The 121896-nt window shown below is 37.0% G+C and overlaps 1 protein-coding gene across 3 annotated transcripts; it reads left to right on the top strand.

The window, feature by feature from the left end:
• The first annotated feature begins 657 nt into the window (after positions 1 to 657).
• MYOM2 (myomesin 2) lies at positions 658 to 79253 on the top strand. 3 transcript variants are annotated; one of them, XM_066179811.1, is made up of 39 exons: positions 658 to 742; positions 5787 to 5866; positions 7792 to 7924; positions 8940 to 9059; positions 10686 to 10824; positions 11001 to 11158; positions 11988 to 12080; positions 21274 to 21362; positions 21443 to 21493; positions 21771 to 21935; positions 26303 to 26464; positions 28371 to 28512; positions 30121 to 30320; positions 31026 to 31079; positions 33688 to 33815; positions 37253 to 37436; positions 40644 to 40818; positions 42172 to 42293; positions 43054 to 43074; positions 44452 to 44639; positions 47083 to 47209; positions 51345 to 51523; positions 51680 to 51794; positions 52361 to 52517; positions 52609 to 52715; positions 54321 to 54365; positions 54773 to 54909; positions 59691 to 59835; positions 59956 to 60015; positions 61432 to 61499; positions 65241 to 65354; positions 66706 to 66793; positions 69863 to 69901; positions 70582 to 70687; positions 74714 to 74877; positions 75185 to 75221; positions 75344 to 75366; positions 76199 to 76254; positions 78169 to 79253. In XM_066179811.1, the coding sequence occupies exons 3-39, from the start codon at positions 7818 to 7820 to the stop codon at positions 78493 to 78495; spliced, it is 4392 nt and encodes a 1463-aa protein (XP_066035908.1). In that variant the 5' UTR covers positions 658 to 742; positions 5787 to 5866; positions 7792 to 7817; the 3' UTR covers positions 78496 to 79253. The 3 variants fall into 3 exon arrangements, with proteins under 3 accessions (XP_066035908.1, XP_066035910.1, XP_066035909.1); XM_066179812.1 differs by lacking the exon at positions 658 to 742 and adding an exon at positions 4953 to 5080; XM_066179813.1 differs by lacking the exon at positions 43054 to 43074.
• The last annotated feature ends 42643 nt before the right edge of the window (positions 79254 to 121896 follow it).

Genomic DNA, 121896 nt, shown 5'->3' with positions numbered 1-121896 from the left:
GTGAACCACCAAGGTCTCAGAGTTGATTGCTTTGGCTGTATTTTTTCCTCTGAAAGTTTATGTCTCTTTGCATATTAATTTTTTTTCCTACTTTACCTATAAGACATACAAAAATCTCTCTTAGATTGACTGGTGATGGAACAGAGATGGAAATAATAGGGGATTTATACAACTAGTATGCCTTCATATGTTGCAGACATTCTCACATCCAGAGAGCTCTTAAGGAAGCAATAGGGAGGCTCATTTTACAGCCCAGCGCACCAAGGGGATCTCATGTCTCTACTAATAATATTCTGGAGTTTGCCTCTCCTCACTGGTCTTCTAAGTTGCTGATCATTTTAAAACTTCAAACTTTTCTAAATAAAAAAATTAAACTGTTTTCTGAAATTTAATTGCTTCCCCTAGGCTTGGTGTTGCTGGGAAAAGAAACCCCACTTTTAACATGAACAACTGCTTTTTAATGGAATGAGGTTTGTCTTTTATTAAAATACAGTAATAAACTGCATATAGGCTAATGCTTTTCTTTTGCCTTCATATCGCTGCCTTATTGTGTATTAGGCTGACCCCAGTTTTGGGCGAATCACTTGGTTAGTTCTAAATATAGCACTGCATCTGCCCTTAAATAGGAGTGAAGGGGCAGTAGCCTTTGGAGAGGGGAATTACTTGTTTTCCTTGGGCAGGGCTTGCTAAGCTGGGAAAGGCTGGTCTTCCTCTCTGCTTTACAGTTTTTCTATATTCCTTGGTAAGTTCATTTTCTATTCATGTTTTTCTTGTACAGAACAAATAAGAGTGCTTTTAGGAGGGGTTGAGTGCTTTCCTGTAAAAACAAAATTACCTTCCTCAGGGAGAGCAAGCAATAAGTAGGACACAAATTGATTAATGAAAAGGAAAACAAAGCAAAAAAATAAAGTAAGATTGTTTTGTCCAGTGTATAGTCACCTTGATTTGATTGTGTATTACATCCCCTCTGTTTCTTTCTGCATATAAAGAACTACATTACAGAACTCCATAGCTCTATTCATATATATCCTTTTCCAATTGCACAAATATTGGCAATGCCACTTTCTTGTGTGCTTATACCGTACGATTTTTCTGAAGTCTGTGTGTAAATAACTAAGCATAAAATCCTATAGTAGCTGGCAAAACTATTTGGCCTGCTGAAGAATGGGACGTTGTCAGGCCAAAAAAAAAAAAAAAAAAAAAAAAAAAAAAAAAATATATATATATATATATATATATATATATATATATATATATATAAAATTACTTTTATTTTGTGCCTGCTATGCTCTCAAGTACATGTTTCCAGAAGAGGTGTTCCTGGTGTCTGTGTTGCTCTAAGCTAAGTGATATGTTCTGTGCCACATGAAAATTCCAGCTACATACCACTGATAGTCTTGGGAAATCAAGTTCATGCTCTTGAAATTATGCCTGTGTGTTCATAATGCCTATGAGCCAATAAAAGTACTATAATGAAGGATAATGAATCTTGGGATGATGGGAAATTATTTTTATAATCTCACTCTCCCATGTTCTTAGCTGACAGTTGAAGGGATATAATACACTTATCAAGTGGAGGGAAGCCTTCGAACTTTATCAGAACATGATTGAACTCTGTGCATTTGGAATGTTAGGGTTGCAAGGATTCAAATCAACGTGGACAAATTTAGCCTCATTTAATTCCCAGTCTTGTATGATCATGAATTCATGAGGTAACATCCACATTAGTATCCTATCTGGGATATATACTGTTCAGTTTCTATTAGAGATATGGAAAGAAAGTCAGTTTGGAAGTTTCCACTCCTTTCTTTCATGAGAGCCACAGAAAATGCAAAATTATGTTCTTTTATAGACTCACTAAAATACAGGATCTGGTGCTTCCCCCCACAACAATTGTCTTGCTGGAGGGAAGGGTACCCATGACTCTGCCTGCTGTTCACCCCCACAGAGCACAGGTCCTTATCAAGAGTTGTGGACATGACTGTGACCACCCATTGTATATTTCAAATTACCTCCACACTAACTGTTCTAACTAGAGCGTGAAACAAGCCATTCAGGGACTATTACAAAGTCAAGGTGTTCATTCTAACTAATCATAGATGTGCTGTAGCCAAATTTTTGCATTAAATTGCTGAATCTCTCTGTATGTCATTGAAAACTGTATAATTTGATGTTGGGAAATGTTGACGGTCTACTCATTCAAAATGTATGAAATTAGTAAAAATGATAGACAGATCTGATATGGCCAGTACTGTCAGCTGCTTGAAAATGTTGCTTTGCTGGGTATTCAGATAAGTAGAAATAGAGGAGAGAACTATTCTTTTTAATTTTTTAAAATTATGTTTAAAAACAAAAGTAATTTGTGCATTTCGGGGATTATTTTAATCTGTTTAAAACCAATTGGTGAAATGAGGAAAATACTATTTCCATTAAAAGGAGGTGTGATTGAGACCATTATGATGCAGCTAAATAAATCAAAAAGAAGAACACAAAAAGCATTCAACCTTGCTGAATGATGTCTGGCATTCAGCAGAGTAAGCAAGTGAGAATTCCATATGATTTTTTTTTAATGATGAACATTTGTTTTTTACTGTAAAAAAAGCTAAAACTGAATTCTTATGTGGACTGAACAAGATCTTCAATGGAAGGACTTAAACCTCTTAAAATAACAGTATATTTGAGTAGGTTTTTAAATTCACAAATCATAATTTTCTCTGAAAGACTTAAATATGCACATGTGTACAGAGAAAAAACGATTGGAAAGACATATTAGAAATTTTGCCAATCAGTTTTTCATCAAATTAGTTTCTTATAAAAATGGAAGAGAATTAACCAGATCCTCTACATCCCATTGTGTTTAGACTGCAGTGTCTAGAGCTGCATAAAGACTCATGATGGTTTTACAAGATTTCCACCAAAGTCAGTTTATGGGAGAAAATTATAATATGTTATTAAGTATACAATCTCTACAGCATAGATATGACCATCTAGAAAGGATCATATATTTTTTGAGGCAACATGGTAATTTTTTATACTGGCCATTATGAGCAGCCAATTAATAGAAGATTTTTTTTCCCTATATTTCTTTGTGGTATGTAGGGGATATGGATTTAAATATATTTTATCAGTTAAATATCAGGGACTTTTAAGCACCATGAAAGTATAAGTTGGCATCTTCTTGAAAACACTTAACTTGGAGCAATGCAGAGAATAGCTAGCAGAACAAGAGAGAGGTAGAGAAAAAATTGTCTAAGTCATGGAAAAAATGGGACAAGCCCTCAAATCAGTGCAAATGGTCAAATAAATTTCTGGCTATATGAGGACAGGCAAGAACTTGTGAATAATTTTTGGCACTCCTGCAGATGGCCAGGAACAGAGATGAGCACAGAAGTGCATGTTGCATGGTATAGCACTGGCAGGTCAGGCTGAGAAAATACATGCTGTACAGTGCATTGCTCATGACACGAGTCTTCTGAATCTGGGAATGCAAGTTGTCTATCTATGGTGAGTGCAGCCATGTTCTTCTTACCATGGCATTTGTCAAGCCATCCATCAATTTAGTTGGTTGTGTGCCTGCTCTCTGAGGCAATGTAAATGATCGTGCTAGAATTTACTGCTTGTCCTTTAAATCTTAAATTAACTCACTTATCAGACGAACAATGTTTGTATCAGACCCTTGGCTTCTCCACTCAAGAATGTGACCCCCTGTCACATGGTCCTAGATTATGGCTTTCTATTCTGATCAGTATTACTGTGTCAAAAAACTATGCATATCCTGACTTGGGAGCTCGGCCTTTTACTCATGGTCAAGTAAAAATTTTTATACACATGCTACAAAGCATGAAGAAATGTATGTTTATGTAAACTGACTTGAACAGTCTAATTCATCTGTGATTTATATCATTAATCCTTAAGGATATTTTGGCTGAGGTAGTATTTCTCTTCGTGTTTAATAGTCTTCTGAGTGGTTTCTACAGCACATGGATTAGTGTGCTTTTGGTCCTTTTGATGTCCCCAGCATTTACAGTCATAGAAACAAATAATAATAATAATAATAATAAAAAGAAAGGAGTACAATGGTGCTGCATTGCACTAACAATGTTAAGGCCAGATGGGACACCAAACGTTTTAGGCTCATCTTTTTCCTGTAATTCTATGTCTTTTTCTTGAAACCCAGGTTTGTTAACAGGATGCATATGGTTGTAGCTTAAGGATCGTTTATGACACACAGGCCATGCATTTCAGCAAGGCCTCCAAAATTCTTGCAGTAGGACTTGGTAAAACTTGAGATTTGCTTTTTAATTTGTTATAATCATTCAGATAATTAATTTGTCTTTCTCTGGACTTACTCTTTTTTTTGTTGCTGTTGTCATTGGACTCTCAGTTTTCCACTGGGATTTTTTCCCCCAATTTCTCTGCCAGACCAATTCCTTCATCTCACTTTTGAGTCAGTTCTACCAATTCACTTGCCAGTATAGGCAAGTCTAGGTCTCTAGACACTGTCACTAATAAAATTTTGATTCACTTAAATCAATAAATTCACTAGGGTTAAGCTGTCATCAGCATATCATGTTCTCTAACTGACTTAGTGGTATATTGTCTAAATATTAGAATATATTTCAAACTTCTGATAAAAATGTGTATCAGTGGAAAACTGGTAAAATGGTCAACATATTGTTCTTAGGAATACAGAATAAACTTTTTTTATCAGGAGCTCAATAACCTAAATGCTGCTTTTACAGTGGGACTTTGATTTTTCTCTTCCGATACTTGTCTTTGCAGCACTATTAAGTATTAAACACATACTCTGCAAACGTTTTTGTAATTAACTGATGATTATTATTACATTTCGAATTGTTGCCAGGCAGCTCCCCTCTGTGTTAGCAGAAGGCAAAGTGAGTCTGGCTGCTAACAAGCTCAGTCAATTGCTTGTATGAAGGCTGTGAGTAGATAGCTACCCTTGTTTTATACTAAAGGTGTTTGGGTAAATGAAAAATACATTCACCCAAATTTGAGGAGTCCTGGGTGCTGACATTTAAGAAATATAGAAGAAAATAGAAGAAGATACACTAATTAAAATGTAAGTTTTACATTTAGTGAAAAAGGCTGTACTGTAAATGACAATGGTATTTTCTCCTCTCTCAGAAAGGAAAATAACTTAGACTGATCTGTCCAGATAAATGGGCATTTCTCTACAATCCTTATAAAGTGGATGTCAGTGTGAATTATATACATAGCAACATTTAAATTGCATGTTGATAAATTCACAGAATTATTTAACTTGGCCACGTGTAAACATGAGTAGTACTTAACAGTGGAGTAAGCTTAATCTGTGTTTGTCTTTTGCACCTTCATTTAGTCAAAAAGGCTAATTAAAAATAGAATATGAACTAATGTGGAAATCCAGAGTCATGTACCCAATTAGTCATGTACCCTCCTGTCTAACCCACAGTTAGACAGGAGGAAGAAAACCAGTGTTCAGTGTCTGGAGATGTAGCATCACATGATGTACAGATATCAAAACTAGGAGAAGCCAAGGCTGCTCATGGGTCTGTGCAGCTCTGCTCATGTAGCCAAGACATTGTGTCATATGATGAGTTAATAGGTCCGTGAGGGATCCATGTCAGCTCAGCATTGCATGAGGGCATCTTACTAAGCCAGCATCTCTGTGAGGTGCTGAATAAACTTGGGTCATGCTAATTTTCTTATTTCTCTATAAACATAGAAATATATTTCTTTAATGCCCCATAGTAATGTTGTAAATCTGTTTAAATTTTGTTTTGCAGTGTCTTGTGCTTTGCCTAAAGCTCCTGTTACTGAACCTGTGACTTGTCATTCTAATATCTCTTGGAAAAGAGCTGAAAAGGTAACTCTAAGTTATGCAGAAGATGCTGTTAGGAAGTGATAAATTGTAAAATTCTCTTTAGATCTCTGAATATTTTAAAATAAGATGGGACTTCTATTAAATATATCTACTGTTTGCTCCTTACTTTTTCTTGGAAAAGTAAAAGTAGCTGATATGAGAACATCATAATTTGGGAGCAGCTGACTGCCCTTGAGTATGTGCAAGGAGCAATCAGACATAGTTACAGTTTTTTACTCTACTTCACCAATGATTAGCACTTCCCTTTTTTGATTAATGCTATATGCTGGAAATATGGCATATACTGTCATTTTAATTTGTTAAATGTTTTATCTAAATGAGCTTATAAGATTTCTATTCAAATCCCTTTGAGCTTTCATTTGATATCCATCATGAAGCTGCTTATTTATATGACACTTTGTTACAAATTTGGACTTCTGGTGTGGGTCTGAGGCAGGTTCTTCTTGGCATGGTCCACATTCAGGCAGGCCCAGGCTGTGGGGAGCTGGAGACTGGTTCTCCTGTGTCATTTCTGGGGCAGAAACTGATGACCCTGGGGACTGACATAGGGTCATGGGCTTTGGGCAGGGTAGGAGGAGCTCTGGAGGAGGCTGGGCTGGGACAGTCAGGTCCATTGCTGTCCCCAGGACCCTGACACACTCTTAACATGTTCCTAGGTGAGCTGGTGTTGCTTCACTTGCCATGGGTGCCCTGAGGTGGATCCCAGGTTGTGCCTCAGCCTGTGCCCTGGGTGCTGGCATGGAGCTGGCAGCCTGCACCCTACAGGGAGCGTTAACAACAGGGATGCTCCCCTCAGCTTTTAGTAGGGTAGTGGAGGTTACTGCAGTAATTTCCTGAACTAAATCTTCATCTGCTTTATAGGCTTATACTGGGGGCTTGCTTCTGTTGTCACCAAAGTGTAGGTGCCTTGTGGGGAAGGTTTTGGCTATTCAACTGGGATCCCTCACCACTGTTTGGGTCACATGGCCCAGGAGCAGAGAACCCCATACCCTACCAAGACAGCAGTTACACAAGCTGGCACCTACTCACAAATTGGCTCATGATATTCCCCACTTTCACAAGAAGCTGTCATCGTATTTCTAATGAGAACAAAGGGATGTGGGCACCCCTGTGTTCTTTTAATGATGTGGTTGTTAATCTGCTTAACTCTACATTCAGTGGGAAATGTGCTCTTGTCCCCCACTCTGCTTCTAGGGGCATCCTGAATATTTCTTAGAACCTTCTATCCAAATATTGATCAAAAACTATGCCATATTTGGAGAAAGTCCACAAGAAGGAAACCAGAATGATTGATAGTCCAGAAAAAAAACAAAAACAAAAACAAAAACAAAAACAAAACAAAAAAAAAAAAAAAGAAAAAAGAAAAAAAAAGGAAAAGATTGCATGAGCCAGCTTTGTTGAGTTTAAATAAGGGAGCAGGAAAGAAAAGTAAAGAAAATCTTCAATAGTCTGCTACAAAAGTGAGTGAATACTGTCTATTTGTTGTCATGGTGAATTGGACAAAACAGAGTGAGCCTAAATTGCCAAAATGGAAAAAGTTTAAGTTTTGAAGAGCAGAGAGCTGAAATGTCTAACAATGGCCAAAAACCTGTCAAATTTCCATCCCTGGAAATTTCTCTGGAGGCGTTAAATGACATTTGTAAAGAAGGGGAAAAATGATCGAGTGAAATATCCTTTACGCTATCATCTATAATTCCATAGCTCTCACTGTTCCACTGATAAGATGCAGTCTGAGGAACCCATATGTGTGACTGATGGCTGTGTTTGTCACAAATTGGTGCAATTTTTATACATTTGGACATGTTCACACACATGTCTACATATCAAAAAATATCAAACCAAAGCGTCTGAAATATATGGCTGAATGTGTGCACGGCTAAATGTATGGCTAACTCCACTCTCTGCAGGAATTACTGCTTGTCACAGAGGAAATATGTCTTCAGTAGCAGTGCCATTTTACCAGAGGAGGCACAAGCACTTTGATCAGTCCTATCGCAACATTCAGACAAGATATGTGCTTGAGGAATATGCAGCAAGAAAGTAAGTGCCATGTATTTGAGCACAGACAGGTCTCTGTTTTGGGTAGTCAGTCCTTAGAATCAAGATACTTACCTTTCCCCTCCACTCAAAAAAAAAATTGTGATCTATATAGAATGACAGTTTTCCACTTCCTTCCATTGGCATGCTCCTTGCCTATAATCTCCCGCCAGCATAGCTAAACTTCCTAGCAACATTGCAAGATACTACACAGACATTTTAGCTTAGGATCTGTCCTGTCCTCTAAATGGAAAATTCTTCCTTGTAGGCTAAAATTGAAACTCTGACTTAAGAAAAATTGCAGTGAAATTTATTGTAAATCATAGAAATAAGCTTTTTTACCCATTCTTCCATATAACATGATGATATCCCTTCTCCTGAAGTTGGCTATAACTAATTATAGTTTTTGTGATTCAATTTCCTTTTTAAAACTTAAATGAAGGCTTAATGCTTCTTGCTTGAAATCTCAGAGTTTTAAAGAGAAAATACACATTCTTTTTATCTCAAAGCCTGAAACTTTGTATTGTGGTTGCTTCAGAATCATCGTTCTCCCTACTTAGTAATTAACATGCCTACCTAGTTGTCTAGCTGGTCCAGATTCCTTTACGAAGGAGAACAGTTGCAGAAAGTTCTGTGACATATAGAAAAGCAGGGCTGCTTAGAAACAGACAATGCTACGGGGAATCTTTATGATTTGTGTATTAGACTGGCTGGTTCCCTTGGGGTTCACTGAAATGCTATCATCACACCTGAATGATTGAAGACTGAAATAAATATAAATTCAGTAGAATGAAATAAAATGTCTAATGATCCCCAGTGAGAGATAATGGGTATTAAGCCCTTGAAGGAGAAGTGACAATCAGCACCTAGTGCAGTTAGTGAAGATGCAAAGGTTTCTCACTGAGCAGTGCTCAGTCGTGGTGTTCAGCTCATTCAGCTCAAAGTAATTTCTTTGACATTTGTGAGTTCATGTTTTACCTGAATTTCTGGGTTAAAACAATGTCTTTTAAATTTGAAGGGCTGCTTCCAGGCAGGCTGCTTATTATGAGTCATCTGGCTTGGGCAAAACAACATGTAGACTCTGTGCCAGGAGGGCACGGACCTTGGCGCACGAAGCAATGCAGGAATCCAGGAAAAGGTAAAGCTCTGTTGGTCTGGTCTGACCTGTGTAGTGGCTCTGGTCCCAACTCTTTTGCCAGGGCTCTTTTCAGAGTTGACAGGATTGGAGGCTTCTCTGTCACTGTTCTTCACTAATCTGTTTTGGCTGAAACACTAAATGACTGAGTGTCACTTTCAGTCTCATATTTCAACCCCGAGTTGTTCCCCTAATCCCCACTCTGACCCTTGAAAATAGCTTTAAAACAAACAAACAAAAAAATTGGAATCCTCCTGGTGCCCAGAACTCATTTTGAACAGAGCTACTCCACTATTCCTAAGTTTCTAATTTGTATCAATTTAAACATTTTAAATTCTTTCCTGAATATCAAAAGGGTTTACTGTCATGTCTCAGTTACCACCCTGATAAGAAGTCCCAGAGTAACTGTGCTTATGACATTATTCCCCTTAGTGAATTTACTGTTTCTGCTCTGCTTTGCTCTACAGTTACTGCACTAAAGACATGGAGGATTTATATTACAAGAAGGAATTCTGCCTTGTTCATAGAAAATATGTTGTGTAAATCATATACATCTATATGGTTCTGGTACTTGGATTGGTTTGAAATATATAACCTCAGAATAGAAAGCTCTAGGAAAATCAAACGATTTTGTATACTTTTATTAAAGTTTTAAAAAACCTTTTAATTTCAGCAATATAAAAACATGGCAAGACACGGCTGGTATTTAAAATACATTGAAATGGTACAAAGAAATTTTTTTAAAGTATCAGACAAATAATATCTTGATTCACTGAATTTCATGGAAGTTTTCATATTTGGGTTATGTTTTCAGAGTCTTGCCGTTTGTTGATTATATTGACAGACATGTTAGAAATACCTTATATTCAGTACCTTCTTTTGTCCTGGGAAGGAAAAGAGTAGCGTAGGCTGTTTACTAAATCTGCATGAATGAAGGAGCTAGCTCCTCCTAAGAATATTTATGAGTTGAAATATTTTTAGGAATTCCGAAAAATCTGTGGAGTTAGGTTTCCAGGGAACAACTCACGATTTTTTCAAAACTTTATATGTTCCTGGTAGTTTCTATAATACTTCCTGCTCATCCCTGTCAAGGGACAGCTTTTTTTTGCATGCAACCATTCATCAAATCCTTGTGAACTCCTTGGTCTGTATCTTTCAGATGAGGTTGGGTGATACAGCCCATGGAGCTACAAGAGCTCCAAGGTTCTAAAGCTTCTAAAGGTAAGGGTACTATGTAAGCAAGGCACAACTTCTAATAGGTTGTGAACAGGCACAGAACTTGCCTTCACTCCTCTGCCTTCTTTCGCCCATGGGAAGGAAAATCAGGGGTCAGAAGGAGGCCAGGCAGGTTTTTGGTCTTGATTACCAGAGGAGTGTGGGGAACCATATCAATGAGAGCACAGCAAAATTCAAGACTTAGAGCTATGGCCCCACAATTACAGGTGGAAAGAATTTTGAAGAAAATTCACATGATTTCATATATCCATTATTAGGATACACAGACTGATGCTAAGAAAGATTCCTAACCTAAGCTTTACATCCTACTGATATGGTTTCAGAGCCCTTGGTTGCCTGATGTGTATGAGTGACAAACTTAAAGCTTCACAACATTTTTTTCTTGTCCCACAGGAGTCATGAACAAAAGTCTCATGTAAGTGATGAGAAAAGAATTCGTTTTGCCAGTGAGTTGTCTGCTTTGGAAAAAGAGATTCACACAGCCAGGCACCGTGCTCGAGAGCATCTGGATAGACTTGCCGTGCAAAGAATGGTACCTGCTGAATCTTTTTGCTCCTATGCAAAAAAAATTACAAGATATACCAAAATTTAGGCCTGTGCTTCAAATATGAGTAGTGATGAAGCATCTTTTTGTGAACTTAAAGTTAGATCTCCTAGCCTATTTGAGTCTGGTCCCTGATGCTTCTGTTCTTTTCCCACGTTTAATAGGTAGAAGAAAATATGGCTCTAGAAAGACATGTCATTGAAGAAAGAATAAGTCGAGCCCCTGAAATTCTAGTGCGCCTGAGGTCTCACACTGTCTGGGAAAAGATGTCTGTGAGCCTTTGCTTTACTGTGCAAGGATTTCCAACCCCTGTTGTACAATGGTAAGAGACTGGCCTTTCCTAGGCCTCTAAAAATGTTGTTAAGCTTATTTCATTTGAAAGTTATGCTGTAGCTGATAAGTGTCATGCATATAATGGCTTTGTTAAATCCCCTTTATAATCCTCCTAGATGTGCTGGATTGTAGCAGTTGATACTGCAGTGGAAGGAGTGGGAGGAAAACTTGCTGAGTGGCCCCGTGCAATGTGAGAAGCAAACTCAAGCATTTCTGGAGGCAGACAGTGAAAGGCCTTCCAGTTTTTCTGGCCATTGAGCTTCCTGAACACAAGCGGGAAAATATACATAACTCACAGACTACTTTCTAAGCCTGGATAAATGTGCACAGCAGCACTGTTGTCATGGGCTGTACCAGTGATCATTGAGGAGGACATGACTGCCCTCCTCTCTCTCAATAGCTGCTGTCCTGTATATATGAAAGCCTCAGGCTGGACTGTAAAGACCTAACATGAAGCATAATTCTGTTGCTGCTCCCCCTTTTTGTGCTGAAGCATTTTACTGTGGTGCAAGATAAAGTTTGCTTCCCATCTTGTATCATGGCTAGTGGACTTGAAAGTTGAAGCCCCATGCCATCTTCTCTTTTCCTGCTCTTCTAGGTTGAGTGCACATCTTCTCTTTCCACCTTCTTACTGCTATGATGGTCCTGCTTTGCCTTCATGGTCCAATATGTATCTGTCTATCCATACATACTGGAAAATACTCTGTGCAAGTAGGGAGAGTTCAGATGATAGTAAATGATATCTTGATCCAAAGATCTACCAAATGGATGAATAGCTGCTGATATTTATGAGTTTTATTTTTTTTCTTGATTGTCAGGTACAAAAATGAAGAATTGATTTCTCCTGCAAGTGATCCAACGAAGTACAGAATTGAAAACAAATATGGAGTGCACGTGTTACATATAAACAGGTAAATCTTTCTGGGGAATACAACATATTTTTTTATACTCTATACAAAGTATTTTATGTCAAATACAATTAAAAATTCACACAAAGGCTGAAAGAGAATTCCTAAGTTCAGCACACTTTTCTGTTGGTACTCAATTTTAGGCTGGAGAGGGTTCACTGAGTACCTGAATATTAGATTATTAAAATGAAATGATAAATTAGAAATTAGATATTAACTTCAACAATCTACAAGATATAAAAAGAAAAGTCAAGTAGCTGAAAAAATGGTAGCTCCTTTTTTATTCTAGCTATATCTTCTCAGCATTTGAAGTGGAAAATTATATGCTCTTGTCATGATGAAGCTCTTTTAGGTAAACAAAATTATAGCTGGGCAGGGCAGGGATACACAGCTGTATTTGTTTTACTATATGCTAGGTTCTGCTTACTTTTTCATCTCCCTTTTTTTTCTTCCAAAAAGTAAGGAAGTGTAAATTACTTTTTTGAAGGTTCTAATTTAATTAATTTTATTTTTTCAAAATGTTAGCTTTGTGATATAAAACATGCTTGGGTATAACAGCTTCCCACAAATTAATCCCATGCTTTCCGAAACAACTGAAATGTTACATGTGACTTAGTGTAACCTTTTTAAAAATATAAAAACCCAAATAAAAATGTAGACATGACTGCAATATTTAAAAAGAAAATGAATATCTAGAGACACAAAGTCCTTCTCCTAATTTCTCTAGAACATGACCATCAGCTGTGCTGAAACAGCTGGAATATTTGTGGCTAACACTTGGCTGACCAAACATTTAATCTTCTACCCTGTCTCCATCTGTCAGCAGTGGAAGCAGCCCTGAGCACAGCCTTGTGGCATTAGTACAGAAAACAAATGCATCATTCCTTCTGCTTTTGGGAAAGACTGCTCGCCTTTGCCATTCTGCAGCCAAGTACAGCAGTGGGAGAAACATATCCCTGTACAGAACCTGGCAGTAAGAATCACCAGGTTGTTGCTTCTTAAGATGCTTCAAAGGCACTCAGTCTTCTACCCCCAGGCCATGGAAAACTTGCTAACTGCTCTCTGTACCCATGAAATCTGTCCATATCACTGTTTCTTCCCACAAACATTACTTTTGAAGATAATAACAGGAGGTTAAAATATAAAAAAAGCTTGTCTTTTTGCACTCCTCTCACTTTAAGCAAGGAAATGGAAAACTCTCTCCTTTGTCTGGATATGTGTGAGTACCAGTCAGGAGATGAAACTTTGGTCACTTCCTGATGGTGAGTGACTGTGACTGTTTATTTCCCTTGGTTAGCACTCCTGAGGAACTGCTTGGTGAGTCCAGATGCCAGTTATGCAGTATGTAGGCTCTCTTGTGGCATTTTAGAAGTAAATAACTTTTAGAAGAAATGAGAATCAGTGCTGATGCTGCTTTCTGAGCACCTGTAACCATCAGGCTGAAGGGTAATAATGGTTTCCATCCCCTTGGTGCTTTTTATATCTTTCCTCTGCTGGTTATCAGTCATGAAGGCACAACCAGCTTTGGGAGTGCTCAGACCCAGCCATATTTCAGGCAAGTTCAGACATACCACAGATTCATTTATTGGCATCTACTCGGGTTTCCCCACCCCCTGTATACTCGTCCCAGGCCTGCATGTACTCATGCAGACTCCCTCGCATTCAGCCAAGCTGCCATCTTCAGAGACTCTTGCTCCATTTCTCTTTCATTCTGTCTGGCAGTGTCGTCTTTTTGCCACCTAAAGATTCCTGGCTGCTCTTCCACAGATTTCTCTTCTATACTTAAAATAATACTGGGGGATGGTTACGATTTATACAGTTTTTTAAATTAAAATTTCTAATGTAATTATTTTTTTCTTTATTACTAATCCATTTTATTTCAAAATTTCATCATCAGCTGTATTTTCTGTCTTAAGCATACAGCAAATGGACATGCAGGAAATGGAAGAACATTTTGTTAGTGTATAATTAACATTAAGTGTATCTTGTATTGAAAGAAATAGATGTATAGATAATGGTTAAATTATTAATGTTTTATACAAATATATCAATTAATTCTGTATCTTCCATTAATATCTTTGTGCACTTAGTTATATTTTGTATTTTATGAATAATTTTTTTTTTCTGGGAGGTGGAGCCATTGGGAGTTTCGTCCTATCCACTTCTGTGCTCTTCTCAGCTGTTCATACTAAAGTGCTGAGCTGAATGTAATCTTATCCACAGCCGCTCAGAACAGCCTTGGAATTTCTTGGCCACTTTTCTAGCACTTCAGTGAAGCCCAGGGAGTAAACTTTTTCCTTCTGATGCAAGTGTGATATTTATTCCTGTGAGTATTCCCTGATCCCAGTGGAAACATTCCTGAGGCACCGAAACCTTACCGTCACCTTGTTGTCTTAAAGTAGTAGCTGGACACAATTTCATCCCTCACTGTTTGCTGTTCTCCAGAACCCATAAGCCTATACAAAAAGGAGATAATTTTAATTTCTCTGTCTCATATTTTTATGATGCAACGTTCTCAATTACAACATTTTCCGTGTACATTCAGTGCTATCATGATTATACAGTGTCTCTTCCTTGGTCCTTTTAAGCTTCTTCAAATGGGAGTCTGAGCTCAAGATCTCCCTTGAGCAGTAAAAAAAGGAGTTTGGAGTTCAAGTCTATTTTTTGCACATCTCATAATTATAGCAGAAGTGGTATGCACTGGGGTAGTGGTTCATCTCATCTTTCAACTCTCATCTGATAGGTTATTAGTAGGAGACTGTGAGGAATCCTTGGAGAAAAAGCTCCTGGTAGTTGAAATGAATCATACATGTCTGAGAATGTGCGGGTTTGTTTAAAATGATTTTTTTTTATCCCACATAATTTAACAATGGATACGCACATAGTACAAGAAAAGATTTCTGTATCAGTGGTAGTCAAGATGAGGGTGACCATTGCTTTATGGCATAGCTGAAAAATATTTTCTATCTTAGTGAGTATCTTAGTAATTAACAGTTGTAACATTTTTAACTTATTAGTTGCTAATACTTGTTTAGCAACAGAGTTAGGCTTTTTTGTTTCTTTACTGTGATGACTTCTTAAATGGACCACTTGGTTTTATTCAGCTGTGATTGACTATGCTGTATTCCCAGCTACATCGGCTGGTTGGCTGGTGTGAGAGAGACAGCAGGATACTCCTCCCGGGGGATATTCCTGACTCCCACCCCTCAGTGAGCAGGAGGGTGAGCTGAGGGTAGTAGGAGCAGGGAAGGACATTTGATTTTCCAGAGCATTGTCAGTGTGGTGTGGCCACAGAGATTCAGATATATAGGGCTCAAGTTTTGGCAGTATTTTGTCTTTTATTAGGGCTCTCTCTTTCCTGTTTAATAAAAATCACAGCCTAAGCAGTGAATATCCTCGCATAGGAAAAGGTTTGCAGCTGCATCAGCAGAGCTGTGTGGCAGAGCCAGCAGAGTGCAGTGTAACACCTGCTGGCAGCAGGCACAGCCAGCCTCTGATCTGGCGCTCCAGTCCTAGGCACCACCTGCACTGCTTCAAAAAGGAAAGCTTAAAAATGGAATGAACCGTCTCTTCTAGCTTTCTCATTTAACAAATGACCCTGTGCAGTCAGTAGAGAGCTATTTTAGGTTGATTAGGCACAAAAGGCTTGAGATGATTTAATCTGGAGAGAGAGAGAGCAAGGCGTGCCCTTTCTCTACTGAGAGTGGAAGCAGAGCAGAGCAGAGGTGTTGCGACAAAGGCGATCCTCTGGCATAGCCCACAGAGCCTTTGAGCTGTGCAGGGTGGGTGGGTGAGAGACTGCAGCTTCCCTGGGTTTTGCAGGTATGCAGTATCAGTGGCTGTATAGACAGCAAAACGCTGTGCTGCTCTTCTTTCCTTGCTGAAATGCAAACAGCTGCCAAATATGTGATCTCCTGACTTGCCAGTCACTGTCCCGTATAAGCTGCAGTAGTTGGGGGCTTGAGAAAGTGGCCACCTCATAACAGACATCCGTCTTCCCTAAACATGGAATCCAACCAAACAGAAAGAATCAGTCAGATTCATTCTGACTGGAGAATCAGGACATATTTTGTATTTACATATTTTGATGTCATGCAGCCATAGCACCGAAAATTTTGTCATTTGGATTCAAAGGAGTAATTTTTAACTCTGTAATTCACTATGCTCTGCCTTGTGTTCTTTACATGCACATTAGAACAACTGTGTTCTAATTCAGGCAAAAAAGCTATTTCACTTTTAACTCCTGTGTTTAAATCTACACTAGGCAGTTGGATGAATATATGCATTTTAAATAGATGTAGCTGCCTGGGGAATATTCCCCATACAAGTATTAGCACTTCAGAACCTCATGTGGATTCAGAGCAATTTAATTTTCACAAAAAAGTATTAGTACCTTGGGACAGATACAGTTTTGCACTCACATTTTATGCTATCTAAATGTACTCTATGCATATTTTATCTGACCTTTGTAAAGGCTGAAAAACACATTCTCCACCATAAAAGAAGAATAATTGTTAGACCACACCTCGCCTCCTGGGTACTTTAAATGTAGTTTCTAACTGGTCATGACTCAGTGCACTTTACAGTGCAATTTAGGAAATCTAAGATTTTTTTAGCATAAAAGAAAATAGATAATCCTCCATCTGAGCATTATCTCACACAAAAGGAAAGTCAGAACCTTATGCAACTTGTCATCTTGTCCAACTTTCTTCATAATAGATTTGCAACAAAACTGCTGTCTAGCTCCTAGCCACTAAACCCCTACATTTCCAATATAAGATTTAAAGGGGTTTCAGTGAGTACTAGGCTGTCTAAGATGGTTTATTTATCTTCTGGAGAGTCAGATGAGTGATCATAGCAAAGACATATAAATTGCTTTCAACACAGTAAGCTATAGAAAATGGGTAGAGTTGTAATGACCTCTTAAATAGCAAGAAGTGCCTAGCCTGTGGAATTGTGTGTTCACAATAACTGTAAGAACCTAATTTCTCTTAATAAAAAACAAAGGATGCTGTAAAAATGTGGTCAGCTATTTGTTCAGTTACTTCTTTCTTATGTTCTCCCTAAGAAGATTAATTATAACTCTAACTTTTGTCAAATATTTGCTCTCAGATTTTGAGCTTCTTTTGGCTAAAGGTGTGACCCTTTTGTGAATCTCTTCTTCTAGAGACATTTAAGATCATATTCTGTTTTCTCTACCTTGGACATCATCACAAACAGAAAGAGCTCATCAAAAGATGTATTTTGCTGTTTCTTAGGAATGCAAAACTATGGGGAGGGGATTGAGATAAGCACAGATATATATCCATTTGAAAAATTAATCAGGTATCTGCCATTCTGCTTCTTCATTTTTGGGAGGCAACATTGCAGTTCTTACACCTTTAAATTTCTGACACTTTGAGTGGTTTAGCACAGTTTGGGACCCCAAGTTAGTCCACAATACATGCTTCTCTATTTTCTGGATCATTTCTAGGCCACCTGTTGTTTAACACTAACTCTCTCTTTAGATCCTAAATCCTGTGTAATTCTTGCAGATATTGCTTCCTATTTAACTATTTTATCTGCTGTTCTGCTGAAAAATGAAGCCAATACACAGACGAGATGATGACTGGTTTAAAGTGAGATTTAATCAGAGTTAACCTCAGTCAAGCAATGCTGATTTTTTAATCTTTGTTATTAATGCTCTACAGAAACAACAATATGTTAGAGAGCAGTTAAGTTGCATTTGAGAGAAGCAAAGCAGCCTGAAGTAATACTTTGTTTATGTGAGGAAATGGCCTAGTGCAACAGTGCTGGGCTAATGTTCATCACTCATTTATGAGCTGGGTGCTGTGTGCTGTCTAAATCACATCCAGGGCAGGGAGGGATCAGGCCTGATCAGCACACACAGGACGGCTCTCCCAGCAATTCCCTGCCGGGTGTAAGTGTGCACCATCCTTTGGGAGGGTCTAGCTCATCCAGGAGAAATGCAGGTGGTAGGAAGACACTGTGCACCTCTGTAGATCTTTGGCAGGATGTGGGTTGTGGCTTGAAGGGCAGGAAGCCCTTATAGGGCAGGTATCTGTGGACAAGGACTGCAGGGCAAGCTGTAGCATAAACCTGCTGCCAGTGCCTAGGAAATGCACTCCTGGGCTCTGCCTGGCACTGCAAATTAAAGAAATGCTCTACCACAGTGACCTCCTGGCATGAGATGGACTAATTTTCTCACCCTTCAGGACAGGGTTGCCAGACATCCAGACTGCTTTCTGGAAAGAGTCCCTTACTATCTCCTTAGCTGTGTGTGGGAATCCTTTTGGTGAGCTGGAGCACACCAAAGCGTGGCAAGTGCTGTTTTAAAATATTGACATTAGGGCATTAGATTCTTAAATTAGGGATATAGCAGAGTGACAAAAATGCCTTGCAGCTCCAGAACAGTTAATTCTGCAATGCTCCTTTTAGGAAATTTTTGAGTTTCTTCATTTGTTGTTAACTTCCTATATTATAGTAAGACACTGTACCAGACTGTGATAAATGCATTAACTATGTACATTTCAGTATAGAGGCATAACATGCCTTAGGAAATTGTCCTGTACTGCAGTTTTATATTGCTTTTTGGCATTTTATTACACAAGTGTTAAATAGTGTGAAACTGGGATAGTAAAAAAAATGTTCTGCTTTTAAAAATTCATTGCAAAGAAGTGTTGTCAAGTCTGACATCTCTCAAACAAGTCCAGAATCAGTTAAGCTTTATATAGCTCTGGGAACAGGTATTGCAATTTCTTTAAAATCCTTCATGAAAACAAGCTGCTAAATAACATCCAGCCCAGAGAACGGTGATGAATGAGATTATATCCAACTAGTGGCCAGTCACAAGTGGTGATCCTCAGTGCTCAGTGCTGGAGCAAGAACTGTTTGATATTGTTGTCAGTGATGTGGATGAGGGGAATGTGTGCAGCCTCAGACAGTCTGCAGATGACACCAAACTGGGCATGAGTGCTTATCTGCTAGAGGGTAGGAAGGGGCTGTAGAGGGATCTGGACAGGTTGGATCAATGGGCTGAGGCCAACTGTGTGAGGTTCAAGAAGGCAAAGTGATGAATCCTGCCCTTGGATCAAAACAACCCCAGGCAGGGCTACAAGCTGGGCCAGAGTGTTTGGAAAGCTGCCCTGTGGAAATGGACCTGGGGGTGCTGGTGACAGCAGCTGAACATGAGCCAGTGCGTGCCCAGGTGGCCAACAAGGCCAATGGCACATGTCCTGTATCAGCAACAGTGTGGCCAGCAGGACCAGGACAGTGATTGTCCCCCTGTAGTTGTCACTGCTGAGGCCACACCTCAAGTCCTGTGTCCAGTTCTGGGCCCCTCACTACAAGAAAGATATTGAGGGGCTGCAGAATGTCCAGAGAAGGGCAATGGAGCTGGTGAAGTGTATGGAGAACAAGTCTGATGAGGAGAAGCTGGGGGAAGTGAGGGTGTTTAGCCTGCAGAAAAAGAGACTCAGGGGGGGGATCTTATTGCTCCTACAACTGCCTCAGAGGAGGTTGTAGCCAGGTGGGGCCAGGCCCTTCTCCCATGTAACAAGTGACAGGACAAGAGGAAATAACCTAAACTGCACCAGGGAAAGCTTAGTTTAGATATTAGGGAAAATTTCTTCACTGAAAGGATTGTCAGGCATTGGACCAGGCTGCCCAGGGAAGTGGTTGAGTCACCATTCTTGGAAGTTTTCAAAAATCATGAAGCTCTGGCCCACGGAGTCACGGTTTAATGATTTAATATGATGGTAGTGCTGGGGTTGATGGTTGGACTTGATGACCTTAGGAGTTCTTTTCTAACTAATGATTTCAATTCTTTTAAATTGTTTTTCAGTCTCACTGTGCCTGTCCAGATTGTACTAGGGTTTCCTACCCATCTGCAGGCTTTTTGGTTATGTAGTCTAGTCTTAGGACTTACCCTTATGTCTTTGATAATTAATGGTATGATAAACTTTTAAACTGATATTTTTGTTTTGTGAAATATGTGGCTGAAAGTTTGCCTCCAGGAGGAGCTGTTACACCTGTAAATCTAGGGAGATAAATTGCAATTTAATGGAACTTTCATCAAGTTGTGCTTTAGCCATCATAGCACAGATAGTATAATTTTTATGATATGACACTGTCCAGAACATATGCAAGAAGTGAAAATTAGGTGTCTCATGTGTCTGTGACAGCTGCTACATGCTCCAAATTTGGCATCCTGTTATGAAATTTCCATAAAACATCCTTACATATTCCTTCTCCCACATCTGGGATATATGACCTCTTAACAGGACAAGTGCAATCAGAATTTCATCACTTGGCAAATGCCAAGAAGACACAAATTTGTTCTTCTGAGAGGAAACAAAATGGGTGCATTCACAATATCATATCTCATAACTGAAAATTTTTGAGTGGCCTCCATTAAATTTAATACTAAATAAATTATTCCTGATGGACTCCATTTTAAATAAGAAAATAACTGGGGCATCAAGCTTTGTACCTATATCTTAACAGCTGGTTATATATGTGCTCATGGAACTTCAAGGAAGGATGTATTAAGTGGGACAACTAATCAGTGTTTTGCACCAAGTAACTATTTTTTGCTTTATATTTGTTTATACTGTCCCTGCATAACAAAATTTTTTCTCACTAAAAAATATAACAAACCAAACCATGTATGCACATAAACAATTTTGATCAGTATTCCTCATTTTTTATCATTTTCCTGGATTGAGATATGAGAGAGGCAAAAAATACCAGTTTCTGCCAGCTAGGAATAGCGATAGAAGGCAGAATTTTAGCAAGAATCATATGTACTTTTATTCTGTGTCTCTTTCCTAAAATATGGCAGAAGGGCAAGATGGGTTAAGGAAGGTTACATCCAGGAAGGGAATAGCCAGGCTGGCATTGTCCGGCTATCTTCTTTTGATCATTCTCTAAAGGCCCTTTCCAGTTTGCTCAAGTTACTGCAGCCTGCACACTAAGCTGTGATAAAACTGCAGTGATCAACAGTAGCAGCATTCTGATTGTCTTTCATCAATGTCTTGCACTGTGTAGAAAGAAAAGAGCTTTCTACACTTTCCCTACCAGTAAAGAACTTTATACACCTTCATTATGGGTGACATAGTTTGGCTTGTAATATCAATCATTAAGAGAATTTTTATTTGCATAAAGAGACGTCTGTTTTTCTCCTTCCCCTTTTCAGAGCTGACTTTGATGATTCTGCAACCTATTCAGCAGTTGCAACAAATGTCCACGGTCAGGCATCAACTAATTGTGCTGTAGTTGTGCGAAGTAAGTCCTATTTTATATTTAAAACAATAAATAAATATAATGCTCATGTCATTGAAAGTTTCTTGTGTGTTTATTCATAGGGTTCAGAGAGGATGAAGAGCCTCACCCAGCTGCAATAATGCCCTTCCACTGTAAGCCTTTTTTTCTATTTGCTTAGATAATTTATATCCGCTTGTCAGAGTAATGTTTAACAGATGAGTATACTGGGTACAACTTGCTTCTTCGGACTTTGCTGTCCAAGCATTGAGTTACAGTTGGAGCTGTCCACAAGCTTTTGCTTTCCCAGTTGAATTTCTAGATCAGCATACAGTACAACAGAAAACCCCATCTCCTGCTCAGATCAGACATTAACCTGTGCCAAGTACAATTTACTTGCACTCAAGAATGCTTTCATTTTCTCATGCATAGTGCCCCTGTCATATGACGTTTGCTTCACCCACATTGATGTCCAGTTTCTGGAGAAGTTCGGAGTCACTTTTGCAACTGAAGGTGAAACACTGACCTTGAAGTGTTCTGTGTTGATCACTCCAGAGTTGAAAAGACTACGACCTCGTGCTGAGTGGTATAGAGATGGTAAGTTATTACACTGAATAGAAGCTACCTGGAAAATGCTGGAGAAGACATTGAGGATTCAGGTCAGGTTTAGAGCATCGTATTCTCAGAATTAAATCTGGAATTGAGAAAAAAAATTCTCTAGTTAAATTTTATAGTCCTGCACTCTCAATTAAGTGACTTGGTCAACATTTTCTTGAGCACACATTAATAGCAGCAGGAGGTAGCCTCATATTGTGATAACACAATAGTTAGAACATTTACTTGGAAGAGACTCAAAGGCAGTTCTTAGATTTCACAATGACTCGGAGCTGCATACTGTGACCACTGAGCTGAAGGGTACTCACACGACAGTAATTAAAGTTTGAAGTACTGAGGTATGGGTGTGGGTCTCCACTTTAATCTTGCTCCAACATTTGTTGTGAATTTCATATTAAAATCACATGAATGTATAGTTAGGCAATACTTATAGAAGCCAGGCCTGATATACATGTTTGCTCTGCTGTTTATGTGCCATGTTAGTAGGTTTCTTACCTTGCCTCTTCTGTCTGTGAAAACCTGTGTTGTGCCAGGTGAAGCAGTCTTACTTTGAAGTACTCAAAATAACATCACTGAACTTATCACATACTGGGATGGATGGTACACAAACCTTGGATGAGAAGTGTTTGTTCACTGCAGCAAAAAAGGGTTTTGGAACATAAAACTAGCTACTTAGAGCTTAATGGATAGCCTGTTGTAGATTTATCCCACCACTTCTCACTAACCACAATCTGTGTAAGATTCTAAAGTAATTATTTTACCTAAGGATTTAGGGAAAATCTTGGTTATTTTTGAATGGTTACACCTTCGGCCAAAGGGACCACATTTGAGAATGGTGGACTTCCAAGACTGATGGGGACTGGTCCCAAAAAAGTAGGCAGAAATTTCCATACTGGACAAAATGTGATGAATAAACTAAGAAATGACAGTAAGATTAATAAATCAATAAAATCCAAGATTATAAAAATCAGAAAGAGAATGATTTTGTTACTTGTACTGTTACTTGTTTTGTTATGCCTTTTGTTTCATGTACATCATAGTTTTAGATACATTCACATCTGATCATCCAGGGAACAAACTACTACTTAATCTTTCATTCCTATTTTTCTATCATTGTGGATAGCTCCTCGTGATGACCTATTAGATGTCACTAAAAAAATATAAGAGAATAAAAATGGCTTTTTCTGTTTGGTGAATAACCTAAAATCTAAGGCTGGTCCTTGAATTCAGATTCTGTTCCCACTGACGCACACAGGAATTGCTATGGACTTCAGGATATTTCATAACTAAAAATAATTGCTCACTTCACTCTCATGAACAATCACTTTCAAGGGTACCTTTTCTTTGTGTCCTACTGGGCACAGTTTCTCAAGGTGCCAAATTTCTCAAATTCTAAGTTTGAAACTGCAGCTAACAAGAACTTCTAATTTTCAAGGAAATGCACAATATTGTTGCAATTTTCACTGAACATGAATTTTTCTTGCATAATGAACAAAAGCTCATGACCTTTGCCTTTTGTGCCTTCATAAAGACAAGATAATTCCTTCTTGATATGTAACAATACTATGCTCTTTGTTTTCCTCCTTATTTAACTTAGTAAGTTCTTACTTGTGAAAACCTGAGATGGAAACTTGGTCTGTTTTAAGTCAATAAGTTTTTGCTAGGGAGTCAGATAGGTGTTCATCTCATTATCCTAGTTATGTTATGTGAAATGGGATGCCACGAACAAGCTTATATTTGTCCTTCATTACAAGTATGTGGATCACATTATTTCCAAGAGTTGTACAGGTGCATTAGCTGGTAGAGCTTGTTCCCAAAAGCAGCAGGAATTTGTGCACCATGAACTTTTGGTACATGCTACAGTTCCCTGTGTTGAGCTCCTTAAGAGCTGGAGGCAATGCATAAATACAAGCAATGAGAAGTTAATAATTTGTCCAACATCATGTGCTTTAGACATTCTGGTTCTTCAGAGAGGTAATATTTAATTCTACTCTTGCATTAAGACTGTACTATTTCTAAAATTTTTCAGTTTGTGTTAATCAAATAATAGCAACTAAAGCCCTGAGATGGATATGTATTATTTACTTCGAATAAGAATACACAGGAAAAGTATGCTTCATACTAATGAGCCTTATTGAAGGTATCTAGTGGACTCCTAGGGGCATATAAGTCAGCTCAGTCAAATCCTCTGAATTGATTTGGGATTTCACAAACATGAATATGACGTCTATTATTCATGGCCCACTTAGAACAATTCAGGATACTGAAAGAATCATTCAAGATACTGAAAGATCAAAATCAAAATAATACTTCAGGAATGTATATCTAATCTGGACATGACTTCATTTGATAGCAGGAACTTTCCGTTAGTGATCTCTATGTAATATAAACACTATTATGCTATATGTACTAGTATTCTGCAGCCATTTATACTGTAATCTATAATAAATAATTGACTTCAGAAGGAAAAAATCACGAAGTGAAGAAACTAACTACAATTTAAGCAGGACAAAAAACACACAAAGAAAACAAGTTTCAGTATATAGTAGTTCGCCATGCTTTGTATGAATTTCAATCAGAGTAATGTTTAGGAAAATTATCTTACATATTAAAAAGAGCTTGTGAGGCTTGAGACACAATGTCTTTGAGGGTTAGTTGTCTGCAAGTAAATTCTGGGAGAAATAACAGAGCACAACACATGAATGGACTGTGAATAATGAGAAATTGAAATTTTAATATTATTGTGGTGGCAGGTTTATGAATACTTGTTCTATTAGAACTTTTAAATATGTTTAGGCCTCCAAACTTTATTCTAATTGTCTTGCCTACAAAGTCATTCATCCAGACTGCATCAAAAAAAAATGCAAGCTTCTCTTGATTTCTGGTGGATCTTTGGCCTTGTGTGGGGGTGGGAAGCTGTTCTGCTCTTACCAAACACAACTACTCCCTCAATTCCTGCTGTCAGGTACACTTATAGAATGGAAATGGGTGATTCTGGCCTTAGTAGCAATACAGGCTTGCCTACAATTTCTATGTATTCAAACTATGGTGGCTACCAATCCACTGAAGCTTGGAATCTAAATTAGTGACCAGCTTTTCAGAGATGCTGGTTAATCAACTTTTTTTTTTTTTTTTTTTTTTTTTTTTTTTTTTTTTTTTGCTTAGGAGTTTCCACAGGGCTCATGCATTGGTTAAGGCTTCTTTCTAGGTGAAGATATTTTCTGATTTAATTTAAAATATGTTTTGTCTCTCTCCGCAAAGTCTGAGTACCATTCTGACAGGCATGACAGAAAGGGGACACTCAGGTTTTCTAGGTAAGGATCTCATGACTAAGGATCTCATGGGAAGGAACGTGATTAAATTTAGTTTGTGTGCTTCTCATAAAACTACTACATGCTTTAGCTGATTATGGAATTTGCTGCTGTAAGATTTAGTAGCGTGTGTCTTCCACATGCTTTGTTATCTGAATGTGTGTCATGTTTTAAACCTTCTTATGCAACTCAGCTGGTATGAGAGAGCACTTGTTCCTTTGCAAATGTTTGAGTGCTGGCTCCAAAATATATTTAAGCAATAGAATAATAAACATTCATAGATATTCAGACCTTTTAAATACAGTTCTGCTGCATTGATTACAATAAATTTGTATGTGATTAGTCTTATGGAGTTAAAAATCAAAAATAATACAATCAGCTATTTAAAAGGACGATATAAGAAAGTCCCTTGCCTACCATAAAATATCCTATTCATTCTTTTGCTCTGGTTTCACTAGGCAATCAGATTAATGTGCATTAATCATGGGTCACAACCTCTCACCTTGGAGAGGTTTAAATTTAATTTAATTCAATTCTCAACAGGCATGCCTTGAAGATTTAAGTTTGGTGTATATTTATAGCATTTTTCAGATTAAACTGAAATCTATTCTTTTTTAAATTTGGAAGAAAAAATTGAACAAACTGACATTTAACCTGAACAGGAAGCAAAACTTATTAAAAATGAAACAAGGTTCCACCCTGCATTCATTGTAGGGTATGGCAGATTTTCATGTCCATATTTCTAAATGTATATAACAAGTTTTGTCTCTCAGGGTATTAAAAATTATAGTGACAGGAATTTTGTTGTTGGCACTGCATGGGGTAGCACTAGACCTCATATTCTCTAAAATTCACTGATCAAATAAATTTAGAGAGATGCAACTTACTCTCTGTAGAGTTTTCATAGCATCAAAGCACTATCATTCTGAATACAACAGGCATAAATGTTGGCTTGTGTCCCTGGTTAGCAGAGAACTGCACTAGGATGCGGGTTGTTCTAACAGCACAGTAACGTGTCTGATGGGTCTTCTCTTCCAGATGTGCTGATAAAGGACTCCAAGTGGACAAAGCTGTATTTTGGAGAAGGCCAGGCAGCTCTTTCCTTTACTCATCTGAACAAAGATGATGAAGGTTTATACACCCTGCGCATGGTTTCAGGAGGTGGAATCAGTGAATGCAGTGCATACCTGTTTGTAAGAGGTAAACCTTTAATCTGGTTCTTGAGGAAAAATTTAAAAGCATTATAAAGTTTAGTTTTGTGAAAAAACCCTATGTCATAACTGAAGTAAGAAAGAAATTTAGCCCTGTGGAATTTCATAGTCATTTGATTTGTACATACTAGTCTGTAGTATAAAACAGTCATCTTACATGAATAGGGAGCTTAAAGAGGAGCATATTCCTGAGGACAATTTTTTTTCCTGAAGAAGCAGAGAAACCGTACTTGTGAAGAAACAACTTGTTTCTTCCTTTTCATCTCCTTTCCTGCTAGGAAATAAACATCATTGTTTACAATCAGTTCCCATGGCGATGGTTTTGGCTTTAGAGTTTGGAAACTGGGAATGAGCCTTGTTGGGCATTCTTGTATCTTGTGCTTGGTCTTAGGGATGCATGCAGGAGAAAGCAAAAGAAATATTCCCACCACTATGTCAGTCATAGTCATGTCATTAACCAGATAGAAGAAGCAAAGTAAGAAACTAGCGGACTGAAGAAATACAGTTTTCACAAGAGACATAGATAAAAGGAGGTAAATGTACTAAAATAGAATAAAGGTCAGAACTTTTCATCACATTTCCATGCACAGCTCTCAGTGAAGTAAAAATGAGCTTCCGCATTTACCTGTGAGCAGAACTTAGTATTCAGTTTTATATTTTTTTCGTTGAAAGATAAAAATATTTCTGGTTGAGCAGTTCTCTCACTCTCTTAAATACATTGGACAACATCCTTGACGTGGGAAAACTGGAACAGCCCCACTGAGACCACTGTAGCTGTATTAATTTTAAACCTTATTCTTCTTGGAAACGTGTTGGAACACATGTGCCTTGTGGGAGTGTCATCCAGACAGTTTGTGTGGGGTAGAGGGAGTGAATGTCTTTTTCGGGGGTTTGAAATCCAGCTTCCTCACAGGACTAGTGCAAGGGCTTCATCAGCTTTTATGTCTTGAACAAGCCACTCTGGCACCCTAGTCTCAACAGAAAGAATTTGCTAAAGCTATTCATGTCCAGGTTGCATTCCAAGAAAGATGTTATTCAGGAGAAAAAACCCCACTTATATATAAAAACTTTCTTAGAAGTTTTTGTAGTAGTGGTGGGTAAATTTTAGGTGTCTCTCTTGTCCATTCTATCTGTCTATCTTGTCCACTTTATCTGTCCCTTTGCATACCCAGGACCCTGGCATTGTGCTATGTCCTCTGGAGTCTCTATTGTTGTCTGTTGGCCATTCTCTTGCCTTTTATCATGTAGGCCATGATCTGATATGGAGCACAAACTACTTCACAACTGACTGGGATTAGGCTCTATAAATTTAGACTCTATACAGGGTGATTTTTTGTTAGAGAAATCTTCATTTGAAGGGAGAGAACTTATGCTGTTACGAGATTTCATTAGGAGTTGTGGGTCCAGATTAGTCAATATCTCTCAAAATGAAGCCACAAAAGGGCATCTTCAAGGTGGTATTTAAGACTATAAATAAAACACAGCATTATAAATATTCCAGGAGTTTGCAAATTTTTATTATTTAAGAGATTTGTTTTCCTGATCTACATGTTTTTTACTGAGTACCTTGGTCAACACACTGAGTCACAGCTTTCAGTGTGACAGAGCATCAAAAACACATGGGTGGGTTAGGCTTTTAATTCTCACAGAAAATAATAAGTCTTTTCTTCCTAAAAAGCTTTTCTGTTCTCAAAAATATCCTTGAATATTTTGTCTGTATAAAAATATAGACATTGTGTTCCTGAATCATTATTGCAATGAATTAGTATGTCATTAAATGTTTGGGCTTCCATTCATATAAAAAAGTAGCACAATGAACTGGAACCCTTTCATTTGATGATTTGTATGTCAAAGGAGTTGGGGTCAAAACCAATTTATTTTTATTTATGGTCCAGATGCCGATGCATTGATCGCAGGAGCACCAGGGGCACCGATGGATGTGAAATGCCATGATGCTAACAGAGATTATGTCATTGTTACCTGGAAACCACCGAACACAACCAGTGAGAGCCCTGTTATTGGATATTTTGTTGACAAGTATGTAAACATTAGCATTTATTTCATTTCATTAATTGCCACAAATATGTATGTACTGAAGAGAAAAAATACCATTATGTCCTTTCAATGTGTGTTCTTTGGAAAAATTTTTACAGACACTTGGCACTGGAACTCAGTTACACACTGTGTTAAATTACTAGATTGTTCCCTGGCAAAGTTTTGGTCCAGATGATTTAGTACTTTCACAGGCAATTCTGGGCACAGTCTGGGAATTAGCAGGGGCTGGAGGCCATTCCAAGTAATATTTGCAGGCAGACACATTTTATCATACACTTAAACTGTTCAATAGTATGGATGTGGGCACATCAGAGAATGAGCCCTGACAGTATTTAATTTATAAAAGCTAGAATCTATGGGCATCTCAAATGAGATTTAGTCTCTTTAATCTCTATACTGCAAAAGCTGAAACCTAGGAGTTATTGCATTATCTTTTTATTTCTTTCTTAAATGTAGTACATCAGGAGCTCAAGGCCTGGACTCCTGGGAGCTGGCAGTTTAAATCAGACTGGCAAGCCTCTGTCCTTCAGTGAGCTTTGCACTCTGTTGGGGTTTCAGCTCAGTGCAGGCAGCTGACAAGCAGGGGATCCAAGCTTTGTTTTGCATGTCTCTTCCACTGAAGAGAATGCTTGCTTCTTGTAGCCAGAGCAGAACATCTGATCCTTAGTGTCTGAAACTGTCAGTCAGCAAAGCCTTACTGAAATGATTTCATAATCTCTACTGGTCTGCACTTAAAAGCAACATTTGCAGCTCATTGCTATTTGCTACCCTGTCATTTGGTCTAATTAGATGATAACTGTCTGGGAATAACTGGAAAAATAGTGGTTTATGAATGGCAGTCAGTATGAGGAAATTAACTTGAGACCTGGGGACTCTACCATCTATATCTAATTTATGCAGTACATAGATCATAGGAGTATTTCACCTAGATTGTGTATAATCTAGTCAGATGTGCCATTTGACATGTTGCTTGCATCACTGCAATGCCAAGGAGCCCTTGATCATGACATGACTTTTTTTCTGGTACAGTCAGGGCAAAAGAGAGTCTTCTACACAAGAGTTTATAGCAGTAGGATACAAACTATATATATACACACAAAGCAGTCTGTATGAGGACATCACTCTGCTTCTTGATGATTCTTATACTCTGTGGCCCAGCCATTTTGGGAAGGAAAGGCACAAAGAAATTTACTTGAAAATATGACAAGGAAGAAATGAAAATGATTAGGTGAATCTTGCAAATTCATCATGTTCTGTGGAGATGAATATTAAAAATGAAAGTGAATAATTTATTCTTTACATGGCAAGGAAGAGAACCAAACAGAAAAAAAGCAGAGAGATTTGAAAAGGTGGAAAAACCATGGAAGAAGAAAAATTACCTCTGCATTTTGAAAAAAATATGAAAAGAGTGGGAATTGGATCTCTGATCAGAGAAGAGAGCATAAAGTGTGTGACTTCCATTAATGAGATGTATGGTTTAGCTCCTCAGCCTAGCAAAGGTGACTTCTGTGGTTCTGACCTAGTGTGGGTAGCATGGGGCATATTTATTGTGAGATGAGACTGACAAACGCTGTCTTCTGCTATTCCAAGATGTGAAGTAGGTTTGGAAAACTGGGTTCAGTGCAATGATGCTCCCATAAAAGTCTGCAAGTATCCTGTGACTGGTCTTCAAGAGGGACGGTCTTATGTCTTCCGTGTGAGAGCAGTGAACAGTGCTGGCATTAGCCGACCTTCTCGAGCCTCAGAACCTGTTGCAGCGCTTGACCCTGTTGACCTGGAGAGAACACAAAGTAGGTTATTCAAGGCTTCTTAAAAAAAAAAAAAAAAAAAAAAAAAAGATTCTGTTTGCCCAGTTAACCTAAGGAGCAGAGTTTATTTCTTCCTTTGATTGAATATATCACTACAGACTGCAAAGTAGCATTATGAGAGCTTCTCCATGATCAGAGTAAGCCAGCTTGCTCTGGGGAGTAGTTTTATTGCTTTAGCCTTGTCCTAAACCCCTGTGCAGATTCTGTATATAATGTACATGCACACCTTCTGTTTCGTGTCCTCCTTCTAGTCAGAGGGGAATTAAAGTAATTATGAATACCTTAAAGCTCTGCCCCAGTGTTGCCTGTGAAATCTGAGCCAAATATGCAATTTCCTTCACACGTGTTTTATGTATGTGTGTATACTTTATGATTAATTCCTATAACAAAAGTACAGTTCATGATACAGTTGATGACTAATCTGCCTCAAAATCAAATCCATCTACTGTGACTATGACTCTTGCTCTTTAGCACATCTTTGAATAGTAATCTTATCATGTCCTGTTTTCCTATGAAAGTGAATAAACCAATATATGATCTCAAGTTGACTCTATCTGGGGAAAGATTTAATAACAACATTATAGAAACAGAGGTATACAGGCTTTTGAACAGGTGAAAAAATAATTTGCAACATTTGTAAATACATTGAACTAGTTTGAGAAGCTAATTGAATATTTTGATTAACAGCTGTTCATGTGGATGAAGGGCGAAAGATCGTGATCAGTAAGGATGACCTTGAAGGTATGTACCATTTATACAATTTCAGTCCATCTGCTTATACTCCAGGAATTTTGTATCATAATTAGAAACATATCTTGAAAAGGAATCCATCTAGTGATAAAGTCTCTATATTTAAAGAAATAAAGACACATTATAACTTACAAGGTTGAGAGAACACAAGTGAACAAGGTCTAAAAGGATGGAGAACATCACACTCTCAACAGCAGAACTTTTATGATATGTTGACAGCATTTTCTCACCTTTTTGCTTTTACTAGTGCTAAGCTGAGTTAAATGGCTGAACATTTCATTGCCCATTTGGGGATTTTATCCCTCTTTTTCCAGCTTTCTGGGAGTTAAGTATAGTTTTCTTAGATTGATTTTGACTATATGAGCAAATTATTGCCATTCTCATGAAAACTTACGCAATCCATATTAATTTTTAAATTAATTTATCTACCTGAATATGGAGGTTATTCTTAAGGTTAGGGTTATAGACTATGTAATGTTTTTCCTCAGGAGAACTGGAGAGATCCCAGACAACTTTTGAGAGAAAAGTTTGAATTTTTTCTGGTTTCGGTTGTTTCCCTATGGAATGATTTGGTTTTTGGACTTGAATAATGACCTTCTTTACACTTAAACTGTTAAAAGTATTAACTATAATGGCTCAAAATGAAAAAAAAAAGTGTCTGTCTGCTGTCTTCCACAAAGGTTATAAAGTTACAACTCCAAAAAATAACAGAGTAAAAGAGAAATCACCTGAGAACAGATGTAGTTTGAAGGAGAATCAGACATTAAATGGCTTTCCCAGTACATGGACAGGACAGATGAAGTTTCTCTATTTTTGCAATAGTGTGCTAAATGAATTGATATGGGTATTATAGGATCAGAAGCACATTACAATATCAGATTGTAATTATCTTGTTTGGCTTCACAGATCATTCTTCTGCTTTCAGGATTGCCTTAGAATGATGAGTAAATGGCAACGCTGGAATAGTCATAAATAATGATATTTGTATTTCTGTCTATTGAATGTGCATCTTTAACAGAGTGTGAATATTCAAATATCACTCTTTATGTAGATCACTACTTTCATCTGCAAGATTGGAGACTATTTCTGAAAGAGCAAAAACCACGAATGGTTTTCCTTTCTAGTGCAGACTGATGTCCCATTTTGGCAACCATTCTGTACCACCATGTTATATTATTAAAAAGTATGGGAGCTTTTTTTTTTTATTTCAAGAATGAAAGAACACATATTGAGATTTTGTTACCTGAAATCAGTTGGAAGTATTTTGTCTTAATGCTATGAAGGATTATTGTAATTTTCTCGACTGTATGTCATCAATTTCATCTTAAACTCAGCTGATTCATGTGCCTTTCTGAAAGAAAAAATACAGTTGTAGGAGATAAAATATAGAAAGCATTGTGAGAAATAAATTTTCATTGGATATATCAGTTTTAAAGGTTTAAAAAGTTTTAAAAAAGGTTTGGTTTTGATTTGGTAAATATATATGGTGAAATAATATCAGTGTACATTTTGAGCCTGGCTCATTCTACAGATATGTATAATTGTTTAAAATACCACTGCCATGATTTAGAGATTATTACTGAAATATTTTTTCTCTTGTTTAAAGACAAATCTTAAACATTTAGAGGACATATGCTTTTTTCTTAGCCTGAGAAGTAGAAAAAATTACCTTCAAAGAACAAAGCTTTTTTTTCCCTATCACAAGCCATAAAGATAACAATTTTAGGTGTCTGCTGACTTCCTATTTCCGACTTACTACCAAGTCGAAGCTTCTTCAGGGCTGTGTAGCTGTTGTTGCATAGGGGTCCATCATGGGTCCATCACAGGTCCCTTTCCCATCTCGTGCTGTTTTATCCCATTGTAGTTCCTTGGACAGCAGAACCAGCTTTTTCTCATGTTGAGGTCAGTGAGCAGGACCACGAAAGACAGAGCTGAATTCTTCCAGCCTGGCCCAGGGTAGGCAGGTTGTCTCTAACACTGCTGGAAACTCTGCAGAGTGAGTGGGTTTGATCAGACCACACTACATGATGGAGCCATCAGAGGGCTAGTGACATATTTTTATGTCTCTGATTCACAGATTTTAGAAGTGTTTTAGACTATACAGCTGATCATACCATCATGTTATAGGATATATTGCTAATAGGTTCTACTCCTTTTCCTGCTTTTTTCTTTGTTTTTAAAGGTGCTTTTCTGATTGTACTTCCGTTCCAGCTATTTTTTAAATTCTAATTTCTCATAATAAATCTTTAGACTTCTGTCTTCAATCAAAAATGTTTGCATATAGTAAGTAGGCTTTTTACTAGCAGATTGAAGTAATTCAAATGTGATCAATGAAAAGTGTGACAAATGTGTGGAGTTTCTGGGAGCACATTTAACCTTTACTGAAAGAGTAAGTAACTAGCTATTAATACTGAAGTTTTATTTATCAAAATTTAATTGAAGTGATCAGGTGAACTGCACAGATGATATCACAGCCCCTAATAGCTGAGCATTGTAGTGCAGGGTGGGAAAGTTGAATCAGAAAGATGAGCTGCAGCATGAATGCTGATGCAGGAGTTAATCTGCTGTTTAACACTTGCTGCATTTATTAATCTTACAGGGGATGTTCAGATTCCAGGTCCTCCCACCAATGTACATGCTTCAGAAATCAGCAAAACATATGTTGTACTCAGCTGGGATCCACCTGTTCCCCGTGGCAGGGAGCCACTGACGTATTTCATTGAGAAGGTACTGCACTGTGTGGTGGTGCTCTGTTGAAAGGTGCTTCATTGCTGTGAGAAATTACATTCAACCCATTTTCAGAACAGCAGAGTGAGCAATAAAACTGACACTTTCTGTGGTCTTGCAGGATTTGGAAGTGGGATGTTAGAGAAGCATGGATAATCAAATGTCTCACTGCAAGTTTTATTGAGCATTGAAATTCAAGGTCCAAAGAAAAGGATTCCCCTATGCTATTTGCTTACTGCTCTCTAAATGGGAACAAATTATTATGTAAATTAGCAGTTAGAAAAAGAAAAGAAGCATCTATAGTTTTCACAGTCCTACAGGCATGATTTCAGTCCCTTTGTAAGAAAGGGAAGTTTCTGTTTATTCTGAGGTAGAGCAAGGAATAAATCCTAACTCATATTTTGACCCTCACTTTTTGCAGGCTTATGGCAGCCTCCACTATACACTGACATTTCCAATTTATCCCCTTAGGTCAGCATAAGGTCAGCAAAGAGGCAGATGCCTATCTCAGGTTCACTGGTCCCTGGTACTCTTCATGGCTGCCTTCCTCTTCTCTTTGAATTGAAAGGGGACTTCAGTGTTCACAGTAGGAGAGGTTTGCTCTTCATCTACCTAAGTGAATAAAAATTAGATAACTCTGTCCCTGAGCCATGTTTCTAAAATATATTGGATTATAACAACTTATCACAAAGTTTTCCTGGTAGGTAAAATGGGCCTCATACCTGACCTCTAGAACACTTACAAGTCAAGCTATACTTAGTTTTTATGAATTATGCCTCTAGCATATGCGCCCTCTTAACAATCCACAAACACTAAACCTCTTCATAAAACTGCCACACGTTCAATTTGCACCATGAATATTGTAACAGCCTTTTCTCAGGCTCTTACTATTCAAGTTTTTTATTCTCACATCTAAAATTCTGCTCATTTCTCCACAGTTCACTTCCCAGCTGTCCTGTTCATGTCCCTCCTATTTTTGCAGCCCCCCAGCTTGTCTTTTCCCTCTCAGACACGCCCCCCACACACACTTCAAAAGAACTCCATAGGCAATTTCTACATTCACACAGAATCACAGAATCACTAGCCTTCAAGATCATCAAGTCCAAACCACGCCCTAACACCTCAACAAGACCATGGCACCAAGTGCCACATCCAGTCTTTTTTAAACACATTCAGGGATGGTGACTCCACTACCTCCCCAGGCGGATCATTCCAGTACTTTATCACCCTTTCTGTAAAAAAAATATTTTCTACTATCCAACCTATATTTCCCTTGGCACAGCTTCAGACTGTGTTCTCTCGTTTTGTCAGTTGCTGCCTGGAGAAAGTGAGCGACCCCCACCTGACTACAGCTACCTTTCAGGATGCTGTGGAGAGTGATAAGGTCACCTCTGAGTCTCCTTTTCTCCAGGTTAAACACCCTCAGCTCCCTCAGATGTTCCTCACAGGGTTTGTGTTCCAAGAGTCTCAATGTCCTTCCTAAACTGAGGGGCCAGAACTGGACACAGCACTCAAGGTGTGGCCTCACCAGTACTGAGTACACGGGAAGAATGACCTTCATCCATTACTTGCTGGATGCTGAACAAATCGATGTAAAGTGAACACCACTCACTGGTTAAATTTTCCAGGAAGCATGACCATTTCTCCCACTCTTCTTTATACATTCAAAAGAAGTAATGAAAATTTTCATAGAAATAAGTTTCCAGTTTTTCTTTCATGCAATAAAATACAATGCCTTTCTTCCATTTGTTCCCACTCATATATGACTTCTCTTATCTGTAAATTTCAAGAATATTGACGTAAGTATTTTGAACCATCTCTTGTCATGGAAATACCTTATTAGATACAGAATATGCAGAAATAGCTCAGATAAAAAGCTCAGAGGTAAATTTCCATTGAGTGGACACCTACATTTGGTTAGCTGAATTTCATTTTAAGAATGAATTGTAACATATACATCATCTGCTTGTTTTATACAAATAAATTTCTACAGCTCCAAAAACAGTACAGAGCAGTGACAATTATGAAAAAAAGTCTCAATTAAACACCACACTTACTGAAGGAAAGTGAGAATGAGGACTGAAAGGACTTTTTTTAGAAAAAAGAGGTTAGTTGTACTAATTAATACCTGAATCTAAATCTTTTTTGCATAAATAACTAATATATATTAACAGCTTAGTTCATAGGTAGGCATTTATTTTTTGCTTTCCCCTTTCATCTGTTAATTTAGAACAGTTTCTAATTATATTATTTCAAATAAAGAAGATTCAATCCTGAAGAATAAAAATGTATTTGTAAACCCTTCAAGAGACACAAAATGGAAATGAGTTTCTATGTTCCCTTGAAATATCTTTTTAACAGATAAATCAAACTGCAGAACAAAATGTGATGCTGACTCTTTGCAAAAAGAAGAAATTAATGTTTTAATGGAAGGAAGCAAAATATATGGCAAAATTATATTTATTTCATATTTTGCAGCTTTTTATTATGAAGAAAATTGATGTTGTATTTCTTTTTTCTGTTGAGAATACGAGGTGGGTTCAGTACCTATGAGAAAGATTTTGATGTATGGACTCCAGCTGTTTACATTATTATTATTATTTTTCTATTGTAGGTGTTATTATACACAGGGTAGTGTCCAAGCACCCATGAAACACTGTTCCACCTCTGAGAAATTCACAGTCTATCAGATTTTGTTCCCAGACTTTCTGTTCCAAAATTTTGTAAACATATAATTTGTATGCACCTATGTATGTGACAAGGAAATTTTCTTCAATCTGTTTATTAGGCACTTGGGTTTTACTAAAATGTCTGACAGATTCCATGACTAATTTTTGGTTAAACAGTTTATGTGGGAAATCTAATGGACAGCAGACTTCTCTTGAAGTACTGATTTGCTGGCTCTCCTCCATGTGCAGTTGTGGAGATGATAAGCTGAGCTGCTGCACTGAGAATACTCAAAAGTAATTACTTTATTTGATGAATGCTTTTAGGGGACATGACCTTATTCAACAGAATAAATAAAGTTGTGAGTAAAGTAACATTTCCCTCCCTACCTTTCTGCAGAATTTGGATTAAGGCTTGTTCGCTTGACTCCAAACCTTTGGATGTTCACACAGGTTTTGCAAGACATGAAAGTAATTCTTTTGGGACCAATCACAGTTGACAGTCACAGCCCTAAAAGAAGGCTGGCTGTATGTACAAGTGTGCATGTATTGAAGTGGAGACAGGCAAGGAGACAGTGAGCTATTCAGACCTTTTTGTAGAGTAATGGAATGCACAAGCTATGAGAATTTGCATATGTTTGTCAGGTATTTGAGAGTGATCTTTCTCTCATAGCTCTTAAATAAATTCATGACAGGATGCAATACAGCAACATGTTCATTTTTTGACAGTTCACAGAAATGATTCATGGCTTTTTTATTGTTTTTTTGCAGTCCATGGTTGGCAGTGGAAGTTGGCAAAGAGTCAATGCACAGGTTGCAGTAAAATCTCCTCGCTATGCAGTGTTTGACCTTGCAGAAGGAAAACCATATGTTTTCCGAGTGTTGTCAGCAAACAAAAATGGCATCAGTGATCCATCTGAAATCACAGAACCTATTCAACCACAAGATATTATTGGTAAGGTATTAATTGTAAGACATTAATATTAAAAGCAATAGATTTTTTAAAAACTGGAAATAGACAACTCTCATTAGATTAGTACAAGTACAATAACTGTAGTTGAGTTTGTGTTCAGCTCTGTGAAGGATTTAAAAAAGACCATGATGCTAAATTTTAGAGACTCTCCTGAATTTTCCTAGTGATCACAAGCCTCGATACTGAAAACAATAATCAGTATAAAGTTAAATTATTTTTAGTTATTCACTCTTCAGTATAATATTAATGTGACATCAAAAAATAGGTTAATTGCCAACTTTGATAATTATATTTTCTGGCTCAGGTAATTATATACTACATTATTCCTTACAGTTTCAGCTAGATAAGGTAGCCTTTCATTTCTTTCTTAGTATTCTGAATTGCAAATTACTGCTGGTGCACTATTCCTGTGTCATACAGATGAGTAGACTTCAGGGAAAGGGGAAGATACAACTACATATTCAGTGGTGATTTTCCAAATGAAAATGAAGTGTTTATCTTGAGGTCACATTCAAAAACACTAATGAAAATTTAGGGAGTGATTTTTCATCTTGCTTTTTGAAATATTTGTTTTGTTTTTGCAGTTTTGTGGTAGCCACACATAACAGCTTGATGTATTGATAACTGTCACCTTAAGTGCACATATGTTACCCGTACACTTTCTAGTAATATATAAAATATTTGCAGTATCTGATATACCATAGTTAAGAAAATATAATCCATACTTTCAGCTTGATCTGCAACTACATGATAAAGAAAAGCATCTTTTGCTTTAATACATTATTGATTTGATGTCTCATTAATGCACATAAATTATTGAAACCATTCAACATTCCCCAAGGTAGGGAAGAAAAACACTGTATTTATTGTACTTAATACAGAAAATAAGTTATCCCTTAGGGGTTAACACAACACCTCCTGCATAACTCACAGCTTTAAATAGAGCACAAAGCAGAAGAATCTATTTTAAAGAGAAACTTCAGAGTATTTTCAGAGACAGAGTTTGCCACCTGAGCTAAAATATATCAGAAACACGTCTCCTTTTAGCTGCCTGCACTTAGTGTCATTTGATATTCTTAAGGGTGACTGAGACACCTTCATGGGGACAGCAATCCTTACAACAAGGATTATGGGTACCTTATGAGCAGAAACTAAAGAATGGTTGGGGTATCCTAGGCCATCCTAAATGACACTTAAAATGATGCAATTTAACTGAGTGGTAAAAGAGTATTCAATTTGAGACTAAAATCTAAATTTAGGTGTTTCCATGTAGGCATCTCCAGGTGCAGTAGATGCCTCTGCTCTGACTGTGGCAATTGGAGCCTGGAAGATAAGTTGCCTGATGTCATAAGTCGCCCCATGTCACCCAGCTGTAGAGTGTCTGTTTTGGGGTGAGAGGAATAATTTTCAGGACCCTACTGAGCACTGATGGAAGGCTCAGTTTAACTGGCCAAAGAGACACCCTTTTAAAATGCTTTCAGTATGCCATTTCAGAGGACTGTAGGTATCATCTCCCGAGTCATGTGTGAGAACGCCATGAAGAAGTGACAGGTGGTCCAAAATGGCCCTAAATTACTTTATTTGTGTAACTGAGTCAAGCCCTAGCTCATTGACTATAGTGGCAGCACGAGAATATGTGCTTGTAGACACACAAAAAAGCCTAAATGAAGGTACATTTATCAGACTGAATCCATTTGATCTTACTTTATTGCATAAAATACAGTAGCGTGTAAGTATTCGTTTATATTTTAATATTGAAAGACCAAGTGGAAAATATGCTGCCTTTCTTTTGTTTATGCTGCTTGCAGTTCTTTTCAATATCAATCCAAGGAAACTAAAACACCTTCAAAAGGTGAGTACTGGGTGCCTCTCTTAACCTGTCAAGTTAGGCTGAGACATTGCTGTAGTTTCTTACATTATGAAAGATCAGATAGATATTTTACAATGTACAAACTGCGTGCTGGTTCTTAATAAGATTTTTTTCTCATTTGGATCTCAATATTTCTGGTTCTATTTATGCACATTCATCTGTTTAGATCGGTGTAAACCAACAACAAACTTTGTTTGCATGTAAAGGAAACAGAATACTACAGTACATTGGGAAAACTGTAGTCAACAGATTGAAGAAAGCTTCATCCTCTTTTTCTTGGTGGTGTTGAGGTTGGTCCTGAGTATTGTTTCCCAGTTCTGGCTTCCTTAATCAAGAGGGATTGTTGTAAAGTGGAGAGGTCCTCTTTATGGCAACCAAGATGACCAGGGGATTAGAGACTGTGACCTATGAATAGAAGTGTTTATTTAGTTTGAAGACTTACAAAGATGACGGTGTCAAACTTCTCAGCATTGTCAAATGACAAATAGAGGCAAGACCCAAAAATAGTATCTTAGTAAGTTCATTCTGGACATGCTCTTGTAATGAGAAAGGTGCAAGGTGCAAGAGTGCAGTGCTGGAATAGGTTGTGCAGGTAAGCTGTGAAATCTCCATTGTCAGAAGGTTTCAAGACTCATACAAATCTGTGACTGGCACATCAGTTTAGTGTTGGTGATGATCCCAGCCTCAGTGAGAGGGTAGATGGATTAGATGATCCCCAGAGATCTTTTCCAACCAGTGTTCCTATACTTCTATGACATTCATCTGCTACTTTTAGATAAACTTTTGGCATTCAAATATATGCTTAAACTTGTCCTGAAAAGGTCATAATTTTGGAATTGGGGCTGTCATTAGTAAGACAGTATTTCTTGATCATTATGATATCATATCTCTGTGTGCATTTCTTACTGATACAGTAATGTTACAGGAACATAAGCTATACATCAACCTCTTATTTGACAGAGAAATTTGAGAGTGAACGTTTTCATATCTGTATGCTTTTATCATATTTGAAAATACATACTCCTATAATTGACCATCATAAAACCTATATAAAATCATTTAGGTAAGGAGCCTCACATCTTAGAGCATCCTAAGAAAAAAAATAGAAAAAAAATTGTATACACACATATAAATAGGCATCCAGATTTAAAGTGAAAGAAGTATATTAAAATACATATCATATAACAATATTTGCATGGTAGGAAGAGTAACAGCTGTAATGATTAAATATGCTCAAATTATACAGTGTTTCATCTAGTTCAAATTACTTTTATTCTTATGTATTTTCTAATATTATATGTTTTATCTCTTTTTTTTAGTTTTGCCATCTGCACCTGGTCAGGTGGTGGCCACAAGGAATACAAAAACATCAGTTGTAGTTCAATGGGATAAACCAAAACATGAAGAGGATTTATATGGCTACTACATTGACTATTCTGTGGTGGGATCAAATCGCTGGGAACCCAGTAACCATAAGCCTATTAAATATAACAGGTATTGATAATATTTCTGTATTTTTGGGAAGTTTGAAAACTGTAGGATATTTTCAAGACATTTTATGTGCTACACCATAGGCTTATAATTGAAGAAATATGTTGAATGCATGTGAAGAAAAATGGTCTGCAGACTCTCAGAGCCAAGATTTTCAAATTGCAGGACAATTCTCCTCACCTTTTTTTTTTTTTCTTTCTCCAAGAAGCAGCATTTTTTTTTTCTATTCCTTGACTTTGAGTTTTAAAAGCAGATTCTAGAGACAAGATTCAGAGTGTCTTGGACATGAGTAAGTGCAAAATATGCCCCTTTAAAGTATGAATTTAGTTGTGGGGTAAACAGACCTGATGAGGAAGAGTACGAGAAAAGAGGGGGAATTCTAAAGCTTCATCATAGTCCACGAATAACAGAGCAAAAGGTCAGGCCATTTCTGCTATAAATATGGTGTCTAAAGTGCTTTGGCAGCTGACACTATTGTGCAGGAAAGCCAAGTGTCCTATTCCAGAAACATCAGACCTCCCTCATCTGTTACATCTCTGGATAAAGGACAGTAGACCCTGTTTCTAATTCCCTTGTCATGATTCTAACACTGTTTGAATTTCTGACAATTTCTTACTCCTCCCTGAAGATATCAAACTTCATTATGGGATTCTTCAAGAAATTTCCTCTGTGAAAAATCATATGTATTTTTATTGGAATCAATCAATAAATGCAAATCAGTTTAGATTTGTAGTTTGTATTTTCTATAACAAGCTCGTCATTTTGTTCAGTGTATTAGGTCAGACATTGAGTGACTTTGTATTCTGATGACTCCTTTTATCAAGTAGTCAAGAAATTTGATTAAAGAAAAAGTAGATACTAATTCTTGCTCAAAGTGGGTTGGGAAAACACAAAAATAAGAAAAATATTTAATTTCTTCATACGTGAACATATCTTACAATAGGGTAGCTCTGAATATTTTAGTTAGTGCAGTAATTACCTAGAGCCCCAGATCAAAACTGAAAACTATTTTTGACAATGTCTATAAAACTACAGTGAAAAACACGGTTCTTTCCCAGAATATATTAGAATTTAGCAAGCCAAAGCTCAGAGGGAATATATTATATTTTATCTGACTTCACCTGCTAGATCAGTACTGACAATCTACTGAGTACTGTGATTTTTGCTACAGCGTCCCATCCAGTTATATTGTACTACATCATGTCATTGTATTGTAGTTTCCCACTTGGAAATATTTTCCTTTGTGAAGCACTCATGAAGTTGAGCTTTTTAATTGATACAACAATTTCATGTTACAGCATGGAATGATTCCTGTAAAATATATACTAATATGTGATGCTGTCTTTTTTAACCCAGGTTTGTTGTTCATGGTTTGGAAACTGGAGAGCAATATGTTTTCCGTGTGAAAGCTGCGAATGCTGTAGGATTGAGTGAAAACTCACAGGAGTCAGAGGCTGTAACAGTTCAGGCAGCCCTCAGTAAGTGTGATTCTGTGCAAATCAGCTTCTTGTTTCCCAAATGAGTGACATGTTTTCAGAAATCATCTCCTTTGGTCTGATTTACTACAACAGTATACCTTGAAATTGTCATGCACATCTATTTAATGATGTCTATTTTCTATTCAGAGAATAGACATTCTTTTATAAAAACATTATTTATAATGACTGTTAGAAATATTGGGTAAGATGCACTTTAATGACCAGGTTGCCTTTTGCTCCTAGGCTGTATCAAAGAAATTTAAATACTGATTAGGTTAGACAATTCGTTTTTGAGTGACTTGGAGTGGTGCAAAACATTTTAGCATTGAATCTTCTCCATTTAGAAGAGTTTCAGTAAGCTCTATTACTGTGTAGCTGAATCAAACAGAAAATGCCCTTTATTTGCTTCAGGTTGAAGCACAATCTACCTCCTCTGGTGTCCTACAAACAAAATTTCTGTGTAAGATCAGTTGTGCAACCTTCAGTGGGAATGGTACATGTTGATTGAAAGGTTGAATAAGTATTTACAACAAAGAGTACAGAGATCATGATTCAGTTTGAATTAAAGGACAGTGTCAGCTCCATACTGAAAAATTTTAAATAGGACACATTTTCCCTAGCAGACTGCCCCCTATCTCTGGGAGAAGACCAGTAGACATACTTGTGAGAAATAATCCTCTAGAAGATTTATAATTCAAGGCAATCAATAAAAAGTAAATTTGTATGTTACTGACAAAGTTACTCTATTTGACTTTTTTAGGAGGAAGTGTGTCTCATATGGGTAGGTGGTGCATGGACACTTGCACATCTATCACCACAATGTTGTAAATGCACTTGCACCTATTTGTCACTGTGTGCTTTGGAGATGAGGGTTGCATGGGGTATATCATCAAACACGGAGCACATGGAGCTTACACTCACTTACGGGACGCGGGTGGCTTTTATCCATTTTTGTAGCCTTTACAGGAAGTTAGCAGGACTATTTATACATGACTTAACATTAGCATGGTCAGAATCTTTCTGCAGTATTATTTTAACACTATTTACAGGAGTTTGCTATGTTCATTCTTATTTACCAAAAAGTGTCAGTTAATACAAAGGTCCCATTTTGTAACCGCGGAGTATGGCACCATATCTGGGGGGGGGGAAAAAAAAAAAAAAAAAAGGCAGTTCTGCTGATTACTATCTGTTTTCATGGTATTCACTAGTACAGCTACAAAATCAGGGGCTGTACTAAGGCCTTTGCTAATGTATTCTCTTCTGAATGAGGTAAGTTACATTCTCTCAAGTTATACTGGTAATTCAACTGAAAGTACCAGATCAGTTTTAGGGCCAGGTGCTCAGCTGTACTGATTGAAGCACCCCAGAGCCAGGAAGGGGGTATCTTTGGGCAGACTTTCAAGTATGGATGACAAATGCAAAGCTGCTCACTACAAGGGGTGCTTGCCAGTAGGAGGGGATTAAAAAGATCAGAAAAAGGGTTTTCTTCATCCCTAGGAATATGCCGTGGTGACATTTGTGCTTTTGCTACAGAAGGGAGTAAAACCACACAAGTAACTTCATGAAGGACGTAACTTTTCTGCCTCAATATAGGTTAAGTTACTGAAAATCTAAATATCTTCTGTTCTTTGTAGGGCAAAGAGCAGTCACAATCTGAATAAAGCATATAATATTAGGATAATACAGGAAAACTGTGGTGGCCATAGATCAGTCAGTCATATGAATTAATTTCATTCAAGTTTATAATCTTTTTTCTTTTTAAATTGGATGATTTTTACCATATTCCAGAAGTATTTGAGCAGCTTATTTTTTTTTTTTTTTTACTACGAAGAGATCTTCTGACCCATTTAAATCTTTTAGCATAATTTTTTGGTCTGGAGACACTTGCAGGCATTACTATTTTCCTACAAAGATCATCTATTCTTCCTTGCTACCTTCTGTGAGGACAAAACATTAGGCAGATATTTTAAAACCTTCCATGTTATGTCTGGTGATAAAACGAATATTGGTTAGCAACTTTACAACTACTCTGCTATCATTGTGCAGCTGAGAGCGATATGCTGCAGAAAACAGAAACAATATCAAAAATGCTAAGCAACTTCTACACTGGAGTGTTTTAGACTCTGTTCTAACTCTCAGGTTGCTTATCTCCTTGTAGCTTGTCCTTCATATCCTCATGGTATCACTCTATTGAACTGTGATGGGCATTCAATGACCCTTGGCTGGAAAGCACCCACATACAGTGGAGGTTCACCAATCCTTGGTTACTATATGGATAAACGGGAAGCTAACCATCAAAACTGGCATGAAGTCAATTCTTCCCTTATTACCCGGACGATTTATACGGTTAGTATTTTTTGATCATTATATTTTTGGAGCTGATTTGAATTTTTTCTTTGGTTCTTTTTTAACAGAAATTCTTTAAATACTAGCTTCAACAAAACTAGGCACTTCCATTTGGAGTGCAACAAGGTTAAACCTGGGCTAAAGAATCAGTGCCATCCCCTACTATGAAATTCTAATACGAATAAGGATATTGAGATAAGAAATTTTTTGAGGGAAAAGTGTGAAGCACATTTTTCAGAAGGAACAAGCTGAGCAATAAATGTTCCACAAGCTATTTTCATTAATGATCACTGTATGCGTCACCACTATAACAACATACATATAAAAGATGGGAGCATTTAGCAGGACAGATAACTGTTCTCTGTAGATCTGAGGATTTGTAAATAAAATGGGGACAGGTTGAGAAAAAATATAACTGCCCCTGTTTTTACTCTCAAAATCTGCCTTCAGCTGAAAAAGAATGTATATTAATGAACCAGCCTTATGTCTTGTCACCTCCTTTACAAAGTACCAGTTTTGAAATAAATTACTTCTGGTTGCACTTGCAATATATTAAATGTTTCTTAAAATAGGAAAATTTGGATGAGAACTTCCAGGAAGAAAAGTTAGGGAGACAGGCTAGGGCAAGGAAGCAATCAATGTGCTGCTTTTAAAATTAAGTTAAACAATCAGATTTTATTCACTAATACTTAAAATATTATTTCTGCAAATTCCCTGTAAGATTCAGGACAGAAGTAAGCCTTGCAGGTATTTGACACTGAAGTAGATGATGCAGATGAGCTGAGGAAGAATGTTTCATGCATAGAAGGCAGGCAGCAATACTCAGGTGCATGTGTACTTGTGACTGATTCTATGACTGGCATCTCTGATGTAGCAGCTGGAGCATGGAGGGTGAGAAATAAAGAGCAGGTAGGATAGGCATGAAATGGCAATGCTAAGCAATGCTTTCTACATATTTTTATTTTAATGCATTTGTAAACAAATGAGTAATGTAAATTAGGGGCCACCATTGAGAATTTAACTAGATATTTAAGCATCAGTCCTGCCAGTAACTGTATTTATGCCTAAAGGTGCATCTTTGTACATTAGTTTGAATGACTAGAATCTGAAATACTGATGGGAAATAAAACCAAGACAGCTTTTAGTAGCACAGAATATTTTATGACATACTGAAAACAGAGAATGCCTGAGATACTCAGTGCAGCACTGGGAAATCACTAAAGGTTTAACCTTCTCTGATTAAATAATTCTATGGGAACCCCACAAATATTCTTTCCCTTAATAACCTGGGATTTCAAAGTCATTTTTACAGGCTGATCTGTTATTCTGTCTTCTGGGTCACACTATATAGGTCCTTGTCTTCAGGAAATTATTTTAGTGCCTGAGTTTTCTGTGTTACCTTGTTTGCTTTGGTCTTTTATTTGATGCTACCCCATGTGTTCATTACCATAATGTTTTTAATCATTAAAAAAATCACACCAAAATCCTTTTTTATCTCACATTCTCAAAGAGAACTATTTATTCATGAAAACCTAAAACTATTTTATATCTCCACTAGGAGTACTACTCTCAGCTGTCTCTCTTGAGACATGTGATTGAATATAATTGTGGGAATATTATTCAGAGAAATCAGATGTCAAATACTTGGGTTTTTGTATTTAGGTATTTTGGAAGCAGAATGATGGGAGAGGGTTGCTGCCAGGAGGTGTTCCGGCTCTCAAGACATTCGTGCCTTTTAGTCTTCTACTTTGATCTCAAAATCTGAGATGCTGGTGTGGGGATGGGCTCATTAGATAAATCAGAGCTCATTTACCAGGGATGTTTGCAGAGGAATATTATGATTCTTCTCACCCATTACCAGTGCTTACTTTTTCACTTTATAATTGTAGGCAACATTAAGAGAAAGATTCATACAGGCCACAAAATACTACTGAGAAGCTCTTTCCTGGAGTTATTTTAGCACATTGTGGAACTAATTGGATTGCTTTTTTTTTTTTTTTTTTTAGTTTCCTATAATTTCCTTTTCTTCTAGGTGAGTCCATTGTGACCATTTAAACCAATACACCATTTGAACTCTTTCTTAAGTAAATGGCTTTTGAACAGCTGTTCACAAACAATGCAAGAAGGTATTTCACTTTAGAACACTCACCCATAAGTATCTGCTAGTGGTCATTCATTGACTGGGCTCCTTGAACCTTTGCTCTAAACTTTTAAAACTTTTCATGCCAACATATGAGGGCTGTTATTCCTAGGGTGATGTGACTGAAATGTGGACATATAATATCAACTCTGCAGCGAGTTTGGTTTAATAGCAAAATCCTCAAATTAGATCCTCCAGCATGGCAGTAAGGCCTGCTAATTAACTACTGTTTATATTCAAGTATTTATTAAATGAATATGAATCATGGCTTCTGATATATTGAATTTTCTCAAATGAAAAAAGGTAGAGGATTTGACTGAAGATGCCTTCTATGAATTCAAAGTTGCTGCTGCAAATCTGGTTGGAATAGGTCAACCTTCAGATCCCAGTGAGCATTTTAAGTGTAAAGCCTGGACTATGCCAGAACCTGGTAAGTCTATTAGTTTTTCATGAATCTCAATTCAATATAAAGTCCTTAAAACACAGCCACAGAGTTCCAGCCAAATTCTGCAAGATGTTTTTTGTTTAATTTCTTCCATACTACCTGTTGAGATTGCCCTTGCTTCTGAGACCTGTTAAAAGTTACCTCCACACCTCCAGTGATGACCTTTCATTAGCTTGTTGAGTGTCCCTTTCTTTCACTGCTCTCACCAGCTCAGGAGAATGTTGAGCCTTTGGTCTATGTTTGTGTTCAAGCCCTACATGCTCCACCTCACACTCACCACCTGTACAATATCTCTGCAACATAAATGCAGTCTATTAAGAATATTCCTGGAGTTTCAGACTCTAAAACTACCCTAGCTTTTGGTCATAAATAACACATAAGAGGGGCCTCTTTCTTGGCATAGAGACAAGTAGCACAGCTATTCTGTTATTCTCAAATAGTGTGCCCATGTACATGTGTTTCCCCTAGATTGTACCTAGGTGTTACCTGAGAGATTATTATTAGCCAGGTGTTAGAAAAAATGTACTAAGAAATACACAGTAGAAATGGCTGTGTGCCAGTACTCAAACCCTGTGTTTAGATTGTCTATTGTTTGGCAGTGTAGATGAAGCTGAAGACTATTAATTCCAATTGTAAGTACTGTAAGACCCTCACCAAAAGGAAGTTTAACTGTAATCTACCTCATGTGAGCATATAAATTTGTTATATAATACATAATATAATAGATAGGCTATGTGTACATGTTACAGTTTTATATAATATATTTTATATTATATTTTTAATATAAAAATGGTATACATCTGAAGGATTAGTCCCAGGCAGCAATGCTTAAGGCCTGTAAATAAGCTCTAAAAGGGTTTCTGGAGGTCCATTCTTCTTATTTTCTAATACTGTAACACCATTACTCATACTGAGCAACACATTTGCTGAAGCTATTTCTGATGTCTGGACTGATTTACTTAAACAAAGTGTGCCACAGGTACAGCCCATACTGAAAACAGAGGGGCCTACTACTTTAAAATATTTCTACCTTACTTTCCTGCAAACGCTGTAAAATACTGCTTTGTTTTTATATTGAATTCTGTTCTGTACCTAAAAGTCCCTTCTAATACTTGTTTATGCCATCAGGAGCTGTCTGACACCTAAAGCATGTGTTTTGAGCCTAAATATTCACACAGTTATTTTCTCAGTAAAGAAAAAAATCCACAAAACTCCTAAATTTGGATTTGTAAAACTACCAAAATTACTAGTGAGGTGGCATAACATGGCAGGGAAATTTCAGTTTTCTTTTCTATGCAATAAATAAAAGGTAGTTCTTACCTGGAACAAGAAAAAAATTCAGTAAGATCATGGAATTGTTTGTGAGGACAGACTTTCAAATCCAGCTGCTCTGTAACTTGCAGGTTACCTATACCCACCTCCTTGACAGAGGCTTGTCTAATCTATCTTTAAAGTCTTCTCCTCATTAAATTTCCAGGTTCTTTGGACAAGATCCATTCCTAATCTTGCTATGCTTGCAGTTTAAAAGTTTCTCTTATATTCCTGAATCTTTCCTCCTGCAACCTTCCCTATAGATCATGCATTCCCTATTAATAAAAAAAGTTTTTCCCCTTCTTCTAACTTTTTCTTGTTCATTCACTTTCTTGGATGGGAGTGTACAAATTGGAGGCATTACTCCAAATAAATATAAAGTTACTGTAACTCCAGCTCCTGCAAGTCATTTGCCTGCTTACAAATCCCCCTCTATTTGACCTCTAAAACAAAAATTACCCTGTTAAATTCCAAGTTTAGTTCTTTTAAATGCCCATATTCTTTGCTGAAAAGATGTTTCTCTTTATGTTTTCTAGCTAAATTCTTCAGAGTTCATAAATCTTATCATATGAATTTAATGACATGACAAAGCTGTCAATAACAAAATGGTTAATCTCCTGACCTTTACTCACTTCACTTTAATTACATTTTCTTATAATCTTGTAATATTTAGTATAAATGCATCATCATTTGAACAATTATTTTTCTTAAAGAAATTATCTATGATTTATGCTCTCTACATTGTTTTCAAAACATCATTGAAATTACATAGTGTGTAAAGAAGTGATGTTATCCTTCTTTTTAAATGACAGATAAAGAAATAGAATAAAAGGTGTTTTCTGGAAATCAAGAGAGTGAAATTTCCATAATGAACAATCTGACCTTTTTAGTGTTTGGCTGATAAAATTGTTCTCATTATGATATGAGTTGAATAGACAGTATTGCTTTCCTCCTGCTTAAAAAAACCCCACTACATGCAGAGATCATTATCCACTCTGCAAAAAACCCCAAATCTCCAAACCTGTTAAATATTTCACAAGCCTTTTAAAAAATACATTTTTAAACAATAGCTTAACAATAATGAAAAGAAATAACTGAGATTTAAGACTGGGAGAAAGAGCTGACCCTCTTCCCTGACTTACTAAAGATACTGAGGACTAATGCAATGTGACTGCAATATCCTCTCAGTGTCAACAAAATATTCTTCCACCTTTTGATATAGAAGGAATGTTTCCTTAGAAAGGCCATAACCTTTTGTAGGATTTTCAGCATAAGTGATGGATTCTTAGTTCAGAGTCCATAATTATTTCATCCTTCCACAGAACTTTAGTCTTAGGTGTCCCTGTGAGTTTCTGTGATCTAGCAATGATAGTTAATGGATTATCTTACATTGCTTTAAATAAAAAGAAATGTCTGGGGTCTCAGACTCCTCAGAATAGAACATGCTTCATTACACTTTTCCTTCTACTGTCTAGATTTCTATCGGGCCCATTTGAAAGTGGAATTTCACTTATCTGTGGGTATATGGACATTCAGATTGGAATTTTTAAGGAGCCCTGAGAGAAAGCTTTAGGTTCCTTGAAAATGGCAGTCTTTCCATAAGAAATTTAATATTTATCCTTATAAGGTCTGCAACAGATATTTAATATGTTTCTTTTCTGAAATGTGTTTATCTACTTTGGAGAAAAACTTTTCTAATTTTTTTTCTCTCCCCCAGTATATTTGCTCAATGTCATCCTTTACAAATTTTATGTTCATTCATGATTGGTTAACATCATGTAGGCCGGAATAGCAATCAGATTTATTTGTAAGGCTTTCCACTCCTTTTTTATTATTATTTTAAATGGTAAGATGTGTTATAGGGAAAATTAATATCTTGAAACTGAGGAAGTCCTTAAGTCTCAAGTTAATCCTTAAATCTTCAGCTTTCCTTGCTCTACATCTAAAGCACAAGAAGCAAGCAACATAATTTGACTGAAGATGAGTATCCTGCCATGGATGTTTGACTATGATAGGAAACTTACATGATTATGCCTTTACATTGATATTTATTTACTAGTGTAAATAAATATCAAGATTATAGTAAAAAAAAAATTGCAATAAGTTAGACTGAAAGGCACTTCAAGAGTTAGGTGAAGGAGAGTATAGTAGGAAGAACATAACCTGGTAGTTGCAAACATAAACCCTCACTTATTTGTAGAGTATCAGGATATTTTTGGTTTAATTTTTTTCTCCTAACAGCCATCATTCATCCTGATAAGTTCCTCTTGGCTGCAGCTATCCAGTTCACAATAAAAATTCTTCTGCCAGGGAAAAAGAAGCCTGGTCCAAAGTCCCTCGGTGCCACTGGATTTTGGATTACTTTGAAAGATCATGACTCATGTATACTAATGAAAAGATAAAAATTCTGATGTTAAATTATAAACCTGAATCAGTCACAGTGAAACAACTTTGATGTGAGGCTGGTGAGTTAAAAAATAGACAAGAAGCTTCTCTTGCTTGTTGGAAAATCTTAAACTGCATGGATTTTCCACATGATTAACTTAACCTTAAAATAGAGTTACTGAGATCTAGCTAAGCAAGTATGCTCCAGAATACTAATGTCACTCACTGGATAAGGCAGGTATTGCTGTATACAGCCATGAGGTGAAAATTACTAAATACCACATGTACCAGGTGTATTATAAATGATTGAGATTTTTGAAAGCAAATACAGTAAAAATTATGGCAATACATTTTGGCCTCTACATGGACAGCTTGCAAAACTTCATTATATGGAAGTGAATTTCCAATATTTGGAATATTTTAGGTCCTGCCTATGATCTCATGATATGTGAAGTTAGAAATACATCACTAGTTCTTCTGTGGAAAGCTCCTGTGTATGAAGGCAAAAGCCCTATTACTGGCTATTTAGTGGACTATAAAGAAGTAGATACGGAAGACTGGATCACTGCTAATGAAAAACCTACTCCAAAGCGCTATTTTAAGGTAACATTTTTATTAATTAATATGAAACCGAGCACTAGAAGTTCTGACTGAGTATAAAAAGATACGTCTTTGAACTTCAGCTTCTGCTAATATCTTCATATGAGTCAACAAAATAGTTAAATTTTTAAATTGGCTTTGCCCTTTATCCTTTTTAAGGTCACTGATTTACATGAGGGTCATACCTATGTTTTCAAAGTTCGAGCAGTGAATGATGCTGGCATAGGCAAGTCATCTGAGATATCTGAACCAGTGCTTGTTCAGGAAAGGCCAGGTAAAATGAACTGTTTAATCTCCTCTGTTTCTAAAGTACTAAAATACTTGGAATTGAGTTTAATCAACCTAATTTGATATTATATCACATATAAGTACTTAAAGAATTAGGATGCTCTTAGCCTTAAAACTTAAAGAAAATATCATGTGGATACAGAGACAGTGATTAGAATTTTTTCCTTTACTTACTGCAGCAGTTATTTGATAATCAGTTATTCTGGGTTTTATTCTAACAAAGGGGCTACTTGTTGTGACAACAGATTTATTAAAGCTTCAGGAATGATAATAAAATTGTTTTATTTAAACTTTTATGTCATCTCATATTCAGTTATATCTTATTCATTTGTTTCTCAATAAGCATTTATTAGTATTATTACTCCCTGCATGTAGAGTAAGAAACTTACTAGCATGTGATGCTGAGTCAGTGTATGACATAAACCTGTTTTAAGACCTGGTAATAAAATCAGCATCTTTTAAGACAAAATAGATGTGGGTTTTAGTAATTTATGAATTGCACCTTGAAAGAAAACTGCAGTTTTGACATTTGAGTTGATTCCTATTTTGCAGGAACGAAAGAAATCTATTCAGGTGTGGATGATGAGGGTAATATTTACCTGGCTTTTGACTGCAAAGAAGCAACTGATGCATCTCATTTTTCATGGGGTAAATCTTATGAGGAGATTGATGATTCTCATAAGTTTAAGATTGAAACAGAAGGAAATCAGTAAGTCATGCCAATCTAGCAAAGGAAATCTGTAAGTCATATTAAAATGTGATACCCAGCTAATTATATTCTTCTTCATTGGTGATTTTAGTTCCAAGCTGTACTTCAAAAATCCTGATAAATCAGACTTGGGAACTTACTCTATCTCAGTTAGTGACACAGATGGGGTTTCCTCCAGCTTTGTTATGGATGATGAAGGTAAGGTCCTTATAATTTCAAATCTTTCGTTTCTGTATCACCTAAAGTGCACTAAAAATTGCCCAAGGAAAATAAGAATCTGATAACTTGAGGCAACATTTTATAGACTGAGATGAAAAATACGGCAAATTAGAATTGTTTTCTTTATGCTGGGGTTATGATGATTGTAAATATCCCTTACACTTTCAGTTCTTGAGGCTCTAGATGCAGTTTCACGTAAGCGAGATACAGGAAATTAGTGAGAAAAACGATGATGCTTTAACAAGGTCTAAATACATTGGGTCGAATTATTATTTGGCTTACATATATTAGTTTTGCTTTACTTCATTGTAGCTATTTTGTTTCATTGGATTCACAATTAATTTAGTTCAGTCTCACTTTGTTTTATCATTGAGAAATGCTGACATAAAAAGCTAAGAGGAAAGTTTGCTATTTAATGTAAAATAAAAATTACTTTGCTGCTTTCCCAGTCCTCAGCTGCAATTGCTCTGCCCAGTTCCTTGAGTATTAAAATCCCTCTGCCTCTCAACCTACTAAGCCATTTAAGGAATCACAGTCAGAAACATGTCAAACCACCCTTTCCAAGCAGGTGTTGAGAAGAAATCCATGTTCAGGGGAAAAAAAAAAAAAAAAAAAAGAAAGAAAAAAGAAAAAGCGTTCTCCAGGACATGGAAGATTTATGAGGCATTATTATAAGAACTGCCCTTTGGCTAAGTTTTGAAGCATCACTCTGAAATCTTTCTGTAGGTCTTGTCACCATCTGCTCTACCTTGGAAATTATTTTTTTTACATAAAGCACTGAAGATGTATCCCATACTTCCCCTACATCTTTCCTGATCATATGTCACTGAAAATTACAGTTTTATTTGTACTGGATCCCTGCACAAGTATCAGATTTTGCATCCTAACACTGAAAACCATAATTTCACTGCCCATTTACTCTCTCAAAACCTATAAATTCTCCTGTAATTTTGCTAAATCCTCTATCATATCATAAATCCATGCTAATTTTCTCTGGTCTTTACATTATCTGTAAATTTGGAATTGGCAGTAATGCTCATTTTTCAAATCTATATTAGCAATGACTATGATAAAGAAGATTAGTATGAAAATCTAAAAAATGGAATTCTAGACTCTCACACAGCCTTCATGAGGATCCATTAACTAGAACTTTCTGTACTCTCTTCAGACTAACATGCATTCCATCTTCTTTCCCACCACAGTAAAACAAAATTTTCAGGAACAGTCTGAAAAAGGAAGTCAGGAGATAAAGAAACCTTATACGCTGCTTAGAAGCTATTGTTTCCCATCTTTTTTTTTTTTATATTGCTATTTCTAAAGTTTAAAACAGTTTTTGACCTTTGTTTAGATTCCCTTGCATGAAAGAGTGTCCATTAAAATGCATGCAAATAGGAATATTTGGTAAATCCATGTATCAGAATTTAAGTTTCCTAAATCTTATTTTTCAGTCATTTTCTGAAAATCTGCATATACAAGCTTTAAAGAGATAACTTTGCTGATGCTGATATTTACTTTCATTGGCACTCCTTTGCTGTCTGTATTTTTCAGAATAAATTAAAACATCAACATTTTTCTTATTTTCAGAATTTGAACGTTTGATGGCATTAAGCTATGAAATAAAGAATCCAAGTAAGTTGAATATCTGAATCTATTAGATACTTCTAGAAGGAATATAATTACATGCTAATGACTGGAGTTCCAAAAGATTCTTCCTGAGACAATGGCAACTTCATTTTTTATGGCAGCTTCATATCATTCCAAAGTGTCTCTGAAGTTTAACTTTAACAATATATTATAGATTGTTACTAGCCAAATGCTTATCCAATATACAAACAGTAAGCTGCAAATTCTCTTCTCCCTTTGAGAAATTAATTTAAAAATCAGCCAAAGGCTGCATTAGAGGACTTTTCCCTGTATAAAATTTATTTGATATCCAGAAATCCATAAATAATAGGGAATTGCTAGTATTTATAATGATATTTCTATTTCTCGCAAGGTTTCATGAACTATTGATTTTTCATTCTTTCTCTTTGTAGCAATACCACTGAAATCAGAATTAGCTTATGAGGTTCTTGATAAAGGAGAAGTTCGTTTCTGGATTCAGGCTGAAAGCTTATCTCCAGATTCTACTTTCAGATTTGTTATTAATGATAGAGAAGTCGAAAACAGTGATGTAAGTACATAATGAGTACTATACGTAAGTGATTTTGTTTAAGAAATCTGCAAGTTTCTATTGTTATCATGGAATCATAGAGTGATTTAAGTTGGAAAAGACCTTTAAGATCATGGATTCCAACAAGACACTGCTGTGTTGGAACACACCAACTCCACCACTGAACCATGTCCCTAAGTACCACCTCTTCTTGTCTTTTAAACACCACCAGTGATGGTGACTCAAGAACTTCCCTGAGCAGCCTGGTCTAATTCTTGACAGCCCTTTCAGTGAACAATTTTTCCTAATATCCAATCTAAACTCTGTTGGTGCTACTTGAAGCCAATTTCTTCTTGTCCTATGGCTTGTTAATTGGGAGAAGAGACTGACCCCCACCTGGCTACAACCTCCTTCAGGCAGTTGTGGAGAGTACTACGGTCTCCCCTGAGCCTCTGATCTCCAGGCTGAACAACCCCACTGCCCCCAGCTGCTACTCATCAGACTTGTGCTCTATACCCTTCACCAGCTCTGTTGCCCTTCTCTGGACACACTCCAGTACCTCAATCTCTGTCTTGCAGTGATGAGACCAGAACTGAACACAGGACTTGAGATGTGGCCTCACCAGTGCTGAGTACAATCACTGCCCTGGTCCTGCTGGCCACAGTGTTGCTGATACAGGCCAGGATGCCATTGGCCTTCTTGACCTCCTGGGCACATGCTGATGGCTCCTGCTCAATCAGCTGTTGACCAGCACCCCCAGATCCTTTACCACTGGATCACTTCCCACTTTCCTCTCCAAGCCTTGTTTTGACCCAAGGGAAGGACCCAGGATTGGCCTTCTTCAACCCCATGCAATTGGTCTCAAGACACCTATTCAAATTGTTGAGGTATCTCTGCAGAGTCTTCCTACCCTACAGCAGATCAACACTCCCACCCAACTTGAGCCTTTCTTCTAGATCACTGATAAATATATTAAACAGGACTGGCCCCACTGCTGAACCCTGAAGAACATCATTTGTGATATCCACCTACTGGATTTAACTCCATTCACCACCAGTTTTCCCCTGGCCGTCCAGCCAGCAGCTAGTGCATGCATCCAAGCTATGAATAACCAGTTTCTCCAGGAGAATGATGTAGGAAACAGTGTCAAAGGTTTGACTTAATTCCAGGTAGACAACATCCGCAACCCTTCCTTCATCCACTAAGTGGGTCACCTTGTCACTGAAAGTTATCAGGTCAGTAAAGCAGAACTTGTCTTTCATAGGCCTGGGCTGGGCTGTGCATGTTGCTTAGTATCTCTGAAGATGTATCTGCTTCTTAATACTCCCTGGCACTGAGGTCAGCCTGACAGGCCTATAGTTCCCTGGATCCTATAGTTTCTTAATATCATGTTATTAAGTTGTGAAAATACCTGAAAAGAAGGCCAACCTATAACTCAAGTATTTTTTCCAGTATAGAATTCCTGTTGCTGAGTGAGCCTATTCAGACTGGAAAAAGAGTTGGACTCTCTCTATTCATTTTCGGTATCTAGATGATCAACAGCCAAACAGAAGGAGAATTTATACCAGTGTTAAGCAGTGTTAAGAATATAAACCAGTGTTAAGCACAAATATTTTAGAAATATAGCTCAAGAAAATGTCTGCTTCAAGTACAGTTTTGGATTCCAAACCAACAAGACATGCTGTTCCCAAAGACTCTCTGAGGCTGATATTACTAGTTTTATATATAATGTGGGAGGCATTTTACAATGAAGCAGTGTTCATAGACTTAAAATTTTTATATGGTATCACTTCCTATTTCTTTTTTTAAATTTTGGATTAGAAACTGGGCATTGAACAGCTACACAGAGATGAAAGGGTAGGCCACCAGCTTCCTGCATTTTTATAGCTCTAGGAAGACCTCTCATAAAAGGGGGCATAAAAAAGCTCTCAGATTGGCCTGAGAAGAAAGCAAGTTCATGCCTTTGCAGGGCAAGAGTATGGCTCATCTACAGGCCATAAGCACAGCACTGGAAATATATTCCTGTGAAGAATTCATCTCCACTTCAGTTATTTGAAAGATTCATCTTATTCCTGAGAATGCAAATTCTGTGTTGGGTCAAAGAAGCTTTATCAGCATTTTTATACCATTGGAAGGCAAAGAGCATTTACTTTAATTACATATTGACAAGTGGAATAAGAAGTATTTCAGAGTAAAATAATTCTGTTTTTCTTGCCTTAAAAAGTAATAAACCATAGCACTGAAAACCTGAATATTCATGCCTAGGATGTATTGAAATGACAATAATTTCTTTTGGCAATTTTCATGGAACAGAACGAGCTATTTTTAGTTCGCATATGTTTTGGAAGTGTTGACATCAGAAAGAGTCTTGAAATGAAGCTGCATTATTTCACCTCTTTAATTAGTAACCTACAGGTGACATTTATGTTTGGAGACAGATGATATTTTTGTGGAAAGTCACATAAAAGCCTAATATTTATGATGCCCATAAAACCATTGAACTTCATCTTGCTGCATAATGGCAATAGTTAGAAGGCTAATTGCACTCTAAAACCTGTCTGGAGACTGGGCTACAGTCACTGAACATGTTCAATAGACCATTATGCTGGTGAATTGTTGCCTGATTCTTGACATTGGCTGAAGTGATAAATTTTTCCTGCTAAGTCCTAACAGGGAGTGTTTTTGGTAAGATTTCAAAATAAGCTTAAAATGGAATAAACTGAGACTCATTTACTAAGAATCAGATTAAAACATACATCTTGCCTTTTTTTTTTTTTTTTAAATGTTTCTGCTTCTGGCAAAATTTAATTTAATATTCTTCCTGGGAACTCATTACATAAATGCCAGTGTAGTCCTTGACCTCTGAGGGGAAGAGGCTGTAAGCAAGGATTTGATTTTTGCACATTGAAATTTGCAATGATGATCTGAATTTTTTGATAGTTTAGGTAAGTTTATTAATGCTATTTTTAACCTTTCTCACCTATCACCTTACAGATGAATTCTTACACAAGTAGATTTTCTTGTGTAAGAATTAGTTTCCCAATTAATTTAATCTTGTCTTATTCTTTGACGTATCTTTCCTTGCACTATGCATAGGAAATCGTGTATCCAAATTAACATGCATATCCCTTAAAAATTATTACCCTGATCAATCTGTTAGCTGACTGCTTTGTTAATTCCACATCTTTTCTTTTCCTTCATTCTTCCAATACCCTATTAAGATTTTAAAATTTATGTATTTGAAAATACCAGTACTTGACTGTGTTACACTGTTCTCCCAGAATTGTTAAGCATTCAGCAATGAGTCTGTTCTTGAAGCTGGCCAAGACGCATTCCTTAAAGCTAAAGTAGATATATCTGTGGGGTCTTTCCTACTACTTTTGGATCTTAGGGGACTTAGAGGTTCTTCCATTTCAATAAGACTCTAGAGCAATTAATAAGTGACATTTTTACTAGCTTTTTTATGTTTCTTCTTTCTTCTCCTTGAACTTTGTCTATCTGTTACTTTAATACCATTTTGTACTTTCAGATACCAATAAACAGTTTATCAAAACATTTTATTTATAAGACATCATGTCTCCTTTTAACAGTATTAATAATAAATTTAAAAGTAACAGGGTCTATAGTAATTCACTTCATGCAGCTCTTTCTAGATGGTGACATTTACTGTTCTGTGCAACTGTGACTGGAAGTTAGTGTGTAATATCCTTGGCCACATTGTTTACCTAAAAGTATTCACCAAGAAACTTCTATGGGTTATTTTTACTTAGTTTTAGGAATTTGTTAGTTGAGAGTCAAAAAAATAACTATTAGTGGGGAACATTGTCCTCACAGTTGTAACTCACTGAATAAAAGAGAGTATTAGTAAAACTAATTTTTTTTTTGCATCTAAAATAGCACCTGAAAATTCAATACACATGTTTTGCAAAGATTGTCCAGTATTAAAGCTTGTAATTTTCTGTTTCCATGATGATGCTTGCCAATAATTTATCTTTCTAGAACATTTAATAAAAGGCAAACACATAAAGGACACAAACAGTAAAAAGCATATTTAACTTTGAATTCAAGTCAATATTTGATGGTTTGTGTATTCTGTAAGCACTTAAGTGGGTAACTATATTTCCTGACAGAATTATACCTCTCTTTTGCTGGACTTGGTCAATCCCTTTTGGTTCCCAGAAACTTTGTGGGGTTAGCACAAGTTACTTTTCTCATGGTCATTTGCTTTAAGTGTTCTTTAAAAATTACACCTAGCATTAAATGAGAAAATCATTGTACTCTTCCTAGTTAAACTATTTTTTATGAGAAAATAAGATCCACTATTGGCTACTATATATGTCTCAGATGTTAAGCAGGGGTGACTTTTTGGATTTGGTGTGATGGATTTATTTGAAAATCCACATTTGTCCCTAGAAACATAGTATTTCCAGTTGTTTCTGGACTCTGTTAGGAATAGTGCTTCTGCCTAGCAAACCCCCTTGCTGAACTGGAAGCTATAATGCAGCTAAAGGCTGGCTGTTAGCTCTTCAAATATGCACAGTGCCATGAAAAATTGTTTTCAAATGCAAACCAGCTAAATTATGATGACCTGAGAATTCCAAATGCAGCTGCACACAGAGGTTTCTGTAACCACTGGGATCTTATTGTACAACAGTAAATAAAAGCAGAGTTCTCTTCCCTTTTTTTTACAATTAAAAGGACATGAAAAAAGATTGACTGTGGGGGAAGGAATATAAATCATAATTTATTCAATAGGAATAATAAGTAATTTCCACTATAAAGTACTTATTTGTTTATTTCAGAGGCATAAAATAAATTGCGACCGTTCAAATGGCATTATAGAAATGGTGATGGAAAAATTTACAATTGACAATGAAGGTACCTACACAGTACAGATTCAGGATGGAAAGGCCAAAAACCAGTCCTCATTAGTTCTCATTGGAGATGGTATGTTCACTGAAACATTGAAAGATTGAAACTTTGACTCTCTTGAAGAAGTGAACTTCAATTATTCTTTGAGTAATATTGTGACTAACTCATTTTTCATTCACCTCTTCTAAAATTTAGCATTCAAGGGAGTATTGGCTGAGTCTGAGCTCCAACGAAAGGAATTTCTCAGAAAACAAGGTAAGATGGAGCAGATTGGTGACTTTAGGCCCAGTTTGCAGCTAATGATTCATCTCTGGTGAATGCTAAGTGCTTACAGCTTCCATTCTTTATTAGAGGATGAGTGTATTATTCAGTCTTAGGAGACACTTGAAACCTTGGTGGATTGTGTTTTCCAACATTGGCAATTTTGTGACAGAACCTTCACTAAGAAGAGAAAAAGAAGTTCTCACAAAAGGTTATCTTTGCTCAATATTCATGAGGAGTGTGACTACTGTAGGCTCTGGTCCAACAAAACATTTAATTGCATTAAGTTTTAAGCATACAAGTTATCTGTTCAATATAACTGACAGAAGAGTAGACAGACAAGTAAAGTAGTGCCAGATAAGGGAGATTAAAAGCTTGACCCTATGGTTCCTATTGAGGCAAAATTCCAGGAACTAAATGTATATTTGTTGCATAGTTGCTATACAGTTGTAGAGTTTGTTATATATTCGTTATCGATATTGCTTGCAGCTGAATGAGAAAATTATTATTGGATACATAATTCAGAACTTTATCCTTGTGAAATCTTTGAAAAAATGAACTTGAACTCTAGTTTGTAATTTTCACTTGTAAGCACATAGCTTTCAGGATGAAAGTAACAATAATAATTAAAAACTTTTTCTTGAATAGCTTAGGTAGGATTCTGTACAGAAACAACATAATTCTATTTTTTTGAAGGCTGTTTAAAATTGTTTTAGGAAAGAAATGATACACCTTACAGCATAAACTGACAAAATCTTTTAATACTTGAGGATTTAAGTTAAATTCTTGGACTTTGCAACTTCCCAGGTTTGGACCCTGATCCTGCCAACACAAAGACATATACATTTATTGTGATAAGTAAACACAATAATTTTCAACAGGCTGTGTATGTCAGGAAATTTTAGTCCGCATATATTTTTTTGAAGGCTCGGAAGTTTCATAGGAAAAAATAATATTTTCTGTTCTGTCTGTAATATTTAATTCATTTTTAAACTTTACGTTATTTGGACAAACAATGTTTCTCATGGGTTTGTTGTTTTTACATTAAATATATTATTTGTATAATTGTTTGTAGCTACTTTGTTTCTTTCCTCTGCTTAGTTGGCAATTTGGCACAAAGGTACTCAATAAACTAATTTATCTACTCACCATTTTATATTTTGGAATACTATCTGCTTTACACAGGTTCAGAGATGAGATTCAGATTTCTGAGGTGTAGTGTAACTGTAATTGCTGTAACTGGGTTGCTAAAACCTTGTAGGATTTTCCTTCTAGTGCATAGTTAGTTCAGGAGTTCCTTCTTGTTCTGGTGTAAGGATGTTGTAATTGTTATCCTTTTTCTTCCTTTCACTGGATCCTTCTGATGCTCTTTATTCTGCAACATTGCTTTAAGTTTTTTTTGTTTCTTAGGTCCTCACTTCTCAGAGTTTTTGTATTGGAAGGTTACGGAAGAATGTGAAGTTTTACTTTCTTGTAAGGTAAAGAAATATACTTGGAAAGATTTTTTAGAATATGTTGATGAAGAATTGTGGTAGAAAAATGTGAAAAAGGATTTAGATACCTTTAAAAACAAAAGTTTCATACAAAAACTATTTTTTATGGCTTGGAAAATTTAAATATGAAAATTTCTGTCTTACTATTCTTCAACAGTAGTATTAATGAAAACAAAAACAAATATAGAACATTTCTAAATGTATTATTAGGTGGTCAAATTCTTTATAAAAATTGTGAGCCATAAGAATAATTTACACAAAATATACATCCCTTAAGATGTATCCCTTTTCTTCTTCCTCAAAAATAGCTAAAAAAACCAGAGTCCAAAATCCTTCTTTACCATTTTCTGATTTCTCTAACAAAGTGTCTATTATTTAATCAACTGTAATCAAATGTGCTACAAAGACTTCTAGAATTAAGGTTATAAAACATGATTTTTAAATTATTTTTGGCTAATGACTTTTGAATCTTAAGTAATGATAATGTGTATTGATTTCAGTGTAACTTCTGCTATTAACATCTTTAAATGCCTTTCTGAACAGATAAATTTTCATTTGTTTTGCTCTTCTAGAGTGACTAATTAGAAGCCTGAATAACTAAGTAAAATGAATTCAGGCATCAAACTCTTCTTCATTCTCTTTTCCTTTAATATGGACTCTTTTGTATTAATTTTCTGCTCTTCTTTTGAATAACTTTTGGTTTATAATTAGACTAACTTGAATCATTCATTATGAGCAATTTACATGAACATTTGTGGATTTTTTTTTTTTCCCCCTGCTCATTATCTAGGAGACCCTTAACCTCAAGTTATTCCCAGCAGAACTGACCTGATGCTGAAGCTGCCATTCCATGTGCCCCCATTTTAGGGCTCAACACTCATTAGTTAACACTGTACCTTTGCTGGAGTACTTTATAATCTCCACATGCATGTGCTTCAGGCATGAACCCTGCCTATCCTTTCACTCACATGGGGAATTAAATGTTGCTGAACCAGTTACGCTAGTGTTAATTCTCTACAAATTAATCTGAAATTATCCTTCTTTCATTGACTGTCAAGCCTGTTTATAGCAGTGAAGCTGTGAAAGGCTGAGCATCTGATTATTTGCTTTTCACCAGTGTGCTTTTTGTTCACAAGGTCAGAACATTTTATGTAAATGAAATCTATGATGTGGGCTGCTTGCACACTTATCATTTTAACTATGCTATTGACCTTATAATGTTTGTTACTGTTAGTATGTGACTGGCCGTTAGGTTCACATGGTACTGTTGTTTATGGCTGTTTAACTTATATTTGTGCATAGGAAGAGTTTGAAAAACAAAGCCTGGGTTTGTCCTTCAAACTCCAGATATCTGACAAACAAGTTAAAAGTGTGGCCACTCCACGCTATTTCCGTGGTAATAAAAACAATCAAGGAATAACCTCTGCCATCTCAGGCCATATCATAACACTTGACCCAGGTCTCTTTCAGGCTCTGCTTAGTGCTCCTCTGCAAAACAACATTGTCAAGAGAGTTTTTCCCTCTTCTAAGAGCCTTGGATAATGTGAAGGGAGTATCTATAAGAGAGGGCATCCTTGACTTTTTTAAAGGCCATAGCATGGTACAGGGAAACTAGGAAACCACATCAACTAGAAGCTTGTATAGGGCAAAGGACTGACTGTGTGATCCAGGCCCATAACAGAAATGATGGAAAAATATGGATTATAAAAGAGTATATCAAATATTATCTCACATATCTCTTGTTTTCTAAATTATTAGACCTGATAGAATTTCGATTGACTTAGTATTTAATTCTGAATTAGCTGGGACTGATGACCGTGTTCTCGATATTGTAGCTCCTCAATGTCAGTGGAACATGGTTGTCAATTTGAAGGATAATTTGATGATCTTTGCTTTTTGCTTTTTGTTTTGTACTTATTTTTCTTCATATGCCAGCAACTACTGTCATTTTGCTTCTAGTAATTCTAAATTTCGGAACTTTCAGAAGCTACTTGCCTGTCCACAACTTTGGCCCTTATTTGTACTGTCTGTTAAAAGCAAGATTTTTGGTGTGTGGCAAAACAGTGAAAAATGTAACATTTCATAGTAAATGTCAACATGAAATAACTTCAGCACTGCAAATTGCATGTGTCTGAAACTCTGTCTATTTATTGTTCAGATTGAGTGCTAACAGTCTTTGATGAAAAATTGTTGAAAAGCATTAAAGGCTTGTTCCTTCAGGCTTTGTTCAAATAAAATTGCCAATCATGTCATAGGACTACAGGAACAGCCACTTTGTAGTTACTGGTAAATGTAAAATGCTGCTCACTTTTCTCCAGCAAGTCATTGCTTTGGGCCCAGGTGGTGATCTCAAATACTGTCAGGGATCCATAGCAACCACACTGGTTATTAAGCAAGATTGGATGTGATTAATTTGAACATGTTTGATAGAGATGTCTAGGAATCAGTATAGAAGACCCTCCTATTTGTCACCTCTACAGAGAGCTTTCATAGAGCTGTTCGTCTATGGAATGACTTCTCTAATGTAAAAGGATTAGATATTTGGTGCATGTTATTTCCTCCAAGCAGCCACTTGAAAACTGTTGCAGATCTGTATAAAGTTCCTGGCTTTCCTCTAGCCATTTGTTCTGGTTTTTGCTTTTTTTTTTAAGGAGACTTTTTAAAGCAGCTGCCTGGGGACTGAGAAATATCTTGCTGGCTCTGTTCTTCTACCAAAGCTGCAATGACTGGGAATTCAGGCTACACATGAAAATACCATTGCATTTTTTTGACTTTTAGAAGGGTATGGGGATAGGGATGTCAAATAAACTGTAGTGATTTTGAAAGTGAGGGTAAAAAAACCCAAAACAAACATATATTATGAGGGTGTCAAAAAAAGCTGCACTTTTAGCTTCTTTGAATTCATGGCTTGAGGTAATTTATCCAGCAATATTTCAAGTGTATCTAATATACAGTTTTTATATCAAAATTAAAAAAGCACTTCAGGTACAGCTGTAGTCTATTTAAGTATTGTTTCAATGAACTGCTGCTACTACAGCAAAATTCTTGCTTTCAAACAACTTCTCTGCATATAAACTATGATGTTAAGCCCCTTTTATTGTGAGAGACCGCAATTTGTAGGATTCCTCAGGTCTTTGTATGCCCCATAGGACTCAATGTAGAAGGTAAAATAAAAAAGGATTTTTGGTGCAGCTCACAATTTTGAAGTCTTGGATGCTTTCAGGATAGTGATTTCTGTTGCTTTCTGCAGCTTATCCATTAGAGACATGGCTTAGGTAGCCGGGATAAATCTCCAAATTGGCCAAAGACTAAGATAAGGCCAAAGTTTTGTGTTACAACTCTCTGGAGTCACAGGGCAAACACAAAAAGATAAAGGAGAGTTCAGAAGCTTTAATTTGAAACATACTTCTTCCACAGGAATCTCTAGACAAACTACAAGCACAGAGCAAGGGTGCAAAACCGTTTAAAGGAAGAGATTGCCAGGATTTTCAATAAGGATTTTACAGGGCTCTGAAGCTGTAACCTGTATACTGTGCTGCAAAGAAACACTGTAGGACTAAGATTTGCTTAGGAGGACTTGGTTGAAATTGGTTTTTTACTTAGCTTTATTTGACATGTGTTATAAAAAAAATGGTTTCATATGTTGAAAGTACTTGTGTGACTTCCCACAGTGCAATACCTTTCCTCAAGACAATGCCAGGCTTATGTGCCTTTTCTGTTGTACAGGTTGCAAACATAAAGAAGGAGACTGATTTTAAGTGGTATAAGGATGGTTCTGGGGTTGATGTTGAGGAGCTGCCTGATCTGCAGAAGGGAGAATGTCACCTCAGTATTCCCAAGGTACGGTATCTCCTGCTGATAACAAATGACAGCTTCTGCTTGACACACTGTGGATTTGCCAGCCAAAGCAGTAAGCCAGCTATCATGATATTTTTGAACAGTTGTAAGAAAAAACATATTTTCTACTCTTCCATTAGCCGATGAATAACTATTACTAGCAAAAAGTATCTGTTTTTTTAATCAGCTCAGCGTTTATGCTTAAGTTGCTTTAGAGTCCTTGGGTGATATGTACCTCATTCTTTATTATTACTCCTTAATTTTTCAAGTTATTCAAGTACCTAATTTTTGACAGTGTTTCAGTTTTATTGCCTAAAATGAGTAAGTTTGAAATTTATGGCTTCTTAAACTTAATCTTTCTGCAAACAGGATAACCCAGCTTCTATCTGAAACCTTAACTTGCATAGTTGCTGTCTTTGTGAAGTGAAAAAACCTCCCAGAACGAGATTTTCTGCTTTCAGTAATGTGCATTCCATCTAAATTGTTTATTTATTGGCTTCATATTCTTCTAATTTCCTTCCTTCATTCCCGTTGAAAGAGGATACTGACTTACCAGCTTCATTTTTCTTGAGTAGACCTCTTTTGGGAGGGTGGTTTCTGCTTGTCTTGGATCACTCTTGTTACTTGTCATTCAATTTTATGATATTAGTGCTATGGTTTATGTGCTTGTGGATTTGTATAAGTCTAAGTATTAATTCATCTCCAATCTATATGTAACTGTTAATATATTTTCCTTCAGGTTTTAAAAGAAATTAAAATAAACCCGCAAAACCCAAAAATCTGTACTGCCTTTAATGCAATATCACTGTGATAGATTTCAGAATGTAAAGCCTCCAAGGGTAATGAATTAATTATTTACTTGGCATAGATATAATTTAACTACAGTTGCTGCTTGAACACAAGCAGTATGAAGGAGCTGATATTACAGGATAGAGATTTGCTGTTATCATTTACATAAGTCAAAAAAATAATAATTTTTGTTGAAGAAAAATTACATTCTTAAAGTTTGTGCAGGTTGCAGTTATGCCTTGTTTCATCTTACTACAGTGTTTTTAACTTCAACTGACCAAGATCAATCCTGTCTTTTTGGAACAAGAGAAAAAACCCTACGCTTTCTAAAGGAAGTTGAACTGAAATCAGAATAGGTTTTGGGCTTAAGAACTAAATACATCTCCATAAAAAAAACCATGTGCAAGCCATTAATAGTTTCTATCTCCTCCCTGGTAAGATTATTTATCCAGAAGAGTGTACACTGTATGTTCTTTTATTTAGAAAATTATGCAGGGGTTGAGCAAATCCAGTACTATCTAGTACTATCAAGTTTGTCAGTGAACATCTTGTGTTTTCCTTGCAGCTGTCTCGCAAAGATGAAGGAGTTTATAAGGCAACACTAACAGATGATAGAGGTCATGATGTATCTTCTCTTGAATTATCAGGAAAAGGTAACATTCAATCTGCTGTAAGGGGATGATGATCTCCACGCATTCTCCTGAGGTGTCAAAGATCTATCCTTGCAAATGGCAAATTAGCATAATTTTTTGTGTTCTTTGAATTTCATTTATCTCATGTTATAGAGACCTGAACTGTAGATCAGCACTTTAGGAGGGGTGACACTGGGCACTGTTGTGATTAATCTCTAGCATTTTGACAGGCAGGAGATGAAGTATGGTTTTGCCCAGACAGACACTCCATTTTATTGGAGATCACTCTCTCTCAGGTTTGTTAAGCTTTAATATCTACAAAAAACCCTAAAGCAACAAAGTGCTATATTCATGTGGGACAGTCAGTGGGGACCAAGAGTGCTTTGGATTCTAAATCATAAAACTGTTTTGTGGGTTAGCATCAGCTGGCATCTCAGCCCCACAGAGCCACTTGCTCACTCTCTTTCAGTGAGATGGGGGAGAGAACTGGAATGGGAAAAGTGAAAAAATCCTGGGTTGAGCTAAAGATTGTTTAATAGGTAGATCAAAAGCTGTGTATACAAGCAAAGCAAAACAAAGAATCCCTTCACTGTTTCCCAGGGGCAGGTAGGTGTTTAGCCATCTCTAGTAAAGCTGGGCTCCATCACATTGTAACAGTGACTTGGGAAAAGAAACACCATCACCTCAAATGTTCCTCACTTCCTCCTTCTTCCCTGAGCTTTATATACTGTGTATGACATCATATGGTATGAAATGTCCTTTGGGTCAGTTGGGGTCAACTGCCTTGGCTGTGTCACCTCACCACTTCTTGTGCACCTCCAGCTTCCTCTTGGTGAGGTAGTCAGAGGAGTAAAAATAAAAGACTTCCACACTGTACAGCACTGCTCTGGAATAGCTAAAAACATCCCTGTGTTACCAAGACTGTTTTGGTCACATATCCAAAACACAGCACCATAAAGCTGCAATGAAGAAAGTTAACTCTGTTCCAGACAAAACCAGTAGAAGTTCTGTCCCTTATTCTATACCATTTATGTCATGCTCAGGTCACACAGTTAGTAGTGTGTTCTCATTAATCACGTCCTCCCTTCCTGTCCTTTGATATATATATACACACAGATATCATTCCCTTAGTCTGTGGATTTGTGTATGTGTGTCCTGACCACTGGAATAAGCAAAAGGTACAGTAGGTCTCCATCATATGCTCAGGGATCCAGTTTCCAGTGACTGTACTTCAGGTATGAAAAACTGTGTTGTGCTTGAAATGTACAGTGAAATGCCTATTTAGAGAACTCACAGTATCTAATTCTGTGGGTCCACGAGGCTTTGAAAATGTCAACCAGCAAACCCATGAAAACTGCACTATTAAACCAAACAACAGGTCTCCTAAATGGTGGAGTTACCCTAAAAACATAAAGGATATAAAGAGAAGTCTAGCAGGAGCAGGGAAGACTGCATATTCTATGGGGCAGATTACTTCAAGCTCAGTATCCACTGACATTCAAATGAAGTTAAAGGAAAATAAGATAATATAATCTAAAATAGATGCATAATAGACATTTAGAAAAGGTTTCATTTGATACCAGACATCCCAGTGAGATACAGCAATTCTATTTACATTTAATTATTTTAATGTAGAAAATGTCAATTTACTTTGACCCTGATGAGCTCAGTTGGTTAAGGCACAGTGCTAATAATACCAAGGTGGTGGGTGTGATCCCTGCATGGGCCATTCACTTAAGACTTGGACTTGATGATTCTTGTAGGTCCCTTCCAACTCAGAATATTATGTGATTCTGAGTTCATAACAAACACTCATCTGTTGCCATTATGAGTGAATTTTACTTAATTTTAGTGAAGAGAGCTTCCCTGGATATATTTGCTTAGGTCCCACCAAATAGGCCAAAGTGAATCTAGATTCATCCCAAATGCATGTAGACATTTGTCCCAAATTATGGACATTTTTTGGCAGGCTCCTAATAGAAGGAGAAAGACATTTTAAAAAATTAACTCAGTTTACCAAAAATCTTAATATTCCCTTTCAGCATATGGAGGAAGTACCTGTAACAAGAAGAAAAGATGAGTATCAGGCTGAATTCTTAAGATGTGTTTTACTGCAGAAGGCTGTATAAGCAATTGATAGTCTCCCAGGCATTTTTCTTTGGCATAAATTCTGCCCGTTATTCTCTCAGAAAAAAAGCCCCACCCTCATCTAGACAGTATGGTTAACATAACCCTACCTTCTCAGACATCTGTAATGTAAGATATATATAGTAAGCAATTCATGTCCTTATGTCAAGGTGTCAGTAGAAGCATACTGGAGATTATGGAACTGTATCATGATTTATTTTAGCTGAGACAAAAATGTGCATATACAGATCAATATAGAACAAATATATAAGTAGTATTTTCTGAACTTCCTGTGTTTCTCTGTCTTCCATTTTCATAAAAATGCATCAGTGTTGAATAAGCATCCTTCAGACTTGACTATGCATTCTTTAGACTATGTTGGTTCTTTCTCTTTCTTTTTTATATTACACGGTGTCACTGAATATGATTCTTCTGCTATGAAAGTGTTCCCCACTCTTCTGCCCTTGTCTCCAGGGTTCTCTCCTGCTACAAACCCATCAGCTCTGTGATATTTCAAAAGCTTAATATGATACCTGCTTTATTTCACTTGCTGTTAAAGGACTTCATTTCTGTCAAATGCCACCCTACAGGGAGAAGGTGAAACTATTTTCACCAAGAATGAGATAATTTCTTTTTCACCCGCACTCTCCTTTGAATGTGAACTATTCAGTTTGAATGACTTTTTTTCTTTTTGCTGGCCTAAGGGAGAGAGACAAAGATTTGTCTGCAGACAGCTGACTCCACAAAAGGCTAAGATACTGAGTGACACAGCACATAATTCATATGCTGTACACAGACAGTTTCCAATTTGTCCTGTACACCTGTTGCAGTTTTAATGGTTTTCTTTGCTTAAGGATAAGAAGATTTCCCATATTGCTTTAATTAAACTGAACATAAAAAAGCTATATTCTGATTGACTTTTGATGGCACATTTTCTTCCTTTTTTTTTCTTTCTCTCTGCAGTTTATGATGATATAATGTTGGCATTGAGTGGAATGAGTGGTAAGTAAACGCTGTCTTGAATTTTAATTTAGTTTTTTATTTTGAAGTCACAGGAGGCTGAGACAGAAAACTTTTATTTTAAGTGGGAAATCTCTCAGAATCTTGATGTTTATATTATTATGGACATTATTAAGTTTCTGAACAGGCAGTTGACCTTGCTAATTGTCACTATTAAAAAGGGAACAAAGTATTAATTATTCCACCTGGCTTGATTGGTTTAGATACTGTGAAAATGTTGAAGTAATAATTTTCTTCCTACTTTCCATTAGTAAGTGAACCTTGATATAGAAAAATGAGGTTCTGAATCTGTCCACAGTGAAAAGCTGTTCTTTCCGCGTAAGGAATAGGGTTTGCAAATAAAAATTAAAATTTTTATGCAAATAGAATCATTACACTATTCTTTCATGGAAATTATATGACTAGATTATTATTTCACAATGGATTTTTCCAGTCATGATCCTTGTATATGGCAATAAAGTCATAAACTTGTACTGAACTTTTACCTGATATAAATCAGCAGATGTTCCCTGAGAAGTATGACAACTGTCTCTGTGATACTTGAGAATCATGACCCAGGTCTTGAATTTTCTTTTGCCCAGAGAGTACAAATAATTTACTCGTCTTTCCTGTCCATTCCACTATCTCTCCCATTTTATCCATATATCCTCTGTTTAATCTAGGTAAGTCAGCCTCTCCACTGAAGATTCTTTGCACTGAGGAAGGAATAAGGCTCCAGTGTTTCTTGAAATACTACAATGAAGAAATGAAAGTCAGCTGGTGCCACAGGTAGATGACAATATTTTTTCAATTTTTCTTGAGAAAAAAATGCCGTCTTTACAATTTAATATTTACTATTCTGTGGCATTAATTTATAAATTGGACCACCTTAATGAATTTCTCTTTCGAGAACAATCTCTCTTTTTTTGACATAAGGTAAAAGAAATATTAAAAGGCTCGTCCAACACCCATCAGGAGGGCTGTAACAGAGACAATAAAAGGAATCTACTGTATTGTGTTCTCTTATTCAACACAAGACTTTTTGTCTTCTATTGTATTATCTGACTGGTTAAAATATAGCAAAATATTTGGGCAAAGTTTCTTATTCAGGGCTGCCTTTTTTCTTAAGTGGATGAAACCCTCCTCCAGCTCTAGGTGAATCCCAAAGATCTGCTCGCACAGTATAACAAAAGCCTGTACTAAGAATAGAATTATTATTTTTGTAAATTGATACAGCCTCAATGTGCTGATTTTGCATTGACTGAAGAAAAGTTGTTTAAAAAAACAATTAGTGACTAGCTTTGTATACTGACAACCTGTAGAACCAATTAGAGACATCGAAACGCCTCTGGACTACACAGGTGAAAAATCAGAGAATCTCGGGAAAAGCTCTTTCCCTTCTGGCCTGGTGGGCAGGTAACAACCAGCCTGCCCTGCTCCGGGCAGCAGGCCGGGCCGGGGCGGCTGCTCCACTGCCTGCTCTGGCCCCCGGGCCCCAGCAGCTGCCAGCGGGGAGTGGAAAGGCCACGGCTACTAACATCCAGCCCAGCCTAAAGCCTGTCCCACTGCTGGCCTGAGCCAAAGGAGCTGTGTCTGCTGGGCCCCGGGAGTGGCTCCAGGCCCAGGCTGGGCGGGCCCCCCGAAACTATCGAGGGGTGGGAAAAGCGGCCTTCAGCTGCCTGGCTGCCGAGGGCCTGGCCTGATTTTACCACCTTCAACCACTGCCCGGAGAAAATGTTAAATCTTTCCTTGCACGGATAAAACTTCCAAAGCACTAACTTTTCTCTGAATCTTAAGAAAGCCAGAGTAAAGACATGTAAAGAGGAAATACGAAGATATCAAAGTCAATTAAGGAAGAGTGACATCTTAGAAGAGATGAGATAATGTCTTGGTTTTAGACTAAAAGTCTTTTATGAGCTATGGTAATAGACTGTAATATGCTAGAATATCCCTTTAAATCGTGGAAAAAATATGCACTGGGAAGATGATGTGAGTATTCAAATTGTAGATATAAGCAAAGGCATTTGTGATGGACTAAGTGAATATTGAAGTAGCTGTGATCTTATGAGAAGCTTGAACAGAGAGCGAGAGAGATGAGACGAATATGAGGATCTACTCCTATAAAGAAAAAAGATCTCTGTTCCTTGAGATGAAGAAAAAACCTTTGCTTTTAGAACTGTTCATCTTTAAAATGGTACCCCATGAGCCATGACCCATATGGCAGCTGTGGGAAGCTGCGTAATATGGGAGGGACTTCACAACTGCAGATTTCCCTGCCAGATGCTTTTGTGAGAGTTAAAAGCCACAAGCAGACTGTTCTTTCTTGTGGAAAGTTCCATAGTAAACTAAAAGAGACTTTTCTCTGTAAATGAACTGATGAAAGACTGTTTTATAAGTGGTCAACTGACCTAGAGTTTCAAGGTTTGTCTTTATATGTTGTCTGTGAGAAAGAAAAGAAACTGTTGGGGGAGAGGAGAAGTGTTTGGAAGGTTTTATTCTGATTCTTCTTTTTTCTCTCTGGTAATTTTGTTAATAAACCTATTTTATACCTTTTAAGCCTGCTTTGCTTCTCTCCTAATACTATGTCACAGCGGGAAAAGAATAAATAATTCTAGTAGACACTCAAACCACTACACTAATTTTAAGAAACAAAAATTGGTGAACGTGAAACCACTACACTTAAGTAACCCAAAATATTTTAATTTTGATACTCCTCTTTGAAAAGATATTCAATGAGGCACAGAATACCTTGAAAATAACTCTCAGAGCTAAGAACATGGCTGAAAATTAGCTTTAAAGTTGCTAATAGTTTTCTAGTCTCATGTTACATTAGTCTTTGACTTTGGAGACAGTCACATCATCTGTGTGTCTACAGTTAAATATATGTTCAAATGTTTTGTTATGTCAAGCCGTTGCTTGTTTGAAACTGCAGGTAATATTTGAAAGGATTTAAAAACTCTTCAAGAGGTTTCAACTTTCACATTTCTTGATGGCCTACAAAGATGACACACAGTAACTGCTCTGACTTAGACACGAATAGTTTGGTTTATGAAAATGTTGTCCTAGATTTGCCATGCTTTCTATGAAGACAGGAACACAGAGCATCAATTATCACATTCAGGGAGCTCAAGACCACTTCTGCAAGACTGTGCAACTGTATTTATATCTCAGACTTTGTATTTATAAAGTTCCTCTTTCATAATAGTGATACTAGTATGATGGCAAGGAAAAGAAAAAAAAAATTGTCTCTGCCTTTTACTGTATCTGTTCGAGTTTTAAAAGTGATAGTCTATTCTATCATCAATTCCATAGAAGTCTAAAAGTAAAGAATACTACATGGCTAATATGGAAATATCAGTGTGCAAATTTCTATTTCTATTTCTATTATTTCTATTATTTCTATTTCTATTTCTTTCTATTTCTATTTACATAGAGAAACCCCCAAATATTTTAGATTTTATAATGTATTACACTTTGATCGTCTTGGAGATCACTGAACACAGATTCTGAATGAAAAAAATTTCAATTCTTCTATGAGTACAATGACTCTAATAAGAGCTGTTAAAGCTAAAAGATCAAAACAAACCAACCAACTGACCAACCTCTCCCAAACTTCCCATCTCCTTTAAATGGAGTTTTAGCAATTTTTTTTCTGGAAAAATTGAAGCACCACTCAACCCATGATTTTTATTGGGGTTTTTTTAAGCATGTAAATTTCTAGCTAGCATTTAATTATCCACTGTCGTGCATGGCATGAAATGCAATCCAAGTCCTAGACCTTGTATTCATCATCCACTCAGGGCACAGAAGGAAACATTATATGTAATATTTTCTAATATATAGCCGTTTCTATCCAGAAATCATCTAGTTTGGTAGGCTGAAATCAATGAAGTAGTCTTAAAGAAAGGAAAATGGTGAAAACACTTTTTTGCCATCAAAATGATTCTAGGTGTGGAGCCTAATTAGCTCTGTCTAGGCAAATAAATTTAGTGATCAAGGAAAAGCAAAAAATTATTTCATTTATTAAAAATTCCAGCTAAAGATACTTGGGGAGGAAAAATGAAAAGAAATATTTCTTTAGTTAATAAGTGAAAGAAGAAAGTTCTTGAGCCATTGAATGTGGTGTGGTTTATATGCTCTCATTAAATAGCTTCTTCTATTTCCTCTCTTTGTGACAGACTGTGGACCAGAAGATCACCTGATCTGAAACTGCAGGGAATTTCTTTTATTCTTAATTAGGAAGTAATGATAAGTCAAGCTAATGCCATTGTTTTTTAGAGTTTTTATTAATTGTCTGCAGCTAGGAAATTTTCTTTTCTTGTTTTTCTAAAAAACAAAAATGTATTTTAACTTGATGCAAGAGTAATTTTACACAAATATTTTGTTAATTGATTTTTGAAGTTAATGAAAGACAAAAGATACCTTTCCTTCATCAAAAAAGTTGATTTGGCTATAATTTACAACCCTTATGTATTATATTTTACCGTGTATGAAGTGTACAGGACCATATGCACATTCACAGAGTGCATGTGTATGCATAAAGAGGTAAGCATAGCTCTCTGTGAGGAGAGAAGAATGAGAAAAGGGTGAACTAATGAATCTCAGAAATGAAAACACAAGCTATTATTTTTGAAATGTTTCATACTCGCACCCGGAAGCAACGAGTATTCTGGAAAAATGAGCCCATTAGTTGCAATCTATCTATAGCTTAGGAATAGTATGTTAACATTTGTGACTTTCTATAGGTGATTTCCTGTGGACAACATACAGGAAAAGAATGTTTAAACTCATCTCTATTGATATTTTTTTTTTCAGAGAATCTAAGATTTCTTCTGGTGAAAAGATGAAGATTGGAGGCGGGGAGGATGTTGCCTGGTTGCAGATAATTGAACCCACTGAGAAGGATAAGGGGAACTACACCTTTGAAATCTTTGGTGGCAAGGAATCCTACAAACGCACAGTTGATCTGTCTGGGCAAGGTATAAGATATAAGATCAGATTTGTATTTTTCCTGTTCATAGATTTTGCAGATTTTACTGGAAATACAGGAGTTACAGTAAAAATAGATAGTCTTTGATCAGAACCAGTCATAGTTAAGTTTGATAACTATTATTATCTTTTTAGTCTTGTATCTGTTTTCAGCACCAGCTGCATTAGTTTTCAGAGGTCTGGTTTCTCATTGTGCTACTGTATGGCTTTTAAGAGCTGTAACATGGGCAAGTGTTGAAATGTTTATTGTGAAAGTTATGTTCATGGAAAATAACCCTCTCAATTGTTTTGTTGCAGCTTTTGATGATGCATATGCAGAGTTCCAGCGACTCAAGTAAGTGCTGCATCTTTTGTATTTAAATGTCATAACAACAGTGTCTTTGCTTACAACAAATATTTTATTATTAATTTCATCCATAACATTATATGTTTCTTTTTCTTCCTCAACAACTTTAGGGCAGCTGCTTTTGCTGAGAAGAGTAAGTTTATTTTACGTTTTATCATAGGTGTTTTACAATGTGATCTAGTGTTTTTTTTAAAGCATCCATCATGATATGCTGCCATAACTTACTGAGTTCTAAGTTCTACTGAGGCTAGAGAAATCCTCTGTTAGCTCAAAATATTGCAATAACAATAGTAATTTGTGGATTTAGTTGTCTTTAATTGCAATGGAAACCCACTAAACACTTTACATATTTTGCAAGCCTCCACTGTATCTTCTTGTATCTGCAGAGATTGGGTGAAATGTGAATTCTGTTATACAAGGAGGTGTTGATTCTGAAAGCTGCTGAGAATACTGAATATTGGGATCTATCTATTAAGTGAAAAAAGTGCCTGCTGCTGCCTGTTCTGCACTGCTTGTGGAGAACCAGACTGTAGGGAAGCTCATTACAGTTAGGGACTGTAGGAGTACTGGAAAGTATATCAATTCCCTGGTGATGATATGATGCTTCTGCCCACAAAGACCTTGGCAGAACAAATTTTCCTGAAATTTTGGATACCACCAAGATGCTAAAAGCACTTCCTTACTTTGCCCTGGGCCCAAAACACAGACTGTCAAGCCCAGCAGTACCCTCAAGGTTGTTATGTGTGTCAGTTTCAAATGCTGTGGCACGATCCCTGCGAAAAAAATCTAAAGGGACTATACAACACATTAAAACCCTCCCAAAATATCACAAAAATTGTATTTTTTAAAGAGATTAAACCCCCCCCAAAAAAAGCAGTGTGAGTCACGACACCAAAATCATTAAGAAATGAGTAATTTTGTGGTCTAAACTTCACACAGTCACCATATTTTTCTTTAACTCCTAGATCGTGGTAAAGTCATTGGTGGTTTGCCTGATGTTGTTACTATAATGGATGGGAAGGTAAGGACAGCTTTTGTCATGTTGAGCAGTGAGATGTTTACTTTGATATCAAAAAGTGAGGGAATGCAAATGGTTTCATAGAAAGAACTAAAAGCAGAGGAGAATAATTTTATTTTTAGTTCAAATCTATAATTTCAGAAGTAGAACAGGCACAAGTTATCTAAAAGGACTGCGGAATATATCTTGTAAGTTTTAATTATTAACTTATTAAGACAATTAATTACTACTATTTAATAATTAGTTTCTCCTAAATTATGTCACTTTTGAAAGCAATAGTAATTAAATGTTGCACATGTTAGAAAAAGGACAGAAAGAATAAAACTCACACTATTAGAAACAAGATAATTTTCCTATAATTTTATTTTTGTGTTTGCATCATCATTCCTTTAAATATTTTATACTAAGTCTAGTACCTATGTACTCTTAGCTAACTTTTCCTCCTACACAATATCACTTCAAGAATACTCACAGACTTAGCTTGCCACTAGATTGCCCCCATAGTAGGTAAATCTTCCTTCAGCATTCTGACTTTGGATGCATGAATTATGCAAGACCACTTCTATTTGTGGAGAATATGGTGCTTTTGATCATGGAAAATTTCTTCCTGTTTTATTTTCACTCATTGTTATATCACAGTTATATCACACCTATTCAGTCATCGTCAATCACGAAAAACATTCCTCAAAAACATGCATGTATGAACATGGATTTTCCCAGGTCCCTCTGGATCAGGATTTGGTGAAACCTGAAAGGGAATGTATAGGGAATTTAAAGACGAATTCTGGTAGAAAATGTCCGTTTGGGGTTGTTAACAGTAGGGTTTTTTCTTTATTTTTTTCCTGTTTTCTTTTTTCCTTTTTCTTTCCTAACGCTATGCTGCATATGTTAAATTCTTGTGGTGACTTCGTTATCTAGAGCCAAAGTGAATTTTCAGCAGAGGTAAAGAAAGTATGGACTAATCAGTGCAACTTCTCAGATTTTTTTTTAATTTTTTCTGTGATCACTGTACCTAAATACATGAAATTTACATACACACACTTAGAGGGTGGTCAAAATGGGGTTCAGCAGTACATCTATAAAAATTTGGAAGAATGCTCATGAAAATTTTATGATGTCCTTAAATCTCGGTTAAGCTGTTAAAAAATGCTGAAGCTGCCAGGATGGTCCATGACATAATGTCAGCTATTTTCTGAATATGTTTCACGTGCGTGTCACACATGGCCAGGTTGGACAGGACTGTGAACAACCCTGTCTCGTGGAAGGTGTCTCTTCCTGTGGAAGATGTCCCTCCCCATGGCAGGGGAATGGCAAACAGATGATTTTTAAGGTCCCTTCTAACACAAACCATTCCATAATTTTAAGAGCACTTTGCTAATATTTATGTATTATTTATTCTTTATAAAATATTTCCACTTTACCAGTCAGCCTCACCTGGAATCAATGTCCAGTGATTCATGCTATGTATTCTATTTTTAAGTGATTTTTTTTTTAATCATCTCAAGCAATAACCTCAGGAGGCCTTGGTCAGAAAAGATTTGCTCAGTTCTCCTCCCTGCTGTCTATAGGGAAGCTTCAAGGATGTTTTTAAAACTATCATTGCCTGAACCTCATGTCAGACTAATGGGTTGTCAGGAGTCTCCTGCAGGCAGGACTGCAATGACTGTCCAACTTACCATCTTCAGACACTGTATCCCTGAGGCTGTTACTGTATCACAGTTACTGGTGAGATGGTGGAAAGTCTGAATCAAGGGAAAAGGAAATATTAGGGACTCTATTTTTCAGTCTTCAAGAACATGATACCATGTCTGTGTTTAATTAGCTAAGAATGAAAAAATTGCCTAAAAACATTACAGTGAATATTCCGGTTGAACAAATCTTACTGATCTCAAAATTACTTCTGTTTTTCTCCTTTAGACACTGAATCTGACCTGTACTGTATTTGGAAATCCTGACCCTGAAGTGGTTTGGTTCAAGAATGACAAGGCCTTTGAAACTGATGAGCACTATGCATTTTCACTGGAACAGGGGAAATATGCCAGTTTAACCATCAAGGGTGTGACTTCAGAAGATTCAGGCAAATATAGCATCCATGTCAAGAACAAGTATGGTGGAGAAACAGTGGATGTCACTGTAAGTGTGTACAGACATGGTGAAAAAATGCCTGAAATTAAGCCTGGCCAACTTGCTAAACCCAGGCCAATACCACCATCAGAAGAAGTCCTCAAACCTGAGGGCAAGTGAAGATCCTGTAACAACTGAAGCTTCACCCTATGTTTGGCAAACAGAATAGAATGCATGAGCTGTATTTGAGCTATTGCCACACAAAATTAATTGATAATGTCCAAAAGGAAACTGAGTTTTTAAGTTTGTTTTGGGAGATAGCTGTGTTGTGATGCTGTACACATCTGCAACAGTCTAATTTTGAATGCATATAATAGAGTAGGACTTGCAAACAGTGAAAAGCCGAATTCCTGCCAGAGGTTCCCATATGTAATGGCAAGTTTCAAAAACCTACAAACCTACAGTAAACTTTCATTTTCACATTTCTCAATCCTCTGCAAAATAACCTAAAGTCCAAGCAATCCAACAAGCTTCTGAGAACAAATGTCCCATCAGTAAAGGTAATGAACTACAGTTATATAGATATTCAGAGATGGTCCTTTTGACTTTGAATCCCTTGGTCCTGTAAGTTTAGTGAAGAGTCTTGCTTTAGTAGTGACACTCTTGTTCCATCAATAGTGTGACTTTAGTAGACTTTTACAAATGTTCACTCTTTATTTACTGAACCACAGGTCACGTGGTTGTATTCTGTTTTTCCTGCTTTGTGCTAATAAAACTTTAAAAGTCACCTTTGCTACTCACTGCTCCAAATCATGCCTAACTAGTTCTATTTACTCTTCTTCATTGTTTAATTATTGCTTATTGCACAATTTCACAGCTGGTAGCATGCAGACTATCGACTTTCAATAAAGAATGCAAATTATGGTTAATCACAGTCACTGGGTGGCACTTGCAACATTAATTTTACTTTTTACAATACAGGTCAAGCTTAAACTGGCACCAGAAGATATGTATACAGTTCAGTCACTTAAGATAATTGTCTTTGATTCTCCTCTCAGTGAAAAGAACAAGGGAAATCTTCCATGGGTGAAGTGATGTTCTTCTAGGCAAAAATTTCAATACGTTCTTATTGTGAAACATTCAAATAGGATGGGCATCAGTTGCTCACATATCTCTCCAAAGACACATAATGGAGTGTTTGCAGTGCTAACTTTTTTGGATCAGGTTCCCTGTTCTATAGAAAACCACCTACATACCTAGAAGAAGCTTTGCTCCTTGCTAAGCAGCTTCCAGCAGAGTTATAAAGGTAAGCAACACCTGTGATACACATCCTCTCTTGTGACTTCTTCCAGTCTCTAGGATAAATGAGATGGAAAGGGGGCGTTGTGGGAGATGGGAGCTTGGATAAAGGATCACATGAAGAAATGATGCTGCAAAATCTTCACTGAAGAAACTGGATGAAAGATTTTAGCACAAGTACACAGACTATACATTTGTGTTTGGGGTCACTGCTGAAAGCTGATGCTGAGTCTTTCACTCTGAGTTTCAGCTTCTGAGCTTAAGTGTGGGAAATACAGAAACATTTGTTCTGACTTCTCTCCTCCCTCCTACAGCAAGCTGAAAATACTCAGGAAAATGACAGTTTTGGAACAAATTTAATTTCAGGGTTTCCTTTTTTATTTCTTTTTTTTCAAATTTCATTTCAGTGACATAAACCTTTAATTGTTTTGTCTGGAACCCAATTCACTTGAACCACCATTTTTTGTTTTGTTTTGTTTTGAAGAAAGATGAAAAGCAGATGAAATGAGAAACCAGCTTACAATCTGTCAGATGCAGTAGGTTGGAGCACACTTCTGGAAGACAGAAGAGCAGCAACCCCTCCCTCCTCCTTCCCATCCATGGAGATTTGAACCAGTATCTCTGACTATCAGGGGTAGTGCACTAATGCTGAGTTCGATTTTTATTTGGAGGTGCTGCTTCTACTTATCTCTCTCTCTTTTTTTTTTTTTTTTTTTTTTTTTTTTTTTTTTTTTTTTTTTAAACCTGGCTGGGTAAACAGACTGAAAAAGAGTGTAGACCTAAGCATCCTGCCTCTCACATGAACTTGTTAAATGCTAGATTTGAGAGGCTCTCTCCCCTTCTTGTATTTTATCCTAATTTTCAGTAGTCAAGGATGGATTGAGGGCATGGTAGTGTGAACTCGTTAGGAACCTGATGGTTTGAACAAGTAATGATGAGGATGGAGTCACTGTACTTTCAAATTCTCCAAACACTAAAAAGCTTTGCAACTCATTGATATCTGTAAGCAGTCATGATGAAAAACAATAGACCACCTCTGGAAAGGGAATAACCTTTGATCACACTTTATTAAAAGATGCTTTGATTTTAAATAAAAATCTTCTTGAAAGATTTTTGTACCCAGAGCAAATGAACAGTGAGTTTATATTTAAGTACAGTATAAACATCAAGGAATTATACTGAATGGTGGTGAAAAATACTTTTTTACGATGAAAACTTGCAGCTGGGTATCCATGGTCTACATTAGGTCATTGAATGAAAATGTCCAAGAGGTTTAAAGACTGAAGAATATGGTACTAACATGAAGTAGTTTAGCTAGGAAATTTTAGGACACAAAGAAAAGTAAGGATTTACCATTTGAGTATCTGTCAAAATTAGAAAATATATTTTTATAGGAATCTGTCATCACAAGAACTTCAGCAAGTCTCCACAAAATAAACCATATTTTCTTATTTTCTATTCTAATTTCTTATTAAAGGTATTTAAGCTTTTCAAAATCTTATTATGGCAGGCTCAGAGAACATCAGAGCCAGTCTCCATAGCATACAAAGTGAGTATCAGCAGGAATTTAATATTGTTCTTATCTCCTTCAACAGTACACAGGTTAATTTTAGCTGACACTATCAAATTATTGCATGTTATGGCAGCTTTTCAGAGGTATCCTTGGGCACAGGAGACAAGGTACCTTTTACTGGCCTTCTTAGTTAAGGAAGTTTCACTTATTTCCTTCCAGCCGAACAGAAATAATTTATTATGACAGCTAATCCTCTGCTGAAGTACAGAAATTATAATTCACAGGAACATTGTATTCTAAAGGCTAAGGACTTCCTAGAAACTCCTTCACATATTTCAGTGTTCAGTGTACATTTGGTTCCTTTGTACACATTTAAAAATCTTGTTATCAGTGCTAGGAAATGAATTGGTTCAACTGTGTTTAAAAGGGACTATCTTTTCAGAGTCAACGTGCAGCTAGTTGCCTGGAGGGGCAATACAGTCGAAGGGATATCAGAGGGACAAAAATGATGCTCTGGTAAAATATTCAGATGGAATACATGGTGAGGCATATTAGCATTTGCACACACCCTCCGCAGACCTGGTGTTAGCTTTAGTTTAATTAATAAACATTTGAAGGGCCAAAACAAGTAGGTAAGATTTGCTTGAGAAAGTCTGATGCCAAATTAGTGTATTCACATTGAGGTCAAGGGAGATGGACTCATTTATACTGCAGGTGAATGTATTATTTTTACAGAGCCAGGAGTCCATTACAGTGAATTAGCTGTTTCTGTTACCTTTAAGAAGAAATGTTTCTATTAGAATGATTTTCTGTCACACTGGTGAGTTTTGTGTTGTCTGAGTTTCCTATTGTGCTTTTCTGGGCAATGCTAGCGTGAAATGGAGCATTGCCGCCTTGTCATGGGAGGCAGATAAGATGTCAGCCAGTTGTGCTGATGGGCCAAAGTCGAAGCTGTGCCTGTCATGTTGGCATTCTGTTGCAAGGCTGGCAAGGCTGCCTTTTCTCCAAGCACCTACTTACTTTGAGGCTGCTTTGATATGTTGCTGTTTATTTTCTGGAAAACAAGTTCTATGAAAATTCCTCCTAAGGCCAATTTACAGGTGCTTTTTATGAGGAAAAGATTTTTTTTTATGACAGTGTTTGCCTCTAGTATAAATCTTACTTTGGCCCATAAGGCTTACTTGCATCCCACAGCTCAAAAACTTGTACACACTTCATTAATCTGATCTTGTATGGAGACAGAGGTTTAGTGATAATAACACCTTAAGTGATGCTAAGGTGCAGACAATTTTTAAAGACATCTTTGAAATACAATAAAGCACTTAATTTTCTTTTTTGTAAATCTAAGAATAAAGCCTCTAGATGGCAGCAGAAGAACAAGATACAAATAAGTACCTCTTAAAAAGTTCTGCCAGCTATAGCATATCCATCATTTTGAAGCAAACACATCACTTAGGCAATGGGAGATTATTAAAAGCATTATATTTATGCCAGTGACAAGGACAGGTCCAGCAAATGACTGTTTCCTGGAAATAGCAGGTGATTTTGCAAGCAATAACACTGCCTCTTAATCTTTGCATGACACACATTAAGAGGTTAAGCATGCCTTGTTAAAATACTGCAAGAAGCATTTTAGACCAAGTTTCTTCTTAGGATATGAAAACCCCAGAATATCAACCATATTTATGACAGAAGATTTGAGTTGAGCTCTGAATGCTAGCCTCTCAGATTTAACATCTTCCACAGGTTTCCAAAACACTGTTTCCAATACTGTAAGGCCCATGCCCTACAATTTTTGTTCAGTTTTTACCGAGGAATAATTCCATTCAAAATTAACTTGAGATGTGTGAGCAAAGAGCACAGGTCTGGCTCCCAGCACTGCCTCTGCAAGATTAAGTGATGTCAATACCTGTAAGAAACTACCACTGGCCTTTTAGATTAATATTTAATTCCTCACTGGAATGTGTATGTAATTCAGTACCAGCTTTGTCCTCAAGTAGCTCAGGGTTTATCAGACTGTTGTATTTCAAAAATAGTGCACTTGTTTTCACATAATTTTGTTTGTGAATCTTTAAACTTGGGTTGGGTGCAGTAAAAGACTGTTAATTTGTAATAAATGTGCCATTTTTTAGGTTAAAGAAACCTTTATTTTATGTTATCGTTTCTCCTCTGTTACATTCATATTGTACAGCTGACATCTGATAGGAAAAAGAGACACCCTACTGCAGTTAGAAGTGATATGGTTAATAGCTGCAGCTAAAGCCTTTCCCATGGTATCCTAAGTTATCCAGCAAGGTTACCCAATGCAGATTTCTCCAGGCACCATCATATCCCAAGAGTGATTTTGCCCTCCACCCTGTTGAGAGCCTCTGTGGGAAGCCATTATCCATCCAATGACATTGGTGCACACAGCATGGAGAAGAGAGGCAGATGGAAAGAACTACAACTTCTGTTAAAGACAGAACCAGTGCAGCTCTTTACCATTTTAAATCACAGTACAAATTATGATCAAAGTTTTAGTCTGCTGGCTTGGTGACCTCCACTGGACAATTTTGAATAAAGAAGTGCACTAAAAGCCAATCCAACAATTGTAAATCAACCCAAAGCCAGCCCTCCTGATTGCAAGATAGTATGTGAAAAAGAACTCCATATAGTCATGTGACACTTTAGCTGCCTGAGAAAAAAAAATTCCTTCCACATATGAAAATGGCAATCAACCTCCTGCGTGGTGCTTAATGGGAGGTAAAACACAAGACGACTCCCTGGCTGGGAGTTATGAGGCCACATGCAGATGCCTCCATCTGAGCTAATCACTGAAACTCCCTTCTTGGAAATGGAGAGAAACAAGAACCAGTAGGGCACAAGTCATGTCATTCTAAAGCAGGTCTCTAAAATAAGTGAAATGAATCATATATTCTTTCCACTGTCTGTAAGGGATGCTTATACTAAGCTTGTTGGCTGGGAGACATCACATTGGCTGGTGTTTGAAGTCAGGTGTGATAAATTCTTCACCATCTTTCTCTAATTTAGTCCCTTATTTGAAAAATCTATTTACAGATTTCTTTCTTAATACCTGATTTTTTTCTATGTTTTTACAGGCTCTCTTCCTCTACTGAACTATTGTAATTTGCTGCCTTCTTTGTGATATCCATCTTATTTCAAAGTTTCTGTGCAAGCATTTTTTTGACTTCCATCAGTCACTACGTCCCAACTCATAGGTGATTCTCAACATTTGGCCTTTACAAAGACATTGCATTATGCCTTCAAGTCGTTTAAATCTGTAGGTCTTCATCCCACTTTTTGATTATCTGTGACACTGCTGTTAGTGTAGGAATTGTTTGTGCCTTTGCTCAGTGCCATCTCTCTGTGGCAACTTCTCAGCCAATGGATGCCATAAGCCCTTCATGGTCTGTTTGTGTCCTTTAGCTATGCCCATAAGATGTGCCTTGTGCAGTTTCTCTGTTGTGCTGGCAAAGCGCACCCTCTGGCTGGAGAAGCACCATTCTGTAGTTCTCATAAGTCCAAGTTGTTCTGCCCAAGGCAGCTCAGTAACTGGCAAAAGCTCTGAATGGTCCTGCTTCTGGGCTGGAATCTGTCTGCTTTAGTCATCTGTTTGACTAGTTCCAGTTGTCTTTCTGTTCAGCTCTGTTACTCTCTAGGTTTTGATTTCTTGGTATGATCTGTCTTCCTCTTTCATTCCATCTGCTGTCATTTAATCCTGTTGTAATGGCAGAATCTGTCCCAAGAAATAAAAGAGTACAAGGCTTACTTTTCGATTCCCTAGACCAACACGCTTTACATATCACTTTTACCCCTTCTAGTGCCTACCACAAACTTTAGTGTCACCTTAAGTGCCCACTGGAGACAGTACTTACCCACCCTAACTTCACATCAAGAGGTGTTTTGGAATGTGTGAGTTGACCTGCACCAAAACTTTGCTAAGGTGACTCCAAACAAATGAAAATACTAGCTAATTAAGTTCAGTGCTGTTGCCTTAGTGCTGGGTAATTTTCTCAGAGGTTGTAACCGAAGTGTCCAAGCACCAGTAGCCATATGAAATGTGTATGTGGCAGCATCAAGACTTAGTGACTTATCAGTAAGTAAATAATGGGGGCTACATGTTCTACTGTTCTAGTAACCAGTGTACATTGAACAAGCCTGTCCTAATGAAAATGAAATGTTTGGTTCAGCAGCTTGTGAATCTTGTGCTGTTGGTAGCTGAACCCAGCAGTTCTGGACGTTGACCCTTTCCTGTTGATGATGCCTCTGTATTATTATTCACCAATGATTATCTTTCCACTAATTTTTTGGGTAACTTTGGGGAAAAATGTGTTATGATTAACTGGCATATTTATACTTGAACTCATCTGCACGATACACAGAACTTTACAGGCTTAAACCTTAAACTTCCTGATTTTCTTGGCTTTTGGATAGACCTCCAGGTCACGTACAGTAAACACCTGTGGCAGCTTTGGCTGTTAAAGGTTATGTTCTGACCTTTCAGGAACAGGTTGGTCTCTTGTGTGATCTTTTTGCTTATCTTGGTGCATATCCTCTGCTGCTTCAGTCTGGCATTTATGACTTGTCAATGGGATTCCAATTTTTCTCAGATGTGTCTTTTCCTGTAAGCATGACATGCAAATCTGTTTCACTTTGTTGTGAGGTCTTAAACCTGCCTTTGTGTTCTCTTTTAACACAATCATGTTTTACATGCACAGCTTTCCAAATAAAAGGCAGATAAATTCTTATGAGTCTTACTTCTTTGGGCTTACCCATATGAAGCAACTCTGTGTCCCATTCTTTTGTGACTGCCTGAAGTGTCCTGCTGCAAATCAGTGAATGTCTCTTGAAGACCTCTCTGTCTTCTACATCCTTAAGTGCCATGGTTTAGCACCAGCAGGCAACAAAGCACCCTGTAGCTTCTTGCTCACTTCCCCGAGTTCTTCACCCTGGTGGGGAGGAGAATGGGAAAGAAAAGGCAAACTTTGGGGGTTGAGATCATTACAGTTTAATAATTTGAAAAAAAGAAATACCATTACTACTAATAATAATTGTAATGAAAATGGGTGAGAGAGAGAGGGGTGGGGGAATAAAATCCAAGAGAAACAAGTGGTGCCCAGTACTGTTACTCACCACATGCTGACCAATGTCTAGACCATTCCTGGGCAACAATCAGCAACCCCCAGACAACAGCCCCCAGTTTATAGACTGAACAAGACATTCTCTGGTGTGGAATATCCTTTTTTCCAGTTCAGGTTAGCTTTCCTGGCCACACTCCTTCCCAGCTTCTTGTACACCTTCTCTCTGGCAGAGCATGAGACACTGAAAAGTCCTTTATTTAGAGTAAGTACCAAGAGCAACTAAAACATCAGTGTGTTATCAACATTATTCTCAGACTAAATTCGAAACACAGAACTTTACAAGCTTTTAAGAAGAAAATTAACTTTAAACCAGCTGGAATCAGGACATCAAATCACCTGTATTTGTAACCCATTTAATTAACTATGATTTCCCTTCTCAGAAACTTATCCTTACCTCATGGTAGTGAAGATTCAGAAACATCACTTTCCAGGCTCTGCACAAGGCATTCTGATGGGCTCTGATCAGGCCTCATGTCCATCCCATGCCAAAATGTATGACTATTTCATTCCAAAGAACATAGCTAGTAATTCCCCTTCCATCAGAGCACATCTCTTTGGGCCTGACAGGCTTTAATTGAAAATGCCATGGGCTAATGACTTTGCAGTAACTGTGCTCCCAGGTCTCCTCCTGAGGCCTCAGACTGTAATTAAAGATGCTCCACAGGCATTTCAGGATTGGCAGCTTGCTTATATCTGTCTTTATTCTTTCAGATGATCTTGTATTTTGATATTAAAGAGACAGGAGTATTCTGAGTGGCTAAAGGGACCTTTGTCTTAAGTCTGAGCAGTTAAATAAGTTGAGCCTCTAAGGGGTAACTCATCCAAAAAAAAAGTGCAGCCAAGACTCATGTTTTTCCCTTTTAGGAATGATACTGGGAAAAATACCAGCACACATTCCCTAGAGACTGGGATAAACTTTGAAGGATTGCTTTTCCTTCTTGCAGGGGCAATCATTTGCAGCATAAGCTGAATCTGGTTCACTCTGTAACAAGCTTGACCTACAGTTTGGAGACACTCACATAATACTGACAAGCCTAAATGAGCCTTCTTTGAGCTCTCCCTGCTTAGCAGCGTGGCTGCATGATGGTGATCTCCCCTGGAGTTGGGAAACTTCTCAAGGTTTCTACTTGTGACAGAGTGAGCTTTTACCAGTGACTGATCTCTGGCAGCAACCAATATTATGCATAAACTTGCAATATGGTAACTTTGATTTGAGTTGTTAACTTGGATTTTTGTCTTGATAAGTTTTGAATCAGAGTTCAAATTGTACTCTACAGTAAAAAAGTGAACCTTGTCATGGAACTTTGTTATACCACAGCTTTACAACATTATATTTTTACTGCTTTTGCTAATACCTTTTACAGCAGTTCTTGACGTAATCTAAATTCATGACAGATTGAATGGAGGCAGAGCAGGAAAGGTGATCTGAGGAAGAAAGTTGTCTCTTTCTGTCCTTTTCAAAACCTGTGTAAATGTGGCCAAGTTGGTAAATTTTTGTTTGCACATGAGTTAAGATTTCCTAGTGGTAAAAGTGCTTGATTTTTCTGTGCACATAGGTCAAGCTCTAGCCAGCTCTAACTGTCCCCTTCTCAGGATCTCTGAGCAGCACTGGACCTGCTAAACTTAATATGTAGGGTGACCTGATCATGTTATTCATGATGAAATGTGGGACACTCTCTTCTATCTGAGGAGGTTCTAGCTGGGAATTCTTTAGTTTGAAGACTTTCTTCTCCACTCCAGCTGTTCAGATGCCAATAACAGAGCTGCCACAAAATAAAGATTGTGTTTGGGCTACATAACCTGATTAAATGTTTTCTGGTTGACTGGCAGTGGGATGGATATCATATGGGGCAGAGCAGGAGCTGCACAGCTATCAGTATTCTCTCTGTAGTGATTTCATCTGTCAAGCTGCATACAGCTTTTTGCTTTGGCTTTATAGAACCAAAATCTTTAATAGAAAAAACAATAAGGGATCCTGTGACCTGCCAGTTTCACTGATGTATCCCTGGTTCTCTGTACCCAGCTTCAGTGACTCATTGTGGCCATAACCTCAGTGTTTATGTGTCTCTTGCTCTTCTGGCATGGTACAAAACAAACCTCAAGAATCTAGCATAGATTTTTCTCACCTCTAGAAGTACTTTGCTTTCAAAGCTCTTTTTTGTTTTCATTACCTTGCCATTGAGGCCATAAGTTATTTTGTGAAGAGTTCCAGCTCTGCTTTGCAATACAAAACAAAACAAACAAAAAAAGCCAACAAGAACAAAAAAGCTCATATTTGTATTTTAACTGCCATTTTCTGATTTTTAAGCTCTGCTCTGTTTTCTTTACTTTTCTGAATTGTAATAAATGATTCGATGATGAATCGAAACCTAATTTGAAAGACAAGGAGAAGCTATTTCACATAGCTCTTATTTTCCTTTTAAAAAATTTTATTTTCATGGCTAATTCCAGATGGGATATGATTATTCCATTCTTTTTTACAAGGATTTGATTGAATGCATATACTCTTGTGCAGTGTGAATCATAAAGGAGAAGCTTATAACAACTGCTGCATTATTCCTATTCAACCCCGAATGGCAACACCTTAGCTATCATTTACTGGAAGTACATTTTATATTGAGGAATTTTAATAGATCAGTGTTCAAACTCTTCACAGAAAAGGAAAATTATGAGGATAGGATAGCAGAGAAAAGGTATTGCACTTCAGGCATAAGAAATGTCATGAAAGAAATGTCATGGGCAACTGAGGCTCTTGAAAAATTGAGGTTGTGACCTGGAGTAGAATTAGTGTGTTGGAACATAGGAGACTCTGACAACACAACTTGAAAAAAAAGATGTTTTGTAATTTGCCCCACTTGACACTCTCTACAACTACCTGAAAAGAGGTTGTAGCAAGTTGGGGATTATCTCCTTCTTCCATAGAATATGGCCTCAAACAGAACCAAGAGAGGCTTAGGCTGGAGGTCAGGAAGAATTTCTGCATGGTAAGGGTTATAAAGCATTGGAATGGGCTGTCCAGGGAAATGGTGGAGTCACTGTCCCTGGAAGCTTTCAAGAAATAGCTGGATATGACACTCAGTGCCATGGTCTAGTTTAAAGACTGATGATTGATCAAAGATTGGACTGAATCAACTTGAAGGTCCTCTCCAACCTAATTGTTTGTGTGCTTCTGTCATAATTTATAGAAATTAAAGGAAAAAAATTAAGAGATCTTGAATGCTACTACACAGTGACTAATCGACCATAAAAATCTCAATTTTTCTCAGGGGTATCCTTCCCTAGAGGGGTAAGTTTTTCAGAGGGGCTACAGCACCTCTACAGACAAGCAGATGATTCTGTGTCTTTTATGATGCACCGTGCATGAAAGCATATGAAAAAGCAATGTGTGAAAATATGCACAGTGCCATAGTCCAGCCATCCTTTTGTTGCTTGAAAAATGACTAATGAATAAACATTCAGCACTGGGTATTACAAGGAAGTAATCTCCTTGAGGGCAATGGAATTCAAATTGGAAGCAACTTGCTAATTTTCAACCGCTAATTTTCAATTAACATGTAGGACAGAGCTTCAATAGCAATTGAGAGACGGTCTTTCTGAATAGATAGAGATTAGTTAAATTACTAGTTATTTAATATCTGCTAGTCAACCTCACTTTTATTTGTTTGTTTATTTGTTTGTTTGTTTTTGTCTAGAAGGGGAGGGGATGGCTGGCAGGTTTTTTTTTCCAGGCTGGTCACTGGTTTTCTTCCTACTGTAAAAATCTACAAAGTTATTGCAGTAGTCCCGTGTGGTCTTGCCATATTAAGCGAACTCCTAATTCTTTCTTAAGATCATGGATTTAGGTCTTGAATAAAAGAAGGAAAATCTGTCATTATGAAGGGTATACAACTCAACAGCAATGGAGCACCTCCTCCCTTACTGAGGAGGCAAAATGAAGCTTTTCTCACTGTAAAAGAAATGTGACAAGTACAGTTGCATTTGCATTCAGAAATGGGGATCATTAAAGACCTCTATCTGGATGAAATCCTTTGTATATCATGAGGCTGAAATTTTGAGCCTCAGACTTGTCATATCATTGAAGTAAATGGGGTCATACTAAGTGACATGTTCTTGGGCGCTGGGAAGGTTTTGTCTCCAAGGCCTTTATTTGCCTGTGCCAAATTCTGCTTATCAATCAACTGGGCATTCACATTTAATCCTGGTGCTGGAATATTCTTGCAGGTGAATCTTAATTTGTGAGCTCTTTGCATTCTCTTGTGAGTCAAGAAGTTAAACTAATTTGATATTGCACTCCCTTGATAATGAAAAAGATGAGAACAAGACAGAGTTTACAGTATTGTGTCTCATTAAATCATCTTGCATTTCAGTAGGAGGATGATTTATCTTTCAAGTGGTATTTGTGATAAAGGATGGATAGAACCTGTCCAAAAATCAGAGTAAAAATGCAAATGTTCATTATTTTTTATTCCAATAAAATTCACATCTCTGCTAAAAATCATGGCTGAATGGTGCTAGAAGATATACAAAAAACCTCATATCTATCAATGAGATGTAACATTGCCAATGGCTGAAATTTCTACTGCATCACCTCATAATTTAGACTTGGAAGTCCTAGACTGATGCTAGTATCTCAGTTTTAATTTAAAACATAAGAATTCAATTCTAATCTGCTGGTTGTTGCCCAGAAAAGTTGGAGAACCTGAACTAGAGGAGTCAACAAATAGAAAAGTTTGCCCTTCAGGGCCAGGGAGATGTCAGGTGCATATAACACTTCTCAAGAGAACTGGGCTTATTCTGTCCACTTTAACCACATCATTCACAAATGTGATCTCCCCAGATGCACCTAAAGAAAAACCTGGGGTTTTTCCTGGGGTTGGTTGCTGCCACTGGAGCAACTTGGCAGACTATCAGCTATGGAACCCCCTTCTTTGTGAGTGTCATGGAGTCAGGAAAGACTGGCTAATTGAACTGTCCTTGTTACAGCTGCAATCCTTACCTCACCATCATTTTCCCTTGTGATCCTTCCCTCATGACATGACAGAAGCAAACGAGTTTATTAGAATTAACCCCTACTCTTGGTTGCTGCTGAACTAGCTGAAGAGAAAGGGGTGCTGAAAGCAGCTGTATGCTGGATTCTTCTTTCTGATGGGCTGCAGAAAGTCCCACTGGGCATGAGGTGATCATCCCTGGGTTGTAATTTTATCATAAACCTGAAGACTGATAGTTAATAATGTATGAACACAATGAGATTATTTTTATGTCACTTGTAATTAAAATGGCATGAGGATCAAGATTTATCAGAAAAGAAACAGCTTAAAACCAACCCCAAAACAATCCTTTATGTGGGAGTTTGATTTCCAGGTACAGCAATATCCTTATCTGTGCTAGAAGCCTTCTTGGTCATATTCACATAATAGTCGACTTACTGCAATATACAATAATGCAATGTAAGATTCACATGACAGAACTGTTATCTTTAGCTATAAACTCATGAATAAATTCTTTATACAAAAAATTACGCTGTTCTTTTCATAGTGACAGCTTGCTACTCTAAAGAAAATTTTTATATGCTTATTAACATAATTGTCACATAATATCACTGCTCTTGACAAGAGCAATACAAGCCATTCTTTTTTATAGCTTTTGAATAACAAACAATGTTCTTGAAGTACTTTTATAAAAATGAAGATTATCCAGAATTCAGTTCACATTGATCTTTAGTATTTACTGTTTAGAGGGGAAAACGAAGGTCTAGGAAGTACCTAGTTCTGGATATGCTCATTAAAAAGATGCATAAATCCATCAGTTTAATTCATATGCGCAGGTAAAAACCTTAGCTCATCAAAATCAAAAATGATCATTTACAATATCATGAAACAAATGTTTTAGGTTATACGTGAAGACAAAAAGGAGAAAAAGAAGCTGCTTTTTTATCAGAATATGAGTAAAAACACTCTCATGATGCCAGAGAGATGTGCAAAATGTTACCAATAATAACAAAATGCAGGTCATGTACAAAGGTGCCTAAATCCACGCTAATGAATATTTGGCTCTGTGTATCCTCTGTGCAGTGCTGCAGTGTTCATGAATCAAAGAATGGCTTCATCTTTGGAAAATGCTGAATCCTAGAAATGCTAATGAGGCTGTATGCAGAAGTCATAACTGTTGCCACTGTCAAGTGGCCATGAAAATGATTATCTGTTAAGATATTGGAGGCAGAGCTACTATCCTCTAAATTCTCATGGAACTTATCTGATTTACTAACTAGTCATTCCAACAAGATTTTTAGTTTGTCATGGCAACCTGAGAAGAGAGAGAACTGGGATGCCATCCGGCAGCAGTCATAATGCAAGCATAAGTCAAATGCCTCTAAAGTTAATGATCCAAACTCTTCATTGCAGCTGTAGGGCACACAGTGTAACTTGGGGGAGGTGCACAGATGCTGTAAATTACTTTGGATGCCAGCACCGTGACCCTGGGCCAGCTGTGTATCAGACCAGACTGGTGGCATAAGTTACAATAATATAACTACTGCTGTGAGTGATCCTGAGTGGCTGTTGTGGCAGATGTAATGTCAGTGTCATGCATGAGTCCCTTTTTTTCTTTCCCTTCCTTACTCTGGCTGTAGGGTTGAGGGCAACCTGGGAGCTGCTGCATTTTTTCTACCGCACTAGGAAACTATCCCACCCTGAATAATCTTTCCATTGCTGCTGACCCTTATAATTCAGTAAGATGCTGTGGGGTCATCTTAAACACATGAGACAAGCCAAAGTAATATACTTTCCCTTGCTTTGCATATTTTTCTGTTTTACATTCTATTTTATTGTAATAGTATGGGCACTCATTCTGCTTTAATTGTAAATCTTGAATCCAAGAAAATTCTTTTAACAATATCAAATGACTATTCACTTGGGTAAAAATGGTAAATAAAAAGCAATGTTATTGACAAAATTATCTGTCAGGGCAACAGCATCCTCTCTACAGCTTTCACAGTGTGATGTTATTAGCGCATGTGAAAGCTGCCTGCCTTCTCTGCTGCCTGCTTTTTAGTGATAAGTATTATCTATTATATTGCAGGGACTTTTGGTTAAAGCTTTGTATATTTTGCAGTTTTCTGAGTATATTTCAAGATCTTCAGATGGTTTTATCATCTGCAGATAATTGTTACAAATGAACAGATATTTTTCTAGTGGAAGAACAGGAGGAAACATCTGCAGCCAGGAACATGGGCAAACAGAAGTTTGGAGGTAGAAAATGAATCATGTGAAACTAGGACAGAGCTAGCAAGGAACAGACACTGTTCATCTGTGCAGTAAAACTCACTTTAAGCCACAGCTGTAAAATTAATGGAGTTTTGGTAAGCTGCCACTCCCTGGGGATAATAGTAAGTTTATGTGTCTTATGAATGTAAAATTTCTTACACTCTCCTTTCCTTATCGTAACCTAGGTTGCTGAAGTCCTTTTTACACTGGCCTATTTTTTTTCTTTTGTTTTCTTCCCATGAAATATGCCAAAATCTCTCATAAAGCAGTCACTGTATTAGGAGACAGAAACTCACAAAGCCTGGGTAAATGTCAGCACCTCAGAACAACTTTCACCCCTGAAAGGTCACAGACTGCAATTCCAGATTATTGTGGTCCAGTCAGCAAGAAACCAGTCAAGTGTATCAGTTCAGCATAATACCACATTATTACATTTATCTGGCCAGCATTAAATGTGCTGCAGCCTCATGCTTTGTTTTCCTTGACTTTGAATGAATGAAGCAGCTTTTGTAGGGCATCCTAAAGCTGTTCATTCAAAGATTAGGAAAAGGCCATGGTGTCTGATGGGGGATTTAGACTGAGTGGAAACACCTAACACCAAACCCATGATCCTCAAACCCTTATCCAGCTTCTCTCTAATCTTCACCATTTACATTTGCTAAAACCTAAAACAGAACATTACAGTTACCTAGGAGCATTACAGCTGTGGAGGGAATAGGGAGCTCCTGGGCCAAGCTTGCATCTCTCAAACTCTGCCTTTTTCTCCTGTGTCCTCAAAAAAGTATTTGCAGAAAGCTGATTCTTATCTTAGAAAAATTCCACCTGCAAAAGCTGTACCTTAAGAGAACTTGTTTGATCGGTTTGTTTTGAGGGCTGAGGGAAATGGGTCTAAGAACTCACTAGGTTGCAAAAATGAACTTTTTACAAAGTTCAAAATGAAGACTGTGCTGTCTGGTAATGCTGGGTCACTAATTTATTGTAAACCCTTTCTTCAGGTCCTCCTTCCCTTAGGCTACTCTGTGCTTGGCATACTGTTTCTTGTGGGTCTGGTTGTCTTGCATTGGAGTGCCTAAAGTTTAGGTACAACATTGTTTAACAGCTTGATTCGTAAATTCTTGTGGGACTGATTGCTGTGCATACAGGAAATATTTTGGAAGTCTTAATTTTCTTATCTGTTTATCAAATTTTTAAATTTGTCAATTGACATTTTTTTTTTCCAAATTTGAAAAAAACATGCCAGAGACAGCTGTTTACTTTGCTAGAATCTCCATGTATGTACACATACATTTTTTTTAACCAAACAGCAGCACTCGGAAGACAGCAGGGTTGTATGTTACTAGATCCTCCACATGCTTATTGATTACACGTTACATTACAGTAGAGATTACATATTGATTCCATTGCATTTTTAATTAAGTTTTTACAACCATCATGACTAGTTATTTAGATGACTAGTGATATATCCCTCATCTGATGATTGCTCAGTGTTAATGGCTTCTTTTCCTTGGGTGATTATTCTGTCGGAGATTATCGTACAACCTATAAAAGTTTCTAAAACTGTGTTTTGTGTGGGTGAGCCCACACTTCACTGAAGGGCTCTCCATGTTACAACTTTGAGGTTTCCTAGGGCAGGCTGCTGATCCCTGCCTTCATTTTTCTGAACATTATCAGAACATCTAATTTCTATTCCACTTTAGGGTCATGCTAAGTTACCAATTTTAAATAGTTTTTGTGATGTTGACAGTTTTAATTTGTTCCACTTGGTATGTTAGTAGGCCTATTGTTTGTTCAAAGTTGATTTTTGTGTTTCTGAAAGAGACAGTTTCTGTATTTTCTCAATGCAATGCAATTTGTACCCATATAGCAGCTTCAGACATCTCCTTAAGGGCAAGTCTAATTGAAGTTACTTGATTTCTGCTACCAATCAGTTTTTTCAAACTGGGTTTCTTTTCAACTGTAATGCTTTAAGCTTCTCCTGTATTAGCAGGCTCACTCAGGTGTAACATTTTCTCTGAATCTCTCTGCTTGACCACAGCCCTCTGGTTCACTTCAGTCAGTCTCCCAGCTAAAATTTAAAAAGCACATGATGAGCTCTGAGACTGATTAATACTTATGAGAATTTACTTGTCCTTTCTTAAAATGATTGCATCTAAATTAAGCCATAAATCTAGCTCTGACTCACCTTTCAGCAAGCTATACCTTAGCTGGACTGCTAGCAGAGCAGGACAGGATTCAGGGTGGATGCCAGGACCACAGTGTGGAACTCTGTCGTTCAGTATTCATTTCAGGGTCATTTAAGTAGCCATTTAAGATGATATTTCAACAGTTACTAAGCAAGTCACTTTACTGAACCTATGTCCCTTTTTTCGTGGGAGAAGAAGAATTTGTTACTTTCAACTGTGCAGTGTGTTCTGCAGGGAGAAATGTAAGTCTGTATGCCCTTGCATTGGAATGAATAGTTTGTTAAAGAGAGGATAAAGGTGGAAATTTTCATGGTATGTATTATTTGAGGCTTTTACTTACCTCTTTGATTTCAGCAAAATGGCAATTGCTTGACATCAATGTATCTCTTCTATATCCAAGCATAAACAAAACTTTGATAAATTTGTTAATCTTGTTATCAATAATATAATAACCCTTGGCTTTTCGGACCTTAGTGTAGTGTACATTTTAAATATCTTTTTTTTGTGATGAACTTATGTTAGCCTTTTATTGTAGTTGTATGTCAAAAAGACTTTTTCTTTTCTTTCCGAGTAAATCACTAATCATGCAAAGCTTTTATTTCCTCAGTCAATAAGCTGGTTTTTCCATTTGGTTTTCCAAGCACACATCCGACTTATCCTCCCTCCATTTTCTCTTTCGACATTTCAATATTTTGCATTTTAGTTAAATTTGGGTGTGTCTTTATGGAACAGCTGTCAGGAAGAGAGACATGAAAGCAGAGAGGCAAGAGAGACTGATGGTTGGATCAGGAAATGTGCACCATTGTCTTCAGCTTCCCTACCAGGAGCAGTCTTTGCAGCTGGGGAAACCTCTGCCCCTGACTTCCCTTTTCTTCTCCCCAATATAGTTTTTTTCTCATTAGGAAAGGCACCTTTTCTAACGCAGGCAAGGAAATTGGGTCACACAGAGGAAGGGGGAGGATGGAACTGACAACAGAGATGGTCAGGGTCGTTGGCCAGAGAGTTGTTGCTTGCAATCCCAGTGTTGTGGTATGTTCTAGCACATAATCCTACCAGAGCAAACCAATATTTGCTTCTTACTACAGACTTTCAGTCCAATAGGTGGAGGATTTATGGGTCCTCTCTGTCATGCAGTTTCCATGTGCTGAACATTGTCCTGGCTACTGGGTGTGTAAGGTAGTAGTAAATCAAAAGTTTTCTGAAACTTTTACAAGGTCTGTGTTATCATCTTTGATTTAGAGATAGGGAAATCGAACAGAAAAAAATTATTTACTTGTGGCAACCAACATGAATGAAGTAGTAACAGTAGAAGAATTAAAGCACATCCAGTGTCCAGGTTTATCTTTAGCTCATTTCTGCTTTGTTGTGTCACTACATACAGAGGCTTAAAATTTAATTTCTTTTATGAAAGAAACATAGAATACTAATTCAGACCTTTACTAGGGGAGTATAGGTGTTGTGAAGGCAAAGCCTTCCCAAATATTTTAGGGTGGCTCAGCAGCAGTTAGATCATTGATGATGAATTAACTGATACTCAGACATTGAGTAAGGTCCAGAGCTAACACAGACCAACACAATTCCATTGACACCACACTCCCTGAGAAAGTTCAGTGTTGCAATATTTCCCTAAGTAGTAATATATACTAGGTAGAGTATTTCAGAAATTACAGTATAGCTATTATGGATAAAACTGCACTTCATAAATAAATATTTTAAGTTCTTAATAAAAAATATATATTCATAAGGGTCCAATGGTATGCCATAAAGAACGTTCCATTTTAAAATATTTTTTTGCAATGCAGTATTTTCATCTCATATATAACGTTATAAATTTTCCAATTAAATAAAATTATGTGTATGGAAACATAATTTTTATACAATATTTACACTTAAAATAGTAAAAAAGACAAAGACTGAGAAATGCTACAATTTTTGTTCCCTGTAAATATAAAGTTATGTAAGGAAAACTTTGCCCCACAGGGTTGATGAACTTTCAATGTATTATTCTGGGAAAGAGAATTCTTCAATAGAAAATGAGCATTCAAGTTTAGTTCCTGAGGATGCATTTGGATTCTGGTAAATTTTTGGTGATAAAATTCTATTTATCATATTTTTATTCAAAATAATGATGTCTTGTTTCATTTCTAAGTTTTTCACTAAATCTGTGAGTGCTAGAAATGCATGGAGCTGTCGCAGTTTACTAAATCGTGCTATGAAAGGTTAGAATTGTTCTGCGTAAGCCTCAGGAGACCTGGGGTAGTTCATGAAGCTTTCATTAAGCATTTTCTATTGAATTTATCATCCATTAACTGATAAAATAGATGCACCAACAGACTTCTAGCTGTGTTAGAACCTCTCATATCCACTAAGATGGGAGGGTAAACTGTTGTATATTTATTTTCTTGACAGAAAAATTTTCAGGAGGTTCAGCTTTCTCATTTACACTAACTTCTAGCAGAGAAGAATACTTCCATAATGAGTATTTTATGCTTCAATATATGGTAGCTATGCTGCTACTGCTGATGTCATGAATAGTGAGAATAAAGAGTCTCAAATGACACTGAAAATATAGATATTTTTTCTTCCATTCAGCAGATCTAAGTACATTTTTACCAGGAAGACTCTTTGCCATTAATATATAGTTTACATATAGTACAGCTCTTTTAAGCCAACAAAACTATTCATGACACATTTATTCATTACTTTGTGATAATGAGCAAGGCTTTATTGTGTCAGCACACCGAATTGCAATGTATATTAGTTTGTTTACTTTTAAGGGAGATTAGAATGGAGATTTTATAGTCAGAGATACTAATGATAATATAATTTATTAGCGTTTACATCAGATGTTGACATTTTAAATCCATAGTCCAAATTTATTAATTAAGCCCAGCAGCAGAGCATTATATTCAGCTTACTGTTGACTCCTAGAATTTATTGAAAAATGGTCTCGTTTCACCTTATGTAACAGAATCAGTTTGCAGAAAGCTTTTCTGCTGCAGAGGTATCTCTATTAAATTTGTATCACAGATTAAAAGAGAAGGAATGTTTAAAATGCCATTAAAATTGAGTAGTAAATCTTTCACTTTTTAAAAAAAAGAGGAGGAGGAGAATTCATTTCTCATCAAAGGTAGGCAACTAATTAGTCTCACTCCAATTAATACAAGGGTTATATAAAAGATGATTGATTCTGTCTAGATTTTTATCCTTTGAACATATGGCAACAAGGAACACGGAAAGTTTTTCATCTGTCATATTTGTTCTTGTATCTTACAGTGTGAATATATGGGCTATGCACAGGCAGTGGTCTGATATTTTGGCTGGAGAGATAAGTGCATGCTATTCAGTCACTTCTATTTCCACTGTTTTCAGCTGATAAAGAACAGATCTTGGCCATGCAGAAAGCATGTTGGTCACCTATATTGTGTACAGATGGCTTTTGAAAGTGTATCCAGACTGGTGATTCCAGAGCAGAGCTGAGAATATAACGATAATGGTGACATGTAAAATTTAGTCTCATGGTAAGATTCAGTCTGGACACAAAATGGCCTTCCAAAAAATCCATTTAGCTTGTTTCAATTTCCCACAGCTAGTCCCATAATGCTGTCCACCCACTACACCCATCCCTCCTGCCTTGCCCAGATCCTGATTTTTCCCCTTCTTTTAAGTCTGTTTGAATTTCCGCTCCAATGCACAAGCAGACCCTGGCAGAGGTTCAGCCAGGGAAGGCTTTGATATTCCAGCCTTTCTCACATAGGAACAGGTTCTATGTGCTCTGCCCAAGAAATTGCTTGCCCAATACAAGCTTGTCTGGAGTTATGTGAAAGCAGACCCGAAGGAAAAGGGTGGAGCAAAAGCCCTTGCAGAAGATGACATGTGGTATGATGGAGGAGAAGGGTAATGGTCAAACTTAGCTCAGGAACATGGGTTTTTTCACAATGTCTTGGACTGTTCATTCCTAAACCTCAGCCTGCCATTGGGAGGAGTGGTGCCAGAGAAAGTTATGCAGTAAAGTTGTTGTGCTGTTTCTAACAGTCAAGTTATTAGTATCTCCATTTTGGGGAATATTTTACTCCTCTTGTCATCATCTCAGCCCCCCATTTCAGAGTTGGTGACTTAGAAAAGGAGTTTGTTAAGCTGAGTCTTAATTTACCTGAGGAAAAAATTTAATATGAGTACCTTGAACAGGTGGATATTTTAAGCTCTGTCATTTTCATTATGGGTGAGAATTTCTCCTGCTTGCAGAGAAGCTTTTGCAGGAATAGAGGGAATATCTCTGACAAGAAGGATGCACAACCTAGTTCCTTAATTAAATGAATGCTGATCTTAGCATACTGTCCTCTATTTTTTCAGTTGCTTTTTTATGAGCTCTCTGCCTTGGTCTCTTTCTTCATCCGTTAAATATTTACCTGGTTTGTTTTGTTTTGTTTTTGTTTTTGTTTTCCCAAATTCTTATATACAGAAGGGATAGAAGGTCAGGAGACGCAGACAAATTCAAGTTTCCCAGTGTCATGGAACACTGGTCCTGTGCAGACTGCTACAAGCACTGTGTCAACCACCTCAGTGGTTTTCTGCGTTTCTGCTGCTCAGAAATATTTGCTGGCACAGGTCACAGCAGCACATACTGCAGCTCTTCACTGACTGCCTCTGTAATGTCTGCTACAAAGGAAAGTATTGCTGAGATGTGGACTTACCTCAGCTAGACTTTTTTCCTCTTCAGAATATTTTTCTCTTTCCCATGTTTGTACCATACAGATGTAACATAAAGGTAGACTGTTGCTTAAATACAGCTGCTCCTTGAGCCAGCAAAACTGCTGTTAGGCACTATTACTAATTAGTGACCCCTTGTTCAATGCCATCTTTCCAAAATCTAACCTGTCTCAAAATATCCTTTCTGGAACCACGATGTTAGGCATGCACAGAAAATGAGGTAAAAGTAAATAACTCATCCTGAGAAAATAATATCCTGCACAATCTGAGCAGTACATAATTGATCAGTGTTACTTCTGTAGGCATTTTGTGGCCCTAGCTTGTAAATTAAATCAATTCCTGATAAAGAAGTAGAAATCCAATATCATCACTTCACTTGTTCATATACTTTACTAGAGAATTACTTTTTTCTGTAACAAAACATATTTTCTGCACTGTTGAACAACATCCATCTTAATGGGATCTGCCTCTTTCAGATTTGTATGTTTACTTGACTGGGTGGCTTGCCTGCTTGAGAAAGGGAGGTTTTTGAATTCTGAAAATGAGAAAATCTCATATTCACAAGCTTCTCTCTATGATATTTATGGTATGATAAATGTTAAAAAATGAATTTTCAAACATAATTATCGGTAACTATTCAGGTTTTTGCCTTCTCAGAGGTTTATAAACCAGCAGTAAATACTATATTGTTCTGGTCATTCCCCTGAATCTGGGAACAGAGCATTTCAGTGAACTAGGTATGAAATCACTGTCCTTTCTATTTTTCCAGTATTTCCAAAGTACTTATGCTTTTGCAAACTGCACCTTGAATGGCACCAACTGTGAGCAGTTTGTTGCTCTGTGATGAGGCACTTTGCTTTCTTGGACTGAAAGGGAGCTTCAGGAGCCAAATCCTCAGCTGGTGTGAATTCATGAATATATGAATAGTGTATAAGTAAATACACTGCCATTTAGGCTGCCTGCTGATGTTCCCTTTCATTCCCTTAGAGTGATGTGTGTCATCCCACTCACATAAACCTAGCATGGCTGATGTTATTCAAGATGTTATTTGTTAAGCAGGAGGGCTTTGCTCTCTGTAAGGGAAAAGGAGCAGTGGTCCTCCATCCACTTCTCCTCCACTTAAAAGCTATTCACAGGCTATTGGCTCAAGAAAATCACCACAGTATTTACTTTCAAAATAGAAAGGAATAAGCTATTACTCAAGGACACATAAGCAAATTGAAAAAAATGGAAATATGGTAGTTTACTCTGTTTTTAAGGGTATATTTTTAACGCTTGATCAAGATTTGATTCTCCTTACACTGGTTTCTGTTGAAAATAACTTGTGTTCCTGGTGCCCACCGATGAAGTTCAAACTTCATTATGCGCCATACGTAGCACTGTACTGGCCCTTGGACACAGAACTCTAAGGTATATGCTGTAGTTTTGCTCATCATACTAAATTTGGAGGAGCAGATGACTCCCTAGAAGACAGAGAGGTCCTGGGAAACTCAGTCTAGGTGACCTTGCCTGACACTAGGTGACTCTCTAAAGCCTCTTCCAACCTCAAGTATTCTATGTTTGTAAATAACACATGTAGTGATAGGGACAAAGTTGTGATGCTATTTTACTGAACCAAACACCATCGTTTTTGTATCTTCTTGTTGCTAGGGGTGTAGAAATGTTCAAAAGGCTAAAGTGACAGCAATCACAACATGTACTTCTCTCACAGGTGTAGAAACAAGTGTCTACAATTAGTTATATTTTCCTGTCTGAAGGACAAATTAAGAGAATATCCAGTATTATAAAAAAGCCTTCAGTTACATGTAGTGATTGTACATAAATGTGGTAAAAATAAAACCAGCTTTTTCACATCTTATTTTTTCTCTTCAGTCTTCGATTCGTGTAGCTAATAACACATTCAAAAGGTATTAGAAGCTTAATGGAGTTTACTCAGTTACATTCAGACTTTCTATTTCTAAAGGATAGTTAAAATTATTTGAATTCTTCTCTTCATTAAACATGTCTAAAATGAAGTTCAAGAAAGCATATGAAGGAACATTCTTTCAAGGCTTCATTCAGATATAATATTTGTTCAATGGAACAGAACCCTTGCTTTTAAAAAACCCCTTAATTCCTCTGTTCTTTACTGGATTATGCATTTTTTTTTGATTATGCAATATTGGTATTGGTATGGTTAGGGGAGTAATTGTTTTAATTTTTAAACTGATTGTTAGATACTCGGCATCCATGTCAATTGCTTGGTGGAGAATACCCCTAGAGCTAATTAAAAGAGGCAAAATAAACCAACAACCAGCCTAGTTTCATCTCAATTGTTATGAAAGGGTTTGGACTCTGCTAAAAACCCACAGTAAAATTTACCACATAAACCTACTACATAAATCTACCACAGAAAAAGCAGGTGTTTGTAAACCAGAACTTGTAACATTATCAAATGTAAATTTGTAGATTTGTAGAGGTATTGAAAATAGACTCCTAATTTTACAAAAAAGCCATATCAATGTCTATGAATCTCTTGAAAGAAGAAAATCTTTGCAATATGCTGTATTATAAAGAAAAATTGGTTTTCTACTGTAATTCATTCGTATTGTAATATAGAGGAATCAAATGCATGAAACTGAAACTATGTGCAAATAGGGCACAGAACAGAAGACCTTAAGATACAGAATTGAAAATTTGGAGTCAGCAGAGAGACGGGAAAAGCTGAGTGTGTAGAAGATTGTGAAACAATCCCAGCTAACCCTGCACATCAATAGGTCTCATGTACTCCAGGTTCTTGTAGCGATTGTGGCAAAGAAAAGGTTTAATGAATATTTGAAGGAAGATAATACAGGTAGGAGGATGACTTTTTTAGCCATTTTCTATTCTGATTTCAATGAGTCATGGCAAGTTCAACTCAATCCCTTGTTATCTCTTCTAGTACTGTGAGGTGATATCACAGCTAAATGCTGTCCATGGTCCTCAGTATTTCATGCCATTGTACTAAAAATCATGTGATTGCCAGGTACTCCCACAGATCACTGATTTTCCTGAGGGTTTAGTTTCAGAAATATATTTGTTCCTGTGTGTTTGTGCATCTGTATATACAAAGGTATACTGCACATTCCTGTCCCTGCAGGTCATCCTTTACACAACTAAGCAGATTTTTTAAAAAGTTGCAAGCCCCTAATTTCCAACATGTACAAATCTGCTGTGATTCTCACTGTGGAGGACTGTAATGGTTCCTGTAGTCCCAGTGGGTTCCACGGCTTTCCCTTTCTTTGTTCTTATTGTCATGCTCTGAAGACTTCAAATCTGGTCTTCTCAGTGCTCTAGTTTTTGATCCAGCTACCCAACTGCCTGGTGCCATTGCCCACCTTGGCTAGTCTGTGGGTATCTGTCATCAAACAAACCTTTTCATGGTCAATTTGTGGTACAGCAACAAAACAGAAGGACTGCCAAAAGGTTTATAGGACAACCACTCTTTAATTTTAATGGCAAAAAATGGTGTGTCGGTCTGTGCAAAAGAAGTAAATCATGCATACATATTGCTAGCTATACCCAACTCTTAGAAATAATCTCTGGCATATGGTCAAAGGCTTCTGGAGTGTCTTTTCCTAAATGTGCCCTCTTTTTCTGTTATAAACTCACAGAGTGCTCCCCCCCTCCCCCCTTTTTTCCCCCCCCCTGTTTGTCCCCTTGTGTTTGTTCATTCCCAACTGAATGAATAATAGAAGCAAATTCTCTCTGCCACAAGAGCAGGCTCTTGCAGTTCCTTTCCCGGTTCTGTGGTTTCAAAGTCTGCACTCATGTTTAGGTTTTATGGGATGTCTAAACTGTGAGATTAAGTAGAGATAAGTGGAAGTGGTTTGGCAGCAAAACACATCACTAAATGAGGGCTAATTTACTCAAATGAGAAGGAGAGTATGTTAGTACACAGATGCAATATGTGTTGTGGCTTATCTGTGAGCTTAATTTTACCACAGCTCATCTGCTTTTAATCTTTTAATCAAATTTAGAGAAGAACAGTAGTACTGGCTTTACTTAATTTGTATGTACTAGTTTTACACAGATAGGCATATCAAAAAATGTGCAAGTCCTCACAATCTTCTGAGCCTAAACAGAAGTGATGATATGATGGACAAACATGTGCATGCTGTTTGGCACTTGAAGGCAGTGTCTCTTGAAAAAATTATTTATTTAGATTAATTTATCCCATAGCATCAAATTAAACAGGCAAACCAAGTCACTATATCTCATAGCTGCAATACAGAACTACATAGTATTTCCACAATGCTCTTAAATATATGATGACCTTTCATGGTTTATTTTGTCTGCTCTAAGCAACATCTGAGATTTAGTGTTATTTTTGTGGTAAATGTATTTTCTTATAGGAGCCTTTTGGATAAACATATGCCTGTCTTTTTAGCTTAGACTAAGACAACTAAGACAGTTGGACAGGTCTGGTCATAAATTATTTATTCTCTAGCACTTTTAGTTTATTGTCATTATTTCAGTTATATATTACCCTCTTCATGCACTTAACTGCTTTTGTGACAAAGCCCTGTGAAATACTTTTGTTGACATTAATTAGAGAAAGAACTGAGTAAGTTTGGATGTTTATGATAAAATATTTAGAAGACAATGGGAACTTGGTCTTAAGTGCTTTAGTTTTTCTCCACGTCTTAGGATGACCAGATGTTCCCATTCCTAATGGACTGTTCATTATTTGTTACTGCCACTTTTTTGAGTTGAATAGCTGTTTTATTGAATGTATTTCTGAATCAGCAGCTGTCAATAAGCCTTAAAAGGGTTATTTCTGTTGAAGGAATCTTAACATTTTTGAAGGTAGTGAGTCTTGGGACCTTTGAGACCTTACTGTTTTTCAGCAATATTTCTATCTCTTAGGAATACTGAGTAAACTTGAGTACCAGAATATTGCACTTCTTCTGAAAACCAATGAAATACAAGTAACAAACAATAACAACAGCAACTTCCCTGAAAATGCCCTGCAAAACAAAGAAGGCTAACTTTTTTATTCACAGTAACTCAATAACAAAAAAAAAAAAAAATCCAAAAACTTCTTGAGCATTACCAGGCTTCAATGCACACTAATTTTTGCACTCAAAAAAGAGGTCATCTTTAAGCCCAGACCCACAGGCAATCTCCAAAAGCTTCTGAGCTTAACCCATGCACGCAGTTCAGCGAGATGATGCAAAGACCATGGCTGAGAGAAGGCTTTGCCTCCAAGCCATCCAACCCCACTCCTCAAACTCTAAGCACTATAATGCTGAGTGAGAAACAGCAGATCTCTTGTTCCTGTTTTCCTGCCCTTTATGGACCATGATTATTTGATTGGTTAAAAGTAGAATGCTGATCCTTAGAATGGTATTGTGGGGAAAAAAAGGGTCAATGTTTCTAGAAAAGATATATACATAAATTAAGCTATAGTTAGAGAAGCTTCACTGAACCTTTCTCTACTGCTTCTGTTCATCAGGATAAGCTAGACATCTACCATGCCAGGTCTTTCTAGTTGCTTTTGTGTGCTAATGTGCACTATGCCATCAAAAGGCAACATGAATTGGAATTTTTATACACTCTTTAGAACAAATTTCCTGTACTGAGAAAGAAACTAAAAATAGGGCTGCATAAAATAAGAGCATCTCCTAGCAGTGTTACTGATACTTTTCTCAACAACCTGTAGTGAACACAGTCAAATCACTGATCACATGCCCTTGTTGCACTCTTGGGAGGTCTGAGGTTTCAAGGATCTAGATCCATGTCAGAAGCCTCTGGTCTGTGGCAGACTGGCCTCCACTGGCAGCCAAGGCCCTGTGTGACCACTACCTTCCTAACCTTGATGGGACAGAGGAGCAAACAGGTAAAAGAAGAGTGAGAAAATCCATAGGTTGAGATAATGACAGGGACATAATTTACCAGTTACCCTTGTGGGGAAAAAAAAAAACAACCCAAAAATGACTTGGGAAAACTAATTTAATTTCTTTCCAATTGATATGAATATTTAATTATTAATTTGGGTATTGAAAATTAACAACAAGACCAAGAAATTTACAATAAAACAGTGAGGGAAAACACGCAACTCTTCCTTCCCCAGGTTCAAAAGACACCTCTTCTTCTTCCTATTGTTATTGCAGCAGGCACACTCTGTCCCTTCCATGACAGAATAGGGGTTGCAGGATGGTCTGTAGTGCAGATATTTTGGGGTATTTTTGCCACTTCATACTTCTAAACCTTTTTTTGTGTGTTTTTGCCTTGTGACAAAGCCCTTTGAAATACTTTTGCTGTCATTAATTACAGAAAGAGCTAAGGAAGTTGGGGGGTTTATGATAAATCTGTGCAGCCGTGCAGGTCTTCTGTGGCTGCAGTCCCTTTGGGAATGCCTGCTCCTTCTCTCTTTTTCTTCCTGTCACCATCTCACAGGGCTGTTTCCTGACTTTTCCAGTCAATCCTCACTCCATCCGTGGGGCTTGGCCGTGTCCCTTAGTGGGTTGGTTGGAGCTGGCTGGAACCGGCTCTGTCTGGCACAAGGCTGGCCTGGCCTCCCCTCACAGAGCTCCCCTGCACCCTCTGCTGATGCTGGAGCCTGGGCATGCCACGCGTATACAAATATACATACACACAAAGTTATTTTAAAAGTTAGTGAGAGAGTCTCCTGTTTCCGTTTCAGTTGAGGATGCTGAGATGCTGACTATAGTATGAATGAACTTCTAGTTCAGTTTTAAAAAGAGAAATGGATAGAAGTTGAATCGTTCAGTGTTTACCAGTCATCTTGAAATCACTATTCTACAGCTGCAGGTGAAGGCATGCCTTGATGCCCTGAGATGAGAGCTGAACTTCAGAGTGAATGTATCAAATGGCATCACAATGGTCCAAGCTTGAAACCAGTGCTTTAAAAGTGTATTGACAGAGTCCTTCCTCTAGTCATTCCAATCTAGCTTTTATCAGTGGCTTTTTTAAAAAAATACCAAGAAGTATGTGGATTTTTAAGAAAATATTCTTTCCATCACCTCAGAGCCTTGGATGTTAACCCCGTCTGCTGGCAGTATTCAGTCAGCCCATCTGTCATCTTCTCTGAAAATAGAGCAGGTAGTAATTCAGGTAAGCTACATATAATTGTTATTGGCTAAAAAGAGAAATACTCAAGGAAATATTAAAAACTGATAGAGGAAGACTACTAAAATGGAAGCACAGAAGCACAGAACAATTGGGGTTGGAAAGGTCTGCTGGAGATAATCCACTCTGAGCTCAAGCAGGACCAAAGCAGGTTATCCAGAACTGTGTCCTGTTGGGTTTAAGAATCAAAACTCTGCAACTTCCTTGGCCAATGTGTTCTGCTGTTTGACTGTCCTTGCAGTAAAAAGGAGTTTTGCTGTGCCTGGGTGTAATCTCAGTTTCAGTTTGTGCCCACTGCCTCTCTTTCTGCCAGTGGAAATTATTGAGAAGAGTCTTTTTTCCTTCTCATCAGGTAATTATGCACAATGATAAGATCCCTCCTGAGTCCTCTCTTGACATTCCCAGATCTCTAAGCCTCTCCCTGTATGACAGATGCTCCTTATATGTCAGAAGTTTCAATCATTTAATCACCTTCATGACTCTGAGATGTCCATAGCCTATCATGTCCATACCTTTTTTCTTTGTTTCCCACCCCTGCTCAATCAGATAACATCTCAATATTTCATTCAGACCTTCTGTCTTTTCTTGATTTCCTGTTTCGTTGAGATTTAGAACTTAGTGAAGAATTTTGGTGCTTAAAAATATTATTATAAACCCATAGTAAGAACTGCTTTTGTATGCGTTAGGCTTATTTATAGTGATTATTTATATTGTGTGGTATAATGTGGTATTCAATGTCAAATTAATTAAAAATTTTGACCTTAGAAATAACAGGACTTCTCTCAGAGGAATTAAAGGCTTGTCTACTGCAAATCTCTAGATTTACTTTTATTTGTGGCAAATTACAGAAGTCTACCCTTGGACTGTCATTTTAGTATTTATTTATATAACTGTTTCTTTATAATCATGAAGCAATTTACCAGGCAAGTCCAGCCATGACATGACTATTGATGGAAAAATAAGCAATGAGGACTGCATATTCTTATACAGAAATGGAAATACCAGGCTAAGTGTTCAGAGGCCCCAAAAAGGCACTTAAATTCTGAAAAATAAGTTAGTCTAGGTACGAAATGAAGACAGTCTGCAGGGGGAGAATGTAAATCTTGGAAAATAGGGTTTTAAGATACCCAGAATAGCCAGCTCCTCGTGTCTTCCACAGTGTAATGCTGGGGGCAAGGAGAGGTAATGTGATCCTTGTATAGGTAAAGAGTAGAAATAGGGTCATGAGCTTGCCTCTAGCTGCACCTTTGTAAAGGCTGAAATGATAATCCATTGCATCTGCCTCTGTAATTTAAGGGGGATGTATTGAGGCAGCTTGAAGGAGGCACTCAAAGTGATCTATGAATTGCAAAACAATGTGAGACTTATAGCGCTCAACCCTTTGAGCTTGTTGAAAAGCAGCCTGAAAGATCAATTCACACATAAATGAATCTGATGGGTGGAAACTTTCTAACATTCCTAGAAAAAGTCAAAGCAGGATTCAGTGATGGGTGGTTAATGTTAGAAAAAATCAGCCTTAAGGAAAGATGAATTTTACTTGCTGTGCAGGTAATTAAACATTGGGGAGGTGCTAGACTTACCATAGTTCAGAAAAATATAAATGAGTTTGGAGAATAAAAAAAGGGAAAAAAGAGAAAGAAAAAAGCTTTACTTCACCTTTTGAGAGCATTCATATTGCCCAAAGTAGAGCAGCTCAGCGTTAGGACACAGGGTATTAGAAAACACCATTTCTAATATTTTCTCTAGGATTTGCAGGAAAGTTTTCTCCTAGGCACAATCAAGGAGGTTTTTTGCTTATTTGTCTGTAGTTTTTGTGTGTGGGGTTTTTTTTTTTTGTTTGTTTGTTTGGGTTTTTTTTCATGTTGAGATTGGGGATTTTTTTGTGTTTGATTTTGTGTGGTATTTTAGATGTTTGGGTGGGATTTTTTTTTTTTGCTGTTTGTGGGGTTTTCTAAACTTTATTTTTGTTTTGTTTTGCTCACTCTTACCTCAGCGGTGACCAAGACAGTATAAGGAATTGCCCTTAGACCAACCATGTCACCTGTCTGGGGGATAAAACAATCATTTGTGTTAAGAAAAATACAGGCTGAGTAACTCTCAGGGCTAGAAGTGGGAAGAAATATTTTTGCCATTCATATTCACAGAGCTGCAGAGTTCCTTCTTTTTTTCCTCTTTGGCAACCTGAAGCAAAGAGTATCCTTCAGGATTATTGAAGTGTATATCCTCTATTTTGTTCTCTGCTACTCTGGGGCCATGAAGTGATACTGAGCTTCTCTGCTTCATTGCAGTGCTATGCAACAGTCTCAGCCTCTATGAAGTGAAGTGCTTTAACATAAAACATTTGGGATTTTTTTTGTACTAATAAAAGGGTTGCTGGTGAAAATAAATGGTCTGTGTTATCCAGGAAATCAGTCTGGATGAAGATCCCTGAAGCCTCAAACTCCATGAGGCGATGGAAGGTTAATCAAAGCATTACATAAAAGGACAATAAGACCTATTCCTTTAAAATGGTTATGACCCATGGGATCCAAATATAAATTCTGAGTATCTCTTATTCCTCCTCTCCCATTAGAGGGCAATATTTATGTAGGCAAAATTTCGATTAAAGTCATCCTCATCCATTTGCATATATATTCAGGGGATTAAAAACTAGTGTTGAGTTTATCTGTTTAAACCATCAATCCATGTCTGCTTAATGTTTCCTCAAATGACATTGGAATAAAGGATTTTTTATAAGAACAGGCATCAGTGGTATTAGTAATGACTTCTCCCACACCAGTAGATACAAATGTAGAGAAAGTTGTGTTGTTTGGCTGTTTTTCAGTGAGCTGGGTGTTCACCGTAAGTCAAAAATGCCAATAAGTTTAGGAACTGATGTTTCTAATTAAATGTTTACTTTGTTTGCCTTGGGCTTTGAAAAGAGATAAGAAGCTGCTTCATGCTGATAAACAAATATGCGTACAACACAAGGGGACAATGAGATCACTAACTGCTTTGCAGTATGTGGAATTGTTACTTTTTCACTTCATTTAAATAAGAATTATAATACTTAACAGAATGTCTGTTTATTCAGATCTAGGGCATACCCAAGGTTACACTGATGAAAATGGAAATCAAAGTTGATAAGATGGTCTGTTTGTTGCTTGGCAAGTTGTGACAGATAATCACTGCCATATTTTCAGATGTGTGACCTATAAATTATTTGTAAATTCCTCAGTGTCATGAGTGCTACAGGTGATGTATGCGTACAGGTTTTGTAAAGACCTCAGCTGAGAAGTTTCTCATCTTAAAAGCTTGCTCTCTTCTCATTAGTAGTACACTTGCATCGGAATTTCCTCATTTTACTTCTTTCTTATTGCAGTCTTGTATGGGCTGTCTTGAAGACTTATTTACAAAGGTGTAGAATGCATGTCTATATGCTGAAGTTTGTATTTCCTTTACAGCAAAATTAAAAATTGGAAACATTCCAGTGCTACTTGGTGCTTGATCTTTCTCTTTGTGTTTTTGACTGCATTTGGCATAGATTTTGGAGAAATAAAGCTTACAGTCCCCAAGTGAAATTATGTAAGACTTGCAAACACCCAGGGTCTTTCTTTGTTGAGAAGTGTGGTTCAGCAATGGAAAAGAAAACAAGAACAAAAGTCAAACACTGAATAAAAACCCTAACTATGTTCTTTTATTTATGTTGCTTTAGGCAATCACTAATGTTTTTTTCAGCTCAGTTTGATCCAAGAAACTATTTCTCTTGAATAATTTGCACATTATAAAGCTACACAGAAAATAGAATATCTAAGTGGAGCATGTTATTTTGTTTCCTATCTTTCTCCATGCCTACAGATGACCTGTGTGGGGAGGGAAGTTTTAAAGCATGTGAGCTTATCTATAAGGCTGGTAATTGAATGTCAGAAAAAAAAATCAATTATTTTCATTTGTTTCCTTTCCTTCTCTAGTGAAAGGTTATGGTATCCAAATGTGATGAAACAATATATCAGGAAAAAGATAAAACAAGTGGCATTTGATGCTACCCTTCTACTCTGCTGTCATGACACCCCACCTGAAGTGGTGTGTCCAGCTCTGGGCCCCCAAAAAAAGAACAGCATGGACCTGTTAAAACAGGTCCAGAGGAGGCTACAAAGATGGTCAGGGGGCTGGAGAATCTCTCCTATGAGGATAGGCTGAGAGAACTGGGGCTGCTTGACCTGGGGAAGAGAAGGTTCTGGGGAGACCTTAGAGAAGCCTTTAGTGCCCAGTCACTAGTGCCTAGTACCTAAAGGGGCTTACAAGAGAGCTGGAGAGGGACTTTTTACAAACACATGTAATGACAGGACAAGGGGTAGTGGCTTTAAATTTGAAAGAGGATAGGTTAAATTAGTTATTTGGAAGAAATTCTTTACTGTGAGAGTGATGAGACACTTGCACAGGTTCCTCAGAGAAGTTGTGCATGCCTAATCCCTGGAAGCGTTCAAAGTCAGCTTGGAGGGGTTATGAGCAACGTATTCCAGTGGAAAGTATCCCTGACTGTGGTGGGGAGGTTGGAGATGATGATTTTTAGGTCCTTTTCAATGCAAACATGGTTCAGGCTGAATTTTCAGAGTGTATTTTAACTCACACCAATAGTATCGTACCTCACACAAGCTGTCTGCTGTTACCAGTTTCTCTTGAAGTTCTTCCAAATCAGTATGATTCCCTTCTCAGTTTCCCATGCTCTACATGACAGTGTTTGAACCATGAGAAAATGGGCTTTTTTAGGGAGAAAAACACTGCTGTCTTTCCACTGAGTTGCACTTTCTGCAATGCCATGTAAGTGTGGTGACAAGATTTGTCAGAAAATAAGACCAAATAAGAACAAGAATGACTTTGTAAGGAAGAAAATTCCTGCTGGATGGATATGTGTCTTCTTTTCCGTGCTCACAGCATTATTTCTGTATCTTATACTAACACTATGTAACATCAAATACAGATTCAGAAATGGGAGACAGAGCAAGAAACTTGGACCTCTCTGAGGTTCAGGCCTACATTACTGGCATTGTTGTCAAACCTGGCTCTTTCTGATGATGCACTTAAGCAAACTCTTGTCTGCTACATATCTCACACATTGACCATGTGTGCTTACAGTCAGATACCTCCTGAGATGCTTAATCCTTCTCTGAGACCATAAGAAAACAACAGCTGACTAAACAAACATGAGTCCTGCTGAAAGGCATAAAAGTTGTACAGTTTAACTACACCTTTTTGCTACTTTGCTAGTAAACATGATAATGTCAAGGAATAGTTCTGCATGCTGGAACTTCATCTTGTGAGTTGCCAGAGCAACTCATGACATGCTTTTTGATCACACACTTTCTCAAAAGATTTCTTGACATGGTTCAGGGTTAGTGTGAGCCATGGACCACTCTCACTAGACAACTTGAACTCAGCTATCTTATATATTAGAGGATAATTTAACAGAATATATGAAAGTGTTTGGCTTAGACAGCTCATTCTGAAGATTGCTGCTTGACACATCTTGTGTACCAGTAAAGTCATGGTTTTACATGTTCTCTGGTTCCAGCCCTGCTGTCTACAAAGACTACTCACAGCCAGGGGCTCTAATATTCTTCTTCCAAGATAAATTCTTAGGTTGTGAAAAGGAAGCCAAAGAGACAATCACTAGATATTTGGAAGCTCCAAACACAAAATCAGACTCCCCTGAGCAGGGCAATTCTGACTTCTAGTCTTTATACTGCTTTCCTCTATAAATGAGGCAAAGCCCTTCATTACCTCTCTGCTGGTCTTTTGGTTGCTCTAATCAGATGAATGAAATGAATTCCTGTTTTATCCTATAAACATAATCACTGAGAATTCAACAGCTGCCTCCTTATCAGTTCCTTTGTTATAGATGCACATCTGGTACCAAGAAAACTTGGGAATATCTGGATTTAAAAATCATTTTGCTTAGTTTACACATAGATGTGGGCTTTCCTTTATTGTTTCGAGACTTTTCTTGTCAAATATCAAGGATTTATTGCAAACCACAGGTACTGAATTTATTCTAAAATGTTTAAATAATGGTGACAGAGTATTTGTTTTGCTCACTGTACTTAAAAGTTGCTGCAGTGTTTTCACCCATGACACACAAAAATGCCTTGGGCAGAAAGCACAGTCAGAAAAATGACTCTATGAATGTTTAAAATTTGGAAAATTTGAGTTTAAGTATACGCAAATAATTTTCTTATATAAACCCTTTTAGCCTTAGGTAATGAGGCTGGTACATAATTCAGTTTCAGTAATAGGTGAAATTATGAAAGAGATTGAATTTTGCTAACTTTTAAGCTAATGTTAGCCCAGAGAGTCCTAAGCAATAGAGGCTCATTTTGTTTTAAGACACTGCAAACAGAAGAAGGTGCTTTCATTGCTAGTAGAGTGACTAGAAGCCATCAGCAGGGTCTAATTATGGAAAAATAGATGTGATTGTGGAAATTGTCACTGTGATGCTTTTTTCTGGAAAAAATAAAGAAATAATAATTTCAAAGGCAATCCTAAGATACATTCAGTGAAGATGATTCTAGAATTCTGAGATGGTAAAAAAAAGATGAAAAATATATTTTATGAAAAAAAATATAATAAAGAAAATTACTCATGTTTCTACAATACTGGAACATGAAGGTGTTGTTTAAACTGAAGATTTTTCCCTCCAGCCCCCAGAGATTAGGCAGTGGTTTAGATCAGTCAGTATCCTCTGGGTTCATCATCTGTGAAGAAGAATTAAAGGGCTCATGTGTAGAATTTCCACAAACAACTCTTCTTACACAAGCTGCTTACCAAGTGCAGGCTTTCTAACATGAGAAAGAGTATTGGTGTTGCAGTGGATGCCAAAATAAAATTCACAACCTATAAACAATGTACGCCTACATATAAAAAACCCTGATAACTACACAAGAACCACATGAATCTGAGGGAACAAATCCAGAGGAGAGCTACTAAATTGATCAGAGGGCTGAGGCACCTCTCCTGATAAAACAGGCTGAGGACAGTTAGAGCTGTTCAGCCTGGAGAAGGAGAGGCTCTGTGCAGAGCTTAGAGCACCTGCCTAAAGGGGCCTGCAAGAGAGCTGGAGAGGAATTTTTCACAAGGGCATTGTCCTGTAGTGACAGGACATCCCTGGACATGTTAAGACTAGGATGGATGAGGCTCTGAGTAGCCTGGTCTCATTAAAGGTTTCCATCTATGGAACCATTTAACCCAAACCATTGCCATCTAACCCAAACCATTCTATAATTCTGTAAACTACAGGAAACTGGAAAATAACAAATATTCAGAATTGAGGCATGCCCTTGGTATTTTTTTCTCTTCAGAGTAAGAGATGATCCTGCCCTGTATTCCTCTAAGTGCTCTTAAGACAAAAACACTTCCCTTAGAATTTACAGTCTCTCCTTTCTCCATATAACCAGCATTACTTGTCAAGGCTGGGGAAGGTCTGAAAACAGAGAGTCTGATTTGGATTTGTGGACTTTGAATGTACAGTGTGGATAACCAAAAGGCAGAGCACATGGCAACTCCTCTGTGGTGTGGAGGGAAAGGAAAGTGCATAGTAGGGGTCAGATATTGTGTGTGGTATGAGTCAAATTGGACTCTAGGATGTATATGGTACTGTCTAGCTGCATACATTTTTTTTTTCTACCTGTGGTATCAAAGAGTTGCAATGCTAGAAAAAATTGTTTTATTCAGAAGACTAAAAGCAGGTGTTTAATCTGCAGCATCAATTAGGCTTTCTGGATGCTTTGCTGGGGTGCAGTGTGCCTGGAGCCCTTTCCACTCCTGACAATGAGACTTCCTTCAGTGATATTATTTATTATCTTCTGAAGTTTAAGGAGCTTTTAATTTTTTTTCTCAGTTGTGTGCCTTTCCTTTTGACAAGACCTCAGATGCTTTTGGTTGTAACTTGTTGTTCCAGGTAAATGAGAGGACTAGTCATCTTATTATGTGAAGGCAAGGAAAGCTGGTATGTGCTCTACAGACACAGAATATGCTTGGGTTTTCATGACTATGGTCCTTTTCCTGCTTGAGGATGTGCTGGGAGACCAGTTTAAAGCTAAGTATTGCTGAATTTGGCTCTTCTGCAGCATAAACACTAGTGTGCTGATCTTGAGAACAGGCAAGAACCATGGAAGTCAGGATTTGAAGTCCTGAAGTGCATCCAAAACTGTTCTTATGAGTCCAAGTGCACCCTACAAGGCTGATAAACACTTCTGCAAAGCTATAGAGTTTTCCAGCAAGATTCTCAATGCATCACAGCCTTTACTCAGCTAAGGTCAAATCTCAGAATATAAAGCATGATTTTTTTTTTCTTTTAAACCTGCTCTTTTCATTCTTCCAACAAAATAAATGAAAAAAATGCATCTAAACTGATTATAAGAATTTAGTCTTGTTTGCAAGAAAAACGGTTTCAAGTTGTTTTCAGGGTCTTGTAAAATTTTATTAATGGTATGGGAATTTTGTCCTTAAGTTTTTGTCCATAAGTAAAACAACAAAAAAAAAATTGGAAGCTATATAATTTTTTTTCCAAAATAAAAGCTTATTTTGCTGTTTTTCTCAAAATTATATTATTTGTTAAAAGTTCTGCATCCTAATTTTGGTATGCAGTTACAGCTGTTAGCAACCAATTTCTGATTTCATTTTAGCCTTTACTAAGGATAATATATTTTGTAGAGATAATCTCTGCAGATGCAAAGAATGTAAACCATTTGCTTTTGTATGAGAATGTCTTGCTTCTAAAATCGTTCTCCTCACTTCATCTTTTCATTAAATACAGGAGACTACTCAGTTCATGTCCCAAACTGTAAGAACTGTTTAGTATTTCAGTACAGTGCAATTTTTATATTCTGTTTACAGCTAAGTACACATATTTAGAAACAGAAATAGCAGCAATAGCTCAAGGTACAACTGTGAATTAACTGCAGACACATATTTATTTTAATTATGTTTACTGAAATTACTGTAATGACAGGAAATTAACATATGTGTTTACATCATACAGGAATTAAAATCGATCACAAGGTGCTGAATGTTGACATTTGTCACTCTGAAAATAGTTTGGAGTTTTTGATTTTTTCTTCTTTGTGCAAAAAACATAAATTACGGACTGACCTGGAATGCTCCATATGGTGGAGTAGCATATGACCATTTCATCAATAACGTCTGTATCACTTGTTCAATAAGGGGAGAAGAGGAAAAAAATGAATCATCTGCAGCTTTGATAAATGGTAATGTTAATAATTCAGTGGCATTTCAATCTAAACTCTCTGTCAGAGATGTCTGAGAGAACTGGAAATTTCCTCCAAGCCAGGGTATAGATTGCAGTTCATGGCCCCATTGGCAGGATTCTGCTGGAGATTATTCTGAAGCTACTGCAGTACTCTAGAAACTAACTAAAGATAATTAAATTAGATTTGTGAGTCAGCTAATGTTCACCTATCACTATAACAAAAAAAAAAAAAAATCAAAACCAAACTCTGAACAATGCCACCAAGACTACTAAAAATGTTTAAACTAAAAATTGCTTGCTGTGTAATTCAGTTAATGTTATGGCACTTTATTTTGCACTTGGGAGACATTTTTATTAGTGCATGTGACAGGAGACAATGGTGATTACTGATCAATCATCATGTAATTAGAACATAAAAGTTGAATGTTGATTAGGTTTCCCTTCTTTTAAAATCCTTAATGAACCTATTTTCAAATTTTAATATTCTTTTGTAACCAGATCATTCCATTATGCCCTGACAATCTCTGTTATTATGATAGAAAATAGATTAATATATGTGAGAAAATAATATATTATTTTTTATAATTGCATCCATTTTCCCTAAAAAGGTTCCTCTTAGGAAAAGATAAAGACCATTTTAAAGTAAAAATTACTTTGCATATTAAAACAGTCATGAGATATTTTAACTGTCAGTTAATTGTATAATATGTGCACATTATGTCCTTTCCCCCAAATTTTAGGAAGTTTAGAAGGAAATGTTTTTATATTGTGGCTGTTGGTCTAATATTTTGTTGATTAGTATTCTTTCTCCTGTGTTTTTACTAAGGCATCAGACAAGATGTTTCTGGATAACAGAACCATGGAATGGGTCAGGTCAGAAAGGACCTTAAGACTCATCCAGTTCCAAGCCCCCTGCAATGGGCAGGGACACCTTCAACTAGACCAGGTTACTCAAAATCCCCACCCAACCTGGCCTTGAAGAGAGGAGCTTGAACACATTGGAGCAACAGTGGGTGTTGATTATAGTAGTGCTCTGAATGTACTTTTTTCACCTATATCTGTGACCAGAGAATCTTTTTTTTTCCTTAACAAGAAGGTCCCTTAATATGAGTTAAGAGGAAGATGGTTTTCAAATAATTTCTTCATCATGCAGTCCTTGTGGTCCCTTATAGATTACTTTCTCTTGCCTAGGGCCCCGAAACTTAGAAAAGTGTATAACAGCTCGGTTCTCTCAAAAGAAAAGCATAATTTTATTATATGTTCTTTTATTTGGGTTTATTAATTGCCTACATGGAGCCACACCATGAAAACCAGCACCCCTGAACATGTGGGGATGAAGGTTTACAGCAGGAGACCACCTCCACCCCAGGGAGGTTGGCCAACAAGGCAACAGAATAGACACAGCACAGTGCCCACCACTGAGAAACAGGGATCTGTGGAACTATTTGGTTTGTAAGTCCACAATATTGGCCACAACTTACATATCTTAGGTTAATGTTAAAACATATGGCAGTAACATGACATCTAATTATGTTAGAGTGAAAAAAACACCCTCAGTGTCAGCGATATTTATTTTACTTAAAATAAAATGAAAAGAGATGTAAAATATTTTATATCTTATAATTCATATTTATCAAAAAATTCTTCTATATTAGATAACTGGCATGCTATTATTCAACATCTGATACTTAAGATACTGGAAATTATATTCTTGTTCAATATTTAAATTTTAGTACTTGGATTTTTCTATTTTAACTCCAGCTATTCAACTGAAAGAACATGTTTATAGTTACTGTTCAATTATAGTATCAATTTATAGGTGTTGGGAGCTTTCTTTCTAGATCAGGTATCTCTTCATCAGAATAATTCTTTGATAAAGGTTATATTTCCTAAAGTTCAATTCCACTTTGATCATTTCAGCAGAGAATCATCCCTCATTGCATGACTTTTCTATCTTTGCTAATACACTATCAAAGACTTCTTTCATATTAACATAAAAACTCTAGGTTTTTTGACAAGCATTTTAGGATGTTTATATTTGTATTTATTTGAATTAATTGTAAAGGTTATTTAAATGTGCATTTCAAAACTTTTCTTTGGGATATTATATAGGTTATAAAACAATATAAGAGTTTCCAGCTGGCCTTATAGCAAGTAGAATAAACAAATAATGATAAACTACTACTACTACTACTACTACTACTACTACTACTACTAATAACAATAATAATAATAATTTTTAAAAATCCACAAATAAAGAATTTCTATCTTAAAAAATCTAGCAATGCAGAATTAAATTTAATACCATGTGTCATAGCCAATAAAAGATAAAAATAAATAGAAGGCCAAGCCTTTAATAAGATATTTATTTTAGATTTATTATAGTGACTTGCATCAGTACTAATGCTAGGAACTGAAAAGTAATCAGATGTAGCAAATGCTGGAAAAATCCTGAAGTCAGATATTGTTCCATCTTTTTTAAGATTTTTTTTTAAGTGGCCCCACTTCTTCACCTGCTTAACACTTGAGATCTCAGTAGACAACCATTTTAACTGCCAGTCAGGAATTTTTGCTGCTAAATGGTAAAGTACAGGAGTGAAAAGAGCTGTACTGACATGGTATATTTAACTAACATTGCTATTCAGATAAAATTATATGCCCTTATCTGCAAGGTTTTATAATGCTATCTTAGAGCTTGCTGCTACATTGAAATGCTCCACAACGCACAATGTGCGTAAATTTGCTTTCTTCATTGAGGATGTGCAAATGTACTGGTCAGTGACCTGATTTAAAAGCCACTGGACTAAAATTAAAAATAGATTCAAATCCAATAGCATACCCAAGTTTTTAGTAACAGTATAGTCTCATTAAAATGAAATTTATAGTCTAAGCTGTTATTTATGAGAATTATATCTTATTTCTCCCATAATTATAGCCAAAGTATTTAAGACTGAATAAAAGCAAAATTAAAATCATAACATTTAGCAGTGTACCGTTTGCAAGGAATGCAGCTGGGTTGTGTTTAAAGTTTTGCACTGATACTAGATATTGACGTTCCTTGGTTTCTTAATCTTTTACATCAGAATATTCCTGCACACTCAGAGGTTCTGAGGCAACTAACAGCTATTGACTGAGAAGATAAGTAATTAAAATCTTTGATCCTAGCCCTGATTTGAGGAATGCTCTATGTAAGCATGTTGTATGATCAGAGGACAGATACAATCAAAAGACTGGTGCTGAGAACCTGACATCCACACTGCTCTTCTGAGTGTTTTCTTCTGGAGCAGCTCAAGAGTGCTCCTGTGGACTGCAAGCACATTAGCAACTGGAAAATGTTGTATGCACTCAGAAAGTTTAGTTTCATCCAAAAGTAATCGAGTTTATATGCTACAGGACTTTTCAGAGCATGAAAAAAAAGTGTAGCAAGTGGAGGAAATGGAGAAATTTAGTTTGAAAGCTTGTTCAGTCCCTTCAATAAAAAATCTCTTCCATCCTGAAGATGATGATTATTAATATAATGGTGATAGTCTCTTAGAGATATAATGAGGTGAGTTTTTCAGGGATCACAAGGCTTGTTCTCTCCCAATCAACTTTATTTTTCTTTAGTCTTTATTTTACATGTAGCTGACTAGAAAGTGAAAAATCATTATTCAGAAAAAATACTTATGAAATTTCTTCCTGTTAACCACACTTTTACTGAAAATATGAAACAAAGTGTCACAACTGAAAAAACCTCCAATATCTAGCTGCTGTTTCCCTTACTTGATTCTAGATTCTTACTGCTGTGAGGTATTATTACAAAATAATTGGGAATTATGAAAATCAAAATTTTAACTTTTAAAGGACTGATTTTCATCTTCCGCATCCTGTGGGCTAATACTTGAAAGTATTTATCATTCAGCCCCTTGCAGTGGTCAGTGCACATACAGAAGGATAATCTGCATAGCTCTGGTGATTGTTTGTTTCTTCAGCATTTATTTAGCAGCAAAGCATTCTAGTTTTTCCTTCCTTAATTGGGAGAATATGAGCAACTACACAAACATCAATAGACACATCTAGCTTTGCCTTAATATACCTAAATATATATTCTTAACTTTGGGTCTGAATTTTTTACAGACTTTCAGGCTACGGGTGTTGAGTAAAATGCCAGAGGTGGGGCTATCTGCCTTCTGCACTGTGCCCGGTTGTTGTCAAAGGCCCTGGGGAAATGGATCTTCCCCAGACCATGTGTCAAAATCCAGTTACTAAAGTTCTCAGAAATGCCTCTGCTTGAATTAAGGTGCAAATGGGACCATATGCCACTGACAACAGTATGGGTTTGATTTGATAGTAAATATGGGAGAGAGGGAGAGAGAGAGAAAGAAAGTAATAGAAAATAGGTGGGGGACAGAAAGAGAACGACAGGGACAGAATAAGGACAATATCACCACTCAGTGGATCACAGCGATGTTCTGTTGATCCTCTCCAACTGGTCGTCTTGGTGGTAAAGGTCCACCCCCCTGTAATAGATAGTGTAGGATTAATTTGTGTTTTCTTTTTATGATACTTTAAAAACCTATATAGAGTTAGTTTGTATGTTACTGTATAATGTTTTAGGCCTAAGGAATGCAGGGTTCCGGGAAGACATTCCTCTGCCAAAATGCAGAGAATCACCCATCACCGAAAGAAAGGAAGGCACCACCCATGGGTGATGGAGTTGAGCACTGCCATCATCAGCCAAGCTCTCAGCACCCCATATCCATCATCCCAACCTCATCAAGGACATAAATCTCAATAACTGGTTCCAGTAAACCCAGACATAAGTTTATGTCTCCCCAAAATAACTATTCACCGAATTCACATCCAAAAAGGAAACCGTACGAATATGCATCGAGGACCATATTACACAAAGAACCGATGAAGTAATCGGTTGCACAAGCCCAAAAACTGTGTAAAAATGGGGCCCTTCACACTCCAAATTTGTGAACCAGAGGGGGATTCTGTGCCATAGGGGCAGGATCTTTGGTTCACCCAGCGCCGATTCCCGGTATTGGAACTGAGCTTTGGTTGTGGTTTTGTCAGGGTTTTTTATTTCTCAAATTCTTGATTTTTTTGTTTTTATTAATAAATTTGTTAT

The sequence above is a fragment of the Chamaea fasciata genome, unplaced genomic scaffold, assembly GCF_029207755.1.
Source record: "Chamaea fasciata isolate MVZ Bird 193981 ecotype frontalis unplaced genomic scaffold, bChaFas1.0.hap1 SCAF_3, whole genome shotgun sequence".
Classification (NCBI taxonomy): domain Eukaryota; kingdom Metazoa; phylum Chordata; class Aves; order Passeriformes; family Sylviidae; genus Chamaea; species Chamaea fasciata.
The sequence above is the reverse complement of the archived record's forward strand: the minus strand, read 5'-3'. Positions and strand labels throughout refer to the sequence as shown.

Bases quoted from the DNA above. Each gene is read 5' to 3' on its own strand.
- MYOM2 (XM_066179811.1), top strand. From the start codon at position 7,818: ATGTCTTCAGTAGCAGTGCCATTTTACCAGAGGAGGCACAAGCACTTT. The intron at 21,363-21,442 runs GTAAGTCCTATT...GTTTATTCATAG, and splicing joins TTGTGCTGTAGTTGTGCGAA to GGTTCAGAGAGGATGAAGAG. The intron at 43,075-44,451 runs GTAGGTGGTGCA...ATCTCCTTGTAG, and splicing joins AGGAAGTGTGTCTCATATGG to CTTGTCCTTCATATCCTCAT.